The sequence below is a fragment of the Cibotium barometz genome, chromosome 14, assembly GCF_041138505.1.
Source record: "Cibotium barometz isolate CiBa-2024 chromosome 14, ASM4113850v1, whole genome shotgun sequence".
In the NCBI taxonomy this organism is placed as follows: domain Eukaryota; kingdom Viridiplantae; phylum Streptophyta; class Polypodiopsida; order Cyatheales; family Cibotiaceae; genus Cibotium; species Cibotium barometz.
In genome coordinates this window covers 10,234,187-10,378,365 of record NC_141059.1, presented here as the reverse complement: position 1 = coordinate 10,378,365, position 144,179 = coordinate 10,234,187, and the positions used below count along the sequence as shown (strand labels likewise).

At 45.2% G+C, this 144,179-nt stretch overlaps 2 protein-coding genes across 3 annotated transcripts; both read right to left on the bottom strand.

Moving 5' to 3' along the window:
* Window positions 1-24,429: 24,429 nt before the first annotated feature.
* Window positions 24,430-122,740, bottom strand: LOC147631655 (uncharacterized). 2 transcript variants are annotated; one of them, XM_086807864.1, is made up of 7 exons: window positions 121,991-122,740; window positions 121,719-121,881; window positions 25,580-25,722; window positions 25,360-25,458; window positions 25,179-25,239; window positions 24,749-24,824; window positions 24,430-24,663 (listed from the first exon to the last, which is right to left on the bottom strand). In XM_086807864.1, the coding sequence occupies exons 1-7, from the start codon at window positions 122,721-122,723 to the stop codon at window positions 24,571-24,573; spliced, it is 1,368 nt and encodes a 455-aa protein (XP_086663990.1). In that variant the 5' UTR covers window positions 122,724-122,740; the 3' UTR covers window positions 24,430-24,570. The 2 variants fall into 2 exon arrangements, with proteins under 2 accessions (XP_086663990.1, XP_086663991.1); XM_086807865.1 differs by having other exon boundaries at window positions 24,439-24,663; window positions 24,749-24,807.
* On the bottom strand, window positions 81,393-82,333 carry LOC147631656 (uncharacterized). The gene is made up of 2 exons (XM_086807863.1): window positions 82,171-82,333; window positions 81,393-82,074 (listed from the first exon to the last, which is right to left on the bottom strand). Exon 2 carries the CDS (start codon window positions 82,055-82,057, stop codon window positions 81,623-81,625), a length of 435 nt encoding a protein of 144 aa, XP_086663989.1. The 5' UTR covers window positions 82,058-82,074; window positions 82,171-82,333; the 3' UTR covers window positions 81,393-81,622.
* Window positions 122,741-144,179: the final 21,439 nt, after the last annotated feature.

Genomic DNA, 144,179 nt, shown 5'->3' with positions numbered 1-144,179 from the left:
GTGGAGCTTGCTTCAGCCCATACGAGGCGTTATGAAGCTTACATACATACTTTGGGTGACCTGTATCCTCAAAACTAGGTGGCTGATCCATATACACGTCTTCTTGCAAATCACCATGCAAGAACACATTTTTTTACATCAATCTGATGTAATTACTAGCCTTTAGCTGTGGCCACCACAATCATAGCTCCATGGTTTCCATCTTTGGAACCAGGGTAGACATCTCCTCATAATCAATCCCATGTGTGTGCATATCCTTTGGCTACCAATCTAGCCTTGTACCTGCTTATGCTACCATCTTTGTTATGTTTCACCTTATACACCCACTTACATCCAATAGCTTTCTTGTCTTTAGGCAATGGCATCAAATCCCAAGTCTCATTTTCATACAATGTAGCCATTTCTTCATCCATGGCTTTCTCCTAATCTAAATTCCCAATAGCTTCTTCAAAACATCTGGGTTCAACATCTTCCACAACTTTAGCCATATATGCATAGTGATGAGCAACATAACCATCATATGTCAACCTATCAATAGGTTTTTTGAATCTCCCTGACCTGCATTGTCTATGATCACTACCTAGTATTTTTGTAGCTTCTCTTTTCTTTCTTACACCAGGTGTTCTAATAGGGTAGAATCCCAAGCTCATCATCAAGGCTCTGCTCCGAGCCACTAGACTCTCCATCACCATGAGAATGCCCTACAGAAATGTCGGGCATACCAAGAGGCTCACCAACCTTCTCTTTGCCTTTCTATGATGTACCAACTACATTTGTAGGACTTATATTTTGATGCAGCTTGCCACTCCATGGTCTGTCAAATAGACTCAACACAAGAGGACTCTCTAGGTCCACTCAATGCGATGCACAATCATTTTTCCAGTTACATTAACCCCAACAACATCTTTTTTAGCAGCATACCAGCTACTCATTTCATCAAACACATCTTTGCTTACCCTCAACTCACATATAGTAGGGTTATAGCATCTATATCCCTTTTTCTCAAGGGAGTATCCAATAAATACACATTTTTTAGCCTTTGGATCCAGCTTTGTACTTACGTAACTCATCTAGCACATGCACAGAGGCAATACATCCAAAAACTTTCAAGTCAGACAAATCAAGTTTCTTGCCACCACTGAATTTCTCCTCTGGCATTACATCATGTATGCCTACAGTAGTAGGAGTCCTACTCATGATATAAACTACTGTAGAAACAACTTCAGCCCACTAGCTATGCGACATATTCTTTTCTATCATTAATGCTCGTGCTATCTTTGCAATGTGCCTATTTTTCCACTTAGCAACTCCATTTTTCTATGGAGTGTATCCACATGTAAACTATCTTTGAATTCCATTCTTCCTCAAGAAATCAGAGAACTCGTTGGAGAAGTACTCTCCCCCTCCATGTGACCTTAGGCACTTCACGTCTCCCTGTCTGCTTTTCATCCCACCACTTTGAAATTTTAAAAATGAGTGAAAACTTCACTCTTCTTCTTCATGAAATACACCCACACTTTCCTCATGTGGCCATCAATGAATGCTACATAATACCTATAGGCACCCATGGACAGTTTTTGCAGGACCCCATACATCTAAATGCACAATATCTAGTACATTCCTGCTCACATTTTTGTAATGTGAAAATACATGCTTTTTTTTCTTTCCAAATTAACGTGCTTCACATACTTTCTACATACTATCAACCTTAAACTTAGAACCCCATGGACATAGTTTTTGCAGGACCCTAACACAGAACATGGTCCATGAGTGCACGGTTGTTCACCACCCTGGTTAACAACCATGGCTACGATCATTGTAACTCATCTTTTGTAAACCACGCAAAGCGCTTAATGTAAAAAGAGACATGGGATGACCAAGCTTAAGTCTTGTGTAATGTTAGTCATACGAAAGCATCATACATAGAGCTAGGAAGACTAGTTTTGGGCCCCCAATTGTAAATGGGCAACCACCCTTTGTAAACTAAGAGCTCTTGTATATAAGACATTTTATGAAATATAAAAAGGGACAATCCGTGGCTACGATCATTGTAACTCATCTTTTGTAACCATGCAAAGCACTTAATGTAAAAAGAGACATGGGATGACCAAGCTTAAGGCTTGTGTAATGTTAGTCATACGAAAGCATCGTACATAGAGCTAGGAAAGACTAGTTTTGGGCCCCCAATTGTAAATGGGCAACCACCCTTTGTAAACTAAGAGCTCTTGTATATAAGACATTTTATGAAATATGAAAAGGGACAATCCTATTAGTCTCATTTGAGTTTTACCTCTCTGTGTGTGTGTGTGTGTGTGTTATGATCTTGTGGATGTATGCTTTCTTGTTGTTACTTGCATGCTTGATTGTTGGTGTGTGCTTGTAGGGATGGTGATGCTCTAGTTTCTCTCCTTCTCTCCCCTCTTTGCTCCCTACTACACCAAAGTCCCTCTTGCATGCATGTGGCATGGAGTGAAAGTTGATCTTTCCATAGCTCCATTCTTCTTTCTCTCTACCTAGCTCTTGAATCTCTACTTGGGTGACACAAGTAGAGGTGGAGTGAGCCCCTAGCGGCTTCACATCGAGGAGTTAACCCTTATTATGATTGGCTAAGTGCATATCTCCGAACTCAACCCTTGCACGTTGTTTCTCTTCTTCTCTCCCTCTCTCTTGTGTGCAAGGTAGTATGTTAGGATTAACATCTTTGGTGCTGTTTTCAGGGATTGCATTTAGCTTAGGGTCCTCCACTTAGTTCATTTTCTAGAGGCCTTATTTGGCCCAATTGGAGTGCAAATCCACCGGTTGTTTGCTTGTGTTTGAGTTTGTTTTCGCTTGTTTGATGGTGATTCCATGGAGCTATGGAGGTCAACTGGAGCATTGGAGCATTGAGGTATTCACCGAGTGTGGGAGAAGCAAGTTAGTGGTCAAACTTTGCCCTTGTCATTCATGCAAATATCTGATATTTTGTTCTTTTTTCATCAAGTTTATGTTCCTTCTTGAAGCCACACCCGTGTCTTTTGGGAAGCGTACACCTATGCCATATGATCCCTGAGAAGCGTACGCACGTTCATAAGCGTACACCCATACCCATCACAAAGTGTACACCCGTACCATTCCAAAAAAAAAGATTGTTCACAAGGGGGTTTTACATAGTAGTTCCACACTTCCATGCACCTATGTTAGGGTAAATTGGTGCAAAACAACCCCCTTTTTGAGGACATAAACTCTCTTGAGGTTGAGAGAGAGAGAGAGAGAGAGAGAGAGAGAGAGAGAGAGAGAGAGAGAGACGTAATACAAGGGAGAAGGGAGGGGTAAAATCATTAGATTGGGGAAGGGTTGAAACTTTTATACATGGCGGGGACGGTTGAAAAAAATTAGAAGGGGGGGAGAAGGTTTGAAAAAATTAGATGGGGTGGGTGTTAACTTATTTTGAGAGAGAGGGGAAGACTTTAGGGTTTAAAAAAGTAAAGGGGCAAGTTTTTAGGGGTGTATATGCATGTGGGTGAGAGTGTGCACGTGTGTGTGTGTAGAGAGAGAGAGAGAGATAGAGTGCATGTGATGGTATTAAGAGATGGGGTGATTGATAGTTTTTTAAAGAGAGGGGGGGATTTTAGGGGTTTTGAAAAGAAAATTAAGGGGAAAGTTTTTAGGGGTGTATATGCATGTGGGTGAAAGAGTGTGCAAGTGTGTGTGTTGAGAGAATGCATGTGATGGTATTTTTTGTGTATGTGGGATGAGAGAGTGTACACATGTGTGTATGCATGTGTGGGTGTGTGTAGAGAGTGTGCATGTGCAAGTGTTTTATGTGTGTGTGTGTGTGTGTGTGTGTGTGTGTGTGTGTGTGTGCAATTGTTTTATGTGTGTGTATAGAGAGTCTACATGTGTGAGTGTTTTATGTGTGTGTGGAGAGAGAGTGTGCATATGTAGTGTTTTATGTGTGCATGGATAGGGACTGTTTATGTGCTAGTGTTTTATGTGTGCATGGATAAAAAGGAGGGGTTTGTTTTTGTTTTTTATTTTAATATTTTTAATATTTAAGTTTTAAATAGTTCCCAAGTATATATTTTTGGAGGTATTACATTACATATATACAAATGAGGTTTAAGTCTTCTCCCTTGGACCTCATTACATATATACAAATGAGGTTTAAGGCTTCTTCTGGAGGTATTACATTACATATATACAAATGAGGTTTAAGGCTTCTTCTGGAGGTATTACATTACATATATACAAATTTATCTTGTGAGTTGAGTGAGAAAAGGTGAAAAATCACTTGCCCATCCATGATAAAAGCTTTGAAAAGAAACCACTGCCAACTTGGTGCACCTTTCAGTTAATGAGTTGGTGTTGTAACCTAGCACACAGGGATGTTATGGAATTGTGGTGCTTCTTTTGCACCTTGGGGTTGCTTGGTTGTGCCTAAAAAGTTGGTGCATGGCTCTCTTAGTGGATTTTCACCATGGGCGGTCCTTTTTTTATGGGAATAAAAATAGGTAGGGTCGTTTCCACACAGATGTGGAGTTTTTATGGAGAAGTTAGGCTATGGTATTTGGAAGATGAGGCTTGGGATGTTGAAAGGTTCATCAAGGTGTCCTCAAGGGTATATCCTCAAGGGATGTTGAAAGGTTCATCAAGGGTGTCCTCAAGGCTCTAGTAACCATTCTGTGGGGAAGCTTGAGTGTAGCAGTTTTTCTTTGTGAATTGACTACACAATCACTGGGACTGTAATCCATCCCTCTCGATGATGATCCTCTCTTTCATTGTACTTGTAGGGAAACAATCAATAGTTATGGATTGGCTATTGCTTATAACAGTGAGGGTAGCTATAAATGGTGTTGGAGATGTATGGCCTAATAAGGTCCACGTCTCCCAAGACATTACATTGTGAATGACCCGATGTTAACCAAGACTTGGCCAATAAACTAGTTGAGAAATCATATCCACACTCACATAATGCATAATAGAAGAAGACTACACAACCACACACTACATGTGTTGTGTTCACGCACCAAATAACACACCAAGACTTGGCCAATAAACTAGTTGAGAAATCATATCCACACTCACATAATGCATAATAGAAGAAGACTACACAACCACACACTACATGTGTTGTGTTCACACACTACATGTGTTGTGTTCACACACCAAATAACCCTAACTAATGTCCGCACATTGTGGTCAGTTGGACACGGCCATTTATTGCCATCTGTTATATTTCTACAAGGGTGAAGTTATGAAATGTCCCTTATTAGTTCAGTCCTACTAGAGGAGCATGCTTGCTTCCCAGACCAGGTCTGCAGAGCAGGTGATGAGGGGGATGGCCTGTTAGCTATCTATGTGAAAGTTAACGTGGATGGGATCCCTATTGGATCTCAATGCCTACAACTCTTATGAGGGCCTCTTATCAACACACTAAAGGAAATGTTGCATAGCCTACCAGTCGTTAGACACTGTAGGAGCCCCGAAAGTTTGTTTCAACTAGTTGTCCTACTCCTCTGAAAGTTCGTTTCAACTAGTTGTCCTACTCTTCAAAAAGTTCATTGGAAGGGCTCGTGTCATTGAACATCCATTTCTATGTTATGAAATTGAAAAGGCATACTCCTCATTTTGAAAAGTTTCGCCTCTCCTCTCGAAGACTTCATTCTTTTCTAAAATTATTATCAAGTGATGTACAAATTCTATGCCTACGTGTGTCAACACCTAAAAAGTGCCACCTCCATTGGGGTTGTTAGGTTTTTGCCATATAATTTTTCTTTTCATTTTAACCATAAGATTTTCAAGAAATTCCTATTCACATAAGATAGTTGTTGAGCCTTAAAAAATTACATAGCTCTTATAGGTACTTTCATGTAAAACTACAACATGAGAAAGTAAGAAAAATATGAGATGCAAACAAATTGTACACCCGTTTGGAGGGTAGATTTGAGCATGAAGATGAAGAATCTTACCTAAGTCAATGAAGCAAAAGTTTACTACTATAAGTTATCTATAACTCTACTATACATACTTTCTTCAAATTTTGACTCTAAAAAATTGCTCAGAAATATCTCACAAAGTAATTTAAAAATCTCTCTCGGGCACAAACCAAAATTTTTTACTATGCCAAAATGCATTATGATGAAAATCTAGATTTATATTTACATTCTAGGTTCAAAAGACATAAGCTTTCTGAAAACTATTTGAAGCTAAAAACTGGAGCATTATATACAAGACAATAAATTGGAGAAATGAATTAAGTAACTAGAATGTTCCCACAAGCACCACTTCTCTCCCCCTTAAATCTTATGCATTGAAACAAATAACACCGTATATTTTCCACATGACCTCAAGAGAACAAAGGTCTCATAAAATAAGAGATCTATTAGTTTAGAGTCAGAATTGGAAGAAATTCTATATGAGAGACTTGTAGATATTTTAGAGTAAAAACTTTTTACTGAGTAGACGTTGACCTGATTCATTTGAACATTTATGTGCACAAATCTACCTTGCAAACTGGTACACATGTCATTTACTTCTTATTACTTGTATTGTTTTTCATAACACAATTTTGTATGTGAGTTTTGGGGCTAAAGATAAAGGCTTTTGGCATAAAGGCCTTAGAGCAAAAACATGCAAAACTCAGAGAGCTAGAAAAGTTGTGTTGAGGGAAATTTTTGAATTTGGGTGGGTCTGACCAGGAGGGAGTTCCTTCCCCTTGTTTTTGGGAATGTTGCACTTACCCTAGTGGTATCAAAGAGGGCTTTGTTTGGTTATATAGCTCCACTAACACACACTCTTGGAAAGTAGACACTACAAATGTCATCGGGCCTCTAACACCTACTGCTCCTAGGGGTTTGGCCTGTGGCCCAGGGAACAAACCTAAGTATTGATGACATAGCAAATTTGTAGTCTGCATGATTTATATTAGAGACAGGTGTAGTTGTCTCAACGGCTCCGAGAGCTAGGGTGCCCACAACTATCGCATCAAGAGTCCCACGCTCTATTCGAGCAAAGTATAGCAATGGCAAGATAGTGCGCTAGATAAGCAAGCTAACTAAAGAGTTTTATGAGAACATCGAGAAAGGTCGATCTATTTGCAGTTGAGATCCTACGGTAGAGGTGATTATCCTTTGTAATGAGACACATTTTCTATGTCAGCATAGAGGGTTCAAAGTTAAATGGTGTGAATTACTCAGTCATAGTTTCTAAATTCCCAAGGTGTACATGTGCAGACTTCTAGAAGAGAAAGGCTAAGCACACTCAGTTCACTTGCCTTGAAAGCACCTCTATTATGTATTCTTACAAGTGCTGAACTTGGATGCTACTACTCATGATTTCATGCATCAATAAGCACTCACAAAAGTTGAATTATTCTAGGCTTTATCGGGATGTCATTATCCCACAACTACTCAAACTGCCTAGATACTTCCCCATCACGATGCTAGATGCCTTTAAGTTTTTGGTAGGAGCATCTCTAGATGATAACTTTGGTCCTCTCAGTTGTGGCTATGTGGCAAACATCTTTTGATATTTTGATATAGCTAGTTCTAATGTGGCAAACATCTTTTGATATTTTGATGTAGCTAGTTCTAATATTTTGGTGGGGTTTTGATATTATGGTGGATCGATGTAGATACATCGGATATTGTGGTGTCTATAGTAGTCCTCAAATAACTTATGCTTCTCTTTTTAATAGTCAACTTATATTGCAAGATGAATAGTGTTATGTTTGATAAATTTTTTTGCAATTGCTTAGTTTTAGTGTCTCGCTCATTCTCGCTCACTCATGAAATGGCCATCCCCATGAGAGCAAAATCAAGGTCATCTTGGAATTACCCCACCAAAAAACTATAAGGGAGTCTAGAGATTCATGGACCATGTCGACTACTACCATCAATTTATTCTTTTCTATGCAGAGATAGCTCGTCCCTTGTATAAGCTATTGGTTGTATTTGTATGAACAAGGAGTGTCAACAAGCTTCTCACATAATGTTGAAGCAAGCCATGGTAAGTGCTCTAATCTTGTGAGCACTCAACTGGGAACGTCATCTTCCATGTGCACATTAATACCTCAAACTTCGCAATTGGATGCATCCTAGCACAACTAGGAGAACACAAGTTGGACTATACTATTAGTTTTGCAAGTTGGAAAAACTAGATGAGGCTGAAATAAATTATACTACCACTGAGCATGAAGGGTTAGCAATGGTTAATGCTGTAAAGAAATATTGTCATTACATTCTTGCTAACAAATTTATATTTTATGTTGTCATCAAGCCTTGTTGTATCTTATGAACAAATTGTGTTCCATCGAAAAGAATCACCAGGTGGTTGTCGATTCTTCTTGAATTTGACTTTACAGTGATGGTGAGGCCTGGCAAGAAACATGCCATGGCTGATTATTTATCTCAAATCTCTAATGGTGAAACACCAACACGAGTCAATGATGATCTACCAGATGTTACATGAAATGGGACTGATCATTTATCTTGTATCCCTAGTGAAGCACATGGGTCGATGATGATGATCTACCATATGCTACACTATTCAAGGTAGAGGCTATTCCATAGTGGAGCAAGAAAATCGTTAACCTTCTTGCTAATGGTTTTCTAGAGGGGAAGGAGTTACGAAAGGATTTAGTAAGAAAGTTGCTAAAAGAGAGCGAGTCATGCCAACTTATTGCCATAATTCATAAGAGTTGTTGGATTTTAGCATTAATTCATAATGGATACAGGATAGCATATGGTGATTGGAAAGATTGGAGGAGCCAAACAATTACAAAGAGAATGTTTAACCTCATGAGAATCTACTTTTTCTAGGATGTTTGAATGTTTCCTTTTCAAGTCTTGAGAAATAGATTTCTCTTCGTGGTGCAACACCAGTGTACCCATTTTGGATGCCAATAGTATAAAATGGCACTTTCAAGGGGAGTTAGTATTCCTTACTTCCAAACCCACTCGTGATATTTTTATGCATCCTTAGGTGAGATTTGTTGTGAGTGCATTTTCTGACATATTTTGTTTATAATTCCATCCCCTTGAACCATTTTCTGATGTATTTTGTTTATAATTCCACCCCCTTGAACCATGTCATGATTGTGAGCATCGCATGCACGCAGAGCTGCATCTTACCTTTGTCGGTAGTGCAGAACCTTCTTTAGAAGGTATGGGACATGACTTCTTCAATTCCTTGTAGGATTATCCCCACAACGGCATCATGATCAAAGTGTTTTCTATTTAGTTGGTGGACCCCATCAAGTGAGTATTGTCCAAGAGCAAGAGCTAGAGCAATGGAGGATGGAACATTATGATGCCTTAGCCCCATCACTCAATGAGATTTTATTGCCACGTACTTGTTCGTTTTGGGTCATTGTAGGTGACTTTATATTGATAGTTTCCATGGGGATAGATGTTTGCTCACTTGCCTATCATCCAAATGTCAGTCTATATAGTGAGGATGCCCTAAGATCTCTATCAAGTATGCCATAAGCAACGTATGAGCTAGGAGTACCCCGTGAGGATGAGGAACCTAGTGATGATGAGTCTGAGTTTGCATTCACATTGCATCTTTTCGACGATGACCTTTTACGATAAGATTTGCTCTTCATTTTTGTTATTTTCTTACGTGTGTCATCAAAGTGTGTAGCCAAGTAGGGTATATCCATCAAGGTAGCCTTCCACATCTCCACATTAAACCATCTTACAAGTAGAAAACAACAAGTCTCTTCTATTTGAATAGGTGTATTCGAAACTTGCTCTTCATATGTAGATTATTTGTAGTTTTTTGCTTTCATTGTTCACTTGGAGAATGTTTGTATTACATGTGGATTGGTCTCATTTTCTCTTAGTTACTATCTAGAATAATATTAATGCTAGCGTTTTTTCTTGAAAGAGTCCTAGTCTTCCTATTCTGCATCTGAAATAAGGTATACCAAAGAAGTATGCCAAGTACTCAACTCTATCTTAAATGAGCCATCTTTAGCCATATTCTAACTCTCTAGGCAATTCATGACTGAAAGCATATTTGTTACAATAAATAGATTAATTAATTAATTAATTAAGAAAAAGAGAAGATCAAGAATAGAGCCATCACCATGTAGGATCCTGGTAGGTGTTTGGGACACCAACAATGGTACTTTAGATTGATGCCTTAATTGTGAATGGGGTGGAACCTTGAGTTTTTGCACCCCTAGAAAACCATCACCGCCGCGCCGCAGGAGATTCTTAGCAATTCTTAGATACTCTCAGCGGAGATCTTTAGGCCATTACTTTGGTCTCCACGAGGTGGTGGCTCATCTCTATTTATTGCCAGAAAAAGAAGTACCAAAAAAAGAAGTACCAAAAATCAACAATAAAAATCAAATTCTTCCAAAATAAAAGTGACTTTTGTTTTGTAAATAACTGTTTGATCATAAGAAATTTTTCTTGTAGAGTTAGCATCTTGCTTTAGTTGGTTGATGTGCATCATTGTGTTTTTAGACTACAGTCATAACCATAGGCATAATCTTGCACTAATTTCATGGATAGAAGACTTTGTACTCATTTATAAGCTAGATCCACATTAATTTTCATCTTTGGGAAGCTTGACTAATCTTATCTCCATTGTATGATGACTATATCTATGAATGTTCTATTTTGCTAAATCTTGCTTATTTCCCAAAGAACACCTTACTTGTTATTTTTGTTGCTATGCAGATAATGCCAAGCTTCGTGTTTCTTTTCTCATGCAACATTGACTTATCCTCATTGACATCTTCCAAGGACAGAATTTGCATCAAGAAGGGGGCATGTTTAATTGGCTACCAGGGACATCCATAACGTCGATGCCGGCCATCTTACCATATTCAACATTTTTGGCTAAAGTCGCTGGAAATGTCAAATTTCATTGGAATGTACTTACATTGTATTATTTTACATATGTCATCACCGCTTGTCTATTAAAGACGCACCATACGATCTTAGGTGGAGAGTACTAGTTGTGGAATTCATGTTTATAGAAGCTAGAATAGCCAAATGAGTCATGGGACCTAGTTTTTAACTTTGACTTTCCAAGAGTGTAAACCCTAAAAGCCACATATAAAAGGCAAAATGTAACTCTCACCACTCATTCTCTTATGCATAATCCAAGTGAGTGCTCTTTTCCTTTTCTCCCTTGCTTATCTCTTGTGTGTGTTGAGCTCTTATGTGCTCCATTGTGTAAGTGAGTGAGTTGAGTGAGTGAGTGAGAGAGAGAGAGAGAGAGAGATAGAGTCGAGCTTCTATTAAAGTGTGATGGCGACAGCACCAGAGTGGAGCTCTCAGGTGCTTCTACATGGTGATGCTACGTACGAGAATCCCAGGCGACATGCGTTCACAAGGTGAGTGACACACACCAACCGTACATTTATATGCTAGGCAAGACTTGTTGGTTTATCGGTTGAGCTATTGTTCTCTCGAGTGCGGAAGGGCAAAGCCCCATGGCAGGGTTTCACCCTACACCCTTCCCATGCTACTAGGGCCCCCCAGCAATCATTTTATTTTCCATGTTGATCACTAAGCATAGGTTTATCTGGTGAGCAAGCCTAATCTAACAACCGATAAGCTTGCAAGATGGATGCCATTATTACAAGAGTTTAAGTTTACCATAGAACACATGCCTAGAAGTGAGCATGTAGTTGTAATTTTTATGTCCCGGATAGATTCCAAAGAACCATTAGATGTAATATCAGATCAAATTTCGGATGCTAAGCTATTTGTTCTGGATGTTCAACCAAACACCTAGTATAATGAGATGCTGATGTTCTTGGCAAATGGAGAATTTCTAGAGGGAATGACCAGAAATCACTAGGTGAGGCTGGCACTCCAATAGAACTTTGAAAGTTGTAGCAGGCCAACAGCTATACAAAATGGAGGTGGTTCAGATTTAAAGACGATGTGTTCAAGATCATGAGAAAGTTAAAGTAAAGTGATTGTAGAAGCACACTGAGAGAATATTGCAAGAGAGATTGGGAACATAAAGCACATATCAAATGATAGAAGAAGAGCTAAGAGAGGAGTTAAGTCACATGTTACTCACATAAGAGGCCTCAATGCTGGAAGCATCACTAATGGACACCTTCAAAGAGCTCAGTCAAATATCATGCAAAATGGACCTGTCATGTGAATCATCTCAGTAGTGCACCCATTGTCAACCACCCAATTCATAAGACGTGAGGTGGTAGGTACAGGTGAGTTTGCAGGAAGCTCCTCAATGCCGATGAAGATAGTCTCCTTGGTGGAAGAGGATCTATGGGATTTGTTGGTAGATGGAGAGGTTTGATTGGTCGGCTTCTTTGCAGAACCACCTTCCCTCTTCTTCTTACGCGACAAGTCACATTGAATGTGACCTTTGTGACCACAGTAATGGCAAGTAAGATCATTATGAGCAGGATTGTTAGAGAACTTTGTTGTCTCGTGGAACCCTTAGACTACCATTTTCCTTTGCCTATAAAAATGTGAAAAACAATACCCACACTGAGTAAAACACATCAGATAAATATGCTACATAAATGGTATAATAAATGGGATAAATGCTAGAGTTGAACACAATGCAACAGATCTATACATACACAGAGAGTTTTATCTAGAGCTATATGGATGCATCCATCAATGTATACATAGAGAGATCTATGCATACATTGATGCAACAGATCTATGCATACACAGAGAGTTTTATCTAGAGCTCTATGGATACATCCATCAATGTATACATAGAGAGATCTATGCATACATACAAAGCTTTATGTAGAGGTCTATGAATTCATACTACATAAAGCTCTACATTTTGACACATCAACCATCGTCAATGGTGGCCAAACTTTGCAAACAAATGAGGGGTGGGATCCCCCCCCCACCCACATGCTTGCAAAGTTTAGTCACTACATTGGATAATATTTGGATATGATGGTACCGAGAAGAAAGAGGTTTTTCAAGACCTCTTGAGGACTAGGAGACTTAAATAATGCACACTGGGTGCTACTTGAAATATCAAACATCGTCTAATAGTGACGAAACTTTGTATGCACGTGGGGAGGACCCATCCCAGATGCTTGCAAAGACAGATGATGTTTGGGTATGGTGACATGGAGGAGTGAGATTTTTGAAAGTCTCTCGAATACAAGGACACTTGAAAAATGTACACTGACACATCAAATATCATCCAATGGTGACCAAACTTTGTAAGCATGTGAGAAAATCCACCCCCCAACATGGTTGCAAAGTTTGATTACCATTGACTGATGTTTGGGAATGATAGCAAGAGGAAGAGAGGGATTTTTCAAGACCTCTCGAGCACTAGGAAGCTTGAAAAATATGCACTAGGCTCTACCAACCTTCGTGGCTAAACTTTGCAAGCATGTGGGGAGAGGGGGAGGAGATTCCTCCCCCCACATGCTGGCAACATTTGGTCACATCATTGGATGATGTTTAGGTATAATTGGCATGGAAAAGAAAAGAATTTTTCAACGCCTCTCAAGCACTACGAGACTTCAAAAATGCACACTAGACACTACTCACCCAGTGTGCATTTTTTAAGTCCCTTAGTGCTCCAGAGGCCTTGAAAAATCCATCTCTTCCGCATGCTATCATACCCAAACATCATCTAATGGTGACCAAACTTTGTAAGCATGTGAGGGGAGACTTCCTTCACATGCTTAAAAAGTTTCACCATCAAACGGATGATGTTTGGGTATAATGGCATGGGAAAGAGTAGAATGTTTTAAGACCTCTTAAGCACAACTCGCTAGTGTGCATTTTTTAAGTCTCGTAGAGCTCGAGAGGCCTTTAAAAATCCATCTCTTCTCCACGCTATCATACCCAAACATCGTCTAATGGTGACTTAAATTTGTAAGTATATGAGAGGAGACTTCCTCCACATGCTTGCAAAGTTTCATCATCAACGAATGATGTTTGGGTATGATAGCATGGAGAAGAGTGGAATTTTTCAAGACCTCTCAAGCACAAGAGACTTGAAAAATGTGCAATAGGCACTACTTGACATATTAAACATCATTCGATGGTGACCAAGCATATGGGAAAAGCTCCCCACTCCACATGATGCTGACACAGTTTTGTTCACCATCACACAATGTTTGGATACAATGGCACAAGGAAGAGTGGGATTTTTCAATAGACAACATGATAGCTAAAGTGCAATTAAAAAAAACCATAAACCATGAACATCAACTAAAATAAAACGATCCTCAATGAAGACATAACTTATAAAATATAAATATCAATTAAGTATATCATAATGTGTGCTAACCCAGCTAGTCTGGGTTCAGTCATCACTGTCTGAATACATCAAAGTACAATGTAAGTGAGATATCTCAACTAGTCTAAGTTTAGTCGCTATCAATAAATCTAAGTACAACGTAAGTGAGCTAACCTAACTAGTCTAAGTTTAGTCGCTATCAATACATCAAAGTACAATGTAAGTGAGCTAACCTAACAAGTTTGAGTTTAATCACTATCAACAAACACCCAATCAATATCGACATCTCACACTAATGATAGATATACACGTCGAGGATGCTGTACACATCGAGAACGCTATGCATGCTGATGAGGTTGTGCCAACTACTAGGGTTCATTGAATCTCTACAACTAGGTTTGTCTCAAAGATAGGATCGTGGACTGGTGGTAGTGTAGTAAGGAGCTCACGAGTCCCATAAGCTGATCCAACAAGCGCCCTCTCAATATCATGCTACTGTAATTTCATCTTATCCAATCGTGATCACGGATCACGGCCCGTCATTGTCAATCACAACCGTGATTGCCATATCATAATCATGCTCGTGATCAACAATCACGACGTGACTACCACATCACCAGTCATGGTGAAAGAAATTGACAATTTGATAAGAAAGGAATCTTGAATAGTTATTAGGGATATCATGGAACTTGTTTGAATAATTATTGGACTTGTTTGGGCAAAGATCATCACCGTGATTTATGAAAGATGCCAAAGCCAGAAGGACGCTTGTTGATGTTTGGCAATGTATGAGATGCCTCGACGTAAATTTAGGCTTGTTTGCTTTTTTTGTAATATATGATATTCTATGTGAAGGTTTGGAATACTACTTATTATCAAAGCTCAATGTAGTTATGTGGTTCTAGTTTTTACTCTGTGAAGGTTTGGAATGATTTCAATATGTTCATGTCGTGTTAGTTTTTTCTCCATGTAAGTCATTTATGATATGCTAGTTTTTTCTCCATGTAAGTAATGGCGTGGTAGATTTTGCTCCATGTACATAATGTATACTATGCTTGATAATAAATCTATTGATCAAGTTTTATATTTTCACTCAAATTTAAAATATAAGCTATTAGGGAAGGTCGATGTGCTTATGGTGTGCTAATTTTTAGTATATCTAAAAGTAAGGCACGATTGTCAAAGCTCAGAGCAACAACTAACGCCACATAAATATATACTAGTACTCAACCCATGCGTTGCTGTGGTATGTAAAAGAGATTAAGAAGCGAAATGTAGGAATGAAAACCGGAATACAAAGGGTCAATCGAATAGATTTTTTCCTCTTTTTTTAAAAAATCCAGGATTTCTTTTTTCTCCTTTCGTAGTGCCTTGGTCGTCCATGGTTAATATGTAATAGATTAAGTAAGCAATGTAGTCACTACTACTCACCACTTTTAGCCTTTGAATATGGGTTTAAGTATAATTTTGACCCATCAGATAGAAGTGACGGGTATGCATGCCCGACACGCAGAACTCCTCAATCTCTCCGCCTCGAGGGTCGACAGCAGAACTCCTGACGGTGCTGCTTTAGGACGACTCCTTACCCTCCACTAACATGTCCCTAGCATCTTGGTCCTCTACATAAGGCTATCGAATCAAATGCAGAACAGTTGAAGCTTCGCTCCTTCGTTTTCAATACCCCGTATGTAGCGTATCACGTCTAAAATCCTAATATATTTGTCATCACCGTTTCCTTCTTCAAGTTGATCATTGATTTCCCTCATTGAACTTCCAACCTAGACGGCCTATGAGCATCCTCTCCTTCCACATCCACAACGGTCCAACACTACACAATAGATTTTTGGCTACTATGAATCTCCGGGGCTTCTTCTCCCCCTCCCCCCCCCTCCCCCCCGAGAAGAGACTTCTATTAAGTATGAAAAAATATACAAAAGGGAGATTTCAAACCAAACTAGGTGGAGATCTCAACCAATCGCGTGTCTTGTGTTGCTAACAAGGTCCCATATGAGTGGAAATGAAGAATAGACTCTCATAAACTGGTCGTGCTTTCTCTCTGCGGCCCTCCAATCTCCGGGGCTTTCACTCCTCACCTTCAAGGAAATGTTTGAGACGATATTGTGAACATTCTACAAGTCCTTCCATAGGACAACACGGTACAGTAAGTCCAAATTTGATTTTGTCACCCACTATTCGTAATTTCGTAGTACTACTGATCCTAGTCTCTCCATACCTTGGCAAAATAGTGAACAGAGGGACTTGAACGGATCATTATGTTAACCTACAGTTACCATGGTCAGGAGGCGTTACCACAAAGCTATAGACCAAACCACGTATGTTGATGACGAGGGTAACACGCATCTCCCAAAAGTTCCTGAGGTGGTAAGAGATACAGAAGAGTCTAGGCAGGGGGGAGTCATCTCGCTCACAACCGACCAAGGAAAGGAAGCTCCAAGAGCTAACAAAGGAAGGATCTCCGAGGCAGAGATAACTTCAAAATCTAGTAGTCTACATCGAATCCACCAATCTGTAAACAAGAAGGTGAGGTCTGACTTCCTTCAATCGTAGACCCGATCAGGGAGAAGCATCAAGCTCCATTAGTGGCCAGATTTAGGCAAACGGAATCAACGCTTCGTGAAAGACCCATAAGTGCTACCCCAATAGAGCCCATCATACCCATTCACCTAGAACGGGGGGTAAATAGACTAGGAAGCCAAGAACATAGTGTTCCAAGTGTACTTGTGAGTACTGGGATACCAGTCTGAGGATACCCCACGACACATACTGCAGTTGTGCCTCCAGAACCTCAACGAGAAATATCGTTAGTGCTGGTTGCATGGCTCTTCCTCTATACATTGGAGAGATACTTGCATTGGTTATCCCACATGGTGATCTAGTCCTTGCATAACATAATAGTATAATACATATATAAAAATCTTCTCTAAGCCTCGGATTACAGGATGAGGTGATGGGGGGCCTTCCTGCCTCGTTGTAGATGACTTTTCTGGGTGTAGCATGATATGGGCCTAACAGTGGTATCAGAGCCTTGGTTGGGTGATCTCGCAAGACGATCTGCTGTGCACGTCTCCTCTGGGCAGGATTGGCGCCGAAAGCTATAAGTCGACTGTGAAGTGAACAAGTTTGTTGGTGTTTGAGTGTGACTATTGTTTACAGTGTTAGGGTAGCATCATTGTCTGATGCATCATACCTTTGAGCTCCCATGTCACAATTGCCTCTGGGTATCGTTGCAGCTGCTATCGAGGGAGGTGTTGGTTGCGCCTAAAGTTGCCACGTGGCTCTTCCTCTATACGTCGGAGATACTTGCGCTGGTTATCTCAGGGTGATCTAGTCCTTGCATAATATAATATATATATATATATATATATCATCTCTAAGGCCCCTCTCATCATCCTACTTGTTAACCTTTCAGAGAGGCCTTGGCCCCTTACAACATTGTAGGTAATGCTTAGTGTAGTGTAGATGCATAACACCAATTTAAGGAGTATACTTCTTTTTTTTCCAGCAAAGAGACCCTTCTATTAGTTACCAAGCAAAACAGCCGTGTTGGCTAAGTACAAGCTCAGCTCCATGGAGGGGAGCGATAATCAAGAAAACTGCCAAAAAGGGGGGGAACAGTGCTCTTCTCCCCCGGCTGGCCACTCTGGGAGAAGAAGGCTACCTCATACATTGGGATTGCCAAGTGGGCTCACTGCCCCTGTCAGTGAGAAAAGGATCAAGACGCAAATCCATAGAAAAGGGGTGCCAGGAGCCGCTCTCTCTATCAAAGCGATCATGCCGTGTCCACTACCTGGATCCCACTAAAGTAGCATAAGAGGGCGACCCTCCCATAGCCATAACCTTCAGAATTCCTCTCTCGCCACCTTGGTCGGTGGAGGGTCAATGTGCCAACCATGCTAATGGAAACCTATCACTCTCACCCTCTGTAACTAAAATCCTCCTTAGGGGGCTCTACTCTGTCAAGTCTTCCATGTCGTCCAAAAGAGAAGGTGAGGAAGGCGGAGCTCTCATCAATGCCATGAACAGCCAAGGGTATGTCGTGCCTGGTTAACACACCCAACCACTGCGGGGGGAGGGGGGAGGTTCAGGATCACGACAAGCCACTCCAGGGGGGATGGAAGAGTCGATGTCAAGGCTACATCTGTCCTTGCCCCGTATCCCATTGAGACTCTCTTGGGCCTCCGAGGAAAGCTGTCTGAAAAGAAGCCAATCTCCTAATAAGGACCAAGGGGTTCCATATCAAGGGCTGACGGAGGTGCTCCTATGATAAAGCTAGAGAGAACTCCTGAAGGGCCAGAGGTGGGTCCCAACTCGCAGGAGGCTGGCTGCAAATCTATCCTCAAATGTTCGGCTAAAGCCACGAGCCCTCATCTTCGTAAAAATCCATCTCGTATCCTAGGGCCAAGGGCCTCCCAGAACCGGGGTGCGGACACAAATCCGGGCTAGGAGAAAGTCCTAGGGATTCCCCCCAAAAGAAGTCCACGAACTTTCCATGTGGTCCAAAAGAGAAGGTGAGGAAGACGGAACTCTCATCAATGCCATGAACAACCAAGGGTATGTCGTGCCTGGCGAACACACCCAACCACTGCGGAGGGGAGGGGGGAGGTTCGGGATCACAACAAGCCACTCCAGGGGGGTAAAGAGTCGATGTCTAGGCTACATCTGTCCTTGCCCCATATCCCAATGAGGCTCCTCTCCTGGGCCTCCGGGGGAAGCTGTCTGAAAAGAAGCCAATCTCCTGCGGACCAAGGGGTTCCATATCAAGGGCTGACGGAGGTGCTCCTATGATAAAGCTAGCGAGGAAGTCCCAAGGTCTCATGAGGCTGGCTACAAATCTATCCTCAAATGTTGGGCTAAAGCCACGATCCCTCATCTTCGTAAAATCCATCTCGTACTCTAGGGCCAAGGGCCTCCTAGAACTGGGGTGCGGATGTAGATCCGGGCTAGGAGAAAGTCCTTCTAGGAATCGCCCCCGAAAGAAGTCCATGAACTATCAACGTGCCCAAAAGGGCACGGCTCTAAAAAGAGGGGACTGAGCGTAGACCGCGGATCTCCAAATAAAGTTGTGGATCAACCGCTCAACCTAATAAATGCAAGCCGCCCTGGAAAAGGCCCAGCAAGAGGTGATATACCACATAGCGGCGAGAAGACCTTGGTTCGTCACCACGACCTGGCCAGCTAAGGAAAGCGTGGCTGAACTCCAATATAGCAACTTCTTCCGCATGCTCAGAAGAAGAGAGGCTAAATGTTGCTCCGAGGAAATATCGAGATCACCCTGGCATCCATGATAGCGAACTGGACTGCCGCTCAAGATCCACTGGAAAGCCTCAACTGGCCTCCAAGTCGGGGTAGGCGATGAACCAACCCAAAATACACACAACTTGTGCCAGTTGATCTGTGCACCAGATGCACAGTAGAAGATTTCAATCCCATCACCGAATCTCTAGAGATTCCTTCCATCCCAGGAGAAGTATGCTATTGTGTCGTCAGCAAACTCTAAGTCGAGCACCTCCTCTTGCAAGGAGATGGGAAGACGCAACCCTTGGAGCCCTGACTCTCGTGCAGAGAGAAAACTGCTCATGGCCTCAGCAACAAACAAGAAGAGAAAAGGTGGCAGTGGGCAGCCCTGTTGGACCGAGCAAGAAAGCAAAAATCTGTCACCTCCAGCTCCTCCAGAAAGCCCCAGTCCACCTTGTCTAGGCTTTCTCAAATTCCAGGAGAACTATCAAATCCTGTTGCCTCATCCTAACCCAAGAGGTCACCTCCCAAAAAGTGAAGATGTTGTCTAGAATTCTCCCATCCTGAACAAAACCTGTTTGCGTGCCATGAATCAAATGGGGAGGAAAGGCTGCAAGCGCCAGCTGATGGATTTGTATGTGGTCCCTAGGAGGGTGACGGGTCCCCACTGCCAAATCTCCAGTCTGTCACCACCCTCCTTGAGAATTAGATGAATCAATCCCTCTGAAAACCTCTCTAGCATGGAGCCCATGGTCATAATCTCATTGAAGGTAGCTTTGAAGCCACCTTCCATGAGATCCAAATGATGAAGAAGAAATAAGGAAACAGGAAGCTCATCCTCTCCAAAGCATTTGCCCCTAGGGAGAGCCAACAGAGTGCAACTCCTCTGAAGTCAAGGGTGTCAAAAGGAAAGTCCATAGAGCGGGGGGGACCACCTCTCTCGTATGCCGCCAAACCCGTTCACGTGCATCCATCACCTGAGAGGATAGAGGGGCACCCGTGAGTAGGGAACGAAAGAAATCTGTGGCAATGGCTCGCACCTAGGAGGGATCAGCCACTATGGATCCATCATGGCCTCGCAATCTGCAGATACCATCCCTCAACCTGTGTGGGCCTATAATCTCGAAGAAATCTCCAGTGACCCTGTCTCCTGCGTGGGTCCAAAAGCAAGCTCTAACACAGTATCTATACTCCACCCTCCGCTCCTCAATGGAGCTAAGCTCTGCACAGGCTGCAGTCATCTAGGCATCAATCCAGGGTACTCTCTTGAAGCTGCAGGGAGGCAAGGCTCCGACAGATGCTCCTCTCCTGCTCTCTGAAGCCAGCCAGTTTGCTCTATGCGGCCTCCTACAATAAACTGCTGATCTCTCTAAGGCTAGAGTCCAAAGCCCCTACGACTGAACCAATGAAGAAATCCAGACTCTCCCGAGTCTCCTCAATCCTACTGCGAATCTCGGAATCATGTATGCGGCTATCTGGGATCCGGGTGCTCAAACGTATGTCCTGCCTCCATGGGGCCTCCAAGGAGAGAATGATGGGTGCATGATCAGAGAAAGTAGTACCTACCAGAATACCAACCATGCCATCTCATTCGCAAGCCCACTCATCCACATAAAGTCAGTCTATCCTGGAGAGGTTGGGGCATGTACTCCTATCAGATCTCGAGAAGCACATACTCCCAAGCCTACGTCCAAACTCCTGTCAATGCCAAGGGTCCTGTCCCCCCGAGGCCAGAATCAGCTCCTCCCAAGCAAAGTACTCCATGCCTAAAACTGTGACCATGCCACCTCCGCCATCTCTAACATGTTAAAATCACCTACACAGTCTCTAACATGTTAACCCATGCACCAAAAGTGGGCCTGTAGGAGGGGTTGGTGGACTGTGCTCCAAAAAATGGCTCTGCTTGCTGTGGTGTTCGGTGCATAGAGGTTCAGGAAGCCCACTCTATCCTATGCAATCCTAATGATCACCCACTGAGCTCTCCTAGTGACAATGGAGCCTGATTCGAAACTGCTAGCTGACGGAAATGCATACCCCACCCTAGATCCCGGAGGGGCCAAAAGCATGAGACCAAAAGGTGACTCCTGCCTTGAAGAATCTTCCCAAAACAGCGGGTATGACCCTCGGATAAATGATGCTCTTGGAGGAAGAAAATGTCAATAGGTCCACTGCTTTGTGATGCTCCTCTCTGAGGATCCCATGCCTCTACAAACATTGCAGTCCTCCCAAACCCCGAGTGTTCCATGAGACAATCCGCATAACTGAGAACGGTGGGAGGGGGAACTGTCAGAACTACCCTTCACTCGAAGAGTCTTGGGCGTGGGTTTGGATGGAAAATAATCACAATCTGTCCTAGGGCGAAGCCTCGCCAAGTGGGGACGAATCCTACCCTCTATGTGGAGCCACTCTGTCCGGGCCATAGAATATGCATATTATGGGCTCCATCCCTCAGAGTGAAGGTATCTGTAGGAGGGAGGGAGTGGTACTGCCACCAAAACATGAGGAAATGCAAAGAGAAGCACCTCCAAACTCCCAGGTCCTTGTGGCCAGAGCCAGCCATCTCCATCTGCGCCAAGGTCCAGAAGTGAGTCAGCACATCGGTGATGCGCAGATCCTGCAGGTGGTGATGTGCGAGCTCTATTGCCTACCCATGAATACCGGTGGACAAACTCAGTGCTCCAACCTATCTCCCAGTGCTAGGATAAGATCATCGCACCACTCTCAGAGGTGGAAGGCCTGGAGTGATGCAAAACCACACAGATACGGATGGGGGGCCACCATCTCCTCCAAGATGCCCCCTCCCTCAATGGGTAAACATTGAAAGAAGGTGGCTGCCCCAGAACTCCGGGGGGGGGGGGGGGGGGGGGGGGGGGGGGGAAGGAAGGGATGACCAAGGAGAACGAGGGGTTTAGAGTTCAGGGAGTCCAGAGGAAGAAAGGTGAGGGGGAGGCTGACTGAGAGAACGGTCCTGCCAGGGACTCTGCTTGATCAGAGGGCCTCGCACGAACGTGGAGACCTGGCGAGGGATCACGACGAGGTAACGGTCTCCAGAAAGGAAGGGGGGGGGGTGTTGTTGGCGTGCTGGGTCCCGTGAAGAGATTGTGGGGGGGCCATCATCATCAGGGGGCTGTTGCAATAAGTACTCATAACAGTTCTTTGACATAGCCGTATCCCCCTGGGGGGCCACTTGGCCGGTGAGCCTGGTGGCACCACTCTGCTTTGGAAATCTTACAGCGGTTCTGCCTCGAACAGATAGCTTGCCGCTCTCTTACACTAGGGTCCTCTGGGGCCGCAGCTTGATGCTCTGAATCCTGGGGGCAGTGGTCCCCCCCTCCCCCCAATGAGGAGTTGTGCTGGACCTCGGGGAGTACTCGACTCTGCAAAATAGGAGCTCCATAGAGGCACGGAAGCGATATGACATGAGGAACTGTCTCCAGAGAGCCTATGCAGATGCAAAGAAAATGAATCCCTACCATCCGAGCTAGACCTAAAGTGGCAGTGGGGGGGATTCCATCTCTCCCGATGACTCCACCTATCACCAAGAGAAGGCAAAGATATTCCTTCCTGAGGCCACGAAAGCAAACTGTAACAGGAAAGCCTGAGACGCCAGCCAACGGATCGGAAGCTGGGTTGAAGCCATGCTGCCACCTCGCGCCCACACATGCACATACACATACATGTACACATGTGCATGCACAACTTCATAAACAATTGGCATGCTATATGTGCACGTAAGAGATGGCATCTTGGAGATACTTAGTGGTGCCATTGCGGTGAAGTAGGGATGCCCTCTTTCACCCATTCTTTTCGGACTTAAGCCAAGATACTTAATTTTCCATATAAGAAAATATACATGAGGTATGTATTAGATCCATAATTCTCCTCATTTTATATGATAACCAATGGCACACTTCAGATAGAGAATGCCGTGGATCTTAATAACTATCTTGGATTAATTTTGCATGCAGATGTGGTGGCGGTGGGGTGGTCAATGTGCAAAAGACCAAACTCATAATACTGAAAAAAGGAACTTTTCCCTATTTTTCTCTACCAAAATTAGCCCATGGAAGTGGTGGATATGTTTCACAATATCTATGCATCAGCAAATTACCCTCAAACCATAGATGTTGTAGGGGATGCAAGGACTAGTGAAATACATGCATATTCAAGCTTTAAAAACTACCATCTAAGAGATTTCCAATGTTAGGAATGGGAAGAAAGCTATAAAATATGGAAATCACATAAGAGTAATATATACTAAGCTTGGGGTGTATGGTGGATAACAAATGATGATTTTCTCAATGGGGTTCTTAACACCTTGTTGAAGCCCTGGGCCATACGCAGTGCGACGGGCTCAACTGCATAACTCTGTCCGATGCTACAGGCGAATCAAACACAACCTGGTAGTATCCAAGCCTTAGAGGATGAATATCAGTGATCTTTCCGGGCTTGCTGATGAGGCCAGCCTGCAGAATATCCCTGAGCTGTCCACGCGTCAGGCGGCTACCAACTAGCTTGCATACCAACGTGAAGGCCTCAAGGGAGGCAGCTAGAGGTCCGCTTCAGAGAAAGATGGGCAGGGAGGGGCGGCCTCGGCTGACGGAGCATCTGCCATGGAGTCCTCCCAAGGGAAAAGACCAGAGGCGGCAACACCGTGCCAGAAAAAAGATGAAACCAAGCCCTTGCTTCACGGGTGGTGTGCGAACCGCCCGGGGGGGGGGGGGGGGGGGGGGGGGGGGGTGGTTGGGGGGGGGGAAGAGAAGAGGTAAGGGGCGCAGTCTAAGGGGGGGAACAGACGGTGGGGAGAGAAGAAGAAAAGGGCGCAGTCTAAGGGGGGGGGAACAGACAGAGGTGGAGCGGAAAGAAGCTGAAGACGGAAGTGATGGCCAGGCAGCAGCAGGGAAGGAAGGCGAGACCCATGTGCCTGCACACACACATGTATACACATGCATGCATGATCAAAGCCAGATGCATCCTTAAACGACACTAGATACAAAACACTCCCCACCCATCCTATGGGCACGCGGGGAGTCAGACCAAGATTGTGTATACAAAATTTCAAAAGCTCAAAAGATTCTAACTTATTTTCTAAGCAAAAATGTTACATTAAACTAATACAAGCTGTTGAAGCTCTTGCTCAGCAGATTCATAATTCACAACCTCTACTTCAAACCTGTGTGGTTCAGGAGGGGGATCACCCTGCATGATGACGTCAAAAAAACATGTTAACTAAACCGTTTAGTTTGAAATAGATGTAGGGAACAGCTAGTCAAGAAATGCTCACCAAGGCATAGCCATCGTATGACAGAACATTGGGATCCAAACGCCATCCAACGACTCCACCTTCGCATACAAAACACCTAATACATCCAAATTGATCAAGACCCAATTTTTCCAAGTGGCCAAAGACCTTGTCAAACTCACTTTTACCAAGCAAAGCCTCCATCGCCATAAATGTACTTTCAAACCATAAACAGACGAAAATACTAAGGGGGGATCATGGCTGGGCCATGGATGGGGGCAGCTCCCTCATCCAAGCCCCAACCCACCCAATGGACAGGGCATGATGGGTAAAGGTCCTCAAGCTGAAGTTATCCTCTGAAACCATCTAGTTAAGATCTCATCTAGCTTAATCTTTATAGATGGTGGAACACTGCAAAGCAAATTTCATGATTGAATTTCAACCTCAATTGAAGTCATGGCTAGAATATTACCTTTTCACCCCTGCATCACGAGCAACTTGAGCTGCCCAGACAGAGCGGTTATTTGTTCGGCCTGAAATAATGACACCAAAAGATCAAACCTCAACAAATTCTCTTTTCACATCATTCTACAGATCAAAACCCAAAAAACAATTTATTTATTTTTTTGATCTCGAAAGGTTGGGCGACTTACAATATAAGATGACCAAATCTTCCTTTTCAAACTTGGGATGGCCATAGCTTCTCTGCCAGTCCAATGGCTCCATAGCCAATGCCTTTGGCCACTCATTTACTGCAGCAATCATACAAAGCACTGGCTTTTTGTTTTTTCTTCTTGAGCCAACTCAGATGTCTGGCATGCATTCGATTCCTGCAAAGATACAAAGAGAGAAACCAAGGGAGAACCCACCTACCTGGTACATGCACCGAGCCATATATGTTACCATACAGAGCTCTTTCATCATACCGTCGTACATCTACAAGATAAGGGTTTGGAAAAGCAGTAGTTCCTTGCAAGTTTTGCTTCTTATTTTGCAATAGAACAGCAACAGCACCTCTGTAAATCAAAGAAACAGATCAACCTAGAAAGCATAAAGATTGAAAGCATCAAGCAAAGAAACCACATAACTTAAAAATACAACCACATTCAATGGTCCCAATGCTCATTTCGGACAGAAAGTTGAAACTGCAGAAACTCCAACATAATCCTCATGGAGTGGCCCAGGTGACGTATGAGATGGCCTGGTATCCTACCAGTATAAGGTGAAACATCTGCCCCAAACATGCTATGCCACCTACCAATTTTACAACCAATGTCTGTGTGTCTTAAAACACAATGCCTTGATAACTGCAGCCACATGGCTCCACAGCCCTTTCATGCCCCTCAACTGGTGGAAGAGCCTTAAGAACACAGAGACAAGAAAACTATCCTAAACAGACCAATTGAGTCATACAGATTGAAAGTGGCCTTTTCTCAAGCCGAGTAGTGTTTCCCCCAAAAAGTGTGCCTAGGTGATCATGTCAAGCATCTTCCCAAAGCTACACTCAGGCAACACCTAAAACAAGAGGGGGCCGTCTGCCCAGCTCCACAACCGCCAAACTATATCAGTCTCCCAACTGCTGCCTTGGGAGTATCAATCCAGGCAGCTTGCTCAAAACTCATCTGATGGCAAATGCCTCCCTTATGCCCTCAAGGCCATAAGCTGAAAACCAAGGTGGTTCCAAATGTAGTGAACGATATGTTTAGTACGTTTGGAAAACATTCCAACCGTAGTGAACGTTGCCCCCGATATATATGTATACAAAATTTATAGTTTACTTGTAAACTTTTGAAATATGAAGTTTGAAGATTCATCAATGAACATTAAATCACTTACTAATACTATACAAACTTTATATTTCAAAATTCAAGCACAATACGAATAAAATTTCAGCCTGTGTGTAGGGGTCCCGGAGGTGCAGCAAAGAGAGCCTTGTGGGGGAGAGAAAGAAGGAAAGAAAGAAAGCTGTATTAACGTCTACTAGAGGCCGAACTCGACGTATGAGACAAATCAATGTACAACTGTCAATGTCTTTTGGATGTCCAAAAAAAAAAAGGACAAAATGGACATGAAATAAACTATGAAAGTACTGAGCTAAACTCCGTCTGGACAATGTCATGTGGGACGGAGGGTTTGCTGCAGATCATCCGTGAGAGCATGAGAATCTGAGGCCTCTCTATCTGAGGCCTCTCTATCTGAGACCATGTGGAGGTGGCGAGCCCAAGTGCCCATACTCCTGCAGCATACATCAAAGCAGGGGTGACTGGTGTGTCAAACAACCACCCCTTCGTGCGGGGCTTCTGGAAGTGTGCCTGGTGACATTGTCTCTCTACCATGGCCAGAGCTGCATACCCTCGTGTGAGTCTATCCCTCGCTGCCTGTGCCATAGTAAATCTTCCTAGCGGAGTCGTAAATGTAATCCCTAGGTACACATATGAGTCTACCACCTCTACCTGTCCTCCTGCTAGTGTGAAGATGGCCTGTTGTCGAACCGGCCCTGAGGTGTGGAAAATCATGGCCTTGGTTTTCCCAAGGTTCACTGTAAGCCCCCTCAATGTGCAGAAGTCATCGAGTGCATGGTCACAATAGTCCATGACTCTAGCCAGTGGTCCAAATCCCTCTCTGAAAAGGCAATGATAGCGCCCTCGAATCTCATAATATGCTGTGCAGCGACAGATGTAGTGCTCCTCCGTCTCTGGCTCTATCCAACAAATCTGACAAATCCTGTCCCCTGGAGGTATGCCTCCAAATCTGCCTATCTCTATCTCTAACTGATGTGAAGAGGTGCGGATCTGCCCAATGGTGCACCTCAATCCATGAGAGAAATGGGTATCCATGTAGCTTGGTCTAAGTATAAAGCCATCCTCAGTGGTGCGGAGAAGATAGTCTCTATAGAAAGCCATCTTCGTCCCCAACTCATGTGAGGACTCTAGCCATGTCCTCCTAGTGTCCAACTGAATGAGGTCCTGTCTGATGACTCTACTAATCTCAGAATGTGTCAAGGTGAGAGAGGGTGCCTCCAGAGAGAAATGAAATGAAATGTTATATTAACGTCTTCAAAAGGCCATAATGACCTATGAGACCAAAAAGTTACATCATGGTGGATCTGATACAATGTCTGGATAAAAAACCAGAAAATGAAAAATAAAGATGATACTACTGGCACCTGGAAAATGAAACTGGAATTGGAAGGTAAACAGAAACCCTTCTAGGGTGTGAATATAGTGAAAGGGGGGGGGGGGGGGGGGGGGGGGGGGGGGGGGGGTAACGCTATGGAGGTGAGTGGAGTACAGTGAGGGGATACAATATCATGTGGGACGGGGGGGTACACTATGGAGGTGCCTCCATCTCATAATATGTGCCGCATCGGACACTGGCGGATCTCCTCAATATCCTCTGTAGTCAGCACCCTGACTGGGTGTCCCGCATGTCTCGCAAGAATAATCCGAATCCGCCGCTGCAACCTCCGTCTATGCTGGGATGCCCTCCTCCGTAGTCGTGGGCGTCTGGACCACCCAAGCTCAATCGCACGATCAATCAGTGTACCGCTGGTGTGGGCGGTATAGAGAGAAAGAAAGAAAGAAAGAAAGTTATATTAACGTCCACGGGAGGCCGAATCCGACCTATGGGGGACAGATCACGTACATCCATTTACATTCCACTCTGGGTATCGATGCCAAAGAGGCATAAAATTGGAAAAAAAAACTCAAAATAAACTCTTAAGACTCTTTAAATTACAATGGGTTCTATTGCATCTAGTTCGAAATTGAGGTTCAAAATAAAAATAGCTATATTTCATCCATGGATGGATTTGCTCTTGAGGGGGGTGGGGTACGGAATTCTTTAATGATTGCTTGTCCTCCTCTGTATATTGCCCATTTGCCATTCTTTCTTGCTTCTTTAACTTTATTCAGCTCTGCCGATCTGTTCTTGAGTTGTAGCGGGGTGAGTTCATCAACTATCCATACCTTTGTCCCTTGGAGAGACCTTGTTTGCTTCATCACTGCTATTTTCTCATTGTTGTCCATATAGGAGACTTTTGCCTGTGTACCCTTTACTATAATAGAGATAGGGTCTCCTAAGTCCACGAAGGGGACTACTTTGCTCAGTTGTGCTGTAAGTACATCTGTATCTAATATGTAGTCTTCTCGAAGCTCTGGAGCTATGTCTGCCCTATCACAGCCTTGAGGAAGACCACCGACTCTGATTACCTTTTTGTTACTTTCCATTCGTTCCTTTTCTTTGACCACTGATATGACTTCTTTAACAAAATGTTGTGAGTTAACTGAAATTACCTTTGAAACATGGTTTGTCGTTTCTGTTTGTAGTGTTGTAGGTATGGGTCCTTCTCGTGCTTCCTCTTGCTTCGTCTTCATGGCTTGCACTTGCACTTTCAGTTCGTTGATTTGTTCATCTTTCTTGATAGTCTCGTGTTTCAATGCTGCTAATTCTCCCTGGAGTTTCTTCAGTTCTTGCATGAGGTAGGCTTCCCATGGTGTCAGCTTGCTCACGGGTGGAGGAATGGGCGGTAATCGTGAAGCGGTGACTGAGGCAAAAGACTTCTTACTTTCCATGTGTTGCTGTTGATAAAGGAGAGGGCTGTTGGTGGAACGAGTCTCCCCTCAAGGGTACCCTCTCCCCTTTGGGGGAGACTCAGAAAATGGGACCTACAAGATGCTCAGCTACAGGTGCAGGGGGGCACGCACGGTATGAGCTGGGTGGGGCGCGACTAGCAAGCGACACGCTGGAGAGAGAGGGGGCAGGGTGCGCGCAGGCGACGCGCTAGAGAGAGAGTTGCGCTGGAGAGAGAGAGAGAGAGAGAGAGAGAGAGAGAGAGAGAGTGGCGCGCTATAGGGGGGAGAGGAGAGAGAGAGAGAGACTTGCGGGAGAGAGACTTGCAAAAGGGGAGAGAGAGAGAGAGAGAGAGAGAAATGAAATGAAATGATATATTAACGTCCTCAAAAGGCCAAAATGACCTAAGAGACCAAAAAGGTTACAACAATTGGTGGATCTGATACAATGTCTGTGTAAGAAAAGCTAAAACAACTAAACAACTAACTGAAACTGAAACAACAACTATGAGGAAAAGTAAGGTACTAGGAGCTCCTAATGGATAACATCTGGGAAGGAAAACTCCAGCAACAAAGGTAAGCATCATATACATCACTATCCAAAGATGTCTCTCATCGGTCGATGGCGGATATCCTCAATGTCCTGACTAGACGTCTCCCATGGTGAGTACTCTAACTGGATGTGTCCCATGCCGTGCTAGTATGGTTCTGATCCTCTGTTGTAGTCTCCGCCGGTGTCGGGATGGGCCTCTCATCTTGGGGCGCCTGGACCGCCCCAGCTCTATAGCCCGATCAATCAGTGTACCTCTGGTGCGGCTATACTCTAGGCCAGCCGCGAGCGTGTGCGGAAGAGAGAGAGAGAGAGAGAGAGAGAGAGAGAGAGAGAGAGTTCAGCGACCAGCCGCGAGCGTGTGCGGGAGAGAGAGAGAGAGAGAGAGAGTGAGAGACTGACTCTGAGTGACTTGGGCAATGAGCGCAGCACGACCAGAGAAGACCAGCACGACCAGCCCGTGAGCGTCCACCGCCGAAGAGAGAGAGAGCCGCACGCACGTAAGAAACATGAAAAAAAAACTTGATGTTGACGTGCGTGGGTTTTTTTGACCTACATTAATGAACATCCCAAGGACCCACGTTCACTAACGTTTCCAAACGTTAGTGAACGTTTCAATCGTTCCGAACGTTTGGATCAGATCCAAACGGTGTTTGGATGCAACCTTGCTGAAAACCAGTAAGTGAAACCACCGTAACATCTCTCCACTGTAAGGTGATGTTCCTCTATAAAAAGGATGTCATTCTCACCCCCGACCAAGGCATGCTGAAGTTTAGCTTGCAATGCCTCCAGCCTTCTAAGCCCTATGCATCTCATATGATAGTCATCCAACATGACAATCTAGTAACCAGCATTCTTATGGACTGGTTACCTTGCCACCATGGCAAATACTGCAAGCAAGTGTCATAATCCTATCCTCAAACCATTGCACCGACAATCCTAAACTAGCCTCCTTTGAAGAGGTGATTTGGCATGCACCGTACCTCTATGAACGGGTGGTGGCACGAGGTGCGGATCTGGCCGATCGCACATCTCACCCCAAAGGATAGGTGTATGTCCAGACTCCATGTAGCGTGGACGGATGATGAACCCATCCTCTTTCAGGCATAGGAGGTGATCTCTGTAGAAGGCCATCTTCGTCCCCAGTGGACGACTAGGTGAACTCCATGTCCTCTAAGTATCCAGTCTAACAATGTCCTTCTTGATAACCCTGTTCCGCTCTATGCAGCTGAGAGAAAATGATTGGGCCCTATGCTGTACTGGAACGGGGAGAGTGCCTCCATCTGCATACCGTGCATGCCAAACCAAGTGCCTACATGTGCATACCAGCACTCTGTATCTCCCTCGAGTGTCAGCTGTCTCGAGGAATCCAGGGCTAGCCGGAGGTATCTATCTAGTGGAAGGTCCCATAGCTTGTGCCAGTATGTCAGTCTAGAATAGAGCCTCTGTCACTACCAGTGCATCCCCCATCTCTGCCCGCACAATCTCATGTGGCATTGATGGCTTACTCCTAATCATGCGCGAGATCATCGCCACTAGGGGCCTCTCCATCGGCTTCCACCCATCATATACCTCCTCTGTATCTGTCTCGGCCGGCTCTCTCCTCTGTCTCCTCTTGTGGTATAAGTTGGGACCCCAGATGGGGGCACGATACAATAGTGCAGCTGTAACTAGAGAAAGAAAGAAAGAATAAAAGAAAAAAAGTTGTATTAACGTCTTCAAAAGGCCAAAATGACCTATGAGACCAAAAGGTTACATCATATCCATGAGGTACATCATCTTGGGTACAAAATAGTAATAAAGAAAGATAACAAAAATCTAGAACTATAAAATCTGATCTAGGTACATGAGCAGAGAGCTCTCATATCACCCTAATACATCCCTCATGGGCCTCTCTGACATGGTGCTCAAGGTGGTAAAACTGAGCTGGCGTGAGAAGGTCCTGCAATGATGGGAGATGATGACCTAGATCTCCTGAGGAGCTGGGCATGAAGATGGCTTTCTACAGAGAGCATTTTCTTCAGCTCACAGCAGATGGTTTTGTGATCAGACCCAATTACATGGATGTACACTTGTCTCATGCAGTACAATGTGCTATTGGTCAGATTCGCACATCCTCACACCAGCTTGAGATTGAGATTGGCCGATATAGAGGTATACCAGCTGAGGCCAGGATATGCCGAGTATGCCATGGGGAGCCAGAGACAGAGCTGCATTATATATGCCATTGTACTGCATACTATGACATACGTGGTCGTTTCCACTGTTTATTCAGAGAGGGTTTTGGACCACTTTCCAGAGTCATGGGGTACCAGGACCAAAGGTGTTTGGGATTGTTCTTGCTTGAGCTGCGGAGACATAGAGATAGCCTGCTTAGGCGCACAGAGAGCCAGACTCAGAGGCACATTACAGACTTCTTTAGTCCAGCCATCACTGCGCCAGATGGACCACAGCAGCAGCAGGACATGGATACCGTCCACACCAGAGGTACACTGATTGATCGTGCGATTGAGCTTGGGTGGTCCAGACGCCCACGACTACGGAGGAGGGCATCCCAGCATAGACGGAGGTTGCAGCGGCGGATTCGGATTATTCTTGCGAGGCATGCGGGACACCCAGTCAGGGTGCTGACCACAGAGGATATTGAGGAGATCCGCCAGCGTCCGATGCGGCACATATTATGAGATAGAGGCACCTCCATAGTGTACCCCTCTGTCCCACATGATATTGTATCCCCTCACTATATTCCACTCACCTCCATAGCGTACCCCCCCCTCACTATATTCACACCCTATAAGGGTTTCTGTTTACCTTCCAGTTCCAGTTTCATTTTCTAGGTGCCAGTAGTATCATCTTTATTTTTCATTTTCTGGGTTTTTTTTAATCCAGACATTGTATCAGATCTACCATGATGTAACTTTTGGTCTCATAGGTCATTATGGCCTTTTGAAGACGTTAATATAACATTTCATTTCATTTCATTTCCCGTGGTGGCGTGGCCATGGGGTCTGGGGCGTCAAGCTCTGCATAACTCGGTGGCTCTGTCGAGTGTCACACCTCTCAGCCACATAATATTAAACGTCTTCAAAAGACCAAGTGGGTCTATAAGATCAAGAGTGAAACAATAGTGTCCATGTAATCTGACCATGGTACAAAAGAAAACAAAGACTAGAATTATGAGAGAAATGTGCAACATAAGACTTGCAAATAAATCACACACAAGACGCCTGACCTAATCTTTGTATTATATACATTGAAGAAATACAAATGTGATCAATCCTGGTGATCTCAGCCCAAGTTGCAGATGAATGCTGCCATTCATGGGCAAACGTTGGCTGACGAATCCTCCCTCTCACTTCTCCAATTGCCTGTGGACTAGTTGCTAAAGAGCCTTGAGTACAAATTACTTGATGATTGAATGAGGGGCTGAAGGCACCTATTTATTGACAAATTTCTATCAAACTAACACAAGCCGTCCAGCATAGTCACAAGGGACGGGGGACGGGGACGGGGGACGGGGACGGGACGGGGGACGGCCATATGTAGGGAACGGGGACGGGGGTAGGAACGGCACTTAAAAATTACTTTGTCAATACCACCCACTCGCCTATACGGGCAAAGCTTGCATGTCCATGGCTCTGCACCACCTCCATGAGGGGATGGGGTGTGATTGACCTCATCCCACCATGTCCATCCCATCGTCCTTCTACGGGTAGTTGGAACTTGAAGAGCCACTGCCACGAAGAGAATGCCATGGATGATGGATGCCTCCTTGTCACCTGATAGCTTGAGAGAGAGAGAGAGAGAGAGAGAGAGAGAGAGAGTGAGGCTTGAGCCTTGAAAGTTGAGGGAGAACTTGAGTGTGAGGGTGGGTGGATGTGTGTGTGTGTGAAGCTTGAGAAAGAGTGTGTGTGTCTTGAGAGGCTACAGCTTGCTTGTGTGAGCTTGAAACTTGAGACCTTGGTCCTTGAAGCTTGCCGCTTGAGGGGGAGAGAGAGTGGGTGTGTGTGTGAAGCTAAAGCTTGAAGTGTGAGAGGGAGTGTGTGTGTGTGTGTCTTCTTATAGGGAGGGAGGCAAGAGAGAGGCCAACGCCCAAAGCCTCAAAGGCTCAAGGTCTATGGGCCAAGGCTAAAGGCCCATGAAAAGCCCCTCCCAAACGGCCAAAAAAAAGGTAAAAAATGTGACCATTGCCCAAATAGTAACCTGCAGGCGTTCCCATGCAGCCGTCCCCCACAACCGTCCCCTCCTGGATCCATCCCCGGAACGCCGTCCCTTGTGAGGGACGCCCAGCTGGGGACGTCCATCTGTCCCCGTCCCCCAGTGTTCCCGGGACAGCGCCCCCCCGTTCCAAGGGTCCGTCCCCTCCGTCCCCTGTGACTATGCCGTCCAGCCTTTTTCAAGCCCTACAAAAGTATCTGTGCATCACAAATGTGAGTGCACTGTGGACATAACTCCAAGTATCAGCTACTTAAAGGGCAAGTTCAAAGGGAGAATTGGTACTTTTGGGCAGACAGCCCAGGCACCCATGTGTGAACAAGCGCTTATGTGTGACATACGTTATTAGGCTGTGTGCTGGCCAGCCAGTAGGACCACCAACCCACCAGCCTTCCATATGCATATAAATAGGCAATTGAGAGGCAGATGAAGACCATGCAAGGATCCCACACCAAATCTGAAGAGCCCAAGTTGTGGATCAGCATGAGTCCCAAGAAGCCATATCTATGCCCGGAACAACCCGACCATGAATGTTTCATGCTTGCGGAAGTTCAACTTGATTAATGCTAGCAAACAGAGATTAACCCTAATCACTTGCAAGTACACAATACAGACGCCCAAATCAGACCTAAACTACTGTTAATGCTCAAAACATGAATTTACACAGTAATGTCCTGCGAACTAAATTGGATCTGGGCACTGAATGCTATGCCAATCTAATGCTATGCATATTATAACTGATGAATGGTTGCAAACGTTCATGTCCTCCAATAATGCATGAAGCAATGCTCATGGAAGGTGCATCTGGCTGAAGCAGATGTGCTTGCTGTGCAAGGAACCAGTTCTGTAATCACTGTCTAAAGATCATGCACTTGACTGTTGACTCAGATGCTGGCTGTAGTAGCTCTCGCCCTGTTGACTCAGCTGCTGGCTGTAGTAGATCTCTTTCTGAATGCCCTGAATGAACCTCAGCCTAGCTATTTATAGGTATCCTAATGGCTGGTCGACTGACTAATTGCTGATCAGCCCATTGGACAAACCCATGACATAAAAATGCCAATAAATCTGTCTAGTTGGACAAACCCACATAAACCCAGACTATCCTTAAATGTCGCTTGTATCCCTTTTTCCTGGTCTTTGACTAGGGCGCTCTTATAAACTTCACCTGCTTGTGCCATCACTATTTCATTAACTGTACTTGGCCTTAAATAAGCTCCCAACAGCTCCAACACCTTGCCGCATATAGCTCGTCACTCTTCTTCTTCACATCTGCATTAGGCTTCATGCTCCTCAAATTCCCAAAAGCATTCTTGATGGCATTTTTCCCATGCTCCACGGTCTTCAGTTTCCTATGATTCTTGATCAACTTCTTGTGCTCTTGAAAGTACCCAATAGGGAAGACTAGATAAGAACTAAACTACAGTTCTTCTCCGCGCTCCCTTGAGAAAGCTCAGTACTTCCTTTGCTGTGACAGATTTGCCGCTAGCCTCTTCTGCACTTGGCGCGCCCTCTCACTAGCTCTGATCCAAGATTCCTCGACCACTGAGGAGGACTGAGCACCAGCCTATTGCCTAGAATGCTCTCTTCTGCCTTCCGATTGCCACTTGATTGGCACCCGATCTCACTACTACTCTTAAGGAAACCTTCGCTCCAGCCCAACCCAAACTTTGGGAACTCGGAGGTGCTTTCATCGCCTTCCAGAGCAGACTGTCACATGCACTCTGCACTGTAGTGCATGGTGACAAGATGGCTCATCATCAGTGCTCCACTGTACAGCAATAGAACCCTTTAGGATTTGATATTGTCGTACGCCGTGACCCCATTGTAATCCTCAATCCAAGATATGTCAAGCACGAGCTACATAGGTCATTCCTCAACCGTAGAGAGTTAGTCAGTCAGTCAAGTCCCTTAACCCACTTGGAGAGAATCATTCATGCATATAGAGTCAGTAGAAGCCTTAGGATTTGCATCAAAGCATGGTTGCATATTGCATATCATTCATCCCATATGCACATAGACCACATAGACCATTGTGTAGAAGCCTTGGAATAGTATCCAATAATTTTATCATATTTTATAGCAATTTTTCCACATTATTACAGCATTATTACCATTATTTTCATTATATGCAAATCGTGTAGCATATTATGCTACAGTCGGCCACTTTCACACCCAGCCGACCAGCACATAGAGCATATAAATAGCATTGCTTTGCATCATTCATCTCATCATTATCATTCAAGCTAAGCGATTCAGTCCCTCACCCCTAGGAGCATCATCGCTTGGAGCACACAGGCACTCATCAACAAAACCCATCATCACCAGCATTCAGCCAAGGAAAGGGCTTCAGTACCTTGCATTTTTCAGCATACAACAGAATTCAGCATTCATTCACAAGCCTAAGCAACCGCAGTCTAGTACCAAATCCCAACAGCAGCAATCTGCTTCGCAGCCGGGGAAAGGTAATGCGTCCTCTAAAGATGCTAAGAAGGACGACAGTTCTGGCTCTAGTTTAGGGGGTAGGAAGGATAACCAATCCAAACCTACGAAAACCCCTGAGGAAAAGGCTAAAGCAAGCATCACTAGAGGCTATCTTCCTCCAGAGGAGCAAAGGAAGTACCAGTCAGAATAGATGTTTTTTCTATCATACCATTGGGCTTGATAAGAAGGATTGCCAGAAATGGCAAATGGAGAAAGCCTCCAAACCACCACCTTCCACAGTTGCCACAGCATCTCTTGCTCCTCGAACCCCGCCAACTACCACCAACGCAATTTAACTTTTACCTTCTATGCATCCTATGTCATTCGTGGTATTCGATGCTAAGCAAGAGGTGAGAGTGATGCTAAGCAAGAGGTGAGAGTGATGCTACACAAAAAAGCCTCATCCGAGCTTGTGGCTCTACCATGGGCCACCAATTTGTAGTCCTATTTGACATGGGCAGTTCTGAGGACGCCATCTCTCCCCAGTTGGCTACCAAAATGAGCTGTACATTAGTGCCCTATCATTTGGATGTGGACGGATTCACACTTGGTCTGCGCACCCACATATCTCAAAAGGCACAACAGTTTTCCTATGTAGTTCAAAAAGCCTCATTCCAACGAGATTTCATTGTCTCGACTCTTTTGGGGTGTGGCATGATCTTAGGAATCCAGTGGTTTCGTCAATATGAGCCTGTTCCCAATTGGGAGCAGAACACTTTTACTATCACTAAAGGTTGTCCTGAGCCCATCATGATTCGTGGAGATAGAAGCATTCTTGGCACTTTGTTGATTTCTCATCTCTAGGCCCAACGTGCTATCCGCAAGGGAGAGAAGGAGCATTGATTTATGTTCATGCTTAGACAGCCTCTACCTCTTCGATAGCAACTATCTCATCTTCATCTCCAGTCCCACAGTTAGCAGGCCTCCTGTCTTGACACCACAACATTATGCTTAGAGACGATCTCCCACCCAGTCTCCCCCCATCTCGTCTTGAGGACCATCGTATTGCTTTGGTCCCTGGATCAGCACCTCCTAGCATGTTCCCCTATCGTCTTTCCAAGACTTTAGAGGGCGAGCTAGAAAAGCAGTTATATGGGCTCCTCCGAGCCGGATTCGTTCGGCCATCTTCCTCACCATTTGTTGCACTCATCCTATTTGTCCAAAAGAAGGACAAGTCTGCATGCCTTTGTGTAGACTACAGGGCATTAAACAAACTCACCATTAAGAATAAGTTTCCTATACCAAGGATTGAGTACATTTTGGAGCGTTTAGATGGTGCAAAATTTTTCACTAAGATCGATCTCAACAGTGGTTACCATCAAGTCTGCATTTTTGAAGCTAACATTCCAAACACAACTTTCTGGACAGAGCATGGTCACTACGAGTTCGTAGTCATGCCCTTTGGGCTTACCAATGCACCCGCAACCTTCAGTAAAATGATGTCCAGGATTTTCGAGTCCTCATTGGTAAATGTGTTTTCATATTTCTCGATGACATACTTATATTCTCACCCACTGCGGAGCAGCATGGCAAGGATGGGGAGAAAATCTGGCAACTTTTGTGAGAGAATGAGTTCTACATAAACACCAAAAGTCTACCTTCGGCGTTAGAGAGGTTCAATACTTGGGCTACATCAGGATTCGATTGGACCCCTCAAAGGTTCAAGAGATCTTGGATTGGGACATTCCTAAGACCGCCCAAGAGATCCATTCATTTGTAGGTCTTTGTCAGGCCTACAGCACTCATGTTCACCAGTTTTCCAACCTTGCAGTCCCTCTCACAGACTTACTCAAGGGGGTGAAGACTCGTAGACAAAAAGTCACAGTTACAAGCAAGGCGCTTGATGCATTCCGTACACTCCAGAAAGCAGCCTCAGAAGCACCTGTTTCGAAGTTGGCATCTTAGGATGAACCTTTCGAGGTCATTACCGATGGCAACAATGTAGCCATAGGTGCCGTTCTTCAACAAGACAATAGACCTGTGGCCTACTACAATAGAAAGTTCGATGTCGCCGAAAAGAATTATTCGGTTTATGACAAAGAGCTTTTGGGTGTGATCAGAGCGCTCAAACATTGGGTGCCTTTCCTTTATGGACAAGTTTTCACAATCAAAACAGACCACCAAGCACTTAAGTGACTTCAAACCATGCCAAGCGCCCAATGGAGTGATCAGCAAGCCAGATGGAGTCAGATCTTTCGAGGTCATTACCGATGCCAACAATGTAGCCGTAGGTGCAGTTCTTCAATAGGCAATAGACATGTGGCCTAGTACAATAGAAAGTTGCATGTTGCCGAAAAGAATTATTTAGTTTATGATAGAGAGCTTTTGGGTGTGATCACAGCGCTCAAACATTGGACGCCTCTCCTTTATGGATAGGTTTTCACAGACAAAACAGACCACCAAGCACTTAAGCAACTTCAAACCATGGATTCCTTCAAATTACTGGAAGATCTGACTTTAGAGTCCATCTGGCTTGTTGATCACTCAACTGGGCGCTTGGGGAAGTATTTCTTACGGGTGACTTCAATGCCCACAGACAGAGCAGACAGTGTGAGGTGTATGACTATGATGACATGGAGATCCTCCACCTTGTGGATCCAGAGGAGATAGGGGCTGGTCGGGCATAAGAGGACACTGGACCAGACAGAGGACATTATGGGGACCACTTACTAGAGATGGGAGCCAGGCATCGTCTCGTTATTTATAACGGGATGCTACAGTGGCCGGGATCAAGAGGGCTGACATGCTTCCCACATGGGGGTCATACACGGACCGGAGACACGGTGGTAGACTACATTATGGGGTCTTTGGAGGCATCACAGCTTGTCACCTCATTCTCCATCCCACCTCGTCCTATTGGGGCAGATCATACATACTTGGAATTTTCTTTAGCCGGATCACAAGTATCACCAGCCCCCCCACATACCCACGCCACACACTAGCATCTACTTCACACATGACATGGCAGACATATACACTGGCAGAGTAGAGGATGGGCTCCTACTCATGGATCCCCTGGCACCTATGGATACCATTACAACCCAGCTGGCATCACTCCTACACGGCTGCATTACACAGAGCTTCCCACATCATGTCCACTCACGAGAGCCTGCAAGATTTGGGACTATGCCCCAGAACAGATGGTATGATGACGAGTGCAGAGCCCTATACTCACGGCTACGCATACAGAGACCCTTGGGAGCCATCACAGAGTAGGAGTCAAGGAGAGAGATGAGGAGACTTCCTCGCCGCAAAAGGCGGGCCTTCGCAGAGATACAGGAGCTAGAGATCTTCCATTTCTTCATGAGTAGAGATAGCCCTATCTCATGGCGGCACTTCAGAGAGCCCCGGACACCGACACCCATTTGCAGACCCACAGACATGGCACACATATGCAAAGCGCCTATACCACGCCCCACAACAGCCACCTATACCTCAGCCAACAGGAGCCTCGACCTACCACAGCTAGCTTCTTTACCCACTCGATGGTAAAGGAAGCTATCCGTCGCCTACAGCATGGACGGGCCATCGACCATATGGGCCTACAGGGTGAGCATCTCATATATGCAGTAGATTTTTCGGCTCCTTTTCTTGCACACCTGTTTAACAGGGCACTAGCAGAGGGTTTGCCTGTGGAGTGGACGATGCACACCATTGTGCCGATCCACAAAACAGGGGATATGCTCCATCTGAGCAACTACAGGACGATTATGGTTGGCCATGTGCTGGCCAAACTCTATGGTGCAGTGTTGGAGCAAGAGCTTAGCTTATATGCTGAGCGAGCAGGTTTACGCTCATCAGGGAAGGCAGGCTTCAAGAGAACTTCTCTACCACTGACCATGTATTCACTTTGAGATGTATGATTGATCAGGCCAGAGTGAGGAAGAGAAAGCTCTATTGCTGCTTTGTGGATTTCCGCAAGGCATTTGACACAGTACCACGAGAGAGGCTCTTTCAGTGCTTGCAGTCAGCAGATATGACATGGGGCATCTATGCATTATATGAGCAAGTTTTTGGGCGAGTCAGATGCCCAGGAGGTATGTCCGAGACTATTGCTAGCACCATTGGTGTGAAGCAAGGATGCCCACTTTCCCCCACGCTATTTGGGTTATACATTGATGAGGTGGCTGACTTCATTACACGAGGAGGCGGAGATGGAGTTGATCTAGCACGTACCTCAGTACGTATTATGTTTTATGCTGATTATATTGTATTAGTGTCTAAGTCTCCAGGAGGTCTACAACAGCATCTACATGCACTCCATGATTTCTGCACACAGAGGGGTCTGACTGTGAACCTTGGGAAAACCAAGGTTATGGTCTTTCATACATCGAGACAGGGTAGGAGTCAGCTGACATTGACTCTCGCAGGACGCCAGGTGGAGGTGGTGACATCATATGTGTACCTAGGGGTTACCTTCTCTGCAGCAGCCACGCGCTTCACCATGGGTTCAGCAGCCAGAGCTAGATTGACACGGGGATATGCAACATTGGCTATGCTAGAGAGACAGTGCCACCAGGCGCATTTTTCAGGAGCCCCGAACGAAGGGGTGGCTATTTGACACATTAGTCACACCGGCACTGATGTATGGAGCAGCGGTATGGGCGCCAGGCCTTGCTACGCATTGGTGGACACAGATAGAGAGACCATAGGCCCTCATGATGGCACGCATGATACGCAGCAAACCGTCAATACCTCATGACATTGTCCGAGCAGAGTTTGCTGCGCCTCCTCTGATGGTAGAGGCCATATTCCAGACTATATGCCTGCTAGATAGATTCAGAGAGATGCCACAAGATAGATTGTCATACAGAGCTTTTGAGGGATCTAGACAGCTGGCTGAGGCAGGAGACAGAGGATCATGGTATGCACAGGTCACACATTGGTTCTCACAGCATGGCCTAGACATGGATCATCTACCACCATTCCAGTATGACAGGGATGCACCACATATCCGTCTCTCATAGTGAGAGATGGATTTATAGAGAGGCCTAGATACATGGAGGGCTTTTTACCACACGGCTCCCGAGTCGCTATTGGTCAGCTTAGAGTCTCATCACATCGATTGGAGATTGAGATTGGCAGAGCAGCACGGATCCCCTGAGTGGAGAGGGTATGCAGATTGTGCAAAGAGGAGGTGGAGAGTGAGGAGCATTATGTATGCAGATGCAGAGCATATACAGCCATGAGAGAGAGATATCCCATTTTATTCAGAGAGCCACATTCCCTACACCAGCTCTTTGAGGCAGCAGACCAACGCTTACTGGGGAGATTCATTCTAGACATACAGCGTCACAGACAGACATCATTACAAGCTCAGACAGCTCCAGAGGGGGGACGACAGACACAGATTACTACATTTTTTCAGAGATCCACCCCACTCCCAGCCCCTACACAACAGGGAAGTACTCTCCAGAGAGCTGACACTCACAGCCCACAAGAGACAAAGGACACCTGGCTTTCGGACACCATGCCTATACCAGAGAGAGATGACAGAGATCAAAGCTCAGTTTCACAGAGAGGGTGCGGAGCGACTGGCTCGCTTCACAGCAGACCGAGGCATGTTCTTCAAGGAGCTGTGGACACCCCCTTCATTGATGTATACCATTTTATACCCCCAGTATGGTACAGGATGGAGCTGCATATCATGATTGTATACTCCATGCATATAGCTTTGCATTCTCCTAGTAGTAGAGCTCCATCCCCTCCCCCACTCATTGTACTTATTGCACACCCAGATTCAGCTTTTTAGTTCAGTACTTTTACATTTTGTTGGGATGACAGAGGATACCCCACACAGGTACACTGATTTGTCTCATCGGCCGAGTTTGGTCTTCTAGAAGACGTTAATAAAATCTTTCTTTCTTTCTTTCTTTCTCTCCCCCGCGCACACGCTCAAGTGTCTCTCTCTCTCCTTTCCGCAAAATTGAAACTAAAGGTTGTATACTATTAGTAAGTGCTTTAATGTTCATTGATAAATTTTCAGACTTCATATTTCAAAATTTTATAAGTAAACTATAAATTTTGTATATATATATATATATCGGGGGCAACGTTCACTACGTTTGGAACGTTTTCAGCACGTTTTCCAAACGTACTAAACGTATCGTTCACTACGTTTGGAACCATTTTGTGTCAGCTGCCATGTACTTCCCTCACACTCGGACATTCGTCACACCTCCGAGCAAGAATGTCCCACAAAAAGGCTGGTACAATGATGAATGCTGGGAAACCCGTGCCTGCCTCATCCGACAGGAAGCACAAGCATTTGTACACATCGCCAAGCGCGCGTTATCTTTCGCCGCCTCGTGTGGAGGAAGAAGCGAACCTACCTGGCGAAGTTGGAGCATGAGTTGTACCATCTTTTCTTGGGACAGGACAGCAAGGACACGTGGCGAGTTTTCCAGACACCTATTACATCACCGGAGGCATGGCATGCTTATGCTACGTCACTCTACCAGATACCCGAACAGCCACCTCTCCCCCGACCACCAGAGAGCCGACTCACCTCCTCCACCTTCTTCTCCGCCAACATGATCCGCGACGCCATTGACAGATTGCAGAATGGCACAGCCCAGGACCATGATGGATTAGTGGCAAAGCACCTTTCGCACGCGAGGGATGTGCTCATGCCACTCTCAGCCCACCTGTTCAATCGGGCCCTTTGCGAAGGTTTCCCTGCCAGTTGGTCAACGGATTGCACCTTCAATCCCGACATATCCGGATACCTTGTGTGCACCAATTCATTAAATGAGATAATAATGAAGTGCGATTGGGTGAAGCAGAATGAGGGAGAAACGGTAAATGCATATGTGTAAAAGTTTTGGAAAGTGCTTTTGGAAGTGTCTCCATGCATGCATGTTCCAAAGTCGGAAAGGAAGAGAAGGTTTCAATCGGGATTGCAACCCATGTACAAAGCGGGACTACAAATTTATCCTAGTCACACCTTATAGCAACTAATCACAGCCGCCACTGCCACCGAGCAATCGGAACTCAAGTTGAGTCGACCCAATAAGACTAAACCCTCATTCCAAGGCAGAGAGAGGGCTGTCTAAAACCTGCAAAATAGTGGACAGTCACCTAAAAAGAACCAAAACCAAGATAAAAATGGTCCAAAAGGTGAAAATAAGTCTACCAAGAAGCGTCGCTTCCAAGTGAAAGACTAAGGTCTCAATCCGAAGCAAAAAAAGCACTATATGACAGAGAGGAAATGCTTTACTTGTGGTAGCACTGAGCATATTGCAAATGTATGCCCAAACAAGAAAAAGCTTGATAATGCGAATGCATCAAAGCCCAGTTGGAGTATGCATAGGCGGAAGCGTAGACAAAACAAGAGAGAGAAGAGGGAGCAAAGGTGAGAAAGAAAGAAAGATTTTATTAACGTCTTCCAAAAGACCGAACTCGGCCTATGAGACAAATCAGTGTACCTGTATGGGGTATCCTCTGTCATCCCAACAAAATGAAAAAGTACTAAACTAAAAAGCTGAATCTGGGTGTGCAAAAAGTACAATGAGTGGGGGAGGGGATGGAGCTCTACTACTAGGAGAATGCAAAGCTATATGCATGGAGTATACAATCATGATATGCAACCTAGCTAGCTCCATCCTGTACCATACTGGGGGTATAAAATGGTAAACATCAATGAAGGGGGTGTCCACAACTCCCTGAAGAACATGCCTGGGTCTGCTCTGAAGCGAGCCAGTTGCTCCGCACCCTCTCTGTGAAACTGAGCTCTGATCTCTGTCATCTCTCTCTGGTATAGGCGTGGTGTCCGAAAGCCAGGTGTCCTCTGTCTCCTGCAGGCTCTGAGTGTCTCTGCTCTCTAGAGAGTAATTCCCTGCCGTGTAGGGACTGGGAGTGGGATGGATCTCTGAAAAAATGTAGTAATCTGTGTCTGTCGTCCCCCCTCTGGAGCTGTCTGAGCCTGTAATGATGTCTCTCTGTGGCGCTGTATGTCTAGAATTAATCTCCCCAGTATGCGCTGGTCTGCTGCCTCAAAGATCTGGCGTAGGGAATGTGGCTCTCTGAATAAAATGGGATATCTCTCTCAGATGGTTGTATATGCTCTGCATCTGCATACATAATGCTCCTCACTCTCCACCTCCTCTCTGCACAATCTGCATACCCTCTCCTCTCGGGGGATCCGTGCTGCTCTACTAGTCTCAATCTCCAATCGGTGTGATGAAACTCTAAGCTGACCAATAGCCACTCGGGAGCCGTGTGGTAAAAAGCCCTCCATGTATCTAGGCCTCTCTATAAATCCATCATCAGTGATACTCATGAAGTGATCTCTGTAGTATAGCATCTTCGGTGGAAGAGGCTGTGTAGGCGATATCCATGTCTCTCGTGTATAGAGCTGCCATAGGTCCTGTCTCAATACTCTGTTCCTCTCACTATGTGAGAGACGGATATGTGGTGCATCCCTGTCATACTGGAATGGTGGTAGATGATCCATGTCTAGGCCATGCTGTGAGAACCAATGTGTGCCCTGTGCATACCATGATCCTCTGTCTCCTGCCTCAGCCACCTGTCTAGATGCCTCAAAAGCTGTGTATGACAATCTGTCTTGTGGCATCTCTCTGAATCTGTCTAGCAGGCATATAGTCTGAAATATGGCCTCTACCATCATAAGAGGCGCAGCAAACTCTGCTCGGATAATGTCATGAGGTACCGACGGTTTGCTGCGTATCATGCGTGCCATCATGAGGACCTATGGTCTCTCTATCTGTGTCCACCAATGGGTAGCAAGGTCTAGCGCCCATACCGCTGCACCATACATCAATGCAGGTGTGACTAATGTGTCAAATAGCCACCCCTTCGTCCGGGGCTCCTGAAAATGCGCCTGGTGGCACTGTCTCTCTAGCATAGCCAATGCTGCATATCCCCGTGTCAATCAAGATCTAGCTGCTGAACCCATGGTTAAGCGTGTGGCTGCTGCAGAGAAGGTAACCCCTAGGTGCACGTATGATGTTACCACCTCCACCTGGCGTCCTGCGAGAGTGAATGTCAGCTGACTCCTGCCCTGTCTCGATGTATGAAAGACCATAACCTTGGTTTTCCCAAGGTTCACAGTAAGACCCCTGTGTGTGCAGAAATCATCGAGTGCATGTAGATGCTGCTGTAGACCACCTCGAGACTCAGACACTAATACAATATCATCAGCATAAAGCATAATATGTACTGAGGTTCCAACTAAATCAACTCCATCTCCGCCTCCTCGTGTAATGAAGTCAACCACCTCATCAATGTATAACCCGAATAGCGTGGGGGAAAGTGGGCATCCTTGCTTCACACCAATGGTGCTAGCAATAGTCTCGGACATACCTCTTGGACATCTGACTCCCCCAAAAATCTGCTCATATAATGCATAGATGCCCCATGTCATATCTGCTGGTATGCCAAGAGAATGCAAGCGCTCAAAAAGCCTCTCTCGTGGTACTGTGTCAAATGCCTTGCGGAAATCCACAAAGCAGCAATAGAGCTTTCTCTTCCTCACTCTGGCCTGATCAATCATACATCTCAAAGTGAATACATGGTCAGTGGTAGAGAAAGCTCTCCTGAAGCCTAACTGCCCTAATGAGCATAAACCTGCTCGTTCAGCATATAAGCTAAGCTCTTGCTCCAAAGATGCACCATAGAGTTTGGCCAGCACGTGGCCAACCATAACCGTCCTGTAGTTGCTCCGATCGAGCATATCCCTGTTTTGTGAATCGGCACAATGGTGTGCATCATCCACTCCGCAGGCAAACCCTCTGCTAGTGCCCTGTTAAACAGGTGTGCAAGAAAAGGAGCCAAAGAATCTACTGCATATATGAGATGCTCACCCTGCAGGCCCATATGGTCGGCGGCCCGTCCATGCTGTAGGCGCCGGATAGCTTCTTGTACCATCGAGTGGGTAAAGAAGCTAGCTGTGGTAGGTCGAGGCTCCTGTGGCTGAGGTATAGGTGGCTGCTGTGGGGCGTGGTATAGGCCCTCTGCATATGTGTGCCATGTCTATGGGTCTGCAATATGTGTCGGTGTCCGAGGCTCTCTGAAGTGCCGCCATGAGACAGGGATATCTCTACTCATGAAGAAATGAAAGATCTCTAGCTCCTCTATCTCTGCGAAGGCCCGTCTTTTGCGACGAGTAAGTCTCCTCATCTCTCTCCTCGACTCCTGCTCTGTGATGGCTCCCAAGGCTCTCTGTATGCGGAGCCGTGAGTATAGGGCTCTGCACTCGTCATCATAACATCTGTTCTGGGGCATAGTCCCAGATCTCGCAGGCTCTCCTGAGTGGACACGATGTGGGAAGCTCTGTAATGCAGCCGTGTGTAGGAGTGATGCCAGCTGGGCTGTAATGGTATCCATAGGTGCCAGGGGATCCATGAGGAGGAGCCCATCCTCTACTGTGCCAGTGTATATGTCTGCCATGTCATGTGTGAAGTAGATGGTACTGTGTGGCGTCGGTATGTGGGGGGCTGTGATACTGGTGATCCGGCTAGTGAAAATGCCAAGTATGTATGATTTGCCCCAATAGGACGAGGTGGAATGGAGAATGAGGTGACAAGCTGTGATGCCTCCAAAGATCCCATAATGTAGTCTACCACCGTGCCTCCGGTCCGTGTATGACCCCCATGTGGGAAGCATGTCAGCCCTCCTCATCCCAGCCACTGTAGCATCCCGTTATAAATAACGAGACGATGCCTGGCTCCCAACTCTAGTACGTGGTCCCCATAATGTCCTCTATCTGGTCCAGTGTCCTCTGATGCCCGACTAGCCGCTATCTCCTCTAGATCCACAGGGTGGAGGATCTCCATGTCATCATAGTCATACACCTCACACTGTCTGCTCTGTGTGTGGGCATTGAAGTCGCCCGTAAGAAATACTTCCCCTAGTGTAGAATAATGCATAATCTCCTCTGACAAACAAGTGTATGGCGAGGCTCCTGTCTCCTCCTCCTGTGGCATGTCCTCTGTAATGACATAGGAGGATCCTGATGGAGAAAAGTAACATAGAGCTATGTATATAACCCTGTCCTGTGAGAGCTGTAAGCTAATCCACATGTATCTAGCCTCTGGATCCTGTGCTACCACTCTCAGTCTCCCTGTAGCTCCTGTCTGAATAGAACTGCTACTCCCCCCAACCCTCTCGAGGTACCCTGGCGTGTGGTCCTCCTATATGCTGACTCCCACTGGAATCCCTCTACTCGAGGTAGCCATCTCTCTGGGTTTTGATGTGTCTCTGTCAGAAGTATGATGTCTCTCCCCACCATAACATGCTCCAGTCGTCCAGGCTGCACCCATAGTGAACCATTAGAGTTCCATACTGCCATGTGTATCTCTGTCAGTGGCCTGGTCTGTGTCCCATAGGCCCCAAACCGCTAATCCATGGGCCAGCCATCAATGATGACCTGACCATCTCGATAGAAGGCCTTCTTGCCTTCTCTCCTCGCGTGTAAGACTCGTTGCATGCAAGCTCTCCTATGCTCAAGCTGCATCCTCGTGAGATCATCATCCAAGAAAATAGGAGCTCCCTCTAAACCTCGTAGTATGACTCTCTTCCTCATGAAGGTGACCCTCTCCGTCTCTCCTGCAAACTGTAGGATGAGGGCTCGCTTGCGTGTTGAGTCTTTCCCGGCTCTCCATGCTTTGATGAAGGGGAGAGGGTGCTCTTCCCTGTAGCCGAGCTTCATGCATAGAAGCTGTCCATCTTTCTCGGGAGTGGAGTCGGGTGTCTCAGCTATACCTGTGACTCGAATGTTGAGGCGGCGGGCATGCCTCATCTTCTCTTCCTCAATGGTGGTGTGAATGATTTGGTGTTCTTCCCTTTGAGTCTTCTCCCTCACTTCTTTATAGATGTTCTTCTTCACCATCTCAACCCATCCTGACTGCTTGGCTTCAAGTTTTCCCTCCATGTCCTTGTAATCTCCTTGGAGATCTCTGCTTTGATGGCCGTGCGAGTGTTGTCATTGATCTCCCCTTCTTCCTTCTCAGTATTCTTGATGGCTACCATTTCCACTTTCAATGCACTCATCTCCTCCTTGAGTGCCGTGTTCTCTTGTTCGAGGTTCGTAACCCGTGCTTCAAGAGCCATGATGTGCCGGTGTAGTTTGTTCTCCACCTCATTGAGGTTGGAATCGGATGTCTTCTTGTTCTCCTTGATTAGTGCCTTCATTGCCGTCTCGAGGGCCTCGAGTTTCTCTTGGAGACTCGGGGCCATTCCTCCTGATCACTCTGCAGTCCTTCCCACAGGCAAGGAGGAGAGAGAGAGAGAGAGAAAGTTATGTTGCTGCCTTGGGGGCCTGAGCAAGGGTGGGTGGGAAAAAGGGGGCAGCCAGCGCAGCAAACAGAAGGCGCAGTGTGGGCGGCGAAGAGAGAGAGAGAGGGGGGCGGAGAGTGAAGCAACGGGCACAGGGCAGAGGCGAACAGTGAGAGAGGGGGCGGCGGAAGCGAACAGTGAAGCGCAGCGAACAGAAGGCGAACAGTGAAGCGACGAGCAAGCAGCGAATAGTGAAGCGACGGGCACAGGGCAGAGGCGAACAGTGAGAGAGGGGGCGGCGGAAACGAACAGTGAAGCACAGCGAACAGAAGGCGAACAGTGAAGCGAGAGGGCGGAGAGTGAAGCGACGGGCACAGGGCAGAGGCGAACAGTGAGAGAGGGGGCGGCGGAAACGAACAATGAAGCGCAGCGAACAGAAGGTGAACAGTGAAGCGAGAGGGCGGAGAGTGAAGCGACGGGCACAGGGCAAAGGCGAACAGTGAGAGAGGGGGCGGTGGAAACGAACAGTGAGAGCGCAGGCAGGCAGGCGAGGCAGGAGTGCTTGGCAGGTGGGTGGGTGGGTGGGTGGGTGGGAGGGGAGGGGCCGAGAGTAGGCAAGGGCGAGAGAGTGTGTCAGCTGCATGAGAGAGAGAGAGAGTGGGTGACGGATCGATGGACAGAGTGAAAGAGGGAGGGAGGGAGATTGATGGAGGGAGACACGGAGGGAGGGAGGGAAAGCAAGACGGATATATATATATATAGAGAGAGAGAGAGACTGAGCCACAGAGAGCTTGTGGACAAGATCACCTTGTATAATAGCATGAATCTTTACAATGGCAATAGCTAGCAAGAAAGTGTTGCACTGTGCTTGGAATGGTTGACTGACAAGTGAATATGAGAAGCCCCTTTTATAGTAAAGTGAGGGAGCTAGCCGACTACTCAGAGCTGTTGGGGTAAAGGCATAATGCCCACTCTTATAGTGTGTACAAGCCCATAAGTTATAGTACATAGTACACTTAGTACTTTTAATGTACTAAGTGCACTATGTGTACTAGTGCAATATACATGTGTGATAGGGGAGTCACACACTCATCTTCATGAGTTGACTTATCCCCACAACTCTCTCTCTCTCTCTCTCCCTTGTTCTCTCTGTGTATGTCTCCCACACATGAATTAACCTAACCCTAATTCCTGTTTCTCTCACACAACTGGTACCATACGTCATCGGCAAAAGCTCACACAACGCCTCCATCTCTGCCTCAACCTGTGCTTGAGAGATAAGCTCTCGCCTGTAGGCATGCGCATCTTCCTGCAACCCTTTGTTGCTGACCTGAGTCTAGTCAGACTTCTACAGCATGCCTGAAGAGCCCTCCATCTGCACAGTTTTCCAACAGCTACAGCAGCTTCATCACCCCTTCTGCAATCAAACATCACAATTGCAGCAGCAACTGCATAAGCATCAGCACCAACTTCCAGCAAATTGAAGAAAAATCAAAAAATTACAAGGTATTTGCCTCAATTTTTTTTTGGGATTTGCAATTGAGCAAGTACAATCAACAATTGAGCAGGTACAGGTGTCGAATTGCTCAATTTTGAGCAAAATTGGCAAAATTGGGTGACATTGGTCACAATCAGGATCAATTTGCAGGAAATCGGTCACCAGATTTTTAATGCTTGGAACTCCGACGCACGGTTCCCATGCACCAGCAAATGGAGCTACTATCAACCCCCTCTCCCGCCCACAAGCCTCCTCTAGCTGGAAGCACAAGGGGGAAACTACATGTATACTAGGGAAGTACACCATCTTGGTCCTCCTGAGCCGGAAGCGCCCTGGGAGCCCTAGATATGTTACTGGAAGTATCTGTATCACTGTAGTGTGTCGTGTCTTTACCTTTCTTCTGAGATGAAGACTTGCCCTTGGTCTTGTCGTGCTACTTGGACAAACAATCCTTGGACATATGTCCTCTGTTCCCACATGAGAAGCAACAACTCTAACCTTTCTTCTCTACTGAAGTAAGTGCATAGTTGGTTCCATCCAACTTGTCATCGATGTTCATACAGGGGGAAGCTATATCCACAGCAACAAAGTACACAAATCTCAGCACTCCAAGACTCCTCTCAAGCGAGCACCCTGAGGAGGAAAAACGCAAATGTGAGAAGCCTCTGGGAGGAAGCAAACACAGCTATGATCAGAAATCTCAGCCACTGTTTGATCTCCAAAAAACGCAGCCACTTTGTGTGAGCTTCAGAAAAAACACAGCTACTGTAGTGAAATCCAAAAAACACAGCAGTTGGAGGGGAAGAAATAGTCGCCTTCAAAGGATGCAGCCGGGTACCTAAGTGATTGATACCATGTTGGAGTATGCATAGGCGGAAGCATAGACAAAACAAGACAGAGAAGAGGGAGAAAAGGAGAGAGAGCTTGTGGACAAGATCACCTTTTATAATAGCATGAAGCTTTACAATGGCAATAGCCAGCAAGAAAGTGTTGCACTGTGCTTGGAATGGTTGACTGACAAGTGAATATGAGAAGCCCCTTTTATACTGAAGTGAGGAAGCTGGCTAACTACTCATAGAGCTGGCCGACAGCTTCACGACTTGCTAAAATAGGAGAAATAGGTAAAAACCCATAAAATAGGCATTCCCAAATTACACTCAAATGCACAATTTCTAACAAGCCCAATGTGCATATGGTTCCGGATGTGCAAGGCAACACTTCACATGATAGCAAAGACAGGGTTGTATGTAAAGCTTGGGGGCAGCTTAAGGATCAACCAGCTTTGTTCATGTTTGATGATTGTGCAACTGAGAACTTCATATGCTTTGGGAATTGGAGTGGGAGACATGGGTCCTCAAATTGAAGCAGGGGCTGTATTTGTTGGTAGAGAAGTGCAGGCCATGCCAATTATTGGCAAGTTGCACATACACATTCAAGGCTGTGGATCAAGAAAACTTTCTTGGAGCATCTTTGAATGATTGTGATGTATTGTTTGGAAAGTCTTGGCACACGTGCATTGATCCGTACAAGGCTTACAAGACCAACAGGATCACCTTCATGCATAAAGCGAGCATGTGATTGATGCTGGTGAAGAGAGTGATACTATTTCCCTTGTATCTCATGTACAAATTAAGAAAGAGCGTTTTTGCGTACTTGATTTTTGTACGAGATCATATTAAAGAAACTAATGTGCATGTAGACACTCTTAGTAATGGTAGGCTGAAATTTTTGCAAGAATACAATGATTGTTTTGCTGATGAGGTACCAAATGAATTGCCACCCGTGTATGACCAGAAGATCATCGCATTGATCTTGTGCCGGATAGCTCACCACCTAATAGGCCGGCCTATCGTGTGAGTGTGTCCCAAAGAGAGGAGATCATGAAGCAGATAAATGAGGTTCTTGAGAAGGGTTTGGTTCAGCCAAGCTCTTCCCCATATTGTTCACCCGTCCTCTTGGTTCAAAAGAAGGATGGATCTTTTCATGTGTGTGGATTATAGAGCTTTGAATAAGCTCACCATCAGGAATCGGTTTCCGATTCCACCCTTAGACGACATCCTTGACAAGTTGGGTGGATCGGCATGCTTTAGCCGAATTGATCTCAAGAGTGGATATCATCAAGTGCGTGTGGTACCTGGGAATGTACATAAAACTACTTTCAAGACAGCATTTGGGCTTTATGAGTATCTTGTTATGCCTTTTGGTCTTGCGAATGCCCCAGTTACATTCAATAGAATGATGGATCGCATGTTCCGTGGGTCCAAGAAATTTACAAGTGTCTTCTTTAATGACATCCTAGTCATGCAAAGAAGAGTGAACTCTTCTTGTCAGAGATACACTATCTTGGGCATATTGTGTCCAAAGATGGAGTGCGGATGGATCTTGTAAAGATTGATGCAATTCGAAATTTGCCTGAATTGAGATCGATGCATGCGATCCGTAGTTTTCTTGGATTATACTCTTACTACTGCAAGTTCGTTCGGCACTTTGCATGGATTGCTTCTCCTTTGCATGACTTGACAAAGAAGAAGGCTATACTCAAATGGACTGATGTAGAGGGATAAATTCCTCAAATTGAAGGATGCAACTACACCTGGTCCACTATTGATCATTCCGGACTTACAAAAGCCATTTAGTGTGGAATGTGATGCATCTGTAGATTGCATACGATCTGTCCTAAATCAAGAGGGACATGCTGTGGCTTATGAGAGCCATAGATTGCATGATGAAGAGCTCTCTTAGCATTTATGAGAAAGAGCTCTTGGTTGTAATTCATGCACTTACCATATGAAAACATTACCTTCTTGGGGCGGATTTCACTATGACGACAGATCACCAGAGTTTGAGGTATTTTCTTACCCAAACTAAATTGTCGGAGAAGCATATGAGGATGGTCAATTTCCTCTCTATATTTCATTTTCAGATCTTGCACACCCCAAGAATGAAGAATGTAGTGATAGATGCATTGTCACAAAAGCCCTATGTAGCTCTCGGTTGCCTCTCATGGAGACTTGTCTACCATGCGTGATTTGTATCATACGGATGCTGATTTTGCCACTATTTGGGCTGATTTGATGGCTGGTCATGCACATGCTTCATATGTGATCAAAGAGGGTTATCTTATGAAAGATAATTGCCTATGTGTGGTGACTGACATGAGGCAAAAGGTTTTGGATGAGTGCCATGTTGCTCCATATGTTGGTCATAGAGACATAATGCCTACTATGCACATGATTGAGCAGTATTTCTTTTGGCCAGATATGCCGAAGGACATAGAGACACATGTACATGCATGTATCACTTGTCAAAAGGTGAAATTTGATAGACAAAAGGCACCACGTTTGCTTCAGCCATTGCATGTTCCCACACAGCCATGGAAAAGTATTACAATGGATTTCATTATGGACTTGCCACGGCCCCAACAGGGTAATGATGTTATTTGGACAATTGTGGACACGTTTAGCAAACAAGCTCACTTCTTGCTGGTCAAGAAGACCATCAAAGCTGAGAATATGGTTAAAATATATCTTGCACATGAGTTCAAGCATCATGGAATGCCGAAGTCCATTGTGGGAGATAGAGATCCCAAGACTACAAGTCTCTTTTGGCAGGCCATATTTGATAATATGGGCACCAAATTGGACTTCTCATCAGCTTATCACTCTCAAACAGATGGGCAAAGTGAGGCTACAAATTCAGCTATGTTGGACCTCCTAAAATGTTATGTGGCGGATCACAAGTCTTCTTGGGAGAAGTACTTACCACTTGTGGAATTTGCATACAACACAGTGCATGCATCTACGAGAAAGGCCCCGTTTGAGATTGTTTATGGTAAGGCAATTTTTCCACCCATCCTTCACACGAAGGATGAGATATTTGCAGCTGATGAGTATGTAAGAGACTTGGATATTTCCTTTGGGATAGACATAGTAGAATTGTACAAGTTTGAAAAGCACAGTAATACATAGTGTCTGAATATTATTGAGTGTGTATTGTCTGAGTGAGCGAGTGAGAGAGTGAGCATCTTTGTTTTTTGTGTGTTATCTGATCAGTCTTTGAGTCTGTGAGTTCCGAACCCATTGCGCTAAAACATTGACAGATCCATTTTCAATCAGTAAGCGACTGTCTTGTCCGTCGGATTGACCACTGACACTTTGGCGATCCTGCTAGGGACACTCACCATTTTCTCCCTAAGGCAGCATTCAGGGGAGAGGCACTTCTTGCAGAAGCTATAGCAAGGCAACCTCTTGCCAACTCAGTGCAACATCAACTGCTGCAACAACACGCCCCACTTGGCAAACGCTTCCCCTCTCCCCAACATCAATCAGAACCATGGCAAACGCTTCCCCTCTCCCCAACATCAATCGGAACCAAATGGTTAAACAAGGAGGAAACAACAAGTACCCCACCTACAAGGGTAAGAAAGCTCGAGACCCCGACACACATTAAAAAGTTTGAGGCATTGTGGAAGGTGAATCACACTTGCGCAAATGTTCCAGAAGAAAGAAAGAGGGATCAGTTCCAAGCCACATTCGGAGACATACCAACTGAATGGATGTCCCAGTATGAACGAGACCACTTCCTCACCTTCCAAGCGCTGAAGGAGGCATTCCTCAGAAGATTCCGAACTATCAAAACAATCTTTGAACTGCGAGACAAGCTAAAAAGTCTGCAACAGAAGACGTTGCTAGTCGAAGACTATGCAGCAAAGTTACACACCTACGTGCAAAGCTATCTCTAGCAGACAGACCATCAGAACCAGTTCTATCTTTGAGCTGCAAGACAACCTACGTGCAAAGCTATCTCTAGCAGACAGACCATCAGAACCAGTTCTATCTTTGAACTGCAAGACTATCAAAACTATCTTTGAACTGCAAGACAAGCTAAAAAGTCTGAAACAGAAGACGTTGCTAGTCGAAGACTATGCAGCAAAGTTACACAACCTACGTGCAAAGCTATCTCTAGCAGACAGACCATCAGAACCAGTTCTTGCGGGCTGGTTCCTGCATGGTCTAAACAAAACTGAAGCCAACGGTAGCAGCCACCAACATCGACACCAAAGGGTTCGACGGACTCGTGTAAAGAATGGAATATGGGCTTGGAGAAAAAGTCCAAGAAAAAGAAAAGCAAGAAGTACGACTCTTCAGACAGTGACTCTAAAAGCGAGTTGGAATTAGAAGACTTAGAATCTGAGTTAGAAGCTAAGGAGACCAGACGCACCAAGAAGGGCAAACACAAGGGCAAGACAAACGAAGTAGACATCCTAGCCAAGAAGGTTGCGGGGAAGCTCGCTGTGGGCTCTGGAAAGACCTCTAGCTCATCTAACTACAGAACAGGTGTTTTCTACCTAATCTGCAAGAACTAGGGATATCTGAAAGAAGAATGCAAGATGCAGCCAACCTGTGCCATCTTCCAAACCTTCACACACCTGACATCAAATTGCAGATATAATGTCAGGGGTCGGGCAAGGCATAGCTGTCAATGCAGTAACAACAATAGCACCCATGGTTGCTGCACCAGCATCATACATACCTTACTATGGCCAAAGGCAAGGTAGAGAAAGAGGTGGCATAGGGCAATCGGACGGATTCTAATGTTGTTACTGTCGGAAGCCTGGACACACGTAGCACGACAATCAACTATTTAAGAAGCACCAACGAGAGCTGCAGGAAGGATCAGGAGGGGCGGATGCTACAGCACCGTCCATCAATGTGATTGAAAACCAGTCCAGTCAGAAGAAAACCACCATGGAATGGAAGAAGCAAAAACAGGTCAAGGACTTCGTGACAAAGGAGCTGCAAGAAGCACAGAAGGGAAGTTGAAAGAAAACCCCTCTGATCGGACAAGGTCTAGGGAGATAGAGAGGAAAGCCCGGAGGAGGGAGAAGAAGAAAAGATGCAAGGAGGTAAGCCTTGCAAGCAATCAAATGAAGAAGTGTCGCGAGAAGATAATTCTTGCATGATTGTGAAACTGAAAGAAAGAGCAAACACGGGTTGTAGGCCCAAACCAGAAACTGTAGAAAGCTGGAAACAATTAATTATTGTTGAAAATGAGCACGAGGGAAGCCCGTAGGTGCTTACAAGCATAAGAGACTATCTCTACAGCCAACAACCTCCAGCAAATATGCAAGAATAAGATAAAAACTCAGGGGAACAGTGACAACCTTATATATTGTTAAATATTAATAGTGATTAATGTGGGAATAAACAAGTGCTAGGTGGTTGAGTAAACTAGCACTGAATGTAAGCCTTAAATAAAGCGGTTCCAATGTGTGTGAACAACCGCTAGTTTGTATAAATCTCTCGAGTAGGAGCAGCCTCTTAAAAGGCATATGTGGTGGCATCATATTTGACATATGTGGTGGCATCATACTTGGAATATGCGGTGGAATCTTATTTAGCATATGTGGTGGCATCACATCTAGCATATGCTTAGGACATGTAAAGAGGTCTCTCCTATAAAAAGGACCTACTTGTATAATGAATTCATGCTTTCCACTACATCTTGTACTCCCACAATCCCCTTTATCTTGTGTTGATCATCTTGTTGATTATATCTCTCTTCCTCTTCTCCCCACTATTGTGTGCTGCATTTAGACATTAGCTAACAATTTGGAATCAGAGCTGGTTCAGCTGCAGACGGCCTCGACACGCAGTTGCCGTTTCCGTCTCAGAGCCAGGCGCCGCCAACTCCGCCAACCCAAAGCCAGCCACTGCCTGCTGTCACCAATCCAGAGCCAGCCACCGCCGCCAAAAATCCGGGCAGAGCTAGTGTGTAGCCAGCCACCGCCGCCGGTGGTCAGCCCGCGTCTGCCAGTACCAATGGCATTTCTGTCCAGTGAGCAGCCGCCGCCGCCAGCCAGTCTCCCGTGCACGACTCCTCTGTCTGGCTACCGCCTGCATACGCCTCCTCTACTTGGCTCCTGCTGCGACTTGCGCTCAATTCTGCCTGTGCACGCCTCCTCCACTCGGCTCTTGCTGCCACCTACGTTGAGTTCCGCTTGCCCAACTGGTTTCTACGGCGCCTTGGCCTACTCTACGAGGGCCTCAGCTCTATCTACCCACATCTCCAGCTCCATCTTGGTCATGTTCTCCACTCTCAAGCTCAGCCTTGTCTACTTGAGGGAAAGAGTGAGCCGCCGCCGCCAGCTAGTCTCCTGTGCGTGCCTCCTCTGTCTGGCTGCCACCTGCATACGCCTCCTATGCCCGGCTCCTACCGCCACCTGCACTCAGTTCTGCCTGCGCACGCCTGCTCCACTCGGCTCTTGCCGCCACCTGCGCTGAGTTCCGCCTGCACAACTCGTTTCTACGGCGCCTTGGCCTACTCTACGAGGGCCTCAGCTCTATCCGCCCACATCTCCAACTCCATCTTGGTCTTGTTCTCCACTCTCTCAAGCTCAGCCTTGTCTACTTAAAGGAAAGAGGGGAAATACAAATCAGCTCACACAAGCATTTTGTTCACAAAGGTACATAAATTTGGGGCTTTCTTTTCCATACATTTTTTTTGTCAAATTCAAGACCTCTGTGCTGCATATTTGGGGATTCTTGTTCGTAAGGGGAGTTTTTCTAAGGTGGAAGCATCTATAGGCACTCTAGTTCTTGTGCACTATTCCCAGTGTCTTGTTTTAGCTCATTCAAGTATACACCCTGTTCTTGGTATACTTCCGCGAACACACCTTCAATCTCGTCATATCCCGATGCCTTGTGTACACTCCTGTAAATCTCTTTTTCTCGTATTTTTCCAAGAGCTCACATCAAGGGGGAGGGGGGACCTTCCTGTTCCTAGTTCTCTCTCCAGCTTTGGAAAATCTCGTACTACTATGAGGATGTCGCAAAGAGCCACTTCCACTGAGCTTTCTGGATTCGGTGCCTTCATGACAACTGAAGATCAACTTGATGGTCCCAACTACTCGTTATGGAGTTTCATGCTCAAGAATCTCTTAATTGGTAAGGGGCTATGGGAGATTGTCACGGGGCAAGAGCCTCGTCCTCTTGCACCAACTCCTAGCGCCTCGACATCAACAAGGGCGACTCAAAATGTGGCACAAGTTGTGTCAGGCATTACTGCACCGCCTCCTAGACCCATTGAAGACCAAAGACAGTGGGATGCCCATGATGCTCAAGCAATGGCCATGATTGCTCTTTTAGTCAAACGCTCGATTGTACCTCACATCCGATCCTGCAGCTCTGCAAGGGCTGTCTAGGTAGTCCTCGAGACCATGTTCTAGTCCCGTAATGAAGCATGAGTCATGTACCTGTTGCGGGAGCTGGACAACTTGACCATGAACGAAGGTGATTCCATTTCAGATCATCTTACCAAGGTAACATACCTTAAAGAACAACAGCTAAATATAGATGAGGTAGTTGATAACAGGAAATTGGTCACCACTTTACTTAACTCCTTGAGTCCTATCAGTCTCTAAATCTCTTTATGAGAGGAGGAGGCAATCCTATATCCTTCGAGGAGTTGGTTGGATTACTTCTCCAAGAGGAGTAAACAACGAAGAGTAGATCCAGGGATAATGCAAGCAAAGGAGACAAAGCCTACTTCTCCAAGGACAAAGGCAAAGTGGACTCGTCACAGGGTGACACCAAGAAGAAGAAAGGAAAGTGTCACTACTACGACAAGCCAAGACACTACATCGAAGAGTGTCGGAAGAGGCTCGCAAAGCTGAAAGCTGATGAAGACTCTGCAAATTCCGCTTCTTCTACCTCTGACGACAAGAAGCAGCAGCCAGAAGATAAGGTAAACTTAGTCCAAGATGATTGGGCTTCCTAGCCACATTATCACTATGGGGGGAATACTAATAGTGATTAATGTGGGAATAAACAAGTGCTAGGTGGTTGAGTAAACTAGCACTGAATGTAAGCCTTAAATAAAGCGGTTCCAATGTGTGTGAACAACCGCTAGTTTGTATAAATCTCTTGTGTAGGAGCAGCCTCTTAAAAGGCATATGTGGAGGCATCATACTTAGAATATGTGGTGGAATCTTATTTAGCATATGTGTGGCATCACATCTAGCATATGCTTAGAATATGTAATGAGGCCTCTCCTATAAAAAGGACCTACTTGTATAATGAATTCATGCTTTCCACTACATCTTGTACTCCCACAATCCCCTTTATCTTGTGTTATCTTGTGTTGATCATCTTGTTGATTATCTCTCTCTTCCTCTTCTCCCCACTATTGTGTGGCTACATCTAGACATTAGCTAACATATATCCCTCCTGAGAGCTGGTGGTTGGCCAGCTATAGTAGCAGGCCGACAGTTATCTTATAGCATAAAAATGCTATGAAATGCCTAAAAATGGTAGAAAATTCCCAGATAACATCTACTAAACTATGCAAATGCAAGGTCTCAAAAATTACCAGTACAAGCATGAAAAGCATAGTAGCAGGAAACGGCGTTTCCTAGCCCGAAAACGTGGAAACACAGTTTCTCTAGAGTCTCCGTTTCCATTTCCGTTTCCGTTTCTCTGTTTCCTAATCTCTAATAAAAAATCACCCATTGATTTGTCTCATCTAGTGCTTGCTTAGCGATTTCCTGCTAATTTTACTCACTATTTATTTCAAATTATGATAGTGTACTCCTAGTTGTTAATTTTCTCATTGTTTGTATATTATGTATCATAAATCCACCATTTCCTAGCCGTTTCTGTTTCCTAGTTTGAGCCGTTGTCGTTTTCGTTTCATGCAACTATGATAAAAGGTGTATGTAGACCCTCTGGAGATGATATATATTCCAACACCTCCTCTTCAGTGCTAGAGGGGCAGTCCAATGCCAGCACGCTAAAGTAACACCTCCAAAGTAGCTCTCGAAAGTAGTTTGGTGAAGAGATTAGCCACATTGTCCTTGGTAGAACAAGAGACTAGCCGAAGAAGTCCCAACTCGATCCAGTCACGTACAAAATTATAATACACCTCAATATGCTTAGATCGTCCTCATATCACAGGATTTTGAGATAGAGCAATAGCACTCTGAGAATCCGAGAAGATGGTAACTAGGAAAGTGTCGGCACAGCACAAATGCTCCAGAATCTGATGCATCCGAAGTGCCTCAGTGGAGGAGAGAAGGTAGGATTTGTACTCAACCTCGATGCAAGAAGCAGAAACAGACCTCTGCTTTTGAGACTTTCAAGAAACCAATCTTGTACCAAGCATGAAGTAATATCCATACGTAGAACTCCGAGTATCAATGCAGCCTGCCCAATCAGAATCTGGGAAACCAACCAAATCAGCACCATTGGAATAGGTGATGCCATAATCTGAAGTACATCGAAGATAACGAAGAACTCTCAAGGCTGCAGGCCAATGCGACCTTCAAGCGGCTGATGTGAACTGGCTCAAAACACTCATAGCATAGGAGATATCTGGACGGGTGTTGGCTAGGTAAAGCAATGAGCCAACAATCTGCCGATACTCTGTGGAATCCACCAACGGTGTATCATCCTCCTTGGATAACTTGGCATTGGGAATCGGGATCCATGGGACGAGAGAGGAGTACAGTCTAGTCTAACAACCCATAAAGTGAGAGCAACTTCTTCACATACTTCTGCTGAGAAATGAAGCTACAATCATCTTACTGCCAAACCTGCAGCCCAAGAAAATAATGAAGAAGGCCAAGATCAGTCATCTCAAATGTCGTTGAAAGCTTGGACTGAACCTGTGTGACCAACTTAGTATCTAAGCCAGAAAGGATGAGGTCATCAACATACCAAACATTGACACAAATTGTCACGTGCACACCTGAAAGATGTACAAGTGACATGGCATCATTCATGGCATCATAAACATTAATCAGGAATTAACTGGGATTTTATCAGGCATTTAAGCATGGTATTCAGCATGTATCTCATGGTATAGGCTGAGTACATCATCTAAAGCAACACATTAGACTTCATTAGGCTTCATAGGCATTTATGGAGGCAGCCGACAGCAAGTAGGTGGCAGCCGACTAGTGTTATGAGCATTTATGGCATTTATGGGCAGGACGTGAGCATCTAGGAGCTGGCCGACCAACAGCATCTCACCATATATATATAGAAGCGCATTATTCTTCAGCAGTTATGCACCTTTCCCTTCAGCGTTTCCACCTTGGGAGCATAGGGAGCCTCCAGCATCCAAGCTTCTCTTCAGCGTTTTCCTCTCAGGAGACAAGGGAAGTCAACGGGACAGCAGTTCATTCAGCATACAGTCATCATAGGCAGCATATTCAGTCCATGGTCTCATCCCTCCTCAGCGTTCCTCATCCATGGAGTAAGGGAGAAGCAGATCAGCAGTATAGCCAGCATATTCAGCACATAGTTCATCATTCCTACCTCCTACATAGAGGGAAGCCAGCATCGAAGGGTGGTCCTCAGCATTGGAGCAAGGACCAGTCCTCATCATCAGCATTCACCATATCCCTCTCATCCCGAGAAGGATCTTCATCTAGGACAGCATCATAGATCTATTTAGATCTCATTGTAACCCATTCATGTAATATAGCTGCATTGCATTGCATTGACACTACTTGTCTATCTCTTAAGCATCATTAAGTGAAGTTTAGTTAGCCTAAGGTTGTGATTACTACAATCAATCCCTCACATGTTACACAAATATCCCCATCAGAAAGAAGCACATAGAGATTGTTGTCAGCACATGCCCTCTCAAACCAAGAGATAACAAGAAGGCGTCAATCTTCTAATACCAGGCACGGGGTGCCTGTTTGAGACCATAAAGAGACTTCTACAGAAGATACACATGGGTATCCTGTCCTTGAATCACAAAAACAGGAGGCTTCTCAACATAAACTTCCTCCTCTAAATCTCCATTCAAAAAAGTAGATTTGACATCCATCTCGAACACGGGCCATCTGAAGTGTGCAGCAAGAGCCAAAACAATCCTGATGGTGGTATACCTGGCTGTAGGAACAATTGTCTCATAAGTCTTCACCTGCCTTCTGAGCATATCCTTGAGTAACAAGGCACGCTTTGTACTTGTCCAAAGTACCATCTGCATGAAACTGGACTTTGAAAATCCATATCACACCAATCACATGACGATGTGAAGGTAGTGGCACCAAAGACCAAGTGTGATTCCTCTCAATAGAGGACATCTTTGCTTCCATGGCTTGCCGCCACTGCGGCTGTGAAAGAGCCTCCTCTGGACTCTCAGGCTCATTGATCTCTTGGAGAGAACTCATGAGAGCATAATTCATTGTGTGATGAGATGTGGAAGTCCGAGATGAACGGCAAGGTCCATCTCATCACCACATCTCATCACATCTCCGGGTGGCGGTAGAGATCTCGTTATGGAGCTGTGCATCAGTGAGACCAAAATCTCTAAAGAGTTGCTAAACCCACCGAGGTAGGCCAGCCTTCCTCTCAGCATAAAGAAGAAGAGGATCCAACTGCAATAGAGGACTCATCAGATGCTGTTTGTAGAGGTGATGAAGTAAGCACTGGTGGGGGTAATCCCGGAGTCAAAGCAGGACTCGTAGAGGGACTGGGAGCTGTAGAAGTTGGTGCAACAGGAATTGGTGGCTAGCCGTAAAGTAGTAGTTGGCACCGGAGTTGCAGCAGGAGGAGGAGGAGGAGGAGTTGGATGTGGAAGAGGTATAAGATCACTAACATCCGCTGGGAATGGATCATCCAAAAAATTTGTAGATGCATCAGGTGGACAGGAGTCAATGCCAAACAAGCTCTCATCAAACCGAGCATCCCGAGAAATGATGTCATCAACCTCCGGTTCCAGAAGCAGTACCCTTTGGATCTCACACTATAGCCTGTGAAGATCACGTCCTCTTTGACTTCGGTCCTCTTTTGATCTCGGACATGCACATGAGCAACACATAAGTGATTGTGCCAAAGAAAAATTGGAGGCTAAGAGTCTGTGCAGATTACAGAAAGCTGAATGCAGCTACCATACCAGATCCATTTCCATTGCCTTTCACAGACTCAACGCTGGATGTCATGAGATGTATTCCTTCCTAGATGGATTCAATGGATACAATCACGTCAAGATGGCACCTGAGGACAAGGAGAAAACTGCATTCATCATAGAATCGAGAGCATTCGCTTCAAATGTCATGACCTTCGGACTCCAGTATGCACCCGCAACATTCCAACGCATGGCACAAGAGATTTTTTAGGATTATCTAATAGAATTCATGCGTGTGTTTGTGGATGACTTCAATGTCTTCGCGAAGTGCATGGGGCATCTGCATCAGCTACTCCTATGCTTGGAAAGATGCAGACAAACCAAGCTAAAGCTGAACCCAATGAAATGTGTATTTGCTGTTAGGAGCGGATCACTGCTCGGACACATGGTGCCCAAAGATGGAATTGATGTTGATCCGGAAAAGGTCATGATGATTGTAAACCGGCCTTGGTCTTCAGGCGTGTCACATGCACTCTGCACCAAAGTGCATAGTGACAAGATGGCTCATCATCATCAATGCAACATTGTACAGTATTAGTACCCTTTAGGATGATAATTGTCGTATGCCATGCCCATTGTAATCCTCAATCCAAGAGTCAAGCACGAGCTACATAGGTCATTCCTCAGCCATAGTGAGTCACTCAGTCAGTCAGTCAAGTCTCTTAACCCACTTGGAGAGAATCATTCATGCATATAGAGTCAGTAGAAACCTTAGGGTTTGCATGAGAAAGCACTCTGCATATTGCATATCATTCATCCATTGCATATAGACCATTGCAGAAGCCTTGAAATAGCATGTAGTATTTTTAGGATATTTATTAGCATTTATCTGGCATTTTTCCCATATTTTATAGCATTAAATATCATTTATTGATCATGAACAAGTCGTGTAGCAAAATAGCTACACTCGTCCAGCTTCACAGCCAACCAACCAGCACTTCGGAGCATATAAATAGGCATGCTTTTGCACCATTCCATCAATCATATCATACTTACTGAAACCGGCCTCTGGTAGAAACCAAAGTGCGGTAGACTAGCAGTCACCCGTCCACTTGTAGTCTAGATATGAAAACAAAATAGATTGGAGCTAGAGTGCGCCAAATCTGAAAATCAAACGACACTTGTTGGCCCCAAAGCTTGGCGCCCCTTGCGGTATTTCTTTATTCAATTTCAAAAATATGTAAGGCTGAGTACACCGAAAACCAGCCAAGAGAATACACCTGTATGTCCAATCTGACAGCCCACAATACCTCTTAGCACAGAGGATTCACGCACACAGATCTGCGTCTCAAAGCAACACTCTGTGCCTCCCTCTGATCAGCCAAGACCATTTAGCAGGGCAGCCATGAGCATACATCTGGCATATCTCATGGATTCAACATCTCAGCACAAACATACATTCATTGTTCAATCTCTGTCTCCACCTTTTTCAATCTGCCATACCCCTCCTCTCACAAGGGGCCAGATAGCTCAAATCTGCAACAGACATAAAGCAATAGAAAAAGAGAGAGATGAACAAATTCAGAGCTTACCAAAATCAGCTCGTGGATCTGCACCAGAGGAAATAGTGGTACCAGTCTGTACTTGCACACTTGTTTCAACAACTCTGCTTCACACGTGTGGGTGTACCTGTCTGTACCTTCCTCTCTGCATCCACCTCAGTGTTGTACCTGACTGTTCATACCATAGAAGCTGCACTGTACCAGTCCGTACTGCCTCTGCACACGTGTCAGAATCTGTCCGTACAGAACTGTACGGACAGTTTTGCTGTCGCCTGGGGGCATAGTTGCAAGCATTCTTTGCATTCGTGCATTCGCATTCGAGAATGCCGAGTTTGCAAAAGAATGCATTGAGGGTGGATGCATTCGCATTCGTGGCAGGTTAAAAAAATAATTTTTTTGGGCATAAATAGAATGTTCAAAGTCAATGCTTGAAAACACAATGAAAAACTTGAAAGCTTGAAACTTAAAAGATGTCCGCGTTATGTTAAAATTGCCCAAAAGTGTCCCAATTCGTAAGTGTTAAAAAAATTGCAGGTAAAGTTTGCAAAGGGATGCAAACTGCAAACGTTTGCAAACGTTTGCAAAGCCTTGCATTCGCGAATGTTTGCAACTATGCCTGGGGGTTCTAGTGCGCCTGCTCCTGCTGCACCCGACTGTACCTGCTGTACAGTTCTGTACCTGCAGTACAGCCACCTGACAGCAGTCGAACGATTGTACCTGCTGTATGCCTTCTGTCAGAACCCACAGCTCCTGTGCCTGCTCAGCATGTCAGCGCCGCCTGCACCAACAGAGAAAACTGCAGCAGCCATACTGTACTTGCAGTCGTACAGGGCTGTACGGGCTGCACACGTGGACTGTACGGCTGGATTTGCACAGAAAAACAGCAGCAGCACAGTATTCAGCAGTCGACTTGTTCCCTCTTGCTCTCCACGCTTCCCACAAGCACGTATGCTAAACGCTTTTCCAAAAAGAAGTGAGAGAGGCATGCACTCCAAAAGTGGAGTTGCCCCCTCCCCATACTTGTCCTAGGGCCCCAACTTTAATAAATATTAAAGTTCCCTAGGGGCCACTAAGGCCTAGGGGCAACCTTCAATAAAACATTAAAATTTTAATGTTCTAGTTCCCCCCTTCACACCTAGGGATGTCCACACATCATTATCTCTGTCCGGGCACCCCACATGTGAATCATTCAATATGTTGACTCAGCAACCACCATGCCCACACTTGTGCTGTTCCATTTTCACAAGGCTATGACATACCCCCCTCTTGAAAAATGGCAAGCGTCCTCGATTGCCCCTAGGCCTTAGTGGCCCCTAGGGAACTTTAATATTTATTAAAGTTGGGGCCCTAGGACAAGTATGGGGAGGGGGCAACTCCACTTTTGGAGTGCATGCCACTCTCTCTTGACTCTCTCTCTAGCTTTTGGGGCATCGTGCAAGTCTAGGTGTAGAGGAGAGGAGAAGAAGCGTGGGATTGCTGAATACTGTTCTGGTTGCTGTTTTTCTGTGCAAACCAGCCGTACAGTCCACGTGTGCAGCCCGTATAGCCCTGTACGACTGCAAGTACAGTACGGTTCTCTCTCCCTGCTGTGGATTTCAGTGTTGGTACAGCCGGTGCTGCAGGTACAGGCTGAATTGTGGGTTCTGAGACAGAAGCTGTACAGCAGGTACAGTTACCCGTACGACTACTGACAGGTGGCTGTCCAGCAGGTAGAGAATTGTACCATCAGGTACAGTCGGGTACGCAGGAGCAGGCGCATCAGTATAGCTGCCTGCAGGCGACGTACTTTCTAGTACAGATAGAGCCGTACAGCTGCAAGCGGCGCTCTCCTTGGTACAGGCGAAGATTTTCGTGGTACAGTCGGTGCAGCATCAAAGGGTTGCAGATACAGCACGGAAGTGGATGCAAAGAGGAAGGTACAGACAGGTACATCCACACGTGTGAAGCAGAGTTGTTGAAACAAGTGTGCAAGTACAGACTGGTACAACTATTTCCTGCAGATCCACAAGCTGATTTTGGTAAGCTCTGATCATCTATCTCTCTTTCTATTGCTTTATGTCTGTTGCAGATTTGAGCTATCTGGCCCCTTGTGAGAGGAGGGGTATGGCAGATTGAAAAAGGTGGAGACAGAGATTGAACAGTGAATGTATATTTGTGCTGAGATGTTGAATCATGTGCATGAGATATGCCAGATGTATGCTCATGGCTGCCCTGCTAAATGGTCTTGGCTGATCAGAGGGAGGCACAGAGTGTTGCTTTGAGACACAGATCTGTGTGCGTGAATCCTCTGTCCTACGAGGTATTGTGGGCTGTCAGATTGGACATACAGGTGTATTCTCTTGGCTGGTTTTTGGTGTACTCAGCCTTACATATTTTTGAAATTGAATAAAGAAATACCGCAAGGGGCGCCAAGCTTTGGGGCCAACAGGTGTCGTTTGATTTTCAGATTTGGGGCACTCTAGCTCCAATCTATTTTGTTTTCATATCTAGACTACAAGTGGACGGGTGACTGCTAGTCTACCACGGGACTTGAAACCGGCCTCTGGTAGAAACCAAAGTGCGGTAGACTAGCAGTCACCCGTCCACTTGTAGTCTAGATATAAAAACAAAATAGATTGGAGCAAGAGTGCCCCAACAAACGACACCCGTTGGCCCAAAGCTTGGCGCCCCTTGCGGTATTTCTTTATTCAATTTCAAAAATATGTAAGGCTGAGTACACCAAAAACTAGCCAGAGAATACACCTGTATGTCCAATCTGACAGCCCACAATACCTCTTAGCACAGAGGATTCACGCACACAGATCTGTGTCTCAAAGCAACACTCTGTGCCTCCCTCTGATCAGCCAAGACCATTTAGCAGGGCAGCCATGAGCATACATCTGGCATATCTCATACACGTGATTCAACATCTCAGCACAAACATACATTCACTGTTCAATCTCTATCTCCATCTTTTTCAATCTGCCATACCCCTCCTCTCACAAGGGGCCAGATAGCTCAAATCTGCAACAGACATAAAGCAATAGAAAGAGAGAGAGATGAACAAATTCAGAGCTTACCAAAATCAGCTCGTGGATCTGCACCGGAGGAAATAGTGGTACCAATCTGTACTTGCACACTTGTTTCAACAACTTTGCTTCACACGTGTGGGTGTACCTGTCTCTACATTCCTCTCTGCATCCACCTCAGAGTTGTACCTGACTGTTCAGACCATAGAAGCTGCACTGTACCAGTCCGTACTGCCTCTGCACATGTGTCAGAATCTGTCCATACAAAACTGTACGGACAGTTCTGCTGTCGCCTGAGGGTACCAGTGCGCCTGCTCCTGCTCCTGCTGTACCCGACTGTACCTGCTGTACAGTTCTGTACCTGCAGTACAGCCACCTGACAGCAGTCGTACGATTGTACCTGCTGTACGGCTTCTATCAGAACCCACAGCTCCTGTGCCTGCTCAGCATGTCAGCGCTGCCTGCACCAACAGAGAAAACTGCAGCAACCGTACTGTACTTGCAATCGTACAGGGCTGTACGGGCTGCACACGTGGACTGTACGGCTGGATTTGCACAGAAAAACAGCAGGAGCACAGTATTCAGCAGTCGACTTGTTCCCTCTTGCTCTCCACGCTTCCCACAAGCACGTATGCTACACGCTTTTCCAAAAAGAAGAGAGAGAAAGAAGTGAGAGAGGCATGCACTCCAAAAGTGGAGTTGCCCCCTCCCCATACTTGTCCTAGGGCCCCAACTTTAATAAATATTAAAGTTCCCCTAGGGGCCACTAAGGCCTAGGGGCAACCTTCAATAAAACATTAAAATTTTAATGTTCTAGTTCCCCCCTTCACACCTAGGGATGTCCACACATCATTATCTCTGTCCGGGCACCCACATGTGAATCATTCAATATTTTGACTCAGCAACCACCATGCCCACACTTGTGCTGTTCCATTTTCACAGGGCTATGACACTTACGCCAAGCGTTGCAGTCCTCAGCCCCTGGAGCATCATCGCTTGCATCATCAGCCACCCAACAGCAAAACGCAGTATATACAGAAGCCGGCCAGCATCATGTCATCTTCATCCTTGCGTTTTCAGCCCATTCAAAAGCCAGCCAACATCAGAGCATTCTCAGCCTTGCATTTTCAGCCCTGAAGCAATTTTCAGCATTGCATAGCATCTGGATGCCTTTGCTACAGCCCCTTTGGTGAAGGTAACACGTATGTCATTTTCAGCATTCATACATAGCCTAGAACAGTCCCAAACAGTCCATACCTCAGCCTCAGATTTGCAACCTTCCCTCATTCCATTGGGAAGAGTGCATAGGCTCGAGATTGGTCATCATTGGTGCTTCTACAGCCATGTACAGTTCAGCCCGACTCTTGGTCCTCCAAGATCTTGTGTTTGGCTTATCATTAGTCCCAAGTCATTTCTCTTCAAAGTAATAAAGCAAATACTATTTTGGTAACGGGATAGGGGGGCCTTCAGTGGGTAATTCGGGTCCCCATACGGTGTACAGTTTCTCTCTCTCTAAATCTCTTAAAGTTTGAAGTCATAAAAGTGGATTGCTAAACTCGCGAAACTCAGGATACAGAAGGCGGTGTGAGACTTGTGTGACAGGATCCCTAATTACGAATACTTCCAATGCATGTTACATTGGTATCAGATTCAAATTGTCCACACTCACTGCATCCTAGCATGAGCGCATCCTTGGATGGTCAGATTGCGTTCCGGCAGGCCATACATCCGAGGTATCAACACCTCTCTTCAGTTTCCCCAGTCATAGGTGCCACCAGCCCGCGACATCAACTACCGTCGTTCAAACTCAACCAAATTTTTGTAAGTATGGTAAGTGTGATCATTTGGCAGTTAATCAATTCATTCATCAATTTACTGCTCATTTTCCTTTAGCTAGGATTACAGATCCTCAAGATAGAGTCCACATAGCGGCTCCCCACCTTACGAGTGAGGCAGTCACTTGGTGGCAGCATTGGTCTAGTCTTCATACAGACCAGACCACAAGTGTCACAGCTTTTAGCTGGGATACATTTGTCCATGACCTAAAGACCAAATTTCTCCCTCCCCAATATATTGCTAACCTAGCCATAGTTGTTTTTCGTACCGGTACGAATGGGTTCGTACCATATGGTTCGTACGGTACGATATCATACGGTACGAGTTTTTGTTTTTTTCCCAAGAAATTTTTTTCCTTGAAAAAAGAAATTCCAAATACTTAAAAAAAATATAGAAACCCTGCTTAAGGAAGATCCCAAATGCTCGCAATACTTCGCAACTTTCGTGTCCACTCCGTATTCCATATGGGGTTGTTGAGAGACCTAAAAAATCTGGCGAGGTAGACTGGTAGTGTACACTTGATTGGTAGGATGAGAGAATCTTGCTACATCACTTGGAGATCCCTCCTATAGGTAGGCTAGACAGTTAGATTCTCAAGTTATGTACGAGGGAGAAGATTTGGACATGGCCATTTTGATCTAGAGTGGAGTCCCTAAACCTATCACCCTAGATGCACTGCTCGTATTTGTGCAAGGACAGTCCTTTAGTCATAAACGCTACACTGGGAGATCTTTGGTATTGCATTACCCATCTAGGTTCTTTTTTGGAGACAATCGGGAGATCCAGCTGGGAGAGACACATATCCATGTTCTGGTTCCTCAAGCACTGTAGACTCCCCTCCCAACCTTCCCTCACATTCAAGCTTGAAGCTCCATAGGTTGTAAGTGTAAAAAATAAAAACCGTATTTTATCGTACGGTATCCGAAAATTTCATATCGTACCAAAAATTCCCGTACGGCATCGTATCGTACGGTATCGTATCGTATCGTACGGTATCGTATTTTCGTACGGTATCAACTATGAACCTGACAGATAAGTTCTATGGACTCAGACAAAATGGGTCACCCATGCTTCAGTTTTCCGGTAAGGTTATAGCTTTAGCGCAACAGTTAGGGTTATTTGAGCAGGCCATATCTCAACGGGCACAGCAGTTTTCTTTTCAGGTTCAAAAGGCCTCATTCCAACGAGATTTCATTGTCTCTCCTCTTTTGGGGTGTGACATGATCTTATCGTCAGTATGAACCTATTCCCAATTGGAGACAGGACACCTTTATTATCTCTAAAGGTTTTCCTGAGCTTGTCTGATGTTATAATTCATGGAGATAGGAGCATTCCTGGCATTCCTATGGTTTCTCATCTCCAGGCCCAACGAGCCGCAAGGGAGCGGAAGAAGCATTGATTTATGCTCAGACAACTTCTATCTCATCGATAACAGCCGTCTCATCTTCTTCTTCAGTCCCTAAGTTAGCATATCTCCTTTCTCATTCAGACATTTTGCTTAAGGATATCTCCCACCCAGTATCCCACCCTCTCGTCCTAAGGATCATCATATCGATTTGGTCCCTGGGGCAGAACCTTCTAGCAAGTTTCCTTCTTGTCTTTCCAGGACTTTCAAAGACAAGCTAGAACAGCAGTCAGTACTCAATTATTTGAAACCTGTTCCTTATGGATGAGTTTTCACAGTCACCACACAGACCACCAAGCACTTAAGTGGCTCCCAACGATGCCAAGTGCCCAGTGGAGTGATCGGCAAACCAGATGGAGTCAGCTCTTCCACCAGCTTGGAGGACTGAACAAGTAAATCCTTGGTAAGCATTACCCAGTGGTCGATGCTCTTAATAGACAGACCCGCATCCAAACCATTCAGGAGTCTACCATTCTCAAAATCTCTGGAAAAGACTTGGATAGCATGACCAATCCGCATGTCGATTTCGTAGAGTTTGGTACTCAACCCAGTTTGGCCCCCTCAATTTTGAGCTTGGCCATTATTCAGTTCGCAAACAAGCAAATAAGTCTAGACGAGATATCCACTTCAAGGAAGGGGATAGGGTCTATTTGCATATCACGAAACAGAGATTGAAACAAGTGGGTAAACTTTGTCCCAGGCTTTCTTTTCGTAGTTTTGGACCTTTTCCTATAGTTAAAAAAGATAAGTGATGTCTCCATGAAGTTAAAGTTGCCTAACAGTTGGACAATGCATGATGTTTTCCATGTTTCTTGGCTAAAACCATATGTTGGGCAGATTTGGGATCCTGTAGCCCAACTTATGGGCAAATTGAGTGGCCGAGCCATGCATGTGACTTGGCAATTGCTTGGCTCTCCCAGTCCGGTCCGCAGTACCCTTTTTGTACCATATGAAATATACTGAATTTCCAGCACATCTCTCTCTCTCTACTCTCTCTTCATATCTGCGTTTTGCATCAGCATGTTTCCAGGAGTGTTTAGGGCTGAAAGAAGACTCCCAGAGCTTCCGTGTGTTACAGGACTTGCCGATTTTTTTTCAGCCCCAAGGCAAAGTTTAAGAGGAGGGATCTGCCAAGGTTGCATACATGGCAATCACAAATCCATCCACTTCTTCAAAGGACTCAGTCCTCGTGATCACAGATATGACTTCTCCTGAAGAGGTTAGTGTTACACCTGAAGCGGTGGAATAGGTTGGTGATAGTGGTGCTTGTGACATGTGAGGGACTTGACCGTCGTAAACACAACCTTAGGCTAACTAAACTGCACTTAATGATGCTTGAGAAAAGACAAATAGTGTCAATGCAATCCAATGCAGCTATATTAGATGAATGGGTTACAATGAGATCTAAATAGATCTATAATGTTGTCCTAGATGGAAATCCTTCTCGAGATGAGAGGAATAGGCTGAATGCTGAAGCTGAGAACTGTTCCTTGCTCCAATGCTGAGGTCCACCCTTCGATGCCGGCTTCCCTCTATGTAGGAGATAGGAATGATCTATGTAGGAGATAGAATGATGACTTATATGCTGAATATGCTGCCTATATGCTGAATATGCTGATATACTGAATGAACTGCTGTCCCACTAACTTTCCCGTGTCTCCTGGGAAGGAAACGCTGAAGGGATGGCTTGGGACTGATGTGATGCTGATCTGATGATGAAACGCAGATGCTCTCCTTGTTGCCTGAGAAGGAAATGCTGAGGAGATGGATGCGTTTGCTGAACTGAACTGGATAATCTATGCGTTGAACTGGGATGCGATGATCGACTGAAAACACTAATGATCTGGACTCAATGGTATGCGCTTCTATTTATATGTGTGCATGGTGCTCGTCGGCCAGCCTTGCTGAATGCTCACGACTAGCAATAATGCCATAAATGCTGGTCGGCTAGTCATAAAGGCTGTCGGCTGGTGCAACTAGATGCCTTACAATGCTCATGATGACTAAAGTGTTGATGTTGGTGATGCAACACCCCCATATGATGCTCATATTGATATATGCCTGAATCAATATCCTGATTAATGCTTGATGATGCCATGCCACTTGTACACCTGATGGGTGTGCACGTGACATTCCCCTCTGCTAAACTGTTGCTAGGTGGTATACCTGGCAACCTTTCGACTCCTCTGGTGATCCTTCTCCACCGAACCACTACCCCTTTCTGACTTCTTCTGCCGGGACTGAGATCGTCTGTAGGAGTGAAATTCTTTGAGCCAAAGACTTATCTACTGCGGGAACTGAATGGCAAATGCTGCTAAAACTGCTTGGAAATACCTGAGTCACCCTTGACCTGTCTGTGGAAACCTTTCACCTACCATCTCCGTCATTCCTCAAGCTCTGAACCTCGAGGCGATGTTGGAGCCAACTTTCGTCTTCTTCTGTGGAAGAGAACCCCCTATTGTTGCCAGTTGAAGCCCAAAACTTATGTACTCCTTTGATGGTGGATGTCATTCTTCCCCAGAGAATTCATGGGCAAACATGTATGCGCCTTGTAGATGCAAGACTGACTGCTATGCAATCCATGTGCAACCCTATATGCTGTGCAAGAATGCGGATGGATGGATTACTAATGCATGCCTAAGGGGAAATCCCAAAGGATGGCCTGCAAGATTTTGAGAACTGGGTTTAACTGTGCGGAAGCGATTAACATGATGTCTGAATAACTGATGGAATGAAAATGATCTAAGGCTGGTTACCCTATAACGCTCTGATACCAATGTGATGTGAGGGATTTGACCGTCGTAAACACAACCTTAGGCTAAGTAAACTGCACTTAATGATGCTTGAGAAAAGACAAATAGTGTCAATGCAATCCAATGCAGCTATATTAGATGAATGGGTTACAATGAGATCTAAATAGATCTATAATGCTGTCCTAGATGGAGATCCTTCTCAGGATGAGAGGAATAGGCTGAATGCTGATGCTGAGGACTGTTCCTTGCTCCAATGCTGAGGTCCACCCTTCGATGCCGGCTTCCCTCTATGTAGGAGATAGGAATGATAACTTATATGCTGAATATGCTGACTATATGCTGAATATGCTGATATACTGAATGAAATGCTGTCCCATTGACTTTCCCTTGTCTCCTGGGAAGGAAACGCTGAAGGGATGGCTTGGGACTGATGTGATGCTGATCTGATGATGAAACACAGATGCTCTCCTTGTTGCCTGAGAAGGAAACGCTGAGGAGATGGATGCGTTTGCTGAACTGAACTGGATGATCTATGCGTTGAACTGGGATGCAATGATGGACTGAAAACGCTGATGATCTGGACTCAATGGTATGCACTTCTATTTATGTGTGTGCATGGTGCTGGTCGACCAGCCTTGCTGAATGCTCACGACTGGCAATAATGCCATAAATGCTGGTCGGCTGGTCATAAAGGCTGTCGGCTGGTGCAACTAGATGCCTTACAATGCTCATGTTGACTAAAGTGCTGATGTTGGTGATGAAACACCCCCATATGATGCTCATACTGATAAATGCCTGAATAAATATCCTGATTAACGCTTGATGATGCCATGCCACTTGTACACCTGATGGGTGTGCACGTGACAGTGCTTCTGTCCACATGACCAATCAGGCCCATATCGTGGAGGACTACCAGTCTCTTCTTCAGTTCGTATCAATGACAACTCTTCGCTTCCTTTCACCGTTGTTGGTAATGTTTCTTTGGGTTCCTCTCCCACCTTACATGATGTTCTGCATGTACCACGAATTTCCAAAAATCTGTTTTCAGTATACAAAGCTTCTCGGAAGAGACCTGGTGTGTACTTTGATGATGAGATCATCGAAGTAATCGATAGGAAGACTCTCTCGGTTGTTGCCAATGGAGTCCATGATGGGGATCTCTACAAGACCACTAATTTTTCTTCCCATATCCCTCACACTGATTCCCATATTCTTTTCTCACCCGTGTTGGCTTTGGTTTCTAAGGCAGATACTTCTTTGTGGCATTCTCGCTTTGGTCATGTACCCATTGCTGCCTTACAGAAGTTCCATTCTAAGCAGGTTGTCAACGGACTACCTCAACTCAGGTCTCTCTCACACATCTGCTCATCCTGCATGATGGGCAAGCATCATCGAGATGTATTTCCAGAGGAGGCCACTCATCGAGCAACCCGAAGACTGGAGCTTATACATGCAGATCTTGCAAGGCCTATGGAGGTTGTCTCTTGGCGGGGCTCGATATTTTCTTCTTCTTGTGGATGATTTCACTCACAAAGTCTGGGTATGTTTTCTGGCTCGCAAGTCAAATGCTTTTGCCAGTTTCAAGACTTGGATCTCAATGGTGGAAAATCAGTCTGGGGGTAGAGTTTCATTCCTTCGGACTGATAATGGTGGCGTATTGTTCCTTACACTCCTCAACAGAATGGAGTTGTGGAACGAAAGAACCAGACCGTCAAAGAGATGGCTCGTGCTTTGTTGCATCATGCAGGTCTCCCTCCTGCTTTCTGGGGTGAAGATGTGGCTACCTCAGTTTATCTCATTATGAGAGAGCGGTTGAGGGGATGACTCCGGAGGAGGCTTTTACAGGCCACAAGCCGTCTCTTTCTCATCTTTGTGTTTTCAGTTGTGCTGCTATGTGCATGTCCCAGATAAGAAAAGGACCACACTCGCCCCAAAGTCAAAGAGGATAATCTTCACACGCTACAGTCTGAGATCCAAAGGGTACTGCTTCTGGGATCCGGAGGTTGATGACATCATCATTTCCCGTGATGCTCGGTTTGATGAGAGCTTGTTTGGCATTGATTCCTCTCCAACTAATGCATCTTCCGACTTTCTGGATGATCCATTCCCGGCAAATGCTAGTGATCTTTTACCTCTTCAAGATCCTCCTCCTCCCCCTACTGCAAACTGCTCCTTTACAGTCACCCGTTCCCATTGCATCAGCTTCCGCAACTCCCAGTCTCTCTACGAGTCCTGCTTTGACTCCGAGATTACCCTCACCAGTGCTTACCTCATTACCACTTCCAGTAGCATCGGATGAGTCCTCTACTGCAGCTGAATCTTCTTCTTCACGCTTTGAGAGGAAGGCTGCCCTACCTTGGTGGAATCAACAACTCTTTAGAGATTCTGGTCTCAAACATCTCATCAATGATCACACAGTGAATTATGCTCTCATGAGTTCTCTCCACGAGATTGATGAGCCTCGAAGTCCAGAGGAGGCTCTTTCACAGCCACATTGGCAGCAAGCCATGGAAGCAGAGATGGCCTCTATTGAGAGGAGTAACTGTTAGCACATTCATCCCCAGTCTCTACCCATGTTTGGTGTCCGTTTGGTCCTTTTTGCATGGCCCTTGATTGTGGGCTGGCCACCCCTTATTTACATATTTTTCTGGGATTTTTCCCAGCCTGGATGCATTTTTCCAGTCGGCCAGCTTTATTATGCCCAGTCGACCAATTATAGCATTTCGAGTCGGCCAGCTCTTCCCACGTATAAATAGGTGGGCTGGCCTCTCACTTTTGTATCTTGCCTAGTATATCTTTTGCTCCCTCACTTATGAGACTACTTCTGGTCTCTTGCTTGGGACTGTATCACTTCAGTATACTCAGCATAGTTGCTCCATATCTCTCTCTCTCTTGCACTCTCTACTCAACACACTCTAGTGCTTATTTGCTTCCTCTCTGTGCACTCTTTCATAATATCATCGCTCCCGGTTCAGCGATTCCCTCTGCTGCCCCAGATTCAGCCCTATCTACAGCCCCTTTACCTCTGCGTTTTTCTCAGATTTGCAGCCCTCTGGTTGCTACGTTTTCTGGACAGCTGCTGCTGATTGCTTTCCCTTCACTTTAGCTTCATCGCTTACAGACAAAAGGTAATTTCTCATCAGCATTTTACTTCTACTTGGAGTTTGGACCTAGGCAGCCTGTTTTTTCACGACAGCAGCCCCTCTTTGGCTGCATTTTCCTCTCCGGTGGACATTCCCTTTTGCAGAGGGGGTATTGTGGTGGTTTGGGCTTTGGTGGCAACCTTGGTACCTGTGGTGGTGGACACTCCTTCTGAGATTGTGCATATTTCTGAGATTGAGCCCAAGCTTTTGTGATGGCTACCCCGACTACACTTCATATGTTCTCTGAGTCTGCAAAGTTGGATGGTTCCAACTACACCTTGTGGAAGGTGAAGATGAAATCAGCCTTGCATGGCGTGGATCTTTGGGATTGGCTTGTTACACCTGCCAATGCTACCCCTCCCACCCTTGCTTCCGGTGGTGTGACTCAGGCACAGATTAATATTTGGAACGCGAATGATCTTCGTGTTTTCTCCTTTCTCATGTTGAATTGTCAAGATTCTGTTCTCTCTCATGTGCGTACAGCAGATGCTGCACATGAAGTTTGGAAGGCATTTGCAGATCTCTACGAGATTAAGTCTCCGGGTCGGATTTTGGCGTTGGAAAAGCAGCTTATGCACTTATCGGTTTTTGCCTTTCCATCTTTATCTGCTTTCATCTCGAAGATGAAAGATCTCCAGGACGAGCTTGTTGTTTGTGGCAAGGATAGCTCTACAAAGGATATGGCTATTCGGCTTCTCTCCAAGCTTCCAGAGAGGTTTGATGCTTATTTTTAGTCTCTTGTTTCTTCTCCTCGTCCTGTTCCAGTTACTTGGGAGGAAGTTCTCCCCTCCATTCTGCAGATTGCGTCTCGCTTTGAGGAGCGGACTGGCACCTCTGGTGGTTCTGATGGAGCTCTGGCTGTGCGCGATAAAGGGAAGAATCAACAAAAGAAAGGGAAAGGGGATTCTGACAAGAACTCCAAGGATAACGACAAGGATAAAGACAAAAGCAAATCTTCTAAAAACAAGGACATTGAGTGTCATTATTGTAGCAAGAAGGGTCATAAATTGCCCCAATGTCACAAGAAGAAGCGAGATGAAGAAGCAAAGAACTTTTCCTCTACAGCGGTGTCTCAAACCAAGAAGGATGATGGTATTTTTCTTTTAGAATGTACTCGTCGTATACTTGCTCTTGTGACTTCTCAGTTGCGGTCGTGGATTGTGGATAGCGGTGCTACTGCTCACATGGCAACCCATCGAGATTGGTTCAAGGACTTCACTGCCAGGTCAAGCGAGATCACTTTGGGTGATTCTTCTTTCGTGCCAGTGCATGGACATGGCACCATCCCCATCTTCCGCTCTTCCGAGGACAAGAGGTACTTCTCTCACGTTCTGTACATTCCAAATTTGGCATTTAACCTTTTGTCAGTGAGTGCTCTTACAGCTCAGGGTGCGGAGGTAATCTTCTCTCGTTATGAGATTACCATTCGTGATAAGGAGACTAGTAGCATCTTGGCTCAGGGAGTCCAAGATAGTGGTCTGTACAAGTTGATCGCTCTGCTTTCTTCCGGTTCTTCTTCTACTCTTTGGCATGCTCGGTTTGGCCATTTGAGCTATCAGCTTCTACAGCGAGCTTCAAAGGATGGGTTGGTTGAGGGTTTACCGACCATCAAGGCTCAATCTTCTACTTGCTCCTCTTGTTTACAAGGGAAGCAACACCGAGCCGCCTTTTCGAAGGAGGTGACACACAGATCTTCGACATCACTTGCTCTTGTTCATGCAGACTTATGTGGTCCTATGAGTACCGCGTCTTTGTGTAAGGCGTACATGCTCGTGATGGTGGATGACTTCTCCAGATATACTTGGGTTTTCTTTCTGAAGACCAAGGATGAGGCTTTTCAGCACTTTTGTGATTGGAGAGTTGAGGTGGAAAAAGAGACCGTTTCCTCGGTCAAGGCTCTTAGGACCGACAGAGGGGGTGAGTTTACATCCCAGGAATTTCAGCCATATTGCAAGACCCATGGCATTCGGAGACAGCTTACTACAGCATATACTCCATCATAGAATGGAGTTGCAGTGAGGAAGAATAGGACCATTATGGAGATGGCCCGTGCTATGCTTTAGCATTCTTCATTACCTCGACATTTCTGGGCAAAGGCAGCGTCTACTGCTATCTACATTCAGAACAGGTCTCCTACTGCTGCTCTTCCAGATAAAACTCCATGTGAGGCTTTCCATGGTGAGAAGCCCTCCGTCGTTCATTTCCGAATATTTGGTTGTTCGCGCATGTTCATGTGCCAAAGGAGCATCGCTCCAAGTTGGACTAAAAGTCTCAGCGCATGACTTTTCTCAGATACAGCACTGTGTCCAAGGCATATCGTCTTTATGATCCTCAGGCCAGCAAAGTTGTTGTGAGCCGTGATGTGGTGTTCGACGAGACTCCTACATCTTCAAAGGGAGGGTGGTGAGCTTCTTCTTCCTCTGTCTCCGCCTCCGCCTCCGCCTCCGCCTCCTCCTCCCTCTGCTTCTGTTACACCTCCAGCTGTGGATTCTCAGTCAGATGATGATGACTCTACTCCTCCTCCAGCGAGTTTGAGCAGATCTGTGCCTAGAAGGTACTATCAAACAATTCGTGATTCTGGGTTACGTGAGCTTCCTTCTGCTCCTCCGCTTGGTTCTCTCAGGCGATCTTCCAGAGTTTCAGGGAAACAAATTCATGAGGGCAACATGTTTATTAACTATGCTCCTATGTCCTCTATCATTCATGGTCCTTCTGATCCCACTTCTGTGGACGAGGCTCTTTCACATGAGCCTTGGCGTCGTGCTATGCAGGCAGAGCTGGATGCTATTGAACGGAATGGCACTTGGATTTTGGTGCCTAGGCCACTGCAGCGTAAGGTGATTGGTGTGCGCTGGATCTTCAAATCGAAGTTCCGAGCTGATGGCAGCTTGGACAAGCACAAGGCGAGATTGGTTTTGCCAAGGGTTATGCTCAGCGCCCTGGAGTCGACTTCGATGAGACCTTCGCTCCGACGGCTCGGATGACTACCATTCGCACCGTTCTTGCTCTTGCAGGACATCATAGATGGCTCGTATTCCAGATGGACGTCAAGTCGGCTTTCTTGAATGGAGAGCTTACACAGGAGGTTTATGTTGATCAGCCGGCGGGATTTGTTCTTCCAGGCAAATAGGATCAGGTGTACCGGCTGAAGAAGGCTTTATATGGTCTGAAGTAGTGTAATATGCGGAAGCTTCGGAGAAGGATCGGTACTTCAAAACTAAAAAATCAGCACTGTTTTTGCGACGGAATTAACGCACAAACTGAAAGGAGATGTGCAGAAAAATAGAGAGAGAAGGGGGAGATGGAGAGGACACAGTATTGGGTCCCAATTACCCTCAATAGGGCCCCCACCACGGATGGTGTATTTGCTTTATTAGAATGATGTAAATCTGAAAACAAATACAGAAAACTTGACCTTTTCTTGGCTGGGAAAATCCCTACCCTTGACCTTCAGAAGTCCACCCCTTTGCTTGGCAATTTCCTTGGCTTGACTGGCCCTTGATTGGCTTGAGCACTTGGTGAAAACTGAGATGAATGATGGGATTATGGCCTCCACTATTTATACTCCTCCTCAGGAGCAATCGGCCAGCTGAAAAACAGGCAATGTCCCACGACTGGTGAAAATTCAGCAGTAAATGCTGAATTTAATCCCAAAAAATACTGCCTTTTTTTCCTAACAGGCTGAAAGTGATGCGCCTGCTTCTGATTGACTGGACACAACTTTTGTCCACAATCCCAGGGCTGGGCAGCCTGTATGGGCTGCCCCATACATGCCCTACAGCCATATAAAGGCTGTAATCTCCTGGAGATTGCCTTATCTGTGCCCTAGGGCTGTCCTACAGCCCCTCCATGGCTGGTGGGTTCAGCCTGGGCCTTCCTGGCCTCATGGGGGTGGTTTTACACCATTCCCATGCCCACACTCAGATCCGGGGTAGCCCTATGGACTAGCCCCTTGTCCTAAACATAATCTACTCAGTGATCAAGCATCCGGTACCATACCAGATACATAGAACCACTGACATCATTCTAGAGGGAGACTCACAGCGCGGACTGGCACTGTTTCATGTGCAGGACAGTGCACACCTGACCTCGGACTCATGTGCAGGACAATGCACATCTGACCTCGGACGACTGAGATGGATCCCTGGCTGACTCGTCCCAGACTGGGCTCACATGGGACCAGTTCACCATCCCAGGTCCTGCACCTTCTGTACAGAAATGTCTACATGGCATCCAAGTGCGGGATGCACGTGACATCATAGTTGATGTGTACGTAATGTACGATACGTATTTGTACGTTGTTCCGTACAGATCAAATTTTTGTGTACGTAAAAATACGTACCATTGTAAAAAATATCAATCTATATGGCATTTCATATCAAAATAAACATAAAAAGATCCAAATACATTTTAAATTGTGAGAGAGACCTACAAGACAATCTAATAAGGTCTTTGCTAATACGCATTTGATTAGTAATCACAAAACCCTTGCCGCACGTTGTAAAACTTGTTACTTCAGAAATCAAACATCAGATACCAAAACCCGTTTTCAATCAGAGATCAATCTTCAATCACCAATCACCACTCTTAGCTCTATATAAACTGATGAATTAGTGTTTACACAACAAAAGTCTCGACTCTCATCCATGTTAAAAGGCTGCAAATGCATCAAAACAAACTGAATACAATGCACATACTACATAGCAAGCTGCAACACTACATCATAGAAATGTCCTCAAAAGGCCCATAAGGGCTAGTCCAGAGTCTAGACTCCACAATGAAACGTGATCTAAGAGTCAAAACTCCTCATCAGATGATGATGATGATGATGCACCAGAAGAGAGCAAGTCCCCATCTGTCAGGACATTGCCCTCGTCGTCATACTCAGGCTCTGCCATCACGGGCACATGTGATGATGTGAAAGATGTATCATGAGATCCATGTGCTACATCATCATCTCCTGGCTCACTCTGAGTATGAATGAGAGTGACAGCCTCATTCGCCCGAGTCCGCTGCGTACGAACAGGCAGCTTCCCCCGACGAATGCTCCTCCATCTAGCGCTCTCTGAATCTGCAGCCTCCTCACGCAAAGGTATCGCCAAAGCCCGTGCGCGTGACCTTGTGACACGGCGATCGATGCTCTCCAACTCTCTATGAAGGAGTCGTATAATATCTGCCTGCTCGTCTCTGACACGCTGCTCCACGTCGTCCTCAGTAGAGGTTGGCACCATCTTCACACGGGTCGGATCTGCTTGTGGAAAAGCAAAATCCGACAAGTCAGAACCACAAGAAATGACTTAATTATATTGAAATGTGTCAAAAGACGTACGACAGTTAAATATACCTGCTTGGGTGTCCCCAAAGCATGATAATCTCGCACGAGCTTCATGTTAGCTCGGCAATACACTAATCGCTCTAGCTGAGCGGTACTAAGTTGATTGCGGATCTTCGTGTGAACCAAGGAGTAGGCGCTCCAATTGCACTCACAAGCACCAGCAGAACAATCCTACGATCACGAATCACGATACGATTTTGGAGTCAAAACCCTTAATGAATTAAACTTTAAAGATGGATGCAATTGTGAAAGAGTCAAGAGTACCTGCGAGAGGATTCGGAGAGCAAGATGAGTCAGCTTTGGAAGACCTTGTCTTCCATAGCTCTACCACCACTTGAGAGGAAATTCCGTCGCCTCCTCTCTCAAAACCACCGCTCTAGCAAAGGATGGTCCTAGATTGTTCATAAAACTCACCATCTCTGTATCAACCTCAAGTTGCTCATCCTCGTCGTACATTATGTTGATGTACTGGTCTTTCTGCGTGAGCAAAGTGCTCTCACTAAACAGCTCTGGCTTCTTGTAGAAGGGATGAAGCAATGCAGCTCTGGCTATCCTGTGTGGAAGAATCACCCATCTCCCCCACAAGCGCATCATGAAGTGCATCTTGAGTGTGCTGGCTGCCTCTTACCTTCTTTGAACCTTTTGCTCTTAATGAATTCTCAGCAATGAGCAGGAGGACGGGGGCCGAGTTTTGAGCTGACCAGATCAGTCCGTCAAGGGTGTCCCCTCGCCCCTTTTCTTTTTCTCTTCTTTGCGGAGGCTATGAGCATGTATTTGACGGCAGAGGAGGTTGGTTTGAGAGGACTCCAGCTCCCAGTCCGGGGGGAGGACCTGCTCGATGCTGAGTTTGCTGACGACACGGGCTTATTTTTGCATGGCCAAGAGGCCAATCTTCTTCGGGCAGAGCAGTCGCTCCAGGTTTTTAGTGCAGCTTCGGGAGCATTGATCAATTGGCGCAAGACAGTGGCCTTTTGGATCAACAGCGCTCCCACTCCGGCATGGAGCCCGGACCCCGGTTTTAGATGCATTCCTCCTGGCACAGCAGTGCGGTATTTGGGATGCCAGATTGGACTCGATTTGTCACCTGAGCAGCAGATTGCCCCGCTTCTTCTGAGCATTCGGAAGAAGCTTTTGTATTGGAGTACAGCTCCACTATCCTTGGCTGGGAGGGTGGTGGTGGCAAATCAGGTGCTGTTAGCGACCATGTGGTACATTACGTCTTGCTAGATCTTTTCGAGCTCTTGTATCAGCCAGGTACAGAGGCTGATCAGGAACTTTCTTTGGTCTGGGCGGGACAGTCAGCCAGGCCGGGCAAAGGTTGCATGGGTAGTTATTACACTTCCGCTGGCTCAGGGAGGCTTGGGCATTATAGATCGAGTCGATCAGAGTAGAGCCTTATTGGGGAAGCTTATTGTTCGGGGGCTGCTTCCAGGCGCAGAGCCGTGGAAAGAGCTTCTCTTGCAGGCAGCTGCTGCAGGCTCGGGCTCCCCCAAGCAGGGGGCACTTGGGCACCAGAGATTCGCTGGATCTTCATAGAGATGAGGAGGACAGGCCTCAGTAGAGGATGGGAGGACAGATTTGCTTTGATCATCCTGAGAGCTTGGGAGCTGCTGAGACCGGGGCTCTCTCAGCGTCCTCCTTCTTGTGTTGAGGAGCGGGCCAGACAGCCGCTCATCTGGAGCCCAGCGGTTCACACAGATCAGGGTCATATGCTGGGTTCTCGGCCTCGTCTAGCCTGGGGACCTTTAGCGGCAGGCCCAGCACGTAGTTTTGGAGACTGGCAAGCGTTCTGCAGTCTCCCAGAGGAGATCCCGGTGGAGAGGCTGAGTCACTTCAGAGGGGGGTTGATTATGAGGGATGATATTCAGGAGGCACTCACAGAGGAGTGGTTCACGCCTTTCGAGCTAGTGGTCCCACGGTGGATGGGAGCCTTTACACGGTTGGAGATCCTGATTGCTGTCAGAGCTTGCACTGAGGATGGCAGATGCCTCTACTATGAGATTCAGGATGAGGGCAGACTTCAGAGAGTGGAGGTGGAGTCGCCTTTGGTTGCAGAGTGCACCTTCAGAGGATACGGGTAGTGGCCGCCGCTTCTCGGAAGTGGCATATTGACCCTGACCCTGCAGATGTGCTCCCGGATTGGCGCATATGGCAGCGCGCCCCTTGGCCCGGCTACAGTGGGACCCTGGGGAGTACGAGTGGCATGATCCTTATGCATCCCTTGAGGCCACAGAGATCACCTTTTTCCAGTATACTGTTCGGCTGGGGTGGCATATTTTGACGCCGAGGAGGATGGTATCTCCAGCTGCAGCGGGGCACTGGCGGCTACAGGGACTCTCACAGGAGTTCCTAGAGGATTTTTGGGCTCGGCTCTGGGCTAGTCGACAGGCCCGTAGGATCTCGACTTTCTAGTGGCTAGTCGCCCACAAGGGCTCAGCAGTTGGCACCTGGCTTGTTTACAGCGGTCTTCCGGTAGCCTGCGTCCGATGCGACCACCCTATGGAGACACACAGACATTGCCTATGGGATTGCCCTCAGGCGCAGCAGATTTGGCTGCGGATGCTACGTATTCTGGCCCCCCTCTCTCCAGAGGGTATGTTTACGTGGGATGCCACTGCTTGGTCGACTTCGTCGTCAGGGCCTGCTATGGGCTATGAGATGGAGCAGGACAGTGAGGCCATCAAATTCATTAGGGGCCAGCCTCGCCTGGTTCCGTCACCGGATTTCTCGTCCGCCAGCTGGACACAGGAGAGGGATTTACGATGGGAGCTCCTCAGCAGCCTCACCATCTGGTTCACCTGGAGGGCCCGGTGTTTCACGGCCTTTGAGGGGAGACTGGAACCGCCAGCAGAGACTGTACGAGGGATTTGGCAGGAGTTGATCCACACCCTGCGAGGACAGCATATGACCGCATCCGGATGAGGCGATCTTGCGGCGCCAGGCCTTTCACACCACCTGGCGCAGCGGCCCCTTCTATACCTTACACACGGGATCCCCCCGTTGGCATTACAGGCCACCTGTTTGGCTGTTCCCCCCTCCTATTGTATGATTTAGCCCCTCAGTCCTTTGTACTGATGCTTGTATTTTGCAGCACCTAGGGAGAGTCTCCCAGGCTGCCTTGCTGTATTCACTGCTCTGTTTCTCTTATGAGCAGGAGAGATCTTTTGTAGCCCTACGGGCGTTTTTATATAACTAATAAAAGGATCTTTTCTCAGAAAAAGAAAAAAATCTCAACAATGAGCTTGTCTCTGATATCCTGCGGCACCTGCTTGCACCCACCACAATTGCCAGTGGTGCCAATACCTGTCAAGTGTATCATGACACGAGAAATTGTGCTCGTGAGCTCGAAGTTGCAATACTTGCACTGCCATCTACGCGTGCCAGAACCAACTTGGGTCGGCGTATTAATAACACGGATGACATTCGTGTGCTCCTGCCAGTAGGGGTTGCATGGCTTCGGCATATTGGATTCTGGAAGCTGTGTGACACAAAGAAAGAGAGAGAGAGAGCTTAGAGCATACTCCAAAGGAAGAAAGAGAGAGAGAGAGAGAGAGAGAGAGAGAGAGGGAGAGCTTAGAGCATACTCCAAAGGAGGAAAGAGAGAGAGAGAAAGAAAGAAAGAAAGAAAGATTTTATTAACGTCTTCCAAAAGACCGAACTCGGCCTATGAGACAAATCGGAGTACATGTATGGGGTATCCTCTGTCATCCCAACAAAATGAAAAAGTACTGAATAAAAAAGCTGAATTTGGGTGTGTAGAGAGAGAGAGAGAGAGAGAGAGGGAGAGGGACTCGGGAGGGAGCGAGAGAGACGAGATTAATCATGTAGTACATTGGCCGCTCGCGGTTGAGAGAGAGAGAGAGAGAGAGAGAGAGAGAGAGAGAGATAGAGAGAGTACAGTACAAGACAGAGATGCATCATGAGGGACCAAGGCCATGAGCGAGAGAGAGCGTGAGAATTACCTGGTTGCAATGTGCACAGTGTGCAAAGACAGAGCGAGACAGAGCACTGCAGGCGAAATTCCGAAATAAGCCCAAATTCGTACGTTGAAGATCAAAAAGCGGTTTTTTTTTTTAAAAAAAATAAACGTACGGATCGATCCGTACGCGTACGGATCTGTACGGTACGATCCGTGCGGTACGGATCGATCCGTACGTACGTACGGCTGTAACCTTGCGTGACATCCCCTTCTACTTAACTTGGCGGAAGCTGCATAGCCTCCAAATAATCCGTCAATAATGCCGGATAGTCTTCGAAAAATTCTTTATCGAGCCATACCGCTTCATGAGTTCCTCGGTCCTGAAACTTCATGAGGAACTGTCGTAGTCTTCGGCCTCAGCCATGCTTGAAACGGTGCAAAAGGATCTGTATTGGAACCATTACTTCAGCTTCATCCACAATACCTGGTTCCGCTTCGTCTTTGACCTCTGAAGGGGGTGGACCTACATATGGCTTTAGCCAACTAACGTGAAATACATCGTGCATAGTCCAACTTAGAGGTAGCTTTAACTGCATAGACAACTCATTAATCTTTTTTCCGAATGGAAAAAGGTCCGAAGCTCTTGAAAGACAACTTTGGGCATCGCTTGCCCACCTGCTTCAATCTTTGCTTCATAATCCGAAGATACACCCAATCCCCTTCCGAAAACTTCATATCCCTTCGGTCTTTATTGGCCTGTCGAGTGTAGGCCTCTTGCGCTTTAGCCAATCTGTCTTTTACTGACTCTAGGATCTCCTGGTAAGACTCCGTCACTCTGTTCGCCTCCGGTACTGAAGACGAAGTCCTGGTTAACAACGACTGGAAAGGTCTTCCAAACGCTGCCTCATATGGAGTCCTGCCAATAGCTAAAGAAAAAGAGTCATTCAAAACAGCTTGAACTAAAGGCAAAAACGATTCCCGCTTACCTTGCTGATCGTGGACATAACACTTCAGCACGTCAAAGGCCAACTGGTTGTATATCTCTGTCTGGCCATCTATCTGTGGATGGAATGCACTAGAAAAATTCAACTTAGTACCAAAATTATCAAACAATGCCCTCCAAAAATGACTAGTAACCTTGGCATCTCGCTCTGACACTATGGTTCTAGGAATCCCGCCAATCGAGTACCAATGCCGAATGAATAATTGGGCAACATCTTCGGCGGTCACATTAGCCCTACACAGAATAAGCATAACAAATTTGCTAAACCTATCAACAATAGTTAAGCACTACGTATTACGCTTACTCGGACTGGGAGGCAGATTTGTGACAAAGTCCATCGAAATGTCCTGGAAAGGACCCTTAGGAATTGGCAAAGGCTGTAACAACCCTATCTTCTTTCCACGAGGAGCTTTCACCTTTTGACAAATGTCACAATGTTGTACATACGTAAACACATCACGCCTCATCTTTGGCCAATAGTATTGCCGTTCTAATTTCTCCAGAGTCGAATTCATGTCCCTATGACCACCTGTAATGGCGTCATGAGCATCATGGAGAAGAGCTGCCCGGAATGACTTCATGACACATAGTCGGCCTTTGTGAAAAGCCAACCATTGCGTATCAAAAAATGGCATGGTCCTGTGGCATCCAATGCTTGTTCCCACTGTGTACCGAATTCCACGGAATCCGCGTACGTGTGCTTCATGTCCTCTAGTCCTGTACCAACAAGGTCAAGTCTAGTGGTCTGAATCGTAGAAACTTGTCCCTTCCTGCTCAGAGCATCAGCCACTGGGTTGGCCTTTCCTGGAAGGTACTCAATCATACCACCAAACTGCTGGAATATCTGACTCCAACGGTGTTGTCGATCACTCCACTATGCACTTGGCATCGTCTGAATCCAGTGCAATGCCTGATGGTCAGTGCGAACCTCGAAGTCACGGCCATACAGGAAATGTTTCCAATGTTTCAAGGCCTGTATAACTGCTAGGAGTTCACGATCATAGACTGAGTAGTTCTTTTCGGCGGGCAGTAACTTACGAGACATGTAAGCTACTGGATGACCATTCTGTTGCAATACACCTCCAATTGCGATGTTACTCACATCGGTGATCACTTGAAATGGTTCGTCCCACGAGGCAAGGGCTAAACAAGGCGCTTCTGACAAAACCACCTTGAGGTTCTGGAATGCCTCCAACGCTCGTGGAGTCATTCGAATCTTTTGCCTTCTTGTTTTCACTCCCTTTAGCAGATCGGTGAGATCTGCCGAGAGATCAGAAAACTTATCAATGTGGGTGGAATATGCCTGGCATATACCCACAAATGATCTAATGTCATAAGCGGTCTGAGGTACGTCCCAGTTAACAATCTCGGCCACTTTAGCCGGATCAAGTCGAATGCCTTCGGCACTAATTATATATCCCAAGTAATGTACCTGGAACAGATAAAATTTTGACTTCTTTTCATTGACATAGAGCTCGTTGCTTTCCACCAACTTAAGGACTTTCTCCACATCAATGTCATGCTGCTCAACTGTAGCTGAAAATATGAGTATGTCGTCCAGTAATATGAACACACACTCTCCAATCAACTCCCGGAAAATATGCATCATCTTGCGATTAAATGTAGCTGGGGCGTTCGTAAAACCAAATGGCATGACCACAAATTCATAGTGGGCCCGTTCTGTACGGAAGGCTGTCTTGGGGATGTCCCCCTCTACAATCCGTACCTGGTGGTACCCACTCTTTAAATCCAGTTTTGAGAACACCTTTGCTCCATTCAGTCTTTCGAGAATATAGTCAATTCGAGGCATCGGAAATCTGCTCTTGATAGTCAGCTTGTTGAGTGCACGATAATCGACACACAACCGGGAAGACCCATCTTTCTTCTTGACAAACAAGATCGGTGCTGCAAATGGCGACACACTGGGGCGGATGAAGCCAGCTTGCAACAATTCTTGGAGTTGGCGGTCCAACTCTGATTCCATTGCCTTAGAAAGGCGATACGGAAACTTGCTCGGGGGTTCCGAGCCTGGGAGGAGATCAATCCTGTGATCCTCTCGTCTGGACGGGGGGAGCTGGGGAGGGAGATTGTCCCGAAGCTAGAACTTTTCATAGAGAACCGAGTACTTCTCGGAAGCACTGGCCACCGTCTGGGCTGTCTGGATGTAAATCATCTCACACTGTGCGCCTTTCGTAACTGCTCGCTTAGCCTGCAAGTGGCTTATGAGCGGAAAGTTTGGAATACCTGGCTCACATTTAATGGTCACCGGGGTGTTTGACACATTCCGATCGATTTGGAACATGTGCTTGTCCCACTTGACATCAGGAAGAAACTTGTGAAACCACTGGATACCCAAAATTATGTCTGCTCCTACAAGAGGGGCAACCATAAAGTCACGCACAAACTCTATGCCCTGAATCACCAACTTAGCACCTAGAGCTTCATACTTGACACTCGTTGTCATACCTGTGATAAAACCCTCAACCTGTTTGTCCACCGGAGTCAGCTCGAAACGGGCACGCCTAGCGGCCTATTCTGTGACCACATCCTCCGTGCTGCCGCTGTCAAACAAGACGACGACTCTCTGGCCACCTATGTAGCCAAAGGACTTGAGCAATTCGTTGCGCTCATACTCCTTGTCATGGGCACCCTTCTGCTTATCTTCGAGCTCCCGGCTAATAATTGCTCCAACTGAAGCACCGGGGGTTGAAGAACTAGGGTTAGCCGTTGGGGTCTGTGTGGGAGCTGTGCTCACCACGGAAGCTGTGGAGGCGGCGGCGGCCTTTGGAGGCTTCTTCGGACAATCCCGAGAAGTATGTCCTTTTGTATGACAAAAGAAGCATCTACCCTCCTTCTTGTACTGAGAAAGCTCCTCAGCACTCAACTTGCCACCTGTCTTGCCTGCCTCCGCTTTCTGGTCTGGAGTAAGCTTAGACGCATTGTTCGAGTTCTTGGAGCCAGAGGCTCCTGGGCTATGTCCTGGGGAAGACCCCGTCTGGTTCTGGCTTTTGCCCTCCAAGGTGTTAGCCCTGGGAGAAGCCGGCTGGGAAGTCTTGGGCTTGCCACCATTGTGTTTCATTTCTGCACTCTGCGCAAGCGTGAGTGCGTCCTCAAAGGTGGCTAGCCTAAACATACACACCTCCCATTGGATTGTCCAAGCCATACAAAAACTTTCCTTTCTTGTCCGTATTAGATAAGCCTAATTGCAGACATAAGTCGAAATTCTATTGGCAAACTGAAGGACTGGTTGCGCATTCTGACGCGCTCCCCTGAACTCGTCTTCGAGTCGCTCAAGGTAGTGGGGCGGTAAAAACCGCTGCTTAAGGTCGCGGACGAACTCGTCCCACACATAAGCTGCCATACCTACTCTGGTGTGGGCATGAGCCCACTGAGTCCACCAAGGAATGGCCTCACCTTCCAAGTACCAACTAGCTAAGATCACTTTGTCAGTATCTGTTTTCCTCACTGCGGCAAAGTAAGCTTCAAATTGATGTAACCATGAATAAAGAGTTGTGGGATCGAGTTTACCATTATACTTACTGAAATTCATTTTCTCGGAAAAATGATTCGAGGGCCGCCGGTGTCAATCTGGCGTCCAAAGCTCTGAGGTAACGCTCGTGTTCCACGCTTCGCATGGCGTCATCTTCTCGTTGTCGGATCTCCAATGCACGGATCTGCAACTCAAGCAAGGAGCTTGGCTGCAGCTGAGACCCCGCGAGAGGGTCCCTGTGACGAGAATCTGGTATCTGGGATACGGAAGGAGAGGGAGGAGGAGATGGAAAACGCGACGCTGGAGAGCGAGAACGCTCCTCCAGAGCCAAGATCCGCGCCTTCTGCTCATCCAACTTGGCTGTCTGGTTTGCAATTGCTCGCATCATCTCTTGGAACATGTCTGTGACACTCAAGCCGGGTGTCCTAGCTGGGCTGCCTGGTACACTTTGGTCCCATGGTTCTAGTTCTCTCTCGCCGCCAAAGCTCGCCATAGCGGGAAAATGCAATTCCTTTCCGGAACGCAATCTGACCATCCACTATCTGTGTGTGGGAGACTTCCGGAGGCTTCCGGAGGCTAAAAACCAACCGTCCTTCGAGGGACAGGAGTCACTCCGAAAGGGGTAGTCCACCGGCGTCTAAAAACCAACCACATAAGCGAGAAAAATTTTCTGGTTTTCTTTGCTGAATCTTTGTCCTTGAAGTAGGCTCTGATACCACTGTAATATGCGGAAGCTTCGGAGAAGGATCGGTACTTCAAAACTCAGAAATCAGCACTCTTTTTGCGACGGAATTAACGCACAAACTGAAAGGAGATGTGCAGGAAAATAGAGAGAAGGGGGAGATGGAGAGGACACAGTATTGGGTCCCAATTACCCTCTGTAGGGCCCCCACCACGGATGGTGTATTTGCTTTATTAGAATGATGTAAATCTGAAAACAAATACAGAAAACTTGACCTTTTCTTGGCTGGGAAAATCCCTGCCCTTGACCTTCAGAAGTCCACCCCTTTGCTTGGCAATCTCCTTGGCTTGACTGGCCCTTGATTGGCTTGAGCACTTGGTGAAAACTGAGATGAATGATGGGATTATGGCCTCCACTATTTATACTCCTCCTCAGGAGCAGTCGGCCAGCTGAAAAACAGGCAATGTCCCACAACTGGTGAAAATCCAGCAATAAATGCTGAATTTAATCCCAAAAAATACTGCCTTTTTTTCCTAACAGGCTAAAAGTGATGCGCCTGCTTCTGATTGACTGGACACAACTTTTGTCCACAATCCCAGGGCTGGGCAGCCTGTATGGGCTGCCCCATACATGCCCTACAGCCATATAAAGGCTGTAATCTCCTGGAGATTGCCTTATCTGTGCCCTAGGGCTGTCCTACAGCCTCTCCATGGCTGGTGGGTTCAGCTTGGGCCTTCCTGGCCCTCATGGGGGTGGTTTTACACCATTCCCATGCCCACACTCAAATCCGGGGTAGCCCTATGGGCTGGCCCCTTGTCCTAAACATAATCTACTCAGTGATCGAGCATCTGGTACCATACCAGATACATAGAACCACTGACGTCATTCTAGAGGGAGACTCACAGCGCGGACTGGCACTGTTTCATGTGCAGGATAGTGCACACCTAACCTCGGACTCATGTGCAGGACAATGCACACCTGACCTCGGACGACTGAGATGGATCCCTGGCTGGACTGGGCTCACATGGGACCAATTCACCATCCCAGGTCCTGCACCTTCTGTACAGAAATGTCTACGTGTCATCCAAGTGCGGAATGCACGTGACGCACTTGGATGCCACGTGACAAGTAGGGTCCGCGGGCTTGGTACCACTGGATTGATGAGTTCTTTCAGAAGCTCGGCCTACGCCATTCTCCTGCAGATTCGAACCTTTATATCCTCCTTGAGAGGGGGTTGATTGTTATCATTGTGGTCTATGTTGATGACCTCATCTTTACACGTTCTTATTTTATGCGGATCCGTTCAGTCATGGATGCTTTGGAGACAGAGTTTGAGATGACGGATCTTGGCCTTCTGCATTATTTCTTGGCTTTGAGATTTGGCAGACCCCGAAGGACATTTTTTTCTCTCAGCAGAAGTACACACGGGAGATTCTTGACAGATTTCAGATGATTGGATGCAAACCAATATCTTCTCCTATGGATACTAGTGAGAAGCTTTCTCTACTTGATGCTTCTCTAGGGATTGATCAGGGACAGTATCGGGTTCTCGTCGGTTGTTTGGTTTGGTTGACCTACTCTCTATTGGACGTGTGTTTCGCAGTCAGTTTATTGAGTTCTTTCTCATCCAAACCCCGTCAGCAGCATTGGCGGTGTGCTCTCAGAGTTCTTGCGTGGCACTCTGAACTTTGGCATCTTCTATGGCCAAGGATGCACTCTTGTTGGATGGTCTGATTCAGATTGGGCTGGAGACCCAGAGACTCGGCGTTCGACCACTCGTGTTTTTTCACTTGGGTCTGGGGCCATTTCATGGAGCAGCCTACTGTGGCGCTTTCCTCTACAGAGGCGGAGTATCGTGCGGTTTGTTATGCTGCATGTGAGACGATTTGGTTGCGGAGATTATTGGAGGAGCTTGGCTATCCTCCTACCAGATCTACTCTTCTTTGGTGTGACAATCAGAGTTGCATTGCCATCGCCAAGAACCCTGTGTTTCATGCTCGTACGAAACACATTGAGATACAGTATCACTATGTTCGTGAACAGGTTCTTGCTGGAGATTTGCGTTTGGAGTATTGTCCTTCAGCGGAGAATGCTGCAGATTTGTTCACCAAGCCGGTTTCTCGAGCTTCCTTGGCTCATCTTTGGCTTCTCGGAGTTTGTTCAGCATCTGGTGCTGAGAGGGGGTGTTAGCACATTCATCCCCAGTTTCTGCCCATGTTTGGTGTCCTTTTGGCCCTTTTTGCATGGCCCTTGATTGTGGGCTGGCCACCCCTTATTTACATATTTTTCTGGGATTTTTCCTAGCCTAGATGCATGTTTCCAGTCGGCCAGCTTTATTATGCCCAGTCGGCCAGTTATAGCATGTCCAGTCGGCCAATTCTTCCCACCTATAAGTAGGTGGACTAGCCTCTTACTTTTGTATCTTGCCTAATCTATCTTTTTCTCCCTCACTTATGAGACTCCTTCTGTCTCTTGCTTGGAACTGTATCTGTCACGTGCATCCCGCACTTGGATGCCACGTAGACATATCTGTACAGAAGGTGCAGGACCTAGGATGGTAAACTGGTCCCATGTGATCCCAGCACATGAAACAGTGCCAGTCTGCGCTGTGAGTCCCTCTAGAATGATGTCAATAGAGTCTCATCACATCGATTGGAGATCGAGACTGGCAGAGCAGCACGGATCCCCCGAGTGGAGAGGGTATGCAGATTGTGCAGAGAGGAGGTGGAGAGTAAGGAGTATTATGTATGCAGATGCAGAGCATATACAGCCATGAGAGAGAGATATCCCATTTTATTCAGAGAGCCACATTCCCTACGCCAGCTCTTTGAGGCAGCAGACCAGCGCATACTGGGGAGATTCATTCTAGACATACAGTGTCACAGAGAGACATCATTACAGGCTCAGACAGCTCGAGAAGGGGGACGACAGACACAAATTACTACATTTTTTCAGAGATCCACCCCACTCCCAGCCCCTACACAGCAGGGAATTACTCTCCAGAGAGCAGAGACACTCAGAGCCCGCAGGAGACAGAGGACACCTAGCTTTCGGACACCACGGCTATACTAGAGAGAGATGATAGAGATCAGAGCTCAGTTTCACAGAGAGGGTGCGGAGCGACTGGCTCGCTTCAGAGCAGACCCAGGCATGTTCTTCAGGGAGCTGTGGACACCCCCTCCATTGATGTATACCATTTTATACCCCCAATATGGTGCAAGATGGAGCTAGCTAGTTTGCATATCATGATTGTATACCCCATGCATATAGCTTTGCATTCTCCTAGTAGTAGAGCTCCATCCCCTCCCCCACTCATTGTACTTATTGCACACCCAGATTCAGCTTTTTAGTTTAGTACTTTTTCATTTTGTTGGGATGACAGAGGATACCCCACACAGGTACATTGATTTGTCTCATAGGCCGAGTTCGGTCTTTTGGAAGACGTTAAAATCTTTCTTTCTTTCTTTCTTTCTCTCTCTCTATTTTTCTGCACATCTACATTCAGTTTTGTGCGTTATTTTTGTCGCGACAAATTTGCTGTTTTCTGAGCTTTGAAGTTACCAATCTCCCCCGAAGCTTCCGCAGGTTACAGTGGTATCAGAGCCTACGTCAAGTGCAAAGATTCAGCAAAGAATCAAGAATTTTTTCTCGCTCGTGTGGTTGGTTTTCAGACACTAGTGGACTACCCCTTTCGGAGTGACTCCTGTCCCCCGAAGGACGGTTGGTTTTCAGCCTCCGGAAGAATCCCACACACAGAGTGAATGGTTAGATTGCGCTCCAAAAAGGAAGTGCGTTTTCTTGCTATGGCGAGCTTCGACGACGAGAGAGACCAAGAACCTTGGGACCAGAGTGCACCGGGCAGCCCACCTAGGGCACCAGGCTTGAGTGTTACAGAGATGTTCCAGTAGATGATGCAAGCAATCGCAGACCAGACGACCAAGTTGGAAGAGCAGAAGGCGCAGATCCAGGCTCTGGAAGAGCGTACCCGTTCTCCAGCGTCACGTTTTCCATCTCCTCCTCCCTCTCCTTCCATAGCCCAGATTACAGATCCTCGACACAGGGACCCTCTCGTGGGGTCACGACCGCATTGGAGATCCGACAACGTGAAGACGAAGCCATGCGACGCGTGGAACATGAGTGTTACCTTAAAGCTTTGGACGCCAGATTGACACCAGCGGTGCCCTCGAATCATTTTCCCGAGAAAATGAACTTCAGTAAGTATAATGGTAAACTCGACCCCACAACTCTTTATTCATGGTTGCATCAGTTTGAAGCTTACTTTGCCGCAGTTAGAAAGACAGATACTGACAGAGTGATCTTAGCCAGTTGGTACTTGGAAGGTGAAGCCATTCCTTGGTGGACTCAGTGGGCTCATGCCCACACCAGATTAGGTATGGCAGCTTACGTGTGGGACGACTTTGTCCGCGACCTTAAGCAACGGTTTCTACCGCCCCACTACCTTAAGCGACTCAAAGACGAGTTCAAGGGAGCGCATCAGAACGCACAACCAGTCCTTCAATTTGCCAATAGAATTTTGACTTTATGTTTGCAATTAGGCTTCTCTGATTCGCACAAAAAGGGCAGTTTTTGTATGGCCTTGACACGCAAATCCAGTGGGAGGTGCATATGTTTAGGCCAGCCACCTTCAAAGACGCACTCTCGCTTGCACAGAGTGCAGATATGAAGCATAATGGTGGCAAGCCCAAGACTTCCCAGCCGGCTACTCCCAAGGCTACCGCCTCGAGGGGAAAAGGCCAGAACCAAACGGGGTCTTCCCCGGGACAGAGCACGGGAACCTCTGGCTCCAAGAACTCGAACAATGCGTCTAAGCTTACTCCAGACCAAAAAGCGAAGGCAAGCAAGAAAGGTGGCAAGTTGAGTGTTGAGGAGATTTCTCAGTACAAGAAGGAGAGTAGATGTTTCTTTTGTCATACAAAATAACATACTTCTCGGGAGTGTCCTAAGAAGACTCCAAAGACCGCCGCCGCAGCCTCCACAGCTTCCGTGGTGAGCCCAGCTCCCACACATACCCCAGGGGCTGCCCCTAGTTCTTCAAATCCCAATGCTTCAGTTGGAGTAATCATTAGCCGGGAACTCAAAGATAAGCAGAAAGGTGTCCATGACCAGGAGTATGAGCCCAACAAATTGCTCAAGTCCTTTGGCTACATAGGTGGCCAGAGAGTCGTCTTGTTTGACAGCGGCAGCACGGAGGATGTGGTCACGAAACAGGCCGCTCGGCGTGCCCGTTTCGTCTTGACTTCGGTGGACAAACAAGTTGAGGGTTTTAGCAGAGGCATGACAACGAGCGTCAAGTATGAAGCTCTAGGTGCTAAATTCGTTATTCAGGGCATAGAATTTGTGCGTGATTTTATGGTTTCCCCTCTTGTAGAAGCAGACATAGTTTTGGGCATTCAGTGGTTTCACAAGTTTCTTCTTGGTGTCAAGTGGGACAAGCACACGTTCCAGATCAATCAGAATGTGTCAAATGCCCCACCATTAAGTGTGAGCCAAGAATTTCGAACTTTCCGCTCATAAAACACTTGTAGGCTAAGCGAGTAGTCAGGAAAGGAGCACATCATGCGATGATATATATCCAGATTGCCCAGACAGTGGCCAGTGCTTCTGAGAAGTACTCGCCTCTCCATGAAAAGTTCCAAAAGATTTTTCTTTGGGACAGCCTTGTTAGAAGTCATCTCCTGTCCAGTTTTATACACTAGGGCCTTTGTTGTGGGTGTGCCCGCCCTTATGAGGTGTTTTATCATTTTTCCTCACTCCCCGTATTTTTCCCCTATTTTTTCCCATTTTTCTGAGGCTTGGGAGGGCTGCCAGATGATGCCGGGAGCACCCCAGTGCTGGCCGACTAGATCTTCATCAGTCGTGGGCTTCAAGGCTGCTGGCCAACTGCCTTTTACCAGTCGTGGGCATCAGATAGCTGGCCGACTGCATTTATGCAGTCGTGGACCTCTTTCTTCAGTCGTGGACACTTTTAGTGCTGGCCGACTGCCCTTCCAGGGAGGTATATATAGGTCCTCAGCCCCCATGCCTTATTTGTATCATTCCTCGGGATCCTCTTGTGTATATAGAGCAGAGTTACACGCCTACATCTCTCTCTCTCTTGTGCTGTTTTTCTGCCTGCGTTTTTGCTCTTGTGTTCCCAGATTTGGTCATCATCTCCGCTGCATATTCTGACATGGTATCAGAGCCCTAGGCTCTAGATAGGTCTTGGGATTTGTGTGAGCAAGAGGGGGCTGTTTTGTGGCTGATTGGTAGACTGTTCTGGACTGTTCGGGAAGAGGAGAAGCAAGAGGAAGGCGGGCTGATTTGCTGGACAGCCACTTGCAGGTATCAGTTCTTCTTTGTTCCCACCCACCCACCCTTTTCAGAGTACATCCCCGTGATGGCAGATCTGTATGAGATGGCCGAGAGACATGTGAAGATCCCGACACTCCCCACGTTCCCGGTAGACCGTCAGTTGGACGGGAGCAACTACGGCATATGGAAGGTGATGATGGAATCCGTTTTGGAGTCTTACGACCTCGCCGATTTCGTCGTTGTTGGTGTTCCACGGCCGGAAGTAGAGGAAGGGGAGTTACCGTCAACCCGAAAGGACCGGGAGGCCCAGACGCAGATGTGGGATCGCGTCAACGCCAGGGTCCGTTCGTTTATCTTTCTCAACTGCACACCACAGGTAATCAATCATGTCAAGCACATGACGCTGGCCAGAGGTATATGGCAGCATTTGGCCTCACTTTACAACAGGGTATCGCCCATGAAGAGGATTTCCTTGGAAGTATAGATGCGGGTTATGAGCCCTGCAAAGTCGTCGACGATGCGGGAGCATATTAACAAGCTGCAGGCTCTTCAGCAGGAAGTTCTTCAGGCTGGGAAGGAGATATCGTCAGAGGACATGGCCATAACGTTGCTGTCACATTTGCCCTCTTCGTACTCAGCATTTTACTCGTCGTTGATTACCAGTGGCAGGCTCAGCACCATCACGTGGGAGAAGCTTGTGCCCATGGTCCTGGACCAGGAGGAACGATTCACGAACCCTCCTCAGGGTGGAGGTTCGGAGGCCTTTACTCGCCAACGGTCGAAAGGCCGTAACTCGGGCAAGGGGAAGGCTTCATCGGAGAAGTCTTCTGAGAAGATGTCCGACGCTGACCGCGAGAAACTGAAGGCAGAGAGGACCTGTAATGATTGTGGCGAGAAAGGCCACTACTGGAGGCAGTGTCCCAAGCGGAAGACCGAGAAGGGTGAAGACTCCTCAGCAGCAATCATGAAGACTCCGGCTTTTGTGCACCTGGAGGTGATGGACACCGATGCTTCATTTTCTTCAGGCAGGGAGGAGATTGGAGGACTCTCCGCAACGGATACTCGGGAGTGGATTCTCGATAGTGGTACTTCCAGGCACATGACTCCTTCCCGTTCCGGTTTACAGGATCTCTGCAGGCTTTCTGGTCATATTCTTACTGGGGATACGTCTACTATCCCAGTTCACAGTGAGGGCAGGATGGAGATAGTTCCCGATGGCAGAGGGGGGAAGCATTCCTCCCAGGTGATGTGTATGTTCCGGCACTTGGTTTTCATCTATTGTCAGTGCATCAGGTTTGCAAGACTGGCGTACGGGTGGAGTTTGATGAGCATTTTGTTGCTCTGCGGGACAAAGCAACAGGCCAAGTGGTTTGGGAAGGTGGAGTGGAGAATGGAGTCTACAGGCTTTCAGCACTCTCTCTCCCAGGTCCTCAAGATTGTGATGAGTGGCAATGTGGTAATGGCTACTAAGTGTGGATACGCTGCAGGAGCGGGCTTTCCGAGACCAGGTGGTGGATAGCTTGCCAGTAGATGGCAGCAGTTGGCAGGAACTTCCCAGTACTAATGTTGGTAGTTCTTGTGTTCATGAGTCAGAGGAAGCTGAACAGGTCACTTATGCTCTGATGTCTCGTCGTGTTTGGGACATAGAACTTCCAGTAGTTGAGGATGTTCTTTCCACGGGGACCTTTCGGAAAGCCAGGCAGGTGGCAGGTGCTTACTTGCAGAAGGAGGTGGTTTCTCCAGGCTTTGTGGTTCCGGATTCAGAGGGGGTGGTTGACAGGTTTCATGAGGTTTCCAGGACTTGCTTGTGCACCGTAACAGGTGTTGATCCTTGTGAGCAGTGTGATGTCTCTGAGATTCAGAAGCTGTATGGTTCATTGATCTGGTTGATGGACACCGGATTGGACGGGAGCTTCCTGATGAGGCAGTTGAGCTCTTGGTTGCAGATGTCTCTTTGTGAGGCAGGATTGCGTTTCCTGTGGTTTCTGCAGCATGCGAAGGATCATGGACTCTTGTACACAGGAGGGGGATTGTTGGATGGAGTCCGACTCCGCGGTTGGAGTGACTCGGTTTGGGGAGGAGATTCGGACACGAGGGGATCTACTTATAGCCCAGGAGCAGTTTCACGAAGCAGCAGGAGGTTGCATTGCAGGTTTGGGCTTCCACTGGAGGAACCCATGGTCATCCAGAGGCACTTTGTTCGTGAACAGATTGTTGCTGATGACATCTTGCTGTTCGACGGAGGACAGTACGGTGGACCTCTTCACGAAGTCGCTCTCAGGATTTGCTCAGGCGCGGCACCCAAGCTCCTAGTGGTTGGTTTCACAGCCAGGAGCTGAGAGGGGGTGTTAGAAGTCATCTCCTGTCCAGTTTTATACACCAGGGCCTTTGTTGTGGGTGTGCCCGCCCTTATGAGGTGTTTTATCATTTTTCCTCACTCCCCGTATTTTTCCCCTATTTTTTTCCATTTTTCTGAGGCTTGGGAGGGCTGCCAGATGATGCCGGGAGCACCCCAGTGCTGGCCGACTGGATCTTCATCAGTCGTGGGCTTCAGGGCTGCTGGCCGACTGCCTTTTACCAGTCGTGGGCATCAGATAGCTGGCCGACTGCATTTATGCAGTCGTGGACCTCTTTCTTCAGTCGTGGACACTTTTAGTGCTGGCCGACTGCCCTTCCAGGGAGGTATATATAGGTCCTCAGCCCCCATGCCTTATTTGTATCATTCCTCGGGATCCTCTTGTGTATATAGAGCAGAGTTACACGCCTACATCTCTCTCTCTCTTGTGCTGTTTTTCTGCCTGCGTTTTTGCTCTTGTGTTCCCAGATTTGGTCATCATCTCCGCTGCATATTCTGACAAGCCTCTCCCCCCAACTCCCCTCGTACAAACCGAAGGACCAAAAGATTGACCTCCTCCCAGGCTCGGAACCCCCGAGCAAGTTTCCGTACCACCTTTCCAAGGCAATGGAATCGGAGTTGGACAGCCAACTCCAAGAATTGTTGCATTCTGGCTTCATTCGCCCCCCAGTGTGTCGCCATTTGCAGCACCGATCTTATTTGTCAAGAAGAAAGATGGGTCTTCTCGGTTGTGTGTCGATTATCGTGCACTCAATAAGCTGACTATCAAGAGTAGATTCCCGATGCCTCGAATAGATTATATTCTCGAGAGGCTAAATGGAGCAAAGGTGTTCTCGAAACTTGATTTAAAGAGTAGCTACCACCAGGTGAGGATTGTGGAGGGGGACATCCTCAAGACAGCCTTCCGTACGGAACGGACCCACTATGAATTTTGTTAGAAGTCATCTCCTGTCCAGTTTTATACACCAGGGCCTTTGTTGTGGGTGTGCCCGCCCTTATCAGGTGTTTTATCATTTTTCCTCACTCCCACATTCTTCCCCTATTTTTTCCCATTTTTCCAGTGGTTGGGAGGGCTGCCAGAGGATGCCAGGAGCACTCCAGTGCTGGCCGACTGCATGTTTCTCAGTCGTGGGCTACTGGACTGCTGGCCGACTGCAGTTTATCAGTCGTGGGCACTTTTCTACTGGCCGACTGCATTTATGCAATCGTGAACATTTTTCAGCAGTCGTGGGCACTTCCTATGCTGGCCAACTGCTCTCCCAGGGGCATATATATAGGCCCCCAGCCCCATACCACTATTTGTATCATTTCTCGGGATCTTCTTGTGTATATAGAGCAGAGTTACACGCCTACATCTCTCTCTCTCTTGTGCTGTTTTTCTGCCTGCGTTTTTGCTCGTGTTCCCAGATCTGGTCATCATCTCCGCTGCGTATTCTGACATGGTATCAGAGCCCTAGGCTCTAGATAGGTCTTGGGATTTGTGTGAGCAAGAGGGGGACTGTTTTGTGGCTGATTGGTGGACTGTTTTGGACTATTCGGGAAGAGGAGAAGCAAGAGGAAGGCGGGCTGATTTGCTGGACAGCCACTTGAAGGTTTTAGTTCTTCTTTGTTGCCACCCACCCACCCTTTTCAGAGTACATCCCCGCTACGGCAGATCTGTTTGAGATGGCCGAGAGACATGTGAAGATCCCGACACTCCCCACGTTCCTGGTGGACCGTCAGTTGGACGGGAGCAACTACGGCATATGGAAGGTGATGATGGAATCCGTTCTGGAGTCTTACGACCTCGCCGATTTCGTCGTTGTTGGTGTTCCACGGCCGGAAGTAGAGGAAGGGGAGTTACCGTCGATCCGAAAGGACCGGGAGGCTCAGACGCAGATGTGGGATCGTGTCAACGCCAGGGTCCGTTCGTTTATTTTCCTCAACTGCACACCACAGGTAATCAATCATGTAAAGCACATGACGCTGGCCAGAGGTATATGGCAGCATTTGGCCTCACTTTACAATAGGGTATCGCCCATGAAGAGGATTTCCTTGGAAGTACAGATGCGGGTTATGAGCCCTGCAAAGTCGTCGACGATGCGGGAGCATATTAACAAGCTGCAGGCTCTTCAGCAGGAAGTTCTTCAGGCTGGGAAGGAGATATCGTCAGAGGACATGGCCATCTCGTTGCTGTCACGCTTGCCCTCTTCGTACTCAGCATTTTACTCGTCTTTGATTACCAATGGCAGGCTCAGCACCATCACGTGGGAGGAGCTTGTGCCCATGGTCCTCGACCAGGAGGAACGATTCACGAACCCTCCTCAAGGTGGAGGTTCGGAGGCCTTAACTGGCCAACGGTCGAAAGGCCGTAACTCGGGCAAAGGGAAGGCTTCATCGGAGAAGTCTTCTGAGAAGAAGTCCGACGCTGACCGCAAGAAACTGAAGGCAGAGAGGACCTGTAATGATTGTGGCGATAAAGACCACTACTGGAGGCAGTGTCCCAAGCGGAAGACCGAGAAGGGTGAAGACTCCTCAGCAGCAATCATGAAGACTCCGGCCTTTGTGCACCTGGAGGTGATGGACACCGATGTTTCATTTTCTTCAGGCAAGGAGGAGATTGGAGGACTCTCCGCAACGGATACTCGGGAGTGGATTCTCGATAGTGGTGCTTCCAGGCACATGACTCCTTCCCGTTCCGGTTTACAGGATCTCTGCAGACTTTCTGGTCATATTCGTACTGGGGATACGTCCACTATCCCAGTTCACAGTGAGGGCAGGATGGAGATAGTTCCCGATGGCAGAGGGGGGAAGCATTCCTCCCAGGTATTGTATGTTCCGGCACTTGGTTTTCATCTGTTGTCAGTGCATCAGGTTTGCAAGACTAGCGTACGGGTGGAGTTTGATGAGCATTTTGTTGCTCTCTGGGACAAAGCAACAGGCCAAGTTGTTTGGGAAGGCGGAGTGGAGAATGGAGTTTATAGGCTTTCAGCACTCTCTCTCCCAGGTCCTCAGGATTGTGATGAGTGGCAGTCTGGTAATGGCTACTCAAGTGTGGATACGCTGCAGGTACAGGCTTTCCGGGACCAGATGGTGGATAGCTTACCAGTAGATGGCAGCAGTTGGCAGGAACTTTCCAGTACTGATGTTGGTAGTTCTTGTGTTCGTGAGTCAGAGGAAGCTGAACATGTCACTTATGCTCTAATGTCCCGTAGTATTCGGGACATAGAACTTCCAGTTGTTGAGGATGTTCTTTCCACGGGGACCTTTCGGAAAGCCAGGCAGGTGGCAGGTGCTTACTTGCAGAAGGAGGTGGTTTCTCCAGGCTTTGTGGTTCCGGATTCAGAGGGGGTGGTTGACAGGTTTCATCAAGTTTCCAGGACTTGTTTGTGCACCGTAACAGGTGCTGATCCTTGTGAGCAGTGTGATGTCTCTATGACTCAGAAGCTGTATGGTTCATTGATCTGGTTGATGGACACCAGATTGGACGGGAGCTTCCTGATGAGGCGGTTGAGCTCATGGTTGCAGATGACTCTTTGGGAGGCAGGATTGCGTTTCCTGTGGTTTCTGCGGCATGCGAAGGATCACGGACTCTTGTACACAGGAGGGGGATTGTTGGATGGAGTCCGACTCCGCGTCTGGAGTGACTCAGTTTGGGGAGGAGATCCGGACACGAGGAGATCTACTAATGGCCCAGGAGCAGTTTCACGGAGCAGCAGGAGGTTACATTGCAGGTTTGGGCTTCCACTGGAGGAACCCATGGTCATCCAGAGGCACTTTGTTCGTGAACAGATCGTTGCTGATGACATCTTGCTAGAGTTCTGTTCGACGGTGGACCTCTTCACGAAGTCGCTCTCTTAGGACTTGCTCGGGTGGCACCCCAGCTCCCAGTGGTTGGTTTCACAGCCAGGAGCTGAGAGGGGGTATTAGAAGTCATCTCCTGTCCAGTTTTATACACCAGGGCCTTTGTTGTGGGTGTGCCCGCCCTTATCAGGTGTTTTATCATTTTTCCTCACTCCCCGCATTTTTCCCCTATTTTTTTCCATTTTTCCAGTGGTTGGGAGGGCTGCCAGAGGATGCCAGGAGCACTCCAGTGCTGGCCGACTGCATGTTTCTCAGTCGTGGGCTACTGGAGTGCTGGCCGATTGCAGTTTATCAGTCGTGGGCACTTTTCTGCTGGCCAACTGCATTTATGCAGTCGTGGACATTTTTCAACAGTCGTGGGCACTTCCTATGCTGGCCGACTGCTCTCCTTGGGGCATATATATAGGCCCCCAGCCCCATACCACTATTTGTATCATTTCTCGGGATCTTCTTGTGTATATAGAGCAGAGTTACACGCCTACATCTCTCTCTCTCTTGTGCTGTTTTTCTGCCTGCGTTTTTGCTCGTGTTCCCAGATCTGGTCATCATCTCCGCTGCGTATTCTGACAAATTTGTGGTCATGCCATTTGGCTTGACGAACGCCCCAACTACATTCAACCGCATGATGAAACGTGTTTTCCGGGACTTGATTGGAAAGTGTGTGTTCATATTTTTGGACAACATACTGGTATTTTCAGCTACAGTTGAGCAGCAAGACATTGATGTGGAGAAAGTCCTTAAGTTGCTAGAAAGCAACGAGCTCTACGTCAATGAAAAGAAGTCAGAATTTTATTTGTTCCAGGTGCATTACTTGGGATACATAATTAGTGCAGAAGGCATTCGACTTGATCCGGCTAAAGTGGCTGAGATTATCAATTGGGAAGTACCTCAGACAGCATATGACGTCAGATCCTTTGTGGGTATATGCCAGGCATACTCCACCCACATAGACAAGTTTTCTGACCTCTCGGCGGATCTCACCGATCTGCTAAAGGGTGTGAAGACAAGAAGGCAACGGATTCCAATGACTCCACAAGCGTTGAAGGCATTCAAGAACCTCAAGGTGGCTTTATCAGAAGCGCCTTGTTTAGGACTTGCCTCGTGGGACGAGCCATTTCAGGTGATCACCGATGCGAGTAACATCGAAATTGGCGGTGTGTTACAACAGAATGGTCATCCAATAGCTTACATGTCTCGTAAGTCACTGCCCGCAGAGAAAAATTACTCAGTCTACGATCGTGAACTCCTTGCAGTTATACAGGCCTTGAAACATTGGAAACATTTTCTTTATGGCCGTGACTTTGAGGTTCGCACTAACCATCAGGCATTACGCTGGATTCAAACAATGCCAAGTGCACAATGCAGTGATCGACAACACCGCTGGAGCCAGATATTCCAACAATTCGGTGGTATGATTGAGTACCTTCCAGGAAAAGCCAATCCAGTGGCTGATGCTTTGAGCAGGAAGGGACAAGTGACTTCGATTCATACCACTAGACTCGACCTTGTTGGTATGGGACTAGATGACATGAAGCACACGTACGCGGATTGAGTACCTTCCAGGAAAAGCCAATCTAGTGGCTGATGCTTTGAGCAGGAAGGGACAAGTGACTTCAATTCATACCACTAGACTCGACCTTGTTGGTATGATTCCGAGAAATTTGGTACACAATGGGAACAGGCATTGGATGCCATAGGACCATGCCACTTTCTAATACGCGATGGTTGGCTTTTCTACAAAGGCCAACTATGTGTCATGAAGTCATTTAGGGCAGCTCTTCTCCATGATGCCCATGACGCCATTACTGGTGGTCATAGGGACATGAATTCGACTCTGGAGAAACTGGAACGGCAATATTATTGGCCCAAGATGAGGCGAGATGTGTTTACATATGTACAATGCTATGATATTTGTCAAAAGGTGAAAGCTCCTCATGGAAAGAAGATTGGGTTATTACAGCCCTTGCCAATTCCTAAGGGTCCTTTCCAAGATATTTCCATGGACTTTGTCACGAATCTGCCTCCCAGTCCGAGTAAGCGTAATACTCAGTACTTAACTATAGTTGATAGATTTAGCAAATTTGTTATGCTTATTCCTTGCAGGGCCAATGTGACCACCGAGGATGTTGCCCAGTTGTTCATTCGGCATTGGTACCCGATTGGCGGGATTCCTAGGACCATAGTGTCAGACCAAGATGCCAAGTTTACCAATCATTTTTGGAGGACATTGTTTGATAACTTTGGTACTAAATTGAATTCACCAAGACCTAAGGCTAATCAAAGGGCCAGGACAACCAAGGATTTGCTAACGCAGAAGGGGTGAAGGACTGCAAGTCAAGGGCAGAGTTATCTCAGCCAAGAAAGGTCAAGTTTTCTGTATTTTCTTTTCAGATTTGCATCATTCTAATAAAGCAAATACACCATTCGTGGTGGGGGCCCTACCAATACTGTGTCCACTTCTCCCTCTCTCTCTCTCTCTCTCTCTCTCTCTCTCTCTCTCTCTCTCTCTCTCTCTCTCTCTCTCTCTCTCTCTCTCTCTCTCTCTCTCTCTATATATATATATATATATATATATATATATATATTTTTTTTTTCTGCACATCTACATTCAGTTTTGTGCGTTATTTTCGTCGTCGCGACAAGTGTGTTGTTTTGTGAGCTTTGAAGTTACCAATCTCCCCGGAAGCTTCCGCATGTTACAGTATCACTTCAGTATATTCAGCATAGTTGCTCCACATATCTCTCTCTTGCACTCTCTACTCAGCACACTCTAGTGCTTATTCGCTTCCGCTCTATGCACTCTTTCAATAACACTTGGTCTCTGGTACCACAGCCTTTACATCGTCGTGTTATTGGTGTGAAATGGATTTTCAAAGTCAAGTTTCATGCAGATGGTACTTTGGACAAGTACAAAGCCCTCCTTGTTGCATGAGGATATGCTCAAAAGGCAAGTGAAGACTTTGATGAGACATTTTCTCCTTCAGCCAAGTATACCACCATCAGGATTGTTTTGGCTCTGGCTACACACTTTAGATGGCCCGTGTTCCAGATGGATGTCAAATCCGCTTTTCTGAATGGAGATTTAGAGGGAGAAGTTTATGTTGAGCAGCCGCCTGGTTTTGTGATTCAAGGACAAGACACCCATGTTTATCTTCTGTAGAAGGCTCTTTATGGTCTCAAACAGGCACCTTGTGCCTGGTATCAGAAGATTGATGCCTTCTTGTTATCTCTTGGCTTTGAGAGGGTATATGCTAACAGCAATCTCTAAGTGCTTCTTTCTGATGGAGATATTTGTATCATTGTTTTGTATGTTAATGACCTCATTCTTTCTGGCTCAGATACTGGGTTGGTCACACAGGTTCAGTCCAAGCTTTCAGAGACATTTGGGATTACTGATCTCGGCCTTCTACATTATTTTCTTGGGCTGGAGGTTTGGCAGAAAGATGACTGTATCTTCATTTCTTAGCAGATGTATGTGAGGAAGCTACTCACACTTTATGGGTTGTCAGATTGTACACCTCTCTCTTGTCCCATGGATCCCAATGCCAAGTTATCCAAGGAGGATGATACACCCTTGGTGGACTCCACAGAGTACAGGCAAATTGTTGGCTCATTGCTTTACCTTGCCAACACCCGTCCTCCAGACATCTCCTATGCTATGAGTGTTCTCAGCCAGTTCTCATCAGCCGCTCGAAGGTCTCATTGACAGGCAGCTTTGAGAGTTCTTCGTTATCTTCGATGTACTTCAGATTATGGCATCACCTATTCCAATGGTGTGCTGATTTGGTTGGCTTCACAGATTCTGATTGGACAGGCTGTATTGATACTCGGAGGTCTACATCTGGACATTACTTCATGCTTGGTTCTAGATTGGTTTCTTGGAAGTCTCAAAAGCAAAGGACTGTTTTTGCTTCTTCCACCGAGGCTAAGTACAAATGGTATCTTCTCTCCTCCACTGAGGCACTTTGGATTCTTCAGATTCTGGAGCATTTGTGTTGTGCCGAGACTTCCCCGGTTACTATTTTATCGGATTCTCAGAGTGCTATTGCTCTAGCACAGAATCCAATGATACGGGGACGATCCAAGCATATTGAAGTGCATTATCATTTTGTATACGACTGGATCGAGTTGGGCCTTCTTCGACTGGCCTATTGTTATACCAAGGACAATGTGGCTGATCTCTTCACCAAAACACTTCCAAGAGCTACTATGGAGGTGTTACTTCAGCATGCTAGTATTGGACCGCCCCTCTGGCATTGCTGAAGAGGAGGTGTTGGATTATATCATCTCCAGAGGGTCTACATCACCTTTTTTCATGCTTGTATTGGCCATTTATGAGGCCCTGCGTTGGCATATCTCAGTAGAGATTATTCAGCATTTTTCTACCATTTTTTGGTATTTTTAGGCATTTTATGCTACTGCCATGCTATCGGCCTACTACAGCTGGCCGACCAGCATCCTGGGGGAATATATAAGGGCTGACTCCCTTTCCCAGAGTTCATCCCATCTTTCAGCATTCAGTTGAGGTCATTAGCAGCTGCTACTACTTCTTACCATTGTACAGCACCTACGGACTTCCCTCGTGCTCAGATTTCAACAATAAACATCAATTTCCAGCATTTATAGGTCTTGTACCTAGGCCTACATCTGTGTTTTATATTTGCTTCACTTTCTTTCTGAAACCGATCCCGTCAAGTGGGAAAGACTCCGTTGGACACCCACACGCGTAATAGCACAACTTAATATCACAATTTGAAATGGACAACTTAATAACAACTTGAAATTGAAATGAAATGAAATGAGATAAATGGACACCAACACTGGGGCCGGAACGGGCCGACCTCCCCCTCAATATATGATATATTTATTGGGAGTATTTAACAAATACAATGCTCCATGGGTTCCAAGAACCAGATGATGTCCATGTACAAATGAATACAGTACCAAACAAAAGGCTCGAAGTAGAACGACCACTAGCGTGGTCCAGTCTCTACGGTCCTGTGCTTTCACTGGACTCCGCAGAGCGCGCCCCACTGGTGTTCTAGGACCACGCACAAACAGGCGCTCTCGTACTAACACCTGGCCCTCCCGATCTCAGTACCTTTGGACCGTGGTCCTCCAAGAGCTTGGTGTAATATGCGGAAGACTTCGGAGAAGGATCGGTACTTCAAAACTCAGAAAACAGCACTCTTTTCGCGACGGAATTAACGCACAAACTGAAAGACGATGTGCAGAAAATAGAGAGAGAAGGGGGAGATGGAGAGGACACAGTATTGGGTCCCAATTACCCTCTGTAGGGCCCCCACCACGGATGGTGTATTTGCTTTATTAGAATGATGTAAATCTGAAAACAAATACAAAGTACTTGACCTTTTCTTGGCTGGAAAACCTGCCCTTGACCTTCAGTCCTTCACCCCTTTGCTTTAGCAATGTTCTTGGCTGTCCTGGCCCTTGGTTGCTTGGAGCACTTGGTGAATTATGAGATGAGTGAAATGATTTATGTCTTGGGTATTTATACCCTCTACTATATGTAGTCGGCTGGCTTCAGGGAGCTCCACGACTGTGTCTTGTTAATAAAGTGCTTGCACACTTATAATTAATGCTTTCACACTATGCCAATACTGTCCAGCCTGCGCATATGTTCTGGGACAGTCTCCTGACTATTGGGCATCATGCGCATGGGTGTGGGACTGCCCCCCACACCTGGCCGACTGGCTGGGTAGGGTTTCTAACCCTGTCGGCTGCCTGTCCAGCAGCCCTAGGGCTGGCCGACAACCCTTCCAGCCCAAGCCATGGCTAGTGGGCACAATGTGGGCCCTCCTGGCCCCTTGGGGATGGTTCTATACCTCCCCCATGCCCATTCTACAAGTGCAAATACAAATCCTCACACTGGGGTAGCCCTATGGGCTGGCCCCATCTCTACATGCAACCTACATGCCTACAGAGGCCTGGCATCCAGTTGCAAACCAGATACTCAGCACATCTGACATCATTCCAGAGGGAGACTCACAGCGCGGACTGGCACTGCTTCATGTGCAGGACAATGCACACCTGACCTCGGACGACTGAGATGGATCCCTGGCTGACTCGTCCCGGACTGGGCTCACATGGGACCAGTTCACCATCCCAGGTCCTGCACCTTCTGTACAGAAATGTCTACGTGGCATCCAAGTGCGGGATGCACGTGACATCCCCTTCTGCTTAACTTGACGGAAGCTGCATAGCCTCCACATAATCCGTCAATAAAGCCGGATAGTCTTCGAAAAATTCTTTGTCGAGCCATACCGCTTCATGAGTTCCTCGGTCCTGAAACTTCGTGAGGAACTGTCGTAGTCTTCGGCCTGAGCCATGCTTGAAACGGTGCAGAAGGATCTGTTCTGGAACCATTACTTCTGCTTCATCAATAATGTCTGGTTCCGCTTCGTCTTTGACCTCTGAAGGGGGTGGACCTGCATATGGCTTTAACCAACTGACATGAAATACATCGTGCATAGTCCAACTCGGAGGTAGCTTTAACTGCATAGACACCTCATTAATCTTTTTCCGAATGGGAAATGGTCCGAAGCTCTTGAAAGACAATTTTGGGCATTGCTTGCCCACCTGCTTCAATCTTTGCTTCATAATCCGAAGATACACCCAATCCCCTTCCGAAAACTTCATGTCCCTTCGGTCTTTATTGGCCTGTCGAGTGTAGGCCTCTTGCGCTTTAGCCAATCTGTCTTTAACGGACTCTAGGATCTCCTGGTAAGACTCCGTCACTCTGTTCGCCTCCGGTACTGAAGACGAAGTCCTGGTTAACAACGACTGGAAAGGCCTTCCAAACGCTGCCTCATATGGAGTCCTGCCAATAGCTGAAGAAAAAGAGTCATTCAAAACAGCTTGAACTAAAGGCAAAAACAATTCCCACTTACCTTGCTGATCGTGGACATAACACTTCAGCACATCAAAGGCCAACTGGTTGTATATCTCTGTCTGGCCATCTGTCTGTGGGTGGAATGCACTGGAAAAATTCAACTTAGTACCAAAATTATCAAACAATGCCCTCCAAAAATGACTGGTAAACTTGGCATCTCGGTCTGACACTATGGTTCTAGGAATCCCACCAATCGGGTACCAATGCCGAATGAATAGCTGGGCAACATCCTCGGCGGTCACATTGGCCCTGCAAGGAATAAGCATCACAAATTTGCTGAACCTATCAACAATAGTTAAACACTGTGTATTACGCTTACTCGGACTGGGAGGCAGATTTGTGACAAAGTCCATTGAAATGTCTTGGAAAGGGCCCTCAGGAATTGGCAAAGGCTGTAACAACCCTATCTTCTTTCCACGAGGAGCTTTCACCTTTTGACAAATGCCACCTTGAGGTTCTGGAATGCCTCCAATGCTCGTGGAGTCATTCGAATCTTTTGCCTCCTTGTTTTCACTCCCTTTAGCAGATCGGTGAGGTCTGCCGAGAGATCAGAAAACTTGTCAATGTGGGTGGAATAAGCCTGGCATATACCCACAAATGATCTAATGTCATAAGCGGTCTGAGGTACTTCCCAGTTAACAATCTCGGCAACTTTAGCTGGATCAAGTCGAATGCCTGCGGCACTGATTATATATCCCAAGTAATGTACCTGGAACAGATAGAATTCTGACTTCTTTTCATTGACATAGAGCTCGTTGCTTTCCAGCAACTTAAGGACTTTCTCCACATCAATGTCATGCTGCTCAACTGTAGCTGAAAATATGAGTATGTCGTCGAGAAATATGAACACACACACTCCAATCAACTCCCGGAAAATACGCATCATCATGCGGTTAAATGTAGCTGGGGCGTTCGTCAAACCAAATGGCATGACCACAAATTCATAGTGGGCCCGTTCTGTACGGAAAGCTGTCTTGGGGATGTCCCCCTCCACAATCCGAACCTGGTGGTACCCACTCTTTAAATCCAATTTAGAGAACACCTTAGCTCCATTCAGCCTCTCGAGAATATAGTCAATTCGAGGCATCGGGAATCGGCTCTTGATAGTCAGCTTGTTGAGTGCACGATAATCGACACACAACCGAGAAGACCCATCTTTCTTCTTGACAAACAAGATCGGTGCTGCAAATGGCGACACGCTGGGGCGGATGAAGCCAGCTTGCAACAATTCTTGGAGTTGGCGGTCCAACTCCGATTCCATTGCCTTAGAAAGGCGATACGGAAACTTGCTCGGGGGTTCCGAGCTTGGGAGGAGGTCAATCTTGTGATCCTCCGGTCTAGACGGGGGAAGCTGGGGAGGGAGACTGTCCCGAAGAAAAATCTTCTGGAACTTTTCATGGAGAACCGAGTACTTCTCGGAAGCACTGGCCACCGTCTGGGTTGTCTGGATGTAAATCATCGCACACTGTGCGCCTTTCCTGACTGCTCGCTTAGCCTGCAAGTGGCTTATGAGCGGAAAGTTTGGAATACCTGGCTCACATTTAATGGTCACCGGGGTGTTTGACACATTCCGATCGATCTGGAACGTGTGCTTGTCCCACTTGACATCAGGAAGAAACTTGTGAAACCACTGGATACCCAAAATTATGTCTGCTCCTACAAGAGGGGCAACCATAAAGTCATGCACAAACTCTATGCCCTGAATTACTAACTTAGCACCTAGAGCTTCATACTTGACGCTCATTGTCATACCTGTGCTAAAACCCTCAACATGTTTGTCCACCGCAGTTAGCTCGAAACGGGCACGCCTAGCGGCCTCTTCCGTGATCACATCCTCCGTGCTGCCGCTGTCAAACAAGACAACGACTCTCTGGCCACCTATGTAGCCAAAGGACTTGAGCAATTCGTTGCGCTCATACTCCTGGTCATGGGCGCCCTTCTGCTTATCTTCGAGCTCCCGGCTAATAATTGCTCCAACTGAAGCACCGGGGGTTGAAGAACTAGGGGTAGCCGCTGGGGTCTGTGTGGGAGCTGTGCTCACCACGGAAGCTGTGGAGGCGGCGGCAGGCTTTGGAGGCTTCTTCGGACAATCCCGAGAAGTATGTCCTTTTGTGTGACAAAAGTAACATCTACCCTCCTTCCTGTACTGAGCAAGCTCCTCAGCACTCAACTTGCCACCTGTCTTGCCTGCCTCCGCTTTCTGGTCTGGAGTAAGCTTAGACGCATTGTTCGAGTTCTTGGAGCCAGAGGCTCCCGGGCTCTGTCCTGGGGAAGACCCCGTCTGGTTCTGGCTTTTGCCCCCCGAGGCGTTAGCCTTGGGAGAAGCCGGCTGGGAAGTCTTAGGCTTGCCACCATTGTGTTTCATTTCTGCACTCTGCGCAAGCGAGAGTGCGTCCTCAAAGGTGGCTGGCCTAGACATACGCACCTCCCATTGGATTTGCGTGTCCAGGCCATACAAAAACTGCCCTTTCTTGTCCGTATCAGATAAGCCTAATTGCAGACACAAGATCGAAAAGCTTATTGGCAAACTGAAGGACTGGTTGCGCGTTCTGACGCGCTCCCCTGAACTCGTCTTCGAGTCGCTCAAGGTAGTGGGGCGATAGAAACCGCTGCTTAAGGTCACGGACGAGCTCGTCCCACCCATAAGCTGCCATACCTGATCTGGTGTGGGCATGAGCCCACTGAGTCCACCAAGGAATGGCCTCACCTTCCAAGTACCAACTAGCTAAAATCACTTTGTCAATATCTGTTTTCCTAACTGCGGCAAAGTAAGCTTCAAATTGATGTAACCATGAATACAGAGTAGTGGGATCGAGTTTACCATTATACTTACTGAAATTCATTTTCTCGGGAAAATGATTCGAGGGCGCCGCCGGTGTCAATCTGGCGTCCAAAGCTCTGAGGTAACGCTCGTGTTCCACTCGTCGCATGGCGTCGTCTTCTCGTTGTCGAATCTCCAATGCACGCATCTGCATCTCAAGCAAGGAGCTTGGCTACGGCTGTGACCCCTCGAGAGGGTCCCTGTGTGACGAGGATCTGGTATCTGGGGTACGGAAGGAGAGGGAGGAGGAGATGGAAAACGCGACGCTAGAGAGCGAGAACGCTCCTCCAGAGCCAAAATCCGCGCCTTCTGCTCATCCAACTTGGTTGTCTGGTCTGCGATTGCTCGCATCATCTGCTGGAACATGTCTTGTACACTCAAGCCGGTTGCCCTAGCTGGGCTGCCTGGTGCACTCTGGTCCCATGGTTCTGGTTCTCTCTCGTCGCCAAAGCTCGCCATAGCGGGAAAATGCAATTCCTTTCCGGAACGCAATCTGACCATCCACTATCTGTGTGGGAGACTTCCGGAGGCTTTCGGAGGCTAAAAACCAACCGTCCTTCGAGGGACAGGAGTCACTCCGAAAGGGGTAGTCCACCGGCGTCTAAAAACCAACCACACGAGCGAAAAATTTTCTGGTTTTCTTTGCTGAATCTTTGTCCTTGAAGTAGGCTCTGATACCACTGTAATATGCGGAAGACTTCGGAGAAGGATCGGTACTTCAAAACTCAGAAAACAGCACTCTTTTCGCGACGGAATTAACGCACAAACTGAAAGACGATGTGCAGAAAATAGAGAGAGAAGGGGGAGATGGAGAGGACACAGTATTGGGTCCCAATTACCCTCTGTAGGGCCCCCACCACGGATGGTGTATTTGCTTTATTAGAATGATGTAAATCTGAAAACAAATACAAAGTACTTGACCTTTTCTTGGCTGGAAAACCTGCCCTTGACCTTCAGTCCTTCACCCCTTTGCTTTAGCAATGTTCTTGGCTGTCCTGGCCCTTTGTTGCTTGGAGCACTTGGTGAATTATGAGATGAGTGAAATGATTTATGTCTTGGGTATTTATACCCTCTACTATATGCAGTCGGCTGGCTTCAGGGAGCTCCACGACTATGTCTTGTTAATAAAGTGCTTGCACACTTATAATTAATGCTTTCACACTATGCCAATACTGTCCAGCCTGCGCATATGTTCTGGGACAGTCTCCTGACTGCTGGGCATCATGCGCATGGGTGTGGGACTGCCCCCCACACCTGGCCGACTGGCTGGGTAGGGTTTCTAACCCTGTCGGCTGCCTGTCCAGCAGCCCTAGGGCTGGCCGACAACCCTTCCAGCCCAAGCCATGGCTGGTGGGCACAATGTGGGCCCTCCTGGCCCCTTGGGGATGGTTCTATACCTCCCCCATGCCCATTCTACAAGTGCAAATACAAATCCTCACACTGGGGTAGCCCTATGGGCTGGCCCCATCTCCACATGCAACCTACATGCCTACAGAGGCCTGGCATCCAGTTGCAAACCAGATACTCAGCACATCTGACATCATTCCAGAGGGAGACTCACAGCGCGGACTGGCACTGCTTCATGTGCAGGACAATGCACACCTGACCTCGGACAACTGAGATGGATCCCTGGCTGACTCGTCCCGGACTGGGCTCACATGGGACCAGTTCACCATCCCAGGTCCTGCACCTTCTGTACAGAAATGTCTACGTGGCATCCAAGTGCGGGATGCACGTGACACTTGGACTACCCGGCACCGAACGGGTGTTGCCGTGGAGAGAGTCCCTTGTCAGATTTATCACAAAATACTTTACTTAAATCTGAAAATTCACTTACTTGAAGATGGTAGATGGAAGACCAAAATTCATGGCGTCAGTACGCAGTTACTTGTGAGAGACACCAAGATGCAGCAGCATGTCGAGAGGAGTAGCTGCCTCGAGAAAGGTATAGCCTCCTGGCTACAGGAGCACAACTACCAACAAGAGGAACAGCAGCTACGCATGGAAGGTACAGCCGCCTGAGGAGAGGATGAGCAGCCTATAAAAGATGGAGATATGGCCGCTTGTTTACAGAGTACAACCGCCTCATTGTATGTACAGAATTTGATCTTGAGGCATTAGGGTGGCAAGGCCGTGTGGTGCATACAGGAGACATTGTTCGTCATCTTGGGTATCCAGTGGATGTGGATGTGGACCCCCAAGCGCTTCTTGCTTGGATTTCTGCTTGGATCTCGGATAAATTTGTGTATTGGAAAGCTCAAGGGTGGCCTATGCACGTGAGGGTTAAGGTAGCTCAGGTTATTATGCTTAGCATGATTTCCTATTTTTTGCCTTTGCTACCTTGGACGCACAAATCTCTTCTCCGTTTGGTTGCTCCCATTCGGTTTATGTTGTGGAAGAGGCAAGGAAATATTATGGGTCAAACATAATTAGCTTGGAATCACATTACGACGCCCAAAAGAATGGGTGGGGCTGCTTTACTGGATGTCCGCTTGCATATGGTGGCACGTAGGTGGGCGCTTTTTCAGGATATGTGTTTGCAGGAGCAGCCTTGGGTATTCATGGCTCGTAACTTGATTGAGTTGGAGGGATTGTCACATGGACGGACACGTGTGCAGGCTTCATGGTGGGACATTGTGAATGCGGCTCATCCTGTCTGTATTCGCTCATCTCACATTTTATCGCATATTCTCCTTTCTTGGCATGAAGTTCTACTATTGGCTCGGTGGGATCCTGGTCATGAAAGACTACTTTTGAACTCTTTGCAGTTCGAAACATTTGTGGAGTCGCGTGTCATTGTTTGGCCAGACAGAGATGCTTCATGCATACGACTCAACCGCATGGTCAGGTTAGGCTTGGTTAGAATCCAAGATGCTGTGATACCTGGTTGTGACAGGCCATATTCGTTTCGTCGTATTCGGCAGCACTTTAGGGTTCCTAGCCACTATGGGTTGACATCATGCATGCAGTTGAGCCTTTTACTCCATTGCCTCGGCCATCTGCAAATCAGCCTTGGCTTGATTGGGCACTATGTAAATCTGGTGACTTGATATCACTTAGCTAACCAAGTCTATCATAAGCTCGTATCAGAGAAAGATTGGGTTTCAGCCAAGGCCAATAAGGTGTGGGGATTGCACAAGTCTAAATCATGGTGGGGCAGAAAACTCTTATGCGTGGTTGGCAGTCTAAACTCCCTTACCAAGGTAAGGTTTTCATTTGGAGGATGGTGGGAGGGTTACCTACACGGGATCAGCTCAGCCGTCGTAAAATTACATTGGCCTCTTGCTTCTTCTGCACGACATGCACTGAAACAGTTATGCATCTGTTCATGAGTTGTCCAGTGGCCCGTCAGATTTGGTCTTTTGTCTCTCGTGTTTGGGAGGCAGTAGAGAGGTCTACTGTTTCGGCTCATCAGTGGATATTTGGGATTTGTCCTCGGGTCATTACTTCGGACAGTCACCTTATGATATTCCATTTCCTTAGATGGACAGGACTTTCGCATATTTGGACTACACGGAATGGGTTCATCTTTGATTCCTTGTCTGGAATACATGGGCACATTCTACGTATCCGCGGTTTGTTGCTTTGGCAGTTTTCTTCTCTTCTCTCAGCTCAGCTACTGGATGCAGATGTTATTTCGTTATGGTCTACGGCGGCTCGGCTGGCTCATCTTTGATGCTTTTATCTGGGATGCTTATGTGTGAACCATGTGGCTGATGTACATTTTTTACATATAATATAAAACACCATTTCACGAAAAAAAAAAAAGAGAAAGCGCAAGCAAAAAAGCACTCTCAGCAAATAGTCGACCCTGCTTTTTTCCCAATAGAGCAGCGTATCTCTGCAGCCGTCCCCCCTCTATGAGAAAAAGCACACATGTATAGTTTCAGCCCTGCCCGCCAGGAAAAACACCCCCCTTCTCTACTACAGCCCGACTTTTCCATAAAAAGGGGCTTCTCCCAGAATAGCTTATGGGCCACGATCCCTCCATAAAGGGGATTGGTTTTTAAATCTTTAAATCCTTTGTCCCCCCCTTTTCACATGGGGTTAAGAAAAAGGTCCTTCAAAATTTTGACCCCAAGTGTGACTGCTTGGCAAAAGTCCTGCTTGCACTTGTGTCCTGCACACTGACCACCATGTTCCAATGCACACGTGCATACTGTCAAGAGAAACATAGGGTCGTAACAATGATAGTCAAGCCGGGTCCACCTAAAGGAGCTCAGCACATTCCTCGGTCAAATAAAATGGCACAACAAATTTCTCAGATACCTTGCTGATGTGGCACAACCACTATATAGTCTCACAAAGAAGGGGGCTGAATTCCTGTGGTCAGAAGAATGCACGAGGGCATTCCAAAATCTGAAGAAAATGCTTGCTAGTGCACCAATAATTCAACCACCAAAATGGAACAAGACGTTCCATGTGTTTGTGGATGCATCGGACACGGCCATCGGAAGTGTGCTGATGCAGCAAATAGAAGAAGGGTGGTACAGACCAATATACTATGTTAGTCGAATGCTGTCAAATATTGAAAAGAATTACAGCACCACTGAAAGCGAAGCTCTAGGACTGATTTACTCAGTCAACAAATTTCGTCATTATCTGCTAGGTAATCAATTTGTGCTTCATGTAAATCATCAAGCACTACTGTATTTGGTAAATAAGCTAGATCGTACAGGGAAGTTAGCAAGGTGGATGCTTTTATTGCAAGAATTTCATTTCACCATTGTGCACACTCCCAGCAATCAAAGTGCAGTAGCGAATTTCCTCGACAGAAGACACAGGAGAGAAGCCTACAAGGATAGCTGATCAATATGCAAGCATGTTTGTTGTTCAATCTATACCAATGGAAAGAAATTGGTATTTTGATATGTTACAGTTCATCACAAAAGGCACATTACTTGACGACACGGGCAAAGATAAGAGGAAAAAGCTGACTCTCATAAGAACGAGTTTCCTTCAAATTACAAGGGCTTTGTATAAAGAAGGCATGGACCAAGTCGTCCGCCGCTGTGTGCCAGACCATGAACAAACAGCTGTGCTGACAGAAGCACATCAGGGAGTGTCCAGTAGACACTACTCAAACAATAGGCAGGAAAGTACTACAAGCTGGCTTATGGTGGCCCACAGTACTCAAAGATGCATGGAATCATGCAAAGCAGTGTGATGTATGTCAGAGGATCGGTTAGCCATCCGTTGTTGATCGGATGCCTCATCAGCCAGTCCTACCACTAGAGCACTTTCAAAAGTGGGGATTGGATTTCATCGGACCATTTAAACCCTCAGCAAGGAGGATTGATAATAAATACATCCTCGTAGCAACAGACTAGTGCACTAAATGGATGGAGACAAAAGCTCTCAGGGATAATTCAGCTACAGCAGTAGCTGAATTGTCATGACAAGGTTTGGATGTCTAGTGGAGCTGGTAAGTGATCAAGGAGGACACTTCATCAATGAAGTCATTCAACTAACTCAGCAGCATATGATCATGCACAAGAAATCAACTGTCTACTATCTGCAAGCAAATGGTCAGGCAGAATCAATAGATCATGTGCTAAAGCGGATCCTCCAAAAGACAGTCAATCAGAACAGAACAGACTGGGATGAAAAGCTGCATTCCGCACTCAAGGCGTTCCGCACAGCACACAAGGTAAGCACAGGGTTCACTCCATTCTCTTTAGTCTATGGTTTAGAGACAGTAGTTCCGATGGAATATGTTGTCCCCAGCCTCAGAATAGCCCTAACTGAAAGGCTCAATCCATAAGAATTAGTCAACCAACAGATGCAGCATCTCATGCAACTGGAAGAAAGCAGACTACACATTGCATGGATGGCAGACATCACTCAAAAAAGAAGAAAGCAATGGGTAGACATGAACAGCAAACATGAGATCTTTAAGGAAGGAGACAAAGTACTATTATTAAATTCAAAGCTCAGACCACACCCAGGTAAGCTCAAAATCCGCTACATGGGTCCCTATCAGATAGCAGAACTATTAAGCTCAGGCACATTCAGACTGCAGACATTAAGTGGTGTTATACTCTCCCAGTCTGTAAACGGATTCCGACTCAGGCCCTACAAAGAAGGAAATGACAAAGGCCAGCAAACAACAAGTCAGGCGGACACAGAGGTAGAAACAACAGAACAATGCACGGATCCCCATCTACACATCGCAACCAGATGAAGACACATGTGGAGCACTCCAACCAACAACATCAAACAAAGAGAAAATGCATGATGATGAGAAGGGGTGTAAATGTGCATGCATAACAATGCAAACACATGTGGGAATCATGATATTTTTAGGCGGTTACCTCGCTTTTGGGAAAATAATCATGGAAAGGGGTAAGAGCCTCGAAATTGCAACCCTAATCAAGAAACCTACAACCGCCGAATCCCACACAAGCTACCCTCACTCTCGTGGAATTATTCGCACCTCGCACTCTCGCTATCTCCTGTCTTTCCTCCTCCTTGCAAACCCCAGCAAATCAAAATCAGCCATCGCTAGCAGCTAACCCCTACTACACCATGTTAGACCCTCTGCTCAACAAGAGTGGCTACAGAAGATCGAACTGTACGGCTTCGCAGCAGTGAACTGGACAAATCTGCAGGAAAACCTAGAAGCAAAGGTGCAGCTAGCACATCTAGCAAAGAACAACACAATGAAGATGAAAGGGCAGAAGGTAGTGCTAGTAACACCAGAGAATATTGCCAAAGCATACAACCTTCCTGCTACTGAAGGCATCGCCAACGCCGACTCTTATGATGCTGACATCGAGGAAGAGCTCTCCAAAGTCAGCAAGGGGTACTCTGTCTCTACCTGCTCGCAAATAGGCAAAGGCAATCAAATTTTATCTGAACATGATCTATTTGCTCGCCAAGGACACTAGCATCAGTAAAACCAACTACAAGCTATTGACAAAAGGTGAATTGGGCAGCGGTGGTAACCAAGAACATGCAGCAGCAAGCTCAGAAGCTTACACTATCAGGATATCACACAAAGATGGCAAGTCACTTAAGAGCTTTGGCACAGCTAGGTAATTTGGAGAATGATAACTCAACTGAGAAATAAGAGAGATTAGAAAAGCAGCAAGAAGAGGAAGCAACCAGGAAGAGACAAGAGGAAGAGTCCAAGAGGCAAAAGCAACAAAAGCTTGCAGATCGGGCAAAGAGAAAACGCCTTGAAGCCGAATCTGCTAAACGTGAAGAGGCTCGTATTAGAAAGGAGACAAAGAAGGAACTAGAGGAGGCAAACAAGTGCAAAGCGGAAGCAGCAAAGAAGGCTTAGGAAGCAGCCTCCAGCAAAATAGGTCCTCACAAAAGAAAGTTTGATTGGTCTCAGCTTATCACCACTCTCAAAGTAAAAAAGCAGGAGGCCCAAGCAAACAAAGAACAACAGGTGCAACAGAAGCAGCAACTCGAAGACAGGCAAAAAGATGATCATAAGAGCATTATCCCCTGTCAGAGAAGAATCAACAGAAGAGACAACACAGGAGGAAATCCAACAATCACCACCACCATCAAAATTGAGTGGTAGGCTGAACAGAATGACGCAAAAATTTGATCCAGCCACTCATAATATTCTCATAGCATTGGAAAACATAGCAAATTGTGTGATGGACAAGCTAGAGAATGAAGACAAAATTGCCAGGGTAGATCAAATAGAAGAACAAGTCCAGCAGCTCTCAGCTCAGGTCCAGCAACACCATAACACTAATTACAAACTGATAACGTACACCTGGACTCACAAGCCACTTTATGGACTTCATAAGAAAGTCACTTTGGCCCTTTGGGTTCACATAACGACATGGTGGTTTTGGCAAGGTAAAAGGGATAATCATAATGTGAGAGGTTTGGGAATGCGTATGATGAATTTCTTATTATTTGGTTCCGTAATTTGGTGAAGGAAAATCTTGGGCAGCCCTCCTATGCTTTAGCCACCCCAACTTGCTCAATTGCTAAAATGTTAGGCTTCCGTGTATAGAATAGAGTGGTGAATTACAAGTACGCTAATGTTTGCAAATTAGAACCTTGGAGTTTCAAGCTGGAAATCCAAAACATTGAAATCAAGCCACACCATGACATGGCACGATGGTATGCCACATCAAACATCTAAGTAAAGGTGTTATGCTGATTTCAGAATCTTAGCATGATACAAAATCCTAAATGCACCACTTATCCATTACAACCACAGTAGCATTATTTCACTAGCACTTACCCATTGTAGCCAAGTTCTGCCGCAGTTATTGCAGCACGCTTAGCTCTACGACCCTTGGTTGATAGAAAAACAAGCAACCTGCTCCTGTCAAGACTCCTGGCAGAAGGGAAGCGACTTGCACGTTCGGCTTCTGGAAGTTGAAAAAAGGTCCTTATTTCGGCTTCTGCAAAGCCATTCATAGCAATATGGCAGTGGGCAAGATGATAATGTATGGAACTTTCACAGCCCCAAACAAGGGGGAGAAAAGACATGAGTATTTCTTGGAGGCTGACCTGGTATGTTGATAGAGTTCTTGAGAGGGGAGGGGTTGTTAAAAGCTTCTGGGAAACGGACATCGATGAGGAGGTGAGCGGTACAATGTGAATCCACAAGCTTCTTCAAGGCGAGGGGGCTGAGGGTGGAGGTAAGGGGAGGGTCGCATGGTCTGAAGGGGGCGGTGTTGATACGGGGAACCTGCTTGTGTCTGCGCTTGGCTAAAACACTGCGAAGCTGCCGGACTCCCCAGGCCAAGAGGGCAATCTGAAGGAGGACAGTGAGAGATCCGCCTACGTTGTGAACACGGAGGCGGCCTCGGTCAGGCACCCTTTGACCTAATTCCCGTGCAGGAACCTCCCTCCCCCTCGTCAGCAGCACCTGTTCTGCTAGCCTCTCCTCCTCTCTCAACTCCAAGGAGAAGTCGCCGCCGACCCCTGGCTGCCTGGCCGCCTCGTCTGAATCGAAAATCCGCAGAGAACTGCCAGCCCTGGTGTCGAAACTCAGAAGGGAACTGGGCTCTCTTTCGCCTGGCCCTTCCAGCCCCATTGCCTGCTCCTCCTTCTCTTTCTCTGCATCCCACACCAGTGCATCCATGGCCTCCAACTGACTACTGAGAGGTGATGCAGTCTGCTTCTGCTCAAACTGAACCACATTTTTGGTTGTGGGCTTCCCTCCTCCAGCTTCCTCGTCGAGACTATCTTCGCTGTTATCCATACTAACGAGACTGGCCTCCAGCTTCCTCGATACCATCGTTGCTGCTATCCATACTAACGAGAATAACTGGGCGCACACAAACTTGAAGCAAAATAAGCAACCACTAATTTCTCTTGCCACGTGGCTGTAGGCCTTTGATAGATCCGTATCTGAAGGTGGTTTTGTCGACGTGGATGTTGTTTCGTTGCTTCTTTTTCCGTCTTCTACGTTGTTACGTTCTTCTCTCTTTCTCAATGCGGTCTTCCTGCACAACTGTCTGTTCTGGCTAGACATGGAGGCTCCTTTGTCGCATGGTGGTCATGTGCTCACCATTTCCTTGGCCATGCTGGTGTCATTCTTCTAGTGGGTCGTCGACGCATTGTTCCTGCAGAGCCGTCTGCTGATTCTCATTGTCTTTATCTGCAGATTTCCCTCTCTTGCTCTGCACGCCATCCTTTTCTCCCACCTGCCTCGTGCGCCTTCTACAGTTGTCCGGTCATTGGCGACATGTCGTCAGTATGCTTGTTTCTTTGGTTCGCTACTTTTTTGTTGTTTCACTCCGTTGTCGCAGGCACAACGGTTCTACAAGGTGGATGTATCCAGACGTGTCTCCTCGTCCCTGTCCTTCTGGATCTCCGGTGATTTTTGTAGACATGGCTCTGCTCGTGCTTTTCCTTCTAGAGGTAAATGCCATGCGCTATCATGGACAATTGCAGTTGTGCATGTGACTGTCCATTCACAATCTGTAGATATATATTTATTTGCCAACTAATTCTGGGTTATTTTTTCGTTGAAATCTCATGCACTATCGATAATCCTATTTCATGGTTTGTCATGGTGGATCAAAAAACATGAATTTCAATAGCTTCACAATCCTCAGAGTACATCCATTTGTTTGCTTATTTATGCGATGAAATTTTATCTGTATTTAATGCATTGTCGCTAATAATATCCATAGGTACTTTCTTCTTAAGTTCTTCAGAAATTGTCAACGACAAAGCGAAGAAACAACAATCAGATCCCTCTGTGAGCAAGTGCCCCAAGTTTCCTCCTCCTTCAAAAACAAAGTTCATGAATTGAGGTTTCAATCACCATAGGGGTTGGGAATGACGACATAGATGTCTCAAACTGGGAACCTCTTGAAGAGTTTGTACGCATGGAGTGCATCAAAGGGATGTTTGCACTCGAGAAAGGGGAAACACTAAATCACCTTCACTTCCAAATGGTGGTTTTAGTGATGGCACCTTCTTTGATAAGTGTCGCCAAGCTCATTAAAAGATATATGCAATGGAATTTAATGAAGCCACAAGGGGGATTAGTGATGTGCAAAGGACTGCATCAAGTGCGCATGCACACTTTCTAAGGTATGCTAGGGTATTGCATGAAAGATCTACACAAAAATCATTTTAAATTCATCTGTCACAATGTGTCATGTGAAGAAATAACACGTGGGCAAGAACTCTATGCTCTGTATAGTCAGGCTGACCTCAAGAACAAGGAATGCTTGTCACCAATTAATCTGTTTGAGAGAGCCTATGTTTTCATGGAAAATTATATTTCGAACAAGATAGGTGCCATAGTGGAGAACACTCTCCTTCGAATGGTGCAAACTGGGAAATATTATCCAAATGCGTCATGGATAATACCTACAATAGGCAATGGGATGGATCTCCAAATGCATCGTGGATAATACCTAGAATAGGCAATGGGATGGATAGACAAAAAGCAGCTGCCATAAAAACTCCACATCTGACGCAGTGCATTAATATAGAGACAATCTTTTACATGGACACGTCAAGAAGAAGATACTTTTTCGCAGATAATAGAGAAGAGAACAATCCAATAAATGATCATAAAAATGAAGAGCGGGAAGAAGGAAGCAGTCGGTAGAATCCGATTGTGGTGGATGTCAAGGAAAAAAATGAAGAAGAGGACTTTAGCAATAGATACTTATCTGTCCAACGAAAAAATAATAGCAAGGTTCAAAGAAGCAATCTTTAGTGGCGAGGACTTCGTTCCTCTGTCACCTAATACTCTCGGCCTCCCAAGAGAAGATGATTGTTTTGTGTAGACTTACAGTTTGCAAAGTTGCTTGTGATGTAAAAAGCAAAGTTGAGCTTCTCTTGGATTTCATTTGCATGTTTATGTCCGTCACTAGCTTTTCCTTTGAGTCTACTCCAGGATGTTTACTTTTATGGCTATCTGTGCATGTAATGTTTGTTGGTGAAAGTGAAATAGAAAAACTTTAGTAACCTTGATATAAGTGACCTTAATTCTAAATTGTATGCTATGCATTCCTCAAATTTGTAGGTTGGTGACCTTAATTCTAAAGCGTATGTTGGTTTGATATTTCCTCAAATTTGTATGGTGACCTTCATTGTAAAGTGTATGTTGGTTTGATATTTCTAAATGTATACTTCCACTTTAATGTATTTAATAATTAATGACACATTAGTGGCATTAATTAATATGTACACAAAAAAGTTCTTAATATGCACACAAAAAATTGTACATAAAAACAGTTCTTAATATGCACACGAAAAAGTGTACATAAAAAAATAGCTCTTAATATATACATAAAAAAAGTGTACATAAAAAAAGTTCTTAATATGCACACAAAAAAGTCTCGGGGGGTGCACTATATGGAAGCCCCTCCTACAACGTGCGTTCAAGGGGTATTTAAAAAACCCCTTATCTGTGAATTTTGAGCTAATAAAACTACCCCTTTTTCTTTATAGACTTACGGGTTTTTTTCCAAAGTACAATTAAAATACCCCTCTTGTAATTGTATTTCTGTAAATTTACCCAATATTTTGGATTAAAAAAACCCCACCTAATGATCGCACGTGGTAGACTTACATTTTTTGAGGTGCACCCCCCGAGAAAAAAGTGTACATTAAAAAGGTTCTTAATATGTACATAAAAAAGTTATTATTATGCACACGAAAAAGTTAAAGTTCTTAATATGCACACAATAAAGTTCTTAATATGCACACAAAAAAGTTCTTAATATGCATACAAAAGAGTTCTTAATATGCACACAAAAAAGCTCCTAATATACACACAAAAAAGTTCTTAATATGTACACAAAAAAGTTCTTAATTGTAAAGTGTATGTTGCTTTGATATTTCAAAATGTATACTTGAAAAATAGGCCACCAAAATCTTTTTTTCTTTGGCATTAATTAAATGAACACCCCATTTTCTATGGCCTCCATGGTTTTGCTGTGAGTTGCTAAGCTTTAAATCTCAACAATTTCGATCGCTTTTTTTGGAGAGTAGGGATTTCTGGGATTTTTCTAGTGCGTGCTCATGGTTACAAAATAGGCTGGCTCGTGCTACTTATATCACTCCTCCTTGCTTCCTCTACTAAATCGTGTCGAGGATAACCATTTCACAAGCGAGAGGGAACGAGTGAGAGCGCATTCCAAGCGGAGGGGCAACAAATTTGTAATAAACATGAAGATGTTGAGATGTCAAGCTCAACATGAGCTGACACTCACGAGGCACCTGCATGACCGTTTGACATTTACATCACTGGCGCATTCGGTAGATGGCACCGACATATCTTTGCCAGAGGTTCTACAGCTGGACTACATTAGGGGAATTTTGGACTCAACTTTGGGCCCTCTAAGAAGTGCCAACTAAGCTTAGAGAGAGAGAATCCAAAAAGCCTAAAAAATAAGGTGAAATTGATTTTGGCATATTTTTTCTTGGCATTTTCTTGAGATATAGAAGATATATTTCTATTCTTAAATGTACATAAAAATGATAGACATTAGGAAAAAGGGGAGCTCATTTTGGGGCCTTTTAGGATTTGGATAAAATGTCTCTCAACCAATCAGGAGAAGGCCAACGTAACGTAGAAAACCCACAAAAAAAGAGTGAAAAATAGAAAATAGAACAGTACTTTATGGTGGCAGAAGCGCGCGAGTTGAATAGGGAGATTTGTTTTTGATTCTCTTCTCCAGCATGTCTCTATCATGAGATTTTAGTCCATCTTTGAGTGTAAGAGTCTGTTTGAAACTTCCCGCTCACGACAATCCAATTTCCTTTGTTCTCAGACTTTGGAGGGACTATTCCATCTTCGACAAGCATCCCTCCTTGCCATAGCTTTGTTGTAATTTGCTCTCTTCAACATTTCACCTATTGTGGATATCTTTTTATTCTTTCTTTTAAGTCGATCTGCATTACTTAGAATGTTAGATTAATTGAAATCTAATATCATACTATCTTTCTTTTGTGTTGGTTTCTATTAGGGGTGTGTTAGATTCGGAGCCTGAGATGGCACCCAGAAACAATGGACGCGGCATTAGAAAACATTCGGTGGGTTTAGATGGTGAAGACTCTGTTGATGTACGAAACATATCTTTGCCAAGGCCTATCACACACAGATTTCAAGCATAGAGGTTTCCAATATTGTAACAGCAAATGCTAGTTGGAAAATGTTCAAGGTGGGAAAAGGAGCTTGGGTACTAATGCAACCCAAGAGGATCAGGAAGAAGAGCAAAAAGCAACAGTCAACGAGTACTTTCCTGACATTCTGGAAAGGCAGAGTAAAAGGTTTTAGAGTGAAAGAAGATAGAAGATGCGTAAAAGAGATTCTGGTGCAGCATGTTTATATGCATCGAGAACTTCAATTGCGAGAATATCCAGCTTATCTTCCACATCATAGACCAAATTGTAAACACATAATATAACTTAAATTATTTTCAAGGCACAATTGTTTCTCCCTTTATAACTAAGATGATCATTCTGAATGTTTCAGATCTATATCCTTCATCATACAAGGAGTGGCAACCAGTGGAATGAATTTTAGGATTCTTCAATGTCGTACATGGCGCGGTAGGAGAGCTACAGTACAAAAGTAGATCTGTAAGAGACTTGGCTAAAGCGGGTATTTTTTTCTATGATCACTTCTACCAGCTATTGGACCATGCTCATTCTTATGGCATATTGCAAAGGCAAGATTTTTTGGAATGGAATATAATAGACTGGCCTATTCCCGATGGAAGTATAATAGAGGCATATAGAGCCAAACTATATGAAGAAGTGCAGCATTCATTGAAACCTAATATTACAACAAGAATAGTCAAAATCACAGCTTTTATGCCTGTCAATATTTTCATAGATATTTTTCAAGAATATTCAATCAGAGTTTGTAAGACTATGTTTTCTTTTAAACAAAAGGCTGTGATGACATTCCAAAATTTTTGGATGATGGTTGGGATAAAATTATGGCCAACACTGTGTATTGTGAGGTTGTCCATGACACAATCAATCTCAAGTACATGTTTGCCTCCCAGAATTTTATTTTCTCATTTTACTATAAACGAAGCAGGATGATAGGTACACAACTTGTACCAATGGAACAAGATGAGAGCTCTTCATATCTAGAAAATGATATTATTGATATAGATGTTGTCGAGAATGGCATTTTAATAGCATCCATCACACTTGGAAGATACTGCACACTCTCTCGATTACAGAATGACATTATAAACGAGACTGAAGGGAGTGTCTGCATGGGATTTTCATTCATTTTAAACGACAAAAAGGTAAACTGAGTTTCCTAAAGTACTCATTCAAGATTGGCAAAATTGTTTTATCAAAATTTTAATTCAAAAAATGTAGACATCTCATTTTCAAACTGTGATTTTGTTTCAGATACTGCAAAGAAGAGAAAGCAAGATACAATGTAGAGATATTGCAAGCAGAACAATTCAGATAGTTCAATCATCTTGAACTCAAGTATAATAGACAATTTATATATACTTTTACCAGACAGTAAAAGCATTATAGAATTCTTAACATTTTCAAACCAAAAAGTGATCCATTGAGAAAAAGTAATTGCATTTATATTTGCATTTACTGTTGTTGTTCTCAAATGTACAGAGGAGGGTATATCTACAGATGTACAAATATGCCTATATTTGGGATTCTAGCTTAGGCTGAGCCTGGCTTTGGTCCAAAGACTCAGATAAAGGCTCCTTGTCGCTATGGCTCTCCCTCAACTTCTCCTTTTGCACCTCAGTTACATCTGAAGACTTCAGTTACATCTGAAGACTTCATATTTCGTGGGAGAGGCTCATCTTCCATTTTCATCTCCTCAGGCACTTTGGAAGGCTGCTCCTGAACTTTCTGGAACCCATCAAGAATGTTATCATTTACATTGAAAGATTTCAAATCATCTTTCTGCTCAGTAATCACTTCTACATCAATATTGGAAGGGGATATTGGCTCGTTTAGAAGTGGAGGAGATCCAGGAATAGGAGAAGCAAGTCGTAGCAACCTCAAAATTATATTGGCTCTGAAACTATAGACGTAGTCAGAGCCAAAACTATCTTCTTGCATCTGCAATAAAGAAAGTATTATTTTCAGAATCTAATTGCATTTATGTTAAAAATTAAAAAATTTGAAGATTGTAAATCTTTTGACTTACAAACTCATGTTGCTTCTCTCCAAAGTAGGAGTCCAACATGTATTTAGCTGTTATAAGTAATCTCCATCCACAAGAATATGGGTCTGTTTGTTGTGGTGTCTGTAAATGAAATTATGAGAATTTAAATAAAGATAAACAGTTCTCTATACACAGAAGATAAAATAAGATTGGTGTTCTTCCACAAACCTGCAATGCAATTGGTTCAATCAGGTTGAGTAAATTTGTATTTGGAGGACATAAGTCCAGGGCATCAAAAAGTCTTTTCAAGACACTAAAATACCAAAGGAAATGTGAGAACTATTCAAGATTCTTTGATATTAGCATTCTCCATACTCCAAAGTTTCATGAGAATACATTAAGGATAAGACTTACAGGCCTAGCTCCTGGTGGGTACCCTGAAGAGAGTTAAATGTATAGCATCTCTTTTGTTCAAGGTCAATGGAAACAAAACTCCAATGAGAGCTACAAAAAGAAGAATAATATAAGGACCAGAAAGATAAAGAAACCAAAAAAGCAAAGTACTGTTAAATCTAAAATCTAGGTGTACTTACTTGGAGTGGTATGGTAGGAAGATGACATCAACTACTTCAAAATTGCAGTAATTGAACCATTTTGCAATGTCTGCATTGCTCTCTGTGTGATCTCTGAGCTTGAAAGAGATTCCTGGATCAGTGATGAAGATCATGTGCATAACCCCAGGATGCAATTTGCTCTTGAACATGCTGCACAAGGAAAGACTCAGAGACTCAGTTTGAGATTGAAGAGGGTTGATACTTTTGTAGAAAGAATAATCTTGGAAAATACTCACTAGAGAGTAGCCAAGATGAGAGTATCTGTCAGGTACGTCTTCCTCTGGGAAAGAGCTTTTATACAGTCTCTAGTGAGCCTGAACTCCAAAACAGCCAAATCAAAATCAGTGGTCTCTAATTTTATTGTAATTTTGGGCCCCAACTCCAGAAGCCTCTCCTGTATCTTCAACTCCTTAACAAGTGTTTCTGACTCTAGGTCCGAAGATGAATCCTTCACTTGTTGTCTCATTAAATCCTCATAGGGCTGACTTCCCTCTGGTCTCATAGTTATGTGTGACCTCTTCTATCTTCACCTCATCCTTAGAGGGCTTCCTGCTTGGTGGTATTAATAAGATGTCTCTCATCTTAATATCATCCCAGTCTTCTACATTCAGAATTTTATCATATCTATACCTTACTCTCACTAATGTGTTGATATCCTTTTTCATTATTGTCACCATGTGTGCATGGGTAGCAACTAGCATGGTATACTAGACGAATTGTATGAGAAAATCTTCTGCTGCCTCCGGTAGGGTGAGAGGGCTGTCCTACTCCACCTGATGAATCCGACACCCCAATAGTCACATACTTGTCTCACGAGTCTCTGGAAAGGAGCCATGGGCATTGCAAAGCCTACAGCCTTTTGTGCCTTCCTGATCTCCTTGAGAACATTGGTTTCCTGATTGATTCTCTTCTTCTGGCTTTTCTGGAGCATGTGCATGGGCTTGCCCTTCTTGGAGGACTTTGACCTCCCCTTTGAAGGACTTTGACCTCCAGCCACACTGCCAAGTTAGGCCCACTTCCCTTTCTCCTTGCAGTTTTCTTTGTTCTTGCCGTCAGAACTGAAAGAGTAATAAGCAAAATGGTTAATTACCTTTAAAGATGACATCCAAGCAAGGTAAGCTTCCACTCATAAATAGGTACAATGATGAGAATTATCATGGAACAGAACATGGAAGAGGAGGACATGAAATTCCTATCTGTCATCAAAATCAAGTAAGATATGGAATAGAGAACACGTCAAAGCAGCTCGAAATTTGCTGTCTCCACGAGAGAGCATGTCAAGGGAAGAGATTTGTTGGAAAATGCGATTTTCGAACATTTGCTAGGAAAATTGCTTCATATCGCGTTTTCCCACTAAAATTCTAGTACTATCTATAGACACATATTATCTCATCTCACGAATTATTCCATGTCATTGCAGAGAGATGTACAATACATGAGTGATCCAAGGTGAAAGAACAGAAAAGCTTAAAGAGAAAATTTGCAATGAAACGCGATTTCAAGATTCTTGCTGCAAAGACATATCGAAATCGCGTTTCCCGACAAAAACGTGTTTCAACACCGAAACTTATATGCTCTTCATTATCTATTTTCTGAAAAGATTCTTGAAAACTTGGACTAGATATCGAATATATATAAGGAAGAAACAATACGAGGTTTCAGTTTTGCAGGAGTATCACGTCTCAGATGGTACAATCCTTTCAGAAGGATCTGCTTTCTGAAGTATTTGTACTTGGCTTTGGTTGAGCTGGGGATATGCTGATGGTTATCCTTCAATCGGAGGATGCCATGCTGATGGTTATCCTTCAGTCGGAGGATGCATTTTTGTGGAAGAGATTGTTGTTGTGCTGAACAGACTTGTGAGGAGGGCAAGTGTTCTAGCACATTGTATACTTTATGCCTCGGAATTCATGTCCACGTGGTACGTGCCAGTCTAAATGTCACACGTGTGTGCAACGGTACTTGCCACGTGCGTCATGATGATGTGTCCTCAATTTTTGTGCAGATTCTTTAATCGTGTCCTTTTGCGTTTTCCTCCACACAAACCATCTAGTGACCATGTTCACCATCCCCTTCATATCAAGCACCCAGCCAATGCTTTCCTCATCAAGCATTACCCTCGGACCCTGTAATACCAAATAGACACAGTTCATCTGCTTCAACCCTAAACTACCTTCCTGCCGTCTTGTTATTTCTTTCCAAAAAACTGCATCTCCTTGCAGGCAATCTTGGTACACCTATTCAAGGTCCTGCATACACTTTTGATTAAAAAGCATGGACAGAGGAAAAAGAGGTACTGTTCAAAGCGATCTCAATTTTATACTTTTTCTGAAAGATCCATAACAACTGCAATGTTATATTCTATAATGTCAGCATCTGAGACTTCTGTGACAATCCACACACATGCACTTGTCGACGTTGTCGAACCCTGAGGTGTAGTAGTGCCCAAAGTAAACTTTGTGGATTTTGATGGAAAACGCAATATAGGGTGGTTTTGCATGAGGGAGACACAATATAGCGTTTTCTAGCAGATTTTGTGACACTTTCTTGTATATCCTTTCCCTGAATTACATAGGCTAGCATATGAGTTCTAAAAGCATACCAAGAATATTTGCAATGAAACGCGATTTCAAGATTCTGGCTGCAAAGACATGTCAAAATCGTGTTTTCCGACAAAAGAGTATGGCAACACCGAAGTCTGCAATATAATGTATTTTGTGATGAGAATCGATGCATATCTCGTTTTCCAGTTAAATCTCCAGAATTTTCTTCCCTTTTCTGATATATTCTGTAATGATTTTCTTCTCATCTCTCTGTGTTTCTTTATGTGCATGTACAGTTTTGGATAATGCTCCTGCCAAGAGAACATTGGACCTTTCAAGATACTCTATCAAAGCTGAGGAAGGTCCAGGTGAGCAATATTTGGATTTACTCTTCTTTTTAGAGAAAATATGAATTATTTTTTATTTTTGCTATGATATTTTTCATTATAGCTAAGAGGTAGAATACCAATAGAAAGGAGTAATCAAATCAGGTGAGCCAAGGAAGCCTCTAGAAGAGCAAAACTCACCAGACCTACAGCTTTTTGAGTTTCTCCAAAAGTCCAATGCCCAAAAGGAGTATCCACCAACATTTCACACACTCCTTTCAAATTGACTGACATTGTGGCTCAGCACAAACACTTTTTGGAGGACGAGTTTGAGGTGTTTAAACAGATGACAGCTGATGGAAGGATTGTGAATAAGGATGAGGCTTTTATGCATATCAAGGACTTAGGCCAAAGTGATAAGCTGAGGTATCATATGAACAGGAGATTTGATGTTCTACCTAGCTGCTTCAAGGGTATCTGCAATCTCCACAAGAGGGGTTGTAGGATATTGGAGGAGAGCTTTGCATTTGCCATTTATTTACATTATGTTGAGCTTGGTGTTTCTAAAAAGTCTACTCAAGAACATGATTTGGAAGAATATGTGGAAAAGGAGGAGGAGTTGGCAAGTGAGCAGAGTGAAGAACTTCAAGATGAGGAGCAAAGCATTAATCTAGAGGAGGAGAAGTCTGCTATTGCAGCACTTAATCTTATATCTCTAAAATCAAAGACTTTAAGAGATGCAGTTACAGTTGATAAAATTAAGCTTGATAGTTCCAGTTATGTTGTTCCCATTCTTCCATCATTCAAGATAGAAGGTGGAGAATATGTTTTCCTAAATGACATATTGTGCATTTTCAATCTAAGAGAGGACTATGCACTTGGCCTCATAGCTCAATCATGCAAGGTGGACAAGGAAGTAATGATAGATGATGACCCCTTGCTGGACCTAGAAGACAAGTTCAATCCTACATTGGAACTTTCTACGTGTTTTAAGGAGGCAAGTAATTTTCAAGAGGTGGATGATGAAGTATTTAAAGAGGTACAAGCCTATATGAATCTCACTGGAAGCTCAGTTCTGGCACATCATTCTGAGCAAACATCAAAACATAGTATCTCATTATGGAAAGAGAACTTGCTTGATCAGGATGAGAATATGAAGGTAATGGCATCTTATTTGTGTACTTTTGTGATATTTCAATCCTTGCTTTTGAGTTCTAATTACCATTTAGGTAATCTAACAATATTGTCTACATGCAGTTAGATATTGAAGATGAAACCTTCCTCTTGAGGTCCAAAGGAAGCAGAGTTGCTGGCTTGGGTAAACTGTCAAGTCTTTCCCATTTCATTGTGTAGACTTATGTAATGCCAAATTGTTAATATACCATGGGACAATGAGCAACAATGGGGAAGCAATAATTCTTTTTTTCAAGTGTATGTCAGAGGCCCTGGGTGGCCATTCCCTTTCATGGTCTGCAGACAAAGTGATATTGATAGAGAAGAGGTCTGCCTTACATATTTTTGGTTATTATTCCGGAAAACAGTGCTCTAGAGCAGGATATTATTTTTCTATATTTTTACATGAGTGGCATGGTTGATTGTGTCACGTAGGGTCCCACACCTACCATTGAGAGACTCACTCAGAAGTTGGTAGAGGCGAGCGGAGATTGACCGCCTTAGAGCTGGTAGAGGCGAGAGCAGAGATTGACCGCCTTAGAGCTGCATTACAGATGGCAGAGGCAGCTACTGCAGAGGCACGGCATCTGAGAGAGTCTGACATCCAGTAGGTAGGTTTCTCTTGCACGTAAAAGAGTTATAATTAAGGTCCTAAGTTATAAATTTCTTTAAGTAATACCTAATGAGAGAGACTAATTAATTATTTTTATGCTTTACTTTTTTGCGTAGGCTCGGACCGAGGTAGAGAGCTCTAGAGCTGAGGCGCAGCATCACCAGATTATGGAGCAGATTGCCCAGCATAGGGCAGAGCAGTTGATGCTGCATGTTCGAGAGTTTCGCAGATCCTCGGACGTGATAGTGCCTTACCTACCTTTATATCCACGGCCTGTTTTTACAGAGGTTTTTCGATGACCTCTCCCTCCGGATGCACCACCCTTCCTACGTGATGCGTGTTGTGCTCTATGTATTGAGGACATTGACACTACTGGTGGATATGCCCTGGATGTGGACATTTTTTCCATTTGTCTTGCATCACCCACCAGAAGCTAGTACACTTCTCAGCAGGTCCCTCTTGCCGTGCACGCGTCGACCTAGCGACATACAGAGTTTTGGGCATTGATGATCTTCACCCAGGCCTCGTTCGAGTAGATGCTAGGACTGGCAGGCCTATATATACTGCCTATGCGCTCGCTGCTGGTGTAAAGAATCCTCTCAGTCTCGAGCCTTATGGCAAGCACAAACTTATACGGAACCGAGAGCCAGCACTATTGGGATCACCAGAGAAATTGGAGGAAGGAGAAAGTGCTCGAGAACCAACCTCACCAGAACAAGGAAGATCTCAAAGCACTTTGGTGTCATTAAAGAAAAAGAAGTCTCCAAGTAAAGTGAAAGAGAGGGTTCCCATTGGTAGACCTTGGGAGAAACCCTAAGGCCATTAGCTATAAGATGATACAACAAGAAAATAGGGTAGACAATCACAATATGTATCCAGAATAAAATACAATGTGTGGAAGCAAGTCCACAATGTAGTAAAAGATCATCAGGCAGATGGGATGGCACGAGATGTGAAGGCTGAGGTGTGGAAATCGTTAGACAAGCTATTTGTTTATTGTGACAAAGTTTCTTGGAACAAAAATGATCAACAGGCATTTAAGGAAGAGGTTAAGAATTTCGGAAAGGCAATGAAGGAAGCATGGACAACCTGCAACATAACCCATTACATGGTGACAACACTAACTTCCACCCAATTGTTCAATTTTGAGAACAAAATGATTTGTATTTTCTATGTTTTCTAATGCTAGACTCTTTCTGTGTCCAAACAGCATATTATCTACAACCTGCAACACAACCCATTACATGGTGACAACACTAATTCCACCCAATTGTTCAATTTTGAGAACAAAATGATTTGTATTTTCTATGTTTTCTAATGCTAGACTCTTTCTGTGTCCAAACAGTATATTATCTACAACCATCTTCCATTCTTTGTAAAAAAGTATGGATGCCCTGCAATTTGGTCTACACAAGGAATGGAAAAATCACACTACATGGCCCGTAATGCTTTCTTTAGACATACACAACATTTTGGAGGAAAACAAAAGGCAACAGCTTAAATGAAGTGTTTCAATGGTTTAATTGAGGCGTACTTTAAAAGATCGAAACAAAGAGAAAGGTCAATGCATCTCAAGTCAAGATAGCCTTTCAAGTAGCTCAAAAGCAGAGAAGACAAAAAATTTTAGAGAGTTCGAATGCAGCAGAGAGACATGTTGAATGGAGAAAATCAAAGGTCTTTGTAGATCACAAATGGGTGGATAGAATACAAGTGTAAATATTGTGTATCTCATAATCTCATAATTGAAAACACTTCTCAAATTTTGATGCATAGAATACAAAATGTGTGTTTACAATTCTTTTGTGTGGTGGATATAGAAGAATACAAGTGTAAAAATTGTGTATCTCATAATTGAAAACACTTCTCAAATTTTGATGCATAGAAAATACAGAGTGTGTATTTACAAATTTTTTGTGGTGGATACAAAAGATACAGCAGAAATAAATTGTTGTTTTTTGTCGACGTGATAAAAACCTTCGGGCCTTTACTCCACCAATGGATGGCTTGATAGGTACCTCTTTACCATTTGTAGATTTCTTAAGATCTTTTGTTATATGAACATCTCCACCATGTAGACCAATTTCTGATAATACCGCTTCCAATGATTGTATTGCCTCTTTTCTTTTCACCTCAGGCCGAAGTTTCCAGGCAAATCAAATATATAGAAAAACAAGTTTCTCAATAATTCTACACAATGCATGCAATGTGCAAATTATTAAGGGACTAAGGTTATGTAGAAGGGGAAGAGAAGGGTGTGAGTGTGAATGGACTTAAGGTCCACTTGCTCACCTATTTAAAGGTGGAGCTATGAGGCATTTCGTAATGGAGCAAGGCCTAGTTGTATTCATAAACAACTTAATAAGCAAGATATTGTTCTTGTATTTTGTGAGCTCTTTTCCTCCACACACTTGATCTAGCATGAGCACCACATTTTCTCAACATGGTATCTAGAGCTTGGTTGATTACTTGTGGTGTAGAATAGGTCAAAAATCTTCACTTTTTCTTATCTTTTCATGTGTGGAGCTCAACCCCCAGCCATTGGAGGACTTCCAACAGCCTGTAGAGGGCATATCTCTCAAAGCTTTCTTCATGAGAGATGTTGAGGAGGTCTGGGCATTCATGACCGTACTCTCAATTTGGAAAATTATCCACTCGTCGTCGCTGCGGCATTGCTGACTGTGTGCGCCGCCTGCCTGCTGCGCTGGCCGTACAACCATACGACGGCTGTAGGCCACCATAAGGCAAAGGGCTTTAGGGCTTTGGTAGCCCATTGAGTGGTGACTCCACAGCTCAGGTTTGAGCTTCAACAAAGCTTCGACGCGCCGGCTGCAGACAAAAAACCAGGCGCCCCTCTTCTTCTCCTTCAAGCTTTCCATTAAAGCTTCAAGTGTGAATGTTTTCTTGGTCAAATCATATCCTCCCTTGCTCTAATCACTCAAGTGGTGTTGTGAATGTTTGTTGCTGAGCTTTCTCTTGATTTTGAAGAGTGGCCATCCACATGAGTTATCCATAAACCTCATTCCCATCAAGCTTCATCATCAACATCAACTTTCAAGCTTTCAAAGCTTTCAAAGTGTGCTTTTAAGCACTAATTGTATTGTTTAACACTAATTAATCTGTTAATCCAGCAAAGGGAGGTTATTATAAAGTGTTCTTAAACACTAATAGTGTTATTAAACACTAATGGTGAACTAATCACCAAAATAAGTGTCATTTGATACTAAAATGTGCTTTTTAGCACTAATTGTGTTTTCTACACACTAATGGTGATCTTAATCACCAACCAAAGTGTTGCTTAACACTAAGGTGGTCTTAACCATCAAAGGAGGAGGTCATTTACATGGAGACTCTTCTTCATCAACATTGGAGGCTGGGCACATACCATAAGTGCCACATTACAAGTCTTCATCGTCAACCTGTTTCTTCCAAGGAGAAATGGTGCAACCATGAACCAATTGTCTTCATCTCATAAGCCAAAGAGGTTGAAGATCTCTGGTTTTTTCATCAACAAACTCAATATTTGAGTGGTTTAAAGTTGAACACATGTACACTAAGCGTTCATCTTCAATGTTGTTGTGTATTACCCTTGAGGCTCTTGTTTGTAAGAGGCATAGGCATGTCATAAGCCGTATGCTCTCGTTTCCCAAGCCCAAGGCATGTTATTCTGCTGCATATTCAACATTTTCATCGTCTAAGATGAGTTGTAAGGTTGAGCATAACATCCCTAAGTGCTCTACCTTGTTGTTTGTCATGATTTTAAGCATCTTTTGGCATTGTTTTTGTAAGAGGCATTGGCAACATTATGAGCCATGCCCTCTCCTTCTTGAGCCAAGGATGATGAACCTTATTGGTTTGAGCATTTACCTCAACCAATTACTCATTTTTATTAAGCTTATAACTTCAAACCCTAATGGGTATCATGTAACCAACATGCACAAAAGTTGTTGTAATTGTGGAGTAGACACTGCCCTTGACCAATTCATAAGGCAAGTGGTAAGACCCTCCCTTTCCCTTTCCCATTTAAACCTACCTCATTGCCCATGGAGGAGACATGGTATTCAAGGAAGCATCAAGCATGTTGAAGGAACATCTATAAGCAAACCACTTAAGCAAGGGTGGCAGCCTTGTTTTGATCATTGTGTGAGAATGGTCAAGGTGGAAAGCATGTGGTGGAAGCAATGGCATGTATGTCTAAAGCATGTCATTTACAAGAAGTCAAGAAAACACAAAGAGTGGGGTGCACCATCATTGAGGTGTACATCTTTATTGACAACAAATAAAGACTTAGATGGCAACATTGTATTAGCCTCTAAGGCTCTAGGAACATAGTTGTAAATCCTAGATAACCAACCACCTATTCCATTCTTTCATAGTTGGTATTGAGGGGGAGTATTAAGGGACTAAGGTTATGTAGAATGGGAAGAGAAGGGTGTGAGTGTGAATGGACTTAAGGTCCACTTGCTCACCTATTTAAAGGTGGAGTTATGAGGCATTTCGTAATGGAGCAAGGCCTAGTTGTATTCATAAACAACTTAATAAGCAAGATATTGTTCTTGTATTTTGTGAGCTCTTTTCCTCCACACACTTGATCTAGCATGAGCACCACGTTTTCTCAACACAAATGTGAACATTGCATAATGGAATATCAAGAACTGCTTTAAAATTTGGATCTTCCTTGTCCCTATTGGGTGCTCTTCTCGACCATTTGAAATCCAAGACATGGGCTAGTTGTTTACAATAAAAGCAAGGAGATTTGGAGTTACCCCCTTTACTAATATTGTACATACACTTCAATGTCTTAAGATCACCTGCCATATGCCATTCTACTTGAAAATCACCTTTGCCTGGAACATGAAGATGACCCCCTAAAATTTGACTCCTTATAGTTGAGGGTATATTTGTCTGGTGAAAAACCCAGTTAAGTGTTTCATGGTCCTCTGTCTTCACCTGCCATTACAATAGAATGATATGGTAGAAGTTTATTAAAAAATATACATGTATATTCAACAAATACTAACACCAAAATAAGAAAATCCATACCTCAAATGATCCCAACCACCATACATGTTTTTCTGATTCGACGCTAAAGTACTTTGAACTAGTCTTTATGATTGATGGATCAAGTGCCCGATTCATCAAGGTAATAGTCACTCTTTCTATCTTCTTTTCCTTTACAATTTCACATTCGTCAAGCTTATTGTAGGCTGCCTTCAACTCTGCCTTTGGAATATTCAAAAATGTTACGGATTTTTCTATTCCGTAGTCTCTCTCCTAATACAATGCCTTTTCTTCTCGCTTTCAGTAGCATTGCCTTTGTCTCTCCTCGCTTTCAGTAGCATTGCCTTTGTCTTTTTATGTTCTTCCTTCTCATTTTCTAGAAGCTGCTTCAATGCCACACACTCTATCTTATCTTGCCTTCTGCTTGCCTCCTCTCGTAGATATAAATTCTTGTACATATTTGCATTAGCACATTGAGCTGAGACATATCCATACAATCCATTTACTCCATTTCCTACAAACTTCAATAGAGTTGTTGGATTAGAGAATGGACGTGTTAAATTTCTAGTGATGCATGTTGGATAGATGCCTTCGTCACACCACAAGTCTATATGCTGCAAACCTCCTTTCCGCAACATGTCTCTTTGCTTAGTGCATAGATGCAAACTCTTTTGGCACTTCAATATCGGTGCATAGTGTTGTTCCAAGTCGACATGGAAATGATGAAGTCGTTTCCTACTGGTTTCTCCTTCTGCCATGTTTCGCAACAATGCGATGTATTCTTTCTTACTATATATTGTTTTGTTTGAGAGTTGATGAAGGCGCTAAACATTTTTAAATTCGAAATGAGAGAGATTAGTTATGTAATACTGATAGAAGAATCGTTCATACGTGTGAGCCAAACCTATGAAAAAGGTATCTTCTCAAAGCTTTTAATGATAAGGCCTCGTTGTTTGTGAGCAACAGTATATTTATTACCTCAAACTGACGGTTTTGGACCTGTTGTGACTATTTTACATAGTTTAAGAGCAAGATAAATAAGAAAATAGTGAATTTCTTACAGGGCTCCAAAATGAGCTCCGAGTTCTTCTAATTTATTGTCAGTTCTCAAATTCTTCTAATGATATTGTCAGTTCTCAAATTCTTCAATCTGTTCATGTACTATATGTACTACGTAAACAATGAATTGGTCAATTCTCCAAGTTTATTGGCTTATATCTCAAAATCTCTACGTACAAGCCGAAATAGAATATTTCTTGAAATTTGAACGAAGGATCATCCAAAAATAGTTCGAGTTCCCTCCCTGCAAGAAATTTCACCTCAAATTTTGAAGGTTTTCGACTTCCTTCCCTATAAGAAACTTTACCTCAAATTTCAAAGTTATTACATATCAAAGTTTGCAGGTATTGGTACCTTTAAAATCAAGGTTTTTCTTGCAAATTAGTTGGACTCTTTACTTCTTTTTACTATTTTGGCACCTTTCTCTTTCCATTCAAATTTTTCTACTAATAATCAAGAGCAAGGAGGAACACAAAGAGAATCAAGAGGATGGTAGAGGGATCAAGAGCAAGGAGGAATATAGAGAAAAGAGACATTTACAACCTGCACATCGAGCTTGAACATGAATATGAACCTCTAAGTAAGAGAAATAAACCTAATACTTTGTGTAATGCTTCTAAAGAAATGTTGAGGATGTAAGGGAAGAAAAACATAGATTTATGGATTGATGGGAGGTTATATCCAAAAGACCCTATTAGAAACTCCACCCCTCCATTTAGGAATACGACATCTCTTCTTAACTTTGTTGAGATGGCTATAATGGGCTCCTAGGATATACACATCATTTGGAAGCAACAAGCAATGTTCTTAAATTAGAAAGAGATTTGTTTGAGAAGGAGAACATTCATTTGAAGAAAACCATGGAGCATTGTGTGTAGAAGTTATTAAGCAATAAGGAAACCATTTCAGGGCTTGAAAAACAAATGTCTGAATTAAGACATAAGCAGACCTCATTAGGTCTCCGTAAAACGACAAAAAAAACTAAGGGATATTGAGCAAATGAAGCTAGGAGGTGGTGGCATCAAGAAGAGAATACATGCAATCAAGTAAGCTCCTTTCTATTAACTGGTTTATTGTTTCTATTATGATATTTTATGAATAGCAATCATTATTGCATATGTTCATGTATATCAATTTCTACATTTCAATATGATATCATATCATTATTGCACCCTGATAAAGAATCAACGACAAAACCTTCTGACGCACATTTAAGTCTTCTTTTAGATCGCTAGTATGTAGAAGCATTGATGAACGAGAAGAAATATAAGAAGGTCTCATAAAAGCAAATAGACGACTTTTTCAAAGATAATCAACTAAATCCACAGGACATCCAGGCAATACTTGATGAGGTTGGTATATCACACAGAGGGTACTCAGCCATTTATAAGACTTTGCAAGAAAAGATTAAGGATTCTAGTATGAAAGGATCATTATTGTTGCCAAATCCTTTCTTTGGTTAAAAAAATGCGTAAATAAGTAAACAAAGAGGTACTGCAAGCACTAGGAACCCCATTTCATATTGAAGACACCTATGCTGCACCAACAAGAGATGTGGTCTACAATAGATACAATAATATTTTCTACGACTTGGAGGCCTTACAATCATATGTTGTTCAGTTGTTTGAAGTTACTCCTGAAGAATGTGATGGTGTCCTCAAATTTGTGCTAAAGCTTGATGAGTGTCAAATTGTGAAGGGGAGAAAGTTAGAAAGGGTTACCATCACACTGATGAACAGGGCACTTGATACATCTATTCTAAAAGATGATCCTAGATGGTTTAGTGTTCAATCTGAAAACAATACATTGTCGTTTGGGATCGTTTGAGGTAAAATTACATCACATCTCATCCATTCACATCTCATCACATCATATTCACATCCATTTACATCTCATCATATCATATTCACATCACATCACATCCATCCAGATATCATCACATCACATCACATCCATCCAGATATCGTCACATCACATTCACATCTCATCGCATCCATTCAGATATCATCACATCCACATCCACATCCATTTACATCACATTCATCCACCTTACATCTCATCACATTCATTTATATTCATTTAGATCCACATCACATCCATCCACATCACATCTCATCCATTTACGTCTCATCACATTCACATCCACATCCATTTACATCACATCACATCCCATCCACATCTCATCACATTCACAACCACATCCATTTACATCTCATCCATTTACGTCTCATCACATTCACATCCACATCACATCACATCCCATCCACATCTCATCACATTCACAACCACATCCATTTACATCTCATCACATTCACATCCACATCCATTTACATCACATCATCTCATCACATTTACATCCAAAACCATTTACATCACATTTACATCCAAAACCATTTACATCACATCACATCCCATCCACATCTCATTACATCCACTCATATCTTATCACATCGCATTCATATTTAGTACCATTCTCTACTTTCGATATCGATGGGACTTTTCTAAGTTTCTGCCAATTGCTTGGCCTAGTTAAAGGTACTTTTTCTCGATGGATATTTTCATATTCTTTCTCAAATTTCTCAAGTGAAATATATTCAATATTCTTCTTTTTGAGTAAAAGATTCATGGGATTTACAAAATCAATTCTACCCATATTTTTCAATAAAATTAATAATGCTCTAAATTTCACTTTTGATAAATACTCATAATTTGAATTATGCTAAAAATTTCTCTTTTACCATTTAATTACTTGGATCTCAATTATCATGGGAATTTCTCTTTTTGTATAAAAATAAATTTACCAAAATTTACTCTTTTCTCATAATCAATTAATTATACATAATTACAAAAAAAATATTCCTCATGAATATGATGAAAACCATTCTTTTTGCATAGGATGTCCAATCCTAGAATATGGTAGGAAGTCCTCTTTTAGCAATATGCATAAAAATAAGATATGTATTATTTTCTAAAAAATTTACCATATCTTCGCTGCTATTACTGATAATTCTAAATTTTTTCTAAAGAATAAAAGCTTGTAATGAAAATATGATAGTAGTTCCTCTTTTATGCTTAAATTCAAACTATGAATTTAAATCATAATTTTAACTAATCATAATCATAAACTTAATTATGATTATTCCACTAGATTAAGCTAATTCTATTATTTCTCTTTTTTCAAATTAATAGGGTAATCTATTTCTCATTTAAAATCAATAAAAGTAGTTTTTAACTACTTATAAATAATCTAAAAGAATTAATCATTATTTTATTAACACAAAATCATAAAAATACTATTTTCTTAATCTCTAGCTTATCAAGCCTAGAGTTTAGCTTTGAATTAAGAGACTATCATTGAGAAGCATCCTTTTTCAAGGGATTTAGCCATAAAGATGGCTATTATTTTAGAGAGAGAGATTTACTTAAAGAAAGCATTACAAATAAGCATAAAGATTAACTTTCTCTTAATTAAGCATTAAGATTTAAGGAAAAGCTTGATGTGAATTTTTAAAAATTATTTAGAAAGATTCTCAAGCTTGAGAGGGATTGAGAAGAAGAAAGTCATTGAAATAAATTGAAAAAATCCATAAAATTTAATTTTACCTTCAAGTTTGGCTTGATTCTCTATTAGCAGTGAAGGCCCCGACCAATCAATTGGTCCACCAAGAGGAGAAGAGCAACTCCAAGAGTTGTTGTAGAGAGAGAGAGAGAGAGAGAGCTCCAAGATCCCAAGAGAGAGAAAATTTTAAAGGATAATAGAAAATATGATTATTTTAATATAATATTGG

Excerpts from the sequence above, each read along its gene's own strand:
- LOC147631656 (XM_086807863.1), bottom strand. The coding sequence starts at position 82,057 with ATGGTGCCAACCTCTACTGAGGACGACGTGGAGCAGCGTGTCAGAGAC.
- LOC147631655 (XM_086807864.1), bottom strand. The coding sequence starts at position 122,723 with ATGGTATCGAGGAAGCTGGAGGCCAGTCTCGTTAGTATGGATAACAGC. Across the intron at positions 24,825-25,178 it reads CGTGATGCAGGGGTGAAAAG|GTGTTTTGTATGCGAAGGTG; the intron begins GTAATATTCTAG and ends TGGATGTATTAG. Across the intron at positions 24,664-24,748 it reads CATACGATGGCTATGCCTTG|GGTGATCCCCCTCCTGAACC; the intron begins GTGAGCATTTCT and ends GTCATCATGCAG.